General features: G+C 43.9%; 1 protein-coding gene across 1 annotated transcript; it reads right to left on the reverse strand.

Moving 5' to 3' along the window:
• Positions 1-898: 898 nt before the first annotated feature.
• Positions 899-67,929, reverse strand: sema6bb (sema domain, transmembrane domain (TM), and cytoplasmic domain, (semaphorin) 6Bb). Its single transcript, XM_006639897.3, has 17 exons — positions 67,059-67,929; positions 34,024-34,147; positions 33,466-33,580; positions 30,831-30,891; positions 30,684-30,746; positions 26,297-26,395; positions 25,103-25,193; positions 24,900-25,019; positions 24,332-24,420; positions 21,624-21,841; positions 16,426-16,557; positions 16,182-16,331; positions 15,922-16,101; positions 15,367-15,507; positions 14,504-14,581; positions 12,835-12,893; positions 899-7,669 (listed from the first exon to the last, which is right to left on the reverse strand). Exons 2-17 carry the CDS (start codon positions 34,127-34,129, stop codon positions 6,666-6,668), a joined length of 2,706 nt encoding a protein of 901 aa, XP_006639960.2. The 5' UTR covers positions 34,130-34,147; positions 67,059-67,929; the 3' UTR covers positions 899-6,665.
• Between the last annotated feature and the right edge of the window lie 76,250 nt (positions 67,930-144,179).

Consider the following 144,179-nt stretch of genomic DNA (forward strand, 5'->3'; position numbering starts at 1 on the left):
TGCGGCCCCAGTCTTGTCCCTTCTCTCTCCTCCCTGTCCTCCCCGATTCGCTTTTCTCCTGATTAAAGCGAATATCGAACTTCAGCTGATTCATCTCAGAGCAGGTCTGTCTAAACCTCCTCCACTTTAATCAGATGAGAATCAATACCTGGGTAATAAAAATGCTTTGAATTCCAAGATCAGAGAAAAAAATCAAGCCTCTTTGAACATGTGCAGAGGCTGTGCCGCCTGCTGACAGACAGATGTCTCAGGGTCCTCTCTGCCTTTTGTAGCACCGAGCTCTAAGTGCCACAGATGCAATTAAGATACAACAGCAAATGTAATTACTTTTCTATCAAGCAAAATAACTGTTGCGCTTGGTATCTATTTTAATTCTGCCCAATTCCCACCAAAGCTCTACCTGTCACAACAGCCTGTGCCAGCTTATCCAAGAGTTCAAGTTAAATGCCGTGAATCAACAGTATCTAGCATCTAATTTCATTGCAATATCTTCTTATATCTGCATATTTAAATTCTGTAAAAAGAGATGGTAACTTTACAGGTGAATAAGGCAGAAGAAGTCAACTTTCAATGTCAGACTCTGACGTAAAGACTCATTGAAGCCTGTTCTGTTATATATCAAATATGTCATGGTTCAGCAAGCATAGTTTAACATACAGCACCTGCACTGTCCAGCCAGTACTCTGATCCAGTTTGATTCTCAGCACACAGCACTACCTGCAGGTCAGATAATGTTACTGTCCTTTTTCTGAAAAACAGAAAGCTGACAATTGGCTTTCCTGCTACCAGAGCTGTTCTACTAGTATTACTAATCCACATGCATGGTTTCTGTTTGTGCACCAAACCAGTGTCCATATCCATATTTCAGTATTTAAAAAAGACACACAAACGCAAGGGAAAAAGGAATAGTTTGGTGACTTTATTAGAATAAGAAAAGTGACAGCAAGCAAGAGAGAGTGACACCCAGGGGTCAGGGTTGGGGGTGAAGGGTCAGCAGGAGCCCCCCCTGCCTGGTGCCATTACTGGGGTGTCTGTTTACAGTGGAGGGCCTGCTGGGTGTACTCCTGAAGACAATGAGTCTCCAATTCACAGACTGCATCCCACTGTAGTCAGATTTAAAGCCTTCATCAGGCTTAATTGTGCGGCTCAGTGCTGTAGCTCAGTACCTTTTAACCTCATTACTGTCTGTGAACACCTACAGTATGTCGCTGCTTCTGTTCTGCAGCTTCCACTAATTCTCAGAATCTTGGAGAGCAGTGAAGGTGAAGGCGAAAAGTCGATCTCCCTGCTACCAGAAGAGAGAGCAGATTGGAGACTCTCTCTACTCCAGTCAAGTGGAATTACAGTCCAGTCCAGCCCAGTCCAGCACCTCATCGCTGATTTTAAAATCTCCACGCTGTGCTGGACATGCTCACGTGTTATGGGACTGAAATTCTCTGTCCTGAACTTTCTATTTTGCACCAGTGACACAGCATCATTGCTTTCACCCCAGAAATGCCTTCCAGCCTTTATGTACCTGAGCAGTTTGTCTCACTGTGCACACTGACAAGAGTGGATCTTAAGAAACTGCTCTTGTTCTGATGGCAAAGTTGTATATTGTAAAGATGGCAGGTGCCTACCTTAAGCCCAGTCAAGATGGAGAATCCTGAAACAGCTCTGGGGTGCTAGAGGTTCTGCTTTGCTGATGTTGGTGTGAGAGGAGGCCAGTGCAGTGTGCCCAGTTAGCCTGTCCACGGTACTCCTCTGTCCCTGTTAAACTGTCCACTGTGCACCCCTCTCCCACTTAAACTCTCCACTGTACTCATCTGACCCAGTTAAACTGTCCACACTATGTCCAGTTAAACTGTCCACACTACACCCCTGTCAAGTTAAAATTTCCACTGTGCACCTCTGTCCAGTTAAACTGTCCACACTATGCCCCCATCTCAGTTAAACTGTCTACTGTGCACCCCTGTCCAGCTAACCTGTTCAGGAGGTCTGAACTTGCTTATATCACACAGACAGGATTCTTCCTTTAAAACAAGGGAAAGTGTTATTTTCCTGTAGTGTTCTGGATTAAAAAGTAATCTACCCAGAGACAGAGGGCACTACTGCAGCAATGTGATTGTAGCACTGCAGATGGACAAAGGCCTCCTGCCACTCCAGCAGGAGCTACCTCTTCATAAGAAAGAGGCTAGCCTGCAATGTCACTGTCCCCCCAACAGAATGACCAAACCAGAACCAAGGGAAAGGGCAACTCTTAGTTGTGACCAAGAGGGAAAAATACAGAGTCTGTTCACAGTATCGTCAATAAATCTCACACATCAAGGAGCAAAAAATAAATGTATTCAAATAAAGTTAACTCCCAACACAAAAATAACATTCAAATAAAAAATAGTGACAAGAATAACCAGTGCTGTCTAATGTACTTCTCTAAAACATTACAAAAATGCAAAATTTTGTGCTTGTCTTTAAAATCTATACAGTGGGAACAAAGTAATCTACAATCCATTCAAAATGGACAGATCCCTTGTTCTTCTTTCCTGATTTTCTGTTTTCTCTGGAAACTGCCCTGTTGTTTCTGAGTCTGACTGGGGGCACTGTGAGTCTGGGCACTGCCAGCCTGCAGGGCAGCATGTGGCTTTTCTGAACACAGGGTTAAAAAAGTGGAGACAAGGAAAGGGAATTTCTTGTTTCTATAGAAACCAGCAAAAGCCCAACTACAGCATCAGTGATTCAGACAGGACTGGCTGGCTCATGCCTCTGGTGTGACAAACAATCTCTCTGCAGGAGTTCTGTCGAGACCAGCACATGTGAACTCAAGATTTTTATCATTGATGTCTTTAGTGTTATTAGCCACTTCAGCAGCCATATTACCCTGCAGCTCTCAGCTGGCCGCCCACTGTAGCCCAGCAGGTGTGAGCCTGGTCAGTACCTGGATGTGAGACTCCAGGGAAAAACTAAGGTTGCTGCTGGAAGAGGTGTTAGTGGGGCCAGCAGGGGGCGCTCACTCTGCGGTCCATGTGGGTCCTAATACCCCAGTACAGAGACGGGAACACTATACTGTAAACAGGCGCTGTCCTTCGGATGAGACATAAAACTGAGGTCCTGACTCTCTGTGGTCATTAAAAATCCCAGGGCGTTTCTCGAAAAGAGTAGGGGTGTAAATTTCCATTGGCCCTTACCAGTCATGGCCTCCTAATAATCCCCCTCTATGAATTGGCTTTATTACTCTGCTCTCCTCCCCACTGATAGCTGATGTGTGGGGAGCGTTCTGGCGCACTATGGCTGCCATCCCATCATCCAGGTGGGGCTGCACACTGGTGGGTGTGGAGGGGATCCCCATTACCTGTAAAGCGCTTTGAGTGGAGTGTCCAGAAAAGCGCTATATAAGAGTAAGCTATTATTATTATTATTATTATTATTATTATTATTATTACTTCCTCCTGGTCAGGGGCTAGCACTGCCGCTCTGCATGGCTGCACTATCCAGTGCTGTGGCCTGGAGACTTCACCACAAGCACAGTGCTGGTATTACTGTCTCACAAGACAGCCTCCACTGTGGCCCCCGCACTTCCAAGAGCTGTTACTGACAGAGATGTACAGGTCTGACAGGTAATTCTTATTGCACTGCAATTTACAGAATAGCAGTGTTTCGAGATGCAGGATGCCAGTTTGCTGTCTGCCTCTGTATTTCACTGACTGGCGGTCGAGAGTGGTTTCGGGTCACCTGGGCAGGCGTCCCGGGTGCCCCTGCCAGCAGCGCTAGGCTTTCAGACTCGTCAGCTCGCTGGGAGCAGGACTGACACTGACGCGCTCTAATCAAGCGTGTCAGGAACCCAGCCAAGGAGCAGGACGAGAGGACTGATGGAGCAGGCTGGACATGACTGATTTACTCCGTACCTAAAGGGGTGAGCAGGGAGGGCCGGTGGGGTGTGAGTGTCAGCCGGGTGGAGGGCTGGGGTGAATGGGGTAAATGCTCTGTCTTCAGACCTCCTCCTTAGTGCAATGCAGGACTTGCTGTATTTCTTGTTGCCAGAAAAATCAGGGGTCATATCTGATGCCTGATCTTTATTTCCCTCTTCCTCTGCTGGCCTAGGCCCGCAACTCTAAGCCTCTAGAATGAGGTCTTGGCAGGGAGCCCTGAGCCCTGAGAGGTGCAGACTGAGCCCACGTGGGCAGGACTTACCCATGCGTTGACATTAATATCCTGCACATAATAATCTCACACTCGATTAGGCTCTCTGTACATTCTACTTCAGCAGCGCATTAAGACAAAACTTTCCCCAGACTTCCACAGCGGAGCTGGGCTGATGATGACATGGGCTGAGCTTTCATGTAGAAACTGACCTTGGGCAACAACACGCAAGGCCCACCCTGCTGTCCACGGTCATCTAATCAAACTGTCCTCTCCAGGCTGCACCCCCCTCTCGGAAAACTAGCCTCTCTGCTTCCCAGATGAAAACTTTTCCTCAAATATTAGCTGAGAGGAGAACCCTGCAGTAACACTTAATCCCATCTGACGCAGGACCTTTGCCACTGTCTCATTCCAACTGCTGACTAACAGCCAGCCAGCAAGCTCAGTGCAGCCAGAAAGAGTTCACTTTGTGTTTAAACATAAATCTGCAAAGTTTATTATTTCTCCCAGAAATAAACATTCATCCAGACTACATTTATTTATTTTATCCCAGGGATGTCCAGTTCAGTACTGATTATATTTCTAGTTCTGGGGGGGGAGGGGAACGGTTGTTTTATTTTGATATCTTGCGACAGTTTCATAACAAGCGACTGTCTAACCCCACCACCCCCTGGCCTCTGCACTGCTGCCCACAATGAAGAGTCCAGGAATAAACGGCCCTCTTACAGGTCATCTGGCTCCAGGTTATCGATCAGAGCCCTCCTGCCCTTCGCTGCTTCTCCCTCATGTGCTCAGGTCAGCAGTCCCCTCGCTGACTCTCTTCTGAAGTACTCTGCCACCTACTGTATGTGTATCTGTGACAGCATGGAAGGAGAGTGGCATTAACCCTTTCATGTGCTGATCTTTAAAACTGCTGCAAAAACAGGACTTTCAAGTTCAACCTTTTCGCTGATTTGGATATGTTTTCCAATTTGTTTTCTAAGCCGAAATAAGTATGGTCTCCACATATACATATGCCAGTTAGGACAGGCAAGACATTATCTGAACCATCAGATGCTACAATTCCCCAGGCAGCAGGAGATTCTACCCAGGCGAGACAACTGTCAGGACACAGACACAGGTCACAGGCAGGTCCTCTCCTGACTCACAGCGCTGCCCGTGACCTGTGCTCAGAACAGCACAAGGGACTGGACCGCTTGGCCAGAACCCAGGAATCACAGAGCGAAACAAACAGGGCAGTTACAGGGCAGGGAGAAATGAAGCACAGCAGAACAAACAGACCAGGATAATCAAACCAAAACAAACAGCGAACCAGCAGGCTTAAAAAGCACACCTGGGAATTTCTAGTGTGCCTGGAGAGGCGCTGAGCGCAAGCCGGTCAGCTGTGTGCAGGATGTCAGCCTGCCTCCTGCAGCCTGCTGACAGCAAAGTGCTTCATCAATACTCTGCTGCACCCAGCAAGTCTTCCTTGGGAGTGCCCCCTGCTGGCAATATTCAGCAGTACTTCCAGGTCCATTCACACTCTTTGCAGAGGGGCTACAGCTGGGCGGCAGGGGAGAGGGGGTCATCAGGTCAGGGTTCAAGTGCCCTCCCCCCATTACACATGCCCCCGGGCTGGAGGGGGCGTTTCTTCCTCTGTTTCGATCTTCAGTAGATAAAAAAACGTTTTATCAAAAATAAAACCTTCCCTGTCCTACCCTGCTGTCCCTCCAGCTCCCCCCTCAGCTCAGGTGGGGCTCTCAGACAGAGCAGATTCCTCACAGCTCCCCCCCCGGGCCAGCCTGCACGACTGCACAAACCCGTGTGCGCGAGAAGAGGGGTGTGGTACCAGGGGTTGTGTTTAAAGATTCCCTTGTACACTTTATCGACAAAGCCATTTTAGGAAATCATACATATTTATAGAGACATTGAGATTGTGCTGCTGTCCCATCAGTTTCTCTGAAACTCATGTGTTTCTGAATTGCTTTTCTGCCACCCCACATTAAGACAGGGCTTTGAGTCGTTCCAGTACTGCAGATCTGCACAAATTACCTTTCTGTGAGTCTCGCCTTGTCCATTAATCAGACTCAAACACAGTCTGATCTTACTCAATGATTGTAAAAACAGGTTGTATGTGTTGCTGAGTGTCTTTAATCTGCAGTCCGCTGATGGCAGGTACAGGGCAAACAGAATCCATGTCGTTTAACTCAATGTGCAAAAGCAACAAGATCTTTCCAGGCTGGAGGGCCATCCTGGACATTCAGCACTGCTCTCGGGTCCTGAACAGAACAGCCCACCCTGGCTCCTGCCAGCATGGCGCCCAGGATTTCTTCTCATTGCAATGCCAGCCTCCCTGTCTGTGCAGTTTTTCCACAGAGATCCGAGTGGAGTCTCCTGCTGGCTCCCAGAGCCTCTCTGTGTGGTGCTGTCTTGTCCCTGCCGGTGCGGAAACTCTGGGATGACAGGAAAAACAGAAGGGCCAGGCAGGCTAGGGGTGGGAGTCCAAGTGATGGTTCTGGCAGCGGGGGCTGGGGGCAGGGGCTTCCTCACACTGTGCATCCTGGCCTCCCTCACTGGCCGGATGGAGTCCTGTCGCTGGCGCTCTTGTGGAGAAGCTTGCTGAAGTCTGCCAGGCTGCCCAGGCCTTGAGTGGAGTGCAGGGCTGCCCTGCCCAGGGCTGGGGGGGCACGGGACGCGTAGTGGTGGCGGCCGGAGGACGAGGCATTGTTGCTGTTGAAGTTGAGAGTCTCAGGGTTCCATCGTAGGGAGTCCCCAAAATCCAGCTCAGTGTTAGGAGCTGAGACCACCCTCCTCCTTTCAGGACTGTCCTGGGGTGTCACAGGATAGGGGTACTCCCCGGCTGAATTGCGCAGCGGAGCTCCGGGCCGCGTGCCATGCTCCCGGGACAGCGGAAGCTGGGGAGGGGGCTCGTGCACCGCCAGGGCCAGGTAGTGCCGCTCGGCCAGCTGGGGCGGGTCACCCTGCTCCTCGGGGTGGCGCATGCCCCTGGCGGTGGGCAGGTGCTTGGAGCTCAGGTAGATGACGGAGGAGGGGGGAGGGCAGGGCGTGCCGGCGGAGTTCAGGTAGGTCTGGCTCTGATCCCAGCTGGGGTCGCCCGCGCTGAGCCGTAGCCCCGGGGGGGGGCGCTTCTGCTGGAGGGGCGTCTGCTCGGGAGTGGGCAGCAGCCCCGGGTCCAGGTCCGGCTGGCTGAGCCGCATCACCCCTCCAACAGGTTTGGGCCAGCCGTTCTGCACCATGAGTGGTGCTAGTAGTGTCTCGGACTGCCCTCGGGGCGGCGGCCTGTCCCCGCCCCCGCAGGGCCGTGTCACGCTCACTACCGAGCCCCCACCGCCCTGCGGAAGCATGCTCTGCTCCTTGTCCCCCTTGCGCCGACCGCTGCTGGAACCAGCACCCCCGCTGCAGGCACGGCGACGGTGCTGGTGCCTCATGAACCAGCAGACAGCCAGGCCTGACAGTGCCGCCCCAGTGGCGAAGGCAGACACTGCGGAGAGCACAAGCAGGTTCACGGACACCAGCCCCTCTGGCTCCTCTACAAAACTCTCCTGCAGGAGCCCTGCGTACAGAGAAAGAAGGAGAGTTAGGGAGGCACAGTGATGCTTTACCTCAATCATCTTGCTGTTTGGTTATTTGAGAATTAAGTGGTCATGTCATGAGTTGAGCAGGTGGATGGTGTTACATTGTGGGCTTTGCCATCTCTTAACAACTCTGTGACTGGACCCAACCCCCCTCCCCCCCAGGCTCTGCAGGGCAGCCCCTACACAAAATGGGGCCAGAGTACCCCTGTGGGGCAGCCCGCACACAAACTGGGGCCAGTGTCCCCCCGTGGGGCAGCCCACACACAGACTAGGTCCAGAGTCCCCCTGCTTTTCCCATCTGTCTGGCTGTTCTGGAAGGAGTTTGCAGAAATTCATTTTCCTCGGGAAGGGAAGAACTTCGGCTGGTAAACACTGCGCTCCACACAATAACAGTGCACAGCAAACTTAATTAAACTCCTACGTGTTTCTGCCTCACGGCAACCCATAAATATGGAGTGAAAGAGACAGCAGCAGCCCCCTGGCCATGTGGAGACTCCTCTGCAGCTGGGAAGGGTGGCAGGACGGCCTCCGCAGACACACTTTGTCACTCAGGTCCCGGAGGGCTTTCAAGCTGCCTAATAACAGTACGTCAATACCAAAACCTCTAACCATCTCCTAACAGTGTTAAAATCAGGGCTTCTTTCGTGTGTTTTCTGCTGTCTCTGTTACCCAGGTTGCATTCTGGGGAACTGCTCCATGCAGAGAACATGCTGGCCAGTGAGGAAGAGGTGAAAAGTGGTAAATCTGTATATTTAACGTTTTCATGCCACATCAGCTCACAGCGCATAACAATAAAAATAAGAGAAAATATAAAAATTAAAATGCACAGATTAATACAGTAAACCAACTCATTAAGGAGTTTCTCGAAAAGAGAAGGGGTGTTACCCTGGCATCCTGGCCAAATTTCCCATTGGCCCTTATCAGTCATGGCCTCCTAATAATCCCCATCTATGAATTGGCTTCATTACTCTGCTCTCCTCCTTGCTGAGAGCTGGTGTGTGGTGAGCGTTCTGGTGCACTATGGCTGCCATTGCATCATCCAGGTGGGGCTGCACATTGGTGATGGTGGAGGGGATCCCCATTACCTGTAAAGCGCTTTGAGTGGAGTGTCCAGAAAAGCGCTATATAAGTGTAGGCAATTATTATTAATTATTATTAAAAGCTAGAGTGTAACTGAGTTTTAAAAGACAGGACTTCACAGTGCTGATGGACAGCTCATGGCAACAGCTCATACTGGGCTGGCAGCTCATCCCAAAGCCTTGCAGCAGCAGAGCAGAACTCAGGCTCAGAAAGTCATGCTTAAAAACAGCAATGGTGTTCAATATCTGAACTTTCTTTAGTCACCAATGCAATCTAAAGGCAGCTGCTTCAGAACTGCATACTTTCACTCGTCTCCTGCCTCTCCCAGGGTGCAGTGTCCTCCCGAGAGACAGCTTGGCTCTTTTTGCACACCTCACCCTTACTCTCCTCCTTATTCTCCTTCTGCGTCTTAATGGAGGCCTCTTAACTGTGTGAGAATTACTTCTAGTAGAAATATAGGATCCACCACAGTATTTGCATAATGCATTCTGGACAAAGTGACATGCTTGTTGGTGTGTCAAAAAACCATTTAACAAACGTCTCTCCTTCTGCATACTACGCAGATAAATGGAAGGAGCATTAACATTACAAAAGATGCAATTTAGAGAAAATCTTGTTCTCCCTATGAGCCGAGGCTGGGCTGCTACTTGGATGGGCTTTGATTTGATGGATCTGTAGCTATTAACTCACCTGCTCAGGCACAGGCACTCAACACAAAAGCCCAGGCAGAAGCTGGTCTGTCTGTGGAACAGAGTTCCCACTGAATGCAGTCCTGCCAGATAGAGATCAACGCCTCTACAGCGGCCTGAGGGTCTGTGTTCATAAAGCATTTAATCTGTGCAAAGTTTCGCACAGTAGGCAGATACTCCACTGCAGTCAGGAGCCGGTGTCATCCCTCAGCTCCTCTCCCTCAGAGCTGAGCGTGCTGAGCAGCAACAGTCCCGTGTGGTGACTGTTCAAACAAGCCCAATCTATCTGCAGTTTGTGGAGCAGAAAATGCGTTTTCTGTGTGAGTGCAGCAATGCTTTAATTGAAATGAAATTAAAATAATGAATTAGCCTTTCTCCTCACTCAAATAAAAAGTGGATTTTCATACCAGCTGGCAGTTAAATGTGAGATGTACCTTTGCCCGTAAAATGAATATTGACTTTTATAGTGGAGACATTTCCTTTACAGTCTTAAGCAGTATCCTCCCTGTGTCAGCACAGTGGTTCGTAAAGATGACACCAGTTTTAAAATGACAAATAATATCAGATCATCTGTGTGCTGGTGTACACTGTTTCACCTTTTGGGGAAAAAGAGCAAAGGAATAAATGGTTGGAAATGGTAAAAAGGACATATCTTCTTTAAAAAAAACCTTACCAGCAAGAGCTACATATGTATCTGTAGCAGGAGCAATTATGTGAGACTCGTTGTGCCCACGGTGCCTGCCCGTGCTGCGCCAGCCTGCTTGTTAAATTTTATTGTAAGCTGCACCGCCTGTCAGGCTGACAACAGCTAATGGTTCCTCAGCTTTCGGCTCCAGTTACGAGTGCAGAGCACTGTAGGAGGGGGGAATGGGGAGGGGGGGTTCAGAGCATCTCCTACCTCCAGGGCTGTCGGCTGTACCCTCTCTCACTGTCGCTTTGTCCTGGCTCGCTCTCCCTTCCTTCTCACTCCCTTCACACTCTCTTCCTCTGACGTCTCTCACTCTACCTGTGTCTGTCCAGCCCTGTCCAGTTTCCCTGCTGCCTTGTGCGTGTCCAGATGTACTGTGCTCTAGTGGCACCACAGTTGGAACCTGCAAATGCACGGCTCAAGGCTGCAGCAGTGTGTGTGGAGTTTTTCCTCTGTTACTGTGCATAAACAAGCTGGCTGCTCAGCTGTGACACTATCAATTTTCAGATGTGAGCCAGTGTCACTGGGAAGGAATCTGTGCTTTTGCAGGAGAGCATGATAATGAAACACAGTGCAGTCGGACAGGGTGACCTGCAGACATGGAAGAAAGAAGATCTTGCAGACTTCCTCCTGCCTCATTCCTTGAACTTCTCAGCTCGCCCTTGGCTGTGCCGTGAGACAAGGGCAACATGTCTCAGAAGTAAGACCCTATTCACCCAACACGCAGCAAAGTCAGCAGCGATGTCTGGGCTTTACATTTGGCAAAATGTAAAGCTCACGCAAGGCTCAGAGGTCTACTCTATATGGGGACACTCCTGGTGACCCAGAGGGAAAACAAATACAGCACAGCTCCGGCCTCTGTTTGCATTCGGCTGAGACACTGACTCGGGCAATGCCACGCTCCGCCTTTAGAGCTTCGGGAATGTTAAGCCTGAAACTTGCAAAACCTCTCAGCTCTTCTGAGATGTCCTTCTAGTCTGATTTAGTGGTGAGAGACAGAAGAGTTAATTTTTTTCTTCTCTCTGAAGGAGGTGTTTGAGATGTGCAAGGAAGACCCAGCTGCCCCTGGAGAAGAAGTCAGTGCTTCTCGCTGTGCTGTCTACCTTGCTGTGTCTGAGAGATCTCCTTCTCTACACACAGCCTGCAGACAGCGCCTCTGTACACCTCTTCCAAACACTGAGCTGTCATAATACTACATCTGGTTTTAAACAAAAACAGCAATAAACCCTGCATCAGATCATAAACTAAAATAAAAAATCTGTATGCATTTTGTGCTATAGAGATGCTTTTCAGTTCAGTATAACCCTAATGAGATCAACCACAGTGAGCGAGCAAAGACTTCTAAATAATTAAAAAACATTTATGATTATTCATTCCAGAATGTCAGTGCACTTAGACTTTTTCTGAAAAGCTTCTCTTGATTGGTACACCTCAAGGAATTTGCAAAGTCACAGCTTTTCTCTCCTGTGTGGATGAGTGGGCAGCTGCAGACAGAAGCTCCCAGAGTGTGGAGAGTACAGCCTTGTCGGAAGGGAGAGTGTGAAGGGGAACGGACAGTTGCTCTCTATCATAGACGGCGCCCCTGCCAAACTGCGTCTGCTAGAGAGCTGCAGCTGTGACAGCAGGGACTGGAGTGACGCTCATCCATCCATCAGCCCCATCCCACAACGCCCCACTCCTGCTTATTGATTGGCTCCTGGTATTTATCTGACTACTCTGGAGCTGCGTGGTTTGAAAATCAATTCTCTCCACTTCCCCCAGTCCTGCCGATCTACCGAAGAGAGGCAAAATGCTTTCTGTTACCAGCTCATTTCTCTCCCAGCTAATCGAGCCTCAGCTCTTGAAAAAGTCAGTGCTGACAGGCTGCTCTGGCTTGGCAATGCCTGTGAGGCCACACCTGTTTATTCCCAGTCTGGGTGATCAAAGAGCTGCAGGGAATAATATGTGAATCTGAACCTGTGCCCTACAGGTCTCTAAAAAGTCTCAACAGAAATGACCCAGCGTCTACTGACAGTGCATTTAAAACTGAGAACAGGAGGCACTTTTTACAAGGTTATGGGAGTCTGGAATGAGATAACCAGCAATCTTATCTATGGATCAATAAGTGGCTATCTACAAAATAAATGAGGACTGAACAGCATCTTCAGTAATCTTTCTTATATTCAGGGCTCTTTGCTCAAGAGAGAAATTAGCTTCCACTTTTTGAAGACTTCTGGGAACATTTAGAGGTATAAATCCAGTAAGATGATAATCCGGGTCTGGACTAGTTTGAACTAAGAAAATAATAGTTTTATTAATGTAAAAGGAAGTTTTGAAAAATTACAGGTGGTGGAACTTAGAGTTAGAGTTAAAAGAAAAAGACCAACATTTGTAAATGGAGCACAAGAGCCTGGAAACTTGTCCTGTGAGAGCTTTTCTATCGGGAAACAAGACCCATCTGAAGGTGGACAGGATCAATCCCATCACTTCCTGCAAACTGCATATGGAGATGAGGAACAGAGCCTGGGGAGTCAGGGCAGCTCAGCGGAGGCCTCCTCTTCACACACAGGGACTGGGGCTGGGGGGAACACTCTGCCCCCTCAGGTCAGCTGGGGGCATCGAGGGGAGTCATGGTGTGTGTCTGGGCTCGCTGAGCTCCACACAAGCCAAGGGTCTGTGCAAGAACCCAAGCAGACATGTCTCTTACCTTCACAGTCGCCCAGGTGGGATGTGTTTCCGTGCTCAACGTCCTGCTCAAACGGCAGTCTGCAGTGTGAGAGGAGAGGAGTTACAGCGCGTCTACCCAACACACTGATTCACGTGACCGTATCAGGCTTAAGGCCCACAGCGCACAAGGCCCAGCTCTAGCAGGGGTTAAAGTCAATGTGGATGTTGCAGTTGTATGCTGTGAGTCAGTACTTTTCTTTGTCATACTGAATAGCTCAGTGTAGATATACTGACTGCTGCTAACAACTGGAATATTAAATGTCACTTTGACTAATTTACTGCATTGGAAAAAAAACAATAGTAACGAGCTGCAGTCCATTACAACACACAGGACTGGGTTATCTCCAGCTTCCGTTCAGGACGTGTTTATCATGTTCTGTGACCATGCTACCTGCATTCCTGAAACTATCACTCGTCCATGGCAGAGTCTGGCAGGCCTGAGGACTCCTGCAGAGGCACAGATGAGCAAGTGGACGTACAGACACTGCTGCTCTGCAAGCAGAACTAACCCGGCACAAACAGGCCTGGAGGCCTATAACCCACTCTGCCAAAGAACCATCAGCATCACCGCTTGTAGCAGAAACAGCAGTGAATTCCAAACTTGAGCTTAGAGGCTCATCTGGCACGAGCTCCAGCCTGTTTCTTCAGACAGAAATTCTGGAGAAAGACAAATCCAATTGCACACACTTTCACCTCCCACGTATAAATATCACATCGACTGCCCACCCCTCCCTGCTGGCAGCAGCTTCCTGGCTCATCCCTCATTAAAGGGTGGTCTCCAACAGCCCTGTCCTCGCGGTAAGATTGTTGTTCTGCCCTTGGCTCTTGGTTCGAATCAGACTCTTCTGAGCAGAAAGGGTTACCTGCGGCTGGACTCACATTTACACAGCTGGGCAGACTGGAGGTACTGTGTTTACACAACTTGACCAGGGCACAAAGCAGTGTCTACAGCAAGGGCTCGAACCCACAACCTTCCTCTTACAGAACCATAATATGACTCTCCACTGCACTGCTGGCTAGGAGGCTAATAACTTCTTTTCAGGTAATGACATTTTCACATCAAGCTTCCATGTGGGATACTGTCATCCCGTGAACGCTCCTCAACCTCAGCACATCAACGCTCCTCACCATCAGCACCTTAATGCTCCTCAGCCTCAGCACATCAACTCTCCTCACCCTCAGCACCTGAACACTCCTCAACCTCAGCATGTGAATGCTCCTCAACCTTAGCATGTGAACGGTCCTCACCCTCATCACGTGAACACTCCTCACCCTCAGCACATCAAATCTCCTCACCCTCAGCACCTGAACACTCCTCACCCTCATCACATGAACGATCCTCACCCTCATCATGTGAACGCTCCTCACCCTCATCACATGAATGCTCCTCACCCTCAGCATGTGAATGCTCCTCAACCTCAGCACGTGAACGGTCCTCACCCTCATCATGTGAAATCTCCTCACCCTTAGCACGTGAACGTTTCACACACTCAGCACGTCATAGTCACACATTCATCTGAACCTGCCTCTGAGGTCTGACGGCGCCGATGCTCACAGTCCATCTACAGTGAATGCTGAAAAATCCCAGTACCCCAGAAACTACTTTCCATTGCATGACCTGCAGTCCACTCTGTAATGTCTTTGCTCACCTTGTCCCTGGTTCCAGGAAGGAGCAGGTACTGCCCCGGGTCCAGCCACAGTAGGGGTCCCTCAAGGCGATGCAGTTCCTGCAACACAGGAGAGAGGCCCTGAGCACAGTCTCTCACTGCACGCTGACACTGACTGCACGCTGCATAACAACATTGCACACTCCACACTGATGTATTGACTGCACAGTGCACACTGACACACTGCACAGTGCACACTGCATGCTGACACTGTGCACTGCATGCTGACGCTGCACACTCCACACTGACACACTGTACACTAACTGCACACCAACACTGCACACTGATGTACTGACTGTACACTGCATACCAACACTGCACAGTGCACACTGACACTGACTGCACACTGCATACCAACACTGCACACTGACACACTGACATACTGACACTGACAGAAACTACTGTCAGTAGTAGGGCATACTGTACCCTGACACCGAATGCACACTACGCACTGACTGCACACTACAGTGTCCTGCATTCGTCTCTAACACATCTGAGCTATATTGCATGTAAGTTATGTAAGTTACTGTGTAACACAGTAACAATGTTTTTATTTATAAAATGTGTTTCTTTGCATATGTCAGAACATACTGTAAGGACATTTATAAATGAGAGGAGGCCATTTATTATTTATGCTTATTAGTAGCTAATTGATCTGAGGATCTTGACCAGCCATTTAATATATACAAATGCATATCATATGCAAACTGCATGAATATAACATCCCATTGTGTGTGTGTTCCATGTCGAGCCCTGGGTAGAGTCTTGAGCCAGAAACACTAGGAATAAGAATGGAGAGACATGAGTGGGCAGGCCTGGCAGGGCCGGGCACAAGGGGCACTCACTTCATGCAGCGGGCATGCTGCTGGCAACGGGCCAGAGGGACGCGCACCACGCAGGCTGGGAAGGCCAGGAGCAGGGAGCGGCTGGGGCGGTCCAGGCTCATTGCCAGCATCCTCCGTGCAGAGGGGGAGTCCACGCCACACCTGGACAGGTACATCAGCTCATTGCAGTAATCAAAACAGACAGCAAATATGGCGACAGCAACAATAATACTAGCAATTATACTGTCATGTAAACAAAACAGTGTCATGCTAGCAGGGAGAGCTGGTGTGCACAGTCACAGTGGGCACCCACACCTGAAAAAGCCAGGCAGAGAAGCACAGCAGGTCCACCACAATGCAATATTAAAACCAGGAGTGTGAGACTTTCCCACGGAAAATGTGTTATGTTTTCCACTAGCTTCCTCATATCCATGTTGTGCATTTATTGTGTTTTGCAATGGACTCATGTGGTTTGTGTGCCGTTACTGTTACTATGGTGTTCTTATACTGATTTAATAACAAAGCTCTACAAGGAGATCCAGCGCTCCAAGGCACAGAGAGAGGAGTAGGACTCACTTGTCAGGGTTAAAGCCTTCAAACTCCTCCAGGAAGACGCTGCTGTAGGCAGCCCTGTTGTCCTCCTGGGGGTGGACGAGGAATTTGAGGACGGTGCCTGTGTCAGATCCCAGGAACAGAAGTGTGTGGTTCCTGTAGGGGCCGGCGGCAGTGTCCACCACGATCTTGCTGAGCTGATATCTGAGAGAGCAGAGATGGTCAGACTCTCGGACCACGTCACACACATGCAGGCAGGCGATGTGCTGGCACCGTGCTGTTACCTGACCATGGTCCTGACAATCCAGGGCCGCTGACCAATAGAGGGGACGGCCTCGTCCATCAGAGGGTGTGTCTTCACAAAGTTCAGCACTTCGTCTGGGAAGGCTGTGGAGGAGTTGAACCTGGAGCCCTGGACAGCACAGCCGCCTGGCCTGAGAGGGGGAGAAAGAAGGGGGAGAATAGGGTAAAGAGAGATTCACTCAGCGAGAGACTCGCTCTCAGTGCTGGGGTAGATGCCCTGTGTACCTGGGTTTCGGGACCAGCTCATCGGGCACTGCAGTCCAGATGGACTCGGGGAATTTCTGCTCCTTGAAGCGCCCCTCAAACACGCTGGCCAGCTGCTGCATGTCGAAGGCGCAGACCGCGGAGCCGGGGATACTGTTGAGACACACGCAGGGTGAGGATCACACCCCTCTCTCCCTCCTGCCCGAAAACCTCTAACATCCCTTACTGTACACCCTGTCCGCCTGCACGTTTCATCTAAACACCTAAAGGCAAATCCGGGCTGAATTTTAATTACCATCATTAAATTTGATTATATTGTGTTTGAATGGTAAAATTAAATTCACTCTTTTTATTAAATTTTCTATAACAATGTTAATCAGATCCACCATCTGGTGAATGCACGTGGACTTCTTGTTAGTAACACTTAACTCATAACACTGTCCCCTGGCTTAGGATACAGAGAGCTTTGTTGCTATGACTGATCAATTACAGTGTGGCCAAAGCAATAACAATGAACAGAATATTTACAGCAAATCAGATTAGTATTATTATTCGAGACTCTCAGTCTGTGTTCCTCAGGTTGACAGCGGATCATGTACTGAGCTACCAGCTCCTTTGAGTTTCCTCCCCAGTATGTAGGTTTAGGAGCTGATAGGTGTGGCAATTCTGGGAATAGATTTTTTATTTTGGGGAAGAAATGTTTTTTTAGTCCTAGAGTATTTCTCTCAGTGCAGAAGAAAGTGCATCTGTGTCTGTTTCTCCCTGCTGGCAGTGGGAGCACACAACCTGTCCTCTATGGGCAGCCAGGTCTGCCCGTGTCCTGTGTCTATTGCCAGGTTGTGCCCATTTAGCCCTCTAAACTCTACCCCCCCCTCAACATCTAGACCAAAATGGTTTAAGCACATGCCCTAGTTACAGAGATACTGCTGCATTTTCAGTTGGCTTACTGAGGATCAGCTTCAATTTCATGGCTCATGTTATTGCTCATGTCACTGTGACAGCACATTTATTCACTGAAGTAATGAAAAAGTGCATTTTGTTATTTTCATAACTGAAGTGCTGATTAAAAAATACTTCTGCAATGGACAGTGGAAAGCACAGTAAGAGCACTGTGACCCATTTCTACTCTGAGAAGGCCTGTGGATTTTTAAGAGAGACAAACCAATATAATCGATTCAGTGGTGGGACAGACTTACTCTTACTTTGCAGTAGATTGTGCAAGAAAAATGTGTTCTTTCTTGGTTTTAAGGTAGGACTGAAATGCTGCACTGCGAATACAGTCCCCAGTAGAATCTGAGGAAAAAAATTCAACTTGACCATCCTACTGTGCGTGAATAAATATTATCAGGTGTTGTTATGTTTGTCTCACTAACGTCCAAACCTCAGGCACCGGTATCACCAGACTGAACCACTCCAATGAGATAAATTAACAGTTCAATTAAGTAATTTAGAGCTCAAGCTGATCTGAAAACTACATTGCTACAGGCGGGGAGGTAAGGAAGACTAAATGTCGTGAAATGAAAACCTGTCCTGTCCAGCTCCCTCTGGAGAAATGGTGCCCACTCTGAGAACACCAGCACTGCTCCAGCCCGCTCTGCCACTGGGCACTTTCATGTCCACCCAGCCACCCAGAGCAGAGTCCCCAGCCACACCCCTCCCTCCATTATCTCAGCAGCTTCTCACACATTCTGATTCAGACACTTCAACTGATTCCCCAAAAAGCCTCAAAATGTTGGATCGAGAACTATGGGGTTTGGTGACCTTCCAAACACCTTTCCCTCCCACACACCCCCACCCCCCTCTCTCAAGCTCGAGTTCAAATTCTTTTCTCCACAGCAAACTGAACAAGTCCTGCCAAGCATGCACAGCAGTACGGCGCTGGCGCAGAGAAGGCCTCCACAGCATCATTGTGGTCTGGCTGCATCTACAGCGTACAGGGTATTTACAGTGTGTCTCTGGACTGTGGAGGGTCTGTATCTGCAGCAGGAGTCTGGACACTCTGAGGCTGTTACTAGAAACACTAAATCCAAAAATCAAATCAAATCAAAGTTTATTTATCAAATGCACAACAATAAGGCATGCAGCAGTAGTTGCTGGCAATGAAATGTCTTTTTCTGCGAGCTCACAAAAATTACAAGAATCACAAGAATCACAAGAATCACAAAAATCACAAAACTGAGGTTACATTTTTTAAATTGAATAAAACTCAATGTGAGTAGAGCTGTTATGTGTCCATGGTGTATGCAATTTATACATGTAGTGCAGTTATGCTGAATACAGTGAAAACTGTGTGTCCGTGTAGCCATTACAGGTGATTTGCTAAGGAGCTACAGGTTGGCTATTTAGCAGTCTTATTGCCTGGAGGTAGAAGCTGTTCCGTAGTCTGTTGGACTTGGACCGATTGCTTTGGTACCATTTACTGGACGGTAGTAGGGAAAATAGTTGGGATGACTGGGATCCTTGAGAATGGACCTGGCCTTCTCTGAGAATGGACACTACCCTCTCTTCGCTATCTCTTTCATATTAGACTTTTCCTACATTCTGAATCAATCAGCTTTCATCAAGTTTCAGTTTCTGCTGAATGATCTCAGCTTGAAAAGTTTTACTCATTTCAAGGATTTCAGAAAAGAATCTGGTGACGTTCATAAACTCTATTTCTGGAGGCCATGCTTCCTCTAATGAAGTTGGGTAATATAAATAAACACAGAAAATAAATCATTCCGCCTCGTTCCTCTGCACTGGCAGATGTTACCAATTACTGTCATCTCTCCCTTATTAAAATTAATCTTCCCTTTCTTTAATCTCACAAGAACATGTTTTATTATTAGAAGTAGCTAGCAACACAGATTAAAGCAAGGCAAGATGTTAGATGTGCCTTCCTGGCCATTAAAGATGAAACAAATACAATAAGAAACACTAACTGTATCTAGATCCAACCTGACATAAGACCACAGGCCATTGCCTTCAAAATAAGAATAAAATAGAGTCTCCTGGCAAAGTGCAGAACACATTAACAAGTACTTGCGCCACTGATTTCTTGCACAGGGGCAGGGTGGCCGCCAGCAAGCGAGACAGCAGTGTGGCACAGTGCCTCTCTCAGGCAGCTGAAGGGCTGAATGCCCACCTCTGCCAGAATACCACTGTGAAGCCCAGGCTGTGTCTGAGCTCCGGCTGAGCTCTGTCACTCCCGGACCAGGACCAGCATGGTCGGTTGACCGAGTGCTGCTGGGACTGGGCATGTCTGCGGCACACAGCCTGGCAGCACGATGAGCTGATGAGCTGATTACCACCTGACAAGTGCAGTTGGTGTTATTAAAAGAAAAATATTGGACATTTTTAAAATAAAAAGCTTCTCAACTCAATGTAGCAAAAAATGCATTTTTTTTCCTCAAAGGGTTAGAGGTGTCTGGCAGACGCCACCCTGTTTGTTGTTGAAGCCTTCGGCCTGGGCTCTTCAGTTCAGTTAAATACCAGAGACTGAAACAGTGAGATATGCTGAATGGCCTTCTTGCTTGTTCCTTTCCTGTACTCGCTCCATTCAAACATCTCTCGGACTTTCCCTACCTGAAAACAGGCGCTGTGCTCTTTACATATGTTTCCCTGCATGAAGAAAGTATCCAGGAGAGAGCAGAGTTCAGACTGAGTGGGCCATGATCTGAGAACATATTTCTATCTTGGTCATATTACACATTTGTTTTTTGCAGAAGGAAAACTGAAGCTCTGAATGATAAGAGAAATTTCCTCCATGATTCTGTTGTCTAGGAAAGTCCTCCTGGAGCCTGCGGGCCTGAATCCCTTTTCCTCTCGAGTGAGAAGGGTGCAGACCTGAGTGTGGCTGTCGGCGTGCGGGGGGCTGGCTGGTTCCAGGGGCAGCTCTGAGTCCCGGGCTACTGTGCAGAAGCAGCTGCTCAGAGGCATCTCTGGGAGCTCAGAGCCTCCTGACTTCAGATCATTTTCATCTGCATCTGTTCGCTTTGCCAGCTCCCCCGGGCGGAGAGGGAGGGACGGAGTGTGTGTGGGCTGAGTGTGTGTGTGGGCATCTGAACCTTGGTGTGTGTGCGATTGTGAGAAGGGAGCCCTCGCTCCTGCTGTGGACGGATAAGGGGCACCTGTGGGCAAGGGAAATGTTCATAGCAGCTGAACAGCTCTGCCAATGTCGACACTAATAGTTCTTTCTCGTGCCTGTGATCCTATTGCCCAAAATACTGGCAGCCCAGCTCTCTGTTTTCATGTGTTAATGCAGCTCAGAAATACCCTGCATTCACTCTGTTTAGTCAGCAGCTCTACCACTTTCCACTCTCTGTTCTGCAGGCAATATCACTCCAGGCTGCTGAGCCACAAAGACTGTTCCCAGTCAGGGCTCAGAAACACACACAGCTGATAAAATAATTTAACTCTTCCAGTGGTGATGTGGGAAACAGATGTTGTCCATTAGCATCTTGCAGTTTCCTCCTAAAATTAATCCCCCCTTCGCTCTTCTCCCCCTGACAGCAGGCCTCCGTTATTAACGGCGAAGGAGGTTATTAGAGATGGCATTTACAGCGCCCTGCTCTCTCCTGCCATGAATACCAATAACCTCATCTGCATGAGCGCCCACCTGGCCCTGCAGTACATCTGAGACCTGTCACCCCATCACTCACGGCAGCCCACTGACACCCCGGCACCCCCACCCGTACCTACTAGCAGACATTTAGAAGAATGGCCAAACAGCAATATACATTTCTGCCTGTAAGAAAACCTCAAATAGACTGGAAAACATAAACCCACCAATAGTGATAATTTAAAAAGCAAACTGTGCTGTGCAGCCAATTGGATTCCTACATCAATCTACAATTCATTAAGCTAAACTGGGCACACCATATTTAAAGTAGGTATTGTGGTTTCCTACAAAACACAATGTGGAGCTCTATGGATAAAAATAGATACAAATAAGGCGGATAAAATTAAGTAGGGGATAAAATTAAATAAAAAAATAAAAAAGAGTTTAATTTCAATGATTGTTATGTGCAATGATAATTTTATCAGAGTTATATATCTGATGTAAAAATACACATTGAATTTTCAATTTGTTTTCATGGTGACTAATTAAGTGCTTACAGCTTCAATATAAATAATGCCTTTTGAATTTGTTGTAGCCTGATGACAGCTAGTGTGGCTGAACCGCTCGATCTCGAGTTCCCCAGCTGGGAGTAGCGCAGTGTGTGCCCGGCCAGCCCTACCTGTTGGCTGGAGTGGAGAAGACACCGAGCACAGTGTCGCGGCCATGCAGCCGGATCACCGGGCTGGTGGAGTGCAGCACGTTGAAGTAGAAGTGGGCGTCGCCAGGGACAGAACAGTTGAGCCGCGCCTTCAGGAAGGACGTCCACTGCTTCTCCAGGACACGCTGAGAGCCGCCCAGGTCCCCCTTACAGACCCTCGCCACCCGAGACACCACTACCTGTGGGCACAAGGCACTAATACACACTGACGCCAACACTCAGACACAGTGATATAGTATCTTATACACACTGATGCTCACACCCAGACACTGTGATACAGTATCTGACACACACTGACACACACACCCAGACACTGTGATACAGTATCTGACACACACTGACACACACACCCAGACACTGTGATACAGTATCTGACACACACTGACACACACACCCAGACACTGTGATACACTATCTGATACACACTGACACACACACCCAGATACTGTGACACAGTATCTAACTAATACTGACACACACACCCAGACACTGTGATACACTATCTGATACACACTGACAAACACACCCAGATACTGTGACACAGTATCTAACTAATACTGACACACACACCCAGACACTGTGATACACTATCTGATACACACTGACAAACACACCTAGACACTGTGATACAGTATCTGATACACACTGACACACACACCCAGACACTGTGATACAGTATCTGATACACACTGACAAACACACCTAGACACTGTGATACAGTATCTGATACACACTGACACACACACCCAGACACTGTGATACACTATCTGATACACACTGACACACACCCAGACACTGTGATACAGTATCTGATACACACTGACACACCCAGACACTGTGATACAGTATCTGACACACACTGACACACACCCAGACACTGTGATCCAGTATTTGATACACACTGACACACACACCTAGACACTGTGATACAGTATCTAACACTGACACACATACTGTACCCAGACACTGTGACACAGTATCTAACTAATACTGACACACACACCCAGACACTGTGATACACTATCTGATACACACTGACAAACACACCTAGACACTGTGATACAGTATCTGATACACACTGACACACACACCCAGACACTGTGATACAGTATCTGATACACACTGACAAACACACCTAGACACTGTGATACAGTATCTGATACACACTGACACACACACCCAGACACTGTGATACACTATATGATACACACTGACACACACACCCAGATACTGTGACACAGTATCTAACTAACACTGACACACACACCCAGATACTGTGATACAGTATCTGACACACACTGACACACACACCCAGACACTGTGATACAGTATCTGACACACACTGACACACACACCCAGACACTGTGATACAGTATCTGACACACACTGACACACACCCAGACACTGTGATACAGTATCTGACACACACTGACACACACACCCAGACACTGTGATACAGTATCTGACACACACTGACACACACACACCCAGACACTGTGATACAGTATCTGATACACACTGACACACACACCCAGACACTGTGATACACTATCTGATACACACTGACAAACACACCCAGACACTGTGATACAGTATCTAACACTGACACACATACTGTACCCAGACACTGTGATACACTATCTGACACACACTGACACACACACCCAGATACTGTGACACAGTATCTAACTAACACTGACACACACACCCAGACACTGTGATACACTATCTGATACACACTGACAAACACACCTAGACACTGTGATACAGTATCTGATACACACTGACACACACACCCAGACACTGTGATACAGTATCTGATACACACTGACAAACACACCTAGACACTGTGATACAGTATCTGATACACACTGACACACACACCCAGACACTGTGATACACTATCTGATACACACCCAGACACTGTGATACAGTATCTGATACACACTGACACACCCAGACACTGTGATACAGTATTTGATACACACTGACACACACACCTAGACACTGTGATACAGTATCTAACACTGACACACATACTGTACCCAGACACTGTGATACAGTATCTGACTAACACTGACACACACACCCAGACACTGTGATACACTATATGATACACACTGACACACACACCCAGATACTGTGACACAGTATCTAACTAACACTGACACACACACCCAGATACTGTGATACAGTATCTGACACACACTGACACACACCCAGACACTGTGATACAGTATCTGATACACACTGACACAACCACCCAGACACTGTGATACAGTGTCTGATGCACACTGACACACACACCCAGACACTGTGATACAGTATCGGACTAACACTGACTGTGATACAGTGATACAGTATCTGATACACACTGACTCTGATGCAGTATCTGATATACACTTATGCACACACTCACACTGGGTTCCACATGAACCTATTGACTGTGTGACACCAATAGAGATTAAATTTGAGTAATTACCCAATATTTAAAATTAGCTCTCAAAGTAGCTAGTCAAGGAAATTTTAAGTTACAGAACTGCAAGAATTGCAACTTCTGCAATTGCCTTTCTGCCGATTCCATGAAACTGTTGGAGAAGAAGGACATGAAACCGTTGCCTCCTTGGCCAGGTTCTTCAGGCAGTGGATTAGAAAGCGCTGAGTCTTACCTTCTCCAGGTAACTGAACTCCATGGCCATCTCTCTGAAGAAGAAGTAGATGTGCTGACCCCACTCCACTGCGCTGACAAAATATGGCTCTGTAACACAGCACACGAGGCAGCTTTGTCAGCTCGTCGGGACATTGCACACCTGACATATTTAAACAGCTTCTTCTCCCTGCACTGTTGTGCTGACGTCAGTGTGTCCAGCTGCCCTGTGCCCTCAGCCAATCTCCCTAGACTTCTCCGTTAGTGCTGAGAGATACAGTAACTGAGCCAGACAGGCACAGTGCTCTTCTGGAAAACAACTTGTCTCTCAGAAGTGCTTTTCACCCAGTAGAGCAAGGCTTGAACTGAGGGGAGGGCTTAGTGCTTTTCAAGCTCAGCAGTGAATGCAGGACGCAGGATCACAGATAGAGATCTGGTACACTGAGGACTAGAGCAGCCAGAGAGTGGTGTGGCTGTGGGACCAACCCCCGTGTTGCTGGCCTGCATCTCTCTGGGGCCAGAGCTGAGTGCCCCTCTGTCTTGGGGGCCCTGTGGGGCCCTGCTGGCTGTGCTGCAGGACAGCGGCATACCTCGGAACCACTTGGAGTCGTGCTTGACAGTGCGCAGGGCTGGGCCATCCCCCAGGCTGCGGTAGATCACGGCGTCGATGGCCAGGAAGTCTGTGACCGTTGCTGTGAACAGGCTCCCATCTGAAATGACAGGCAGGCGTCACTGGCTGGGCAGAGCACAGGGGTGCAAGTCCCAGCAGGGGCGCCAACGGCCCGAGCCTCACCTGCGAACAGGGCGACGTTGGCGTGTCTGGGGTCATAGGGGCAGCGCGCCATCCCACTGATCGTCTCCCCCACCATCTCGAGCGTGTCGCCCTGAAACCCAGAAACACACACTGCACTCGGAGTTGCACACACACCCTGACCCTCTTTTACACCCCCAGCTTTTAATGAGTCACTTTTTAACTCATTACCACAAGAATCATTGGTTTCAAAATGGAAAAAAAGTCAATGTTACTGAGTTCTTTACACAACCACGGAAGGTACACCTGCATTGTTTTTCCTACATCCAGCTGTCCCTTGCAGGGTACTGAGGGTATGAACACATCTGGAGACAGCGATGTGCCAGCTGTCGGCGGCTTTCCCTGAGTGAGGCTGTAAGCTGACACTTTGCCCATGTTCCCCCCTCACACTGACAGAGAGCCCTGCCGGTGGACCTGGAGCCACAGCCCTGCCTTGCCTGCTGCTGAAGGAAAGACCATCTCTACCTGCTTTGAACAATTTAAGAACAGTTGTCATGCCAGCAAAAATATCCTATAAATAAACCTGCTGAATCCGATCCTCCCTTTCGCTCTGTCTCCCTCTCCAGGGACACGTGCAGAACATCAAAGCCTTGGCAGGCGCACTCTGCTGTAGCAAGTGTCTAATAAACAGCGCACGTGGAAACAGTCACAGATCAGGACCAATTTCTAACCCTACGCAAATCCTTAAAACTGAATCCTGTATTCCATAGTTTTACCTACAGTATTTATTTTGTATCATTTTTTCCATATTGTGAGAATGCATTTTGAACTCCATTTATGGATCACACACTACCCCTGCAACTCCCTCTCGCTGCCTGCCACAGCCTTAATTAAAGCAACCGGAGGCCTGCTTTATTAATCTAGATGGCTACGCAGGATGGTAATTTAATACAGTGGCCTTAAAACCTCACTGACAGAGTAAGATTGAGCGACATGTAGCTGGTGTTATGAACTTAGTAAATTAGGCGTGAGTTCATAGCTTGTCTAAATGCTGTTTTTACTGGGCTCCACCAGTTCTGGGCCAGCCACTGCTCAGGAGGGAGACACAGGGAGGAAACAGACTCCTCCAGCTGGCTCCCCTGGGTCGATCTGCATGGCCTGGCTGCAGGCTCACTGCCCATTTCTCCCTGATCCTCGCCAGGCTGAGTGCTGGCCAGCAGGAGGAGCAGTACTCACAGTGTAGTTGGCACACAGTGGGTTGAAGGCGTTCGTCCCACAGATGAATAGGCCCTCCTTCCGGCTCAGCAGTACCTTCATGAAATTCCGACACTCGTCCTGTGAACAGAGAAAGAGGAGAGAGTCTGAGACCAGGGGGAGCACAGCATGGTTCACAGGATTTTGTCAACGAGATACTATTAAACACCTGGGACAAACTGATGCTTCAGCAGACCAATTAACAATCAGGGTAATTAAGAAATTTAAGGAGACGAGGGAATAAAATCCAGAGGTAGTTATGGTCACTACAGGAATGGGCTGCCTGTCTGTTGTTTAGTTTAAGGCTTTTGACATTGCTATAGCACATCATGAGAATAAAACATCCTGTGCAGTGCAAGCACAAAGAAGTGACTCAATACAACCTTTAGTGCTCAGGAAACATCCTCAGCCAGGCCTAACAGCCTGTTAATCACCCCCCCCATGGCCCTGACTCTCCGTACATGGCTGGGAAAGGGGATCTCCCGCAGATCAGGTGACCAGGCTGATGTAATCTGGGCGGTAAGGACTTTACCAGATGCTGCTGCTCAAGTCCCTCCTCCAGGGTGTGGGGGGGTAGCTGTTTTTTAGGACCTGATATCCATACAAGGCACTAGTTTAATTGAGAGGGACCCTGTGTGTGTATGAGATTTGTGTATCAGCGTGTACACTCACTTCCTTATGATTTCTTTGTTTGGTGGACACCAGAGTGCCTTGCAGTGTTTGTGAAGTTTTAAAGTAAAAATTCAAGGGAAGTGATACGTTTATTGCAGTACATTATAAAGCTTACAGATTTACAAAAAGAGGAGGCCATTCTGCTCTCCTTGTCTATTTGATAGAAGCTAAATGATCTCATCCAGTCATCTGAGACCAGGGAATCTTCAACAACATGGCTGGGTAGCTTGTTCCAGTCTTCCACATCTCTTAGCATAAGGAAGTGCCTCCTGTTCTTGGTTTTAAATGCAATTCCAAATGTTCTCCAGTTGTGCCGCCTGGTTCGTGTGTCACAGACGATTCTGAAGAAGACCACTGGGTTAGTTTTGCCAGGGCCTTTGAGGATGGTGAATACTTGTGTCAGGTCCCCCCTGAAGAGTCAGAGTCAGAGACAGAGTCTTCTGTGTTCAAGATGAAAAGGTTCAATTTCTTTAGCCTGCTAGTGCAGGACTTCCTTCAAGCCTCAGAATGTATCAGGCTGCTCCTCTCTGGACTGAGAGAACAGTAATAACTGCTGACGTGATTAAAATTGTACACAAAATTCTAAATTAGGTCTTACTAAAGCATCATACAATTTCATCATAGCATCTACATTTTTTACAGTATAACCTAAGATTGCATTTGCCTTTTTATTGGTTTCCCATATTGTCTAGAATATGTAAATATTGTGTAAAAATAACTACCTCTGTCTTTTTCAAACATTTCCTCTTCTACCCATTTTGCATTTGTAATTTATGTTCGTAATACCTGCGTGTAAGATATTGCACTTGTCTATATTAAATGTCATCTGCATCTGCCTAATCTTTATCATTATTTTTAATTTATTAAAATAATTTTGAATTTCACTTGCTGCTTCTGTAGTTTATTACTAGGCTATCATCTTATTTTGGTATCATCTACAAACGTGACTAGTTAACTTCCTATACCAGAATCTGATAACAATTAGTAACAGTATTTAGTGGTCCTGGTACAGATCCTCTTGGTACATCATTAATTTAAATAACTCAAGATGAGCACTCACCCTTTTCTGTACTATTTTCTAGTTACTAACCACTTCTCAGTCCAAACACTTACTTTTCCCAAATGCCTACTGCCTGTTATTTGAGAGATAATCTTTAACGGGGATCTTCATTAAAGACCATGTGAAATTTAAACAGACCAAATTGTGTGTTTTTGATCTGTGTTCTGGGGCCATTGTGTCACACTGAAAATAGGAACGACACAATGAGAGGAACTCAAAGAGAATACGTTGCAAAAAACACTAAAAAGGTAAAAAGCTTCAGTTCTTGTACTAAAAGAATTGTCAGGCACACATGATAGAAAACCCACAAAATGAAACAACCTGCACTTTCACCTAACTAGCCCTAACAGAATCGCTAAATCTAATCCGTAATCTCTAACCCTTAGTACCCTCTGAGAATGGCCTGCACCTCTCAGAAGATAGAAACTGATAATAAAGATCGGCACAGTCAAGAGTATCCAGACTTTAAAAATCACTCCTTGCAGGTTCAACTGCAATAAAACAGCCACATCAGAAGACTGCCCAACTAAAGAAAACAGTTCACTAACAACAGACCTGCACAACCTACTGAGTCTGAAACTTTCACATCAAAACCAATTCTCTCCAATATAAATATTGCAACATAGCTCTGAAGTTCTATAATCCCTTTATCTATCATCTGAACTAGAACAAGTGCAGGAAGGGTTAAATCTACTGGGATATGACTGTGATATATTAATCTCTCAGTCACAGTTTCAGGTTTTAAAAATAAACCTGAAGCTTCAACCTAAAAAATCGATAATTTTATAACATCAAATAAAAATTGTTTCAACCTTACTGGTATAATATCAGAAAATCATTGTGAATAAATGTAATTAAAAAAGTGCTGTTAAAACAAACTCTTGAAACAAGATGCTTTCCATCCTATCACTCTCCCAGTTTCATGCCAGGCTCTCCCTAGTCTCTTCCCATATTAGCCCAGTCTGTCTCCAGCTCCACTGTGGTCTCAGCACAGAAAGGTGTTTTACAGAAAGCTCGAGAGTAACTCCAGTTCAGTCCCTGCTCCACTGTTTCATTACTCCTCAAACCGTCTTCCTGCAAGTGGAATTGAGCTCTGACCCTTTAGAGCCCAGAGAAATCACATTACACTGCCGAGCACTGTAGAAATGGTGTTTATTTTTGCAAGTGACCTGATATCAGCAGAGGGAGATGGAGCTGAGCCTGCGGTCCTCGTCCCTGCCAGATGTTTCCGTGAATAAGCGATGAGCTTCTCAGTGCTGCTGTAAACAGACAGCCTGCCAGGATCTCTCTGACACAAAGACCCAAAACCCAGCCCCTGTCACTCAATCACTGGCAACACAAACTACTGAGGGAGACCATCTCTCTCAGCCGCCATCGCCTGCTTTTCCAGCTCCTTCACTGTCTCCCACAAGCTTGGTGCACAATTCCTGCATCCCTGCTTTTCTACCGCTGCCACCATCAGCAGCCATGCCTGTCCTCTCCTCTCTTTTCTCTAGTTTATTGTTCCTGTTAATCTGTTTTTCCCTCTCGTACAGAACATCCCTCCCCTCCCTTTGTCCCCTCTTGTCTTCCTCTCTCTCCATTCCTTCGTCTCTCTCTGGCCCCTCCCCCACTGAGCGGCACCATGAGGCTGCTGGGCAGGGCGGTCAGGATGGTGGACGCTGTGGCTTGTTTCTGCTGCTGCACTTGCCATTCTGCTCCTATATTGTTTTCCTGGAAAATCATTTTATAGCAACATAGGTTCTAGCCAGTCCCAATGCCAATGCCATGAGATACAAAGGATGTAAAATCATAGGAATGCTTAGAAATACAAAAAACAAAAAATGTGTGTGACGGTAAGGGCGCGTTGTGGAAAAGCGTCGCTCCTGTGCTGGATGGCTCTCCCCCTCCCTGCTTGTGGCTAGTGTCTGTCCAGCCAGGTGCAGGGGAGTAGCACATTGGCATTCAGGTGGGCAGCAGGCAGAGTGGCGCCCCTGCCTGAGCAGGAGGGACACGAGAGGAGAGGTGTAATAGAATTAGGAAATTGAATTTTCCACTCGATTATGAGAATACGTCCGTTCTGATCAACCAACCAGAAATAATTAATTGCAAAACCAATTATGCGGACAGCTAATAAATCACATCTGACAAAATCATTTCAGGAGAAGAATTGGTTCACAGGTGGGGTGTTGTTCTGGGGTTGGAAGGTGTGTGTGTGGGGGGGTTGTTTAGGGTGCAGTTAGCAGGACTGTGTGCTTTGTGCTCTCCTCCTCACACTGCTTAACAAACATGCTTACCCCTGCACTCAAAAGGCTGTTTCCACACTATAACCCAGTACATCCATTCCTTTCTCTTGCCCTGCAGCAGGGTAGGGGCCAGACTGCCTGAGCCTTCACAGCCCTGCTGACCAGCTGACCAGCTGACCAGCTGACCCACTGACCCAGCTCAGAGCAGAGCTGCCTGTGTGGCACACCACTTCCTCTGCCCAATCCCCAGCTCCATGGCACACTCACCAACCGGGCAGGAGGATGTCTCTCCTAGATTAACACAAGCCAGGACTGCACCAGGCAGGCAGTTTTGAGTGACTCAGGACTGAGAGGTGACAGCATAGCCTTTGCCCCTTTGGCCCTGTCTGTTTTCCAGGTGTTTCACACTCACCTCATGCTTGCCCTTCATCCGGCAGACCCTGATATCATTCTTATTGGGCTCCCAGGTCCGTTTCTGGAGAAGCAGAAGTACAGTGTGGGAGTAAGTGCAGAAGACACCTCAATCCACCTCCCCCAGACAGCACAGAGCAATGCTTACCTTACTGTAAAACATCTCCTCGCCAGCCACACCGTCCAGGTCCACCCGGAACAGGTCATCCCTGACAAAGAGACAGATCGGAAGCACAGGACTGAGACACCGTCTTTGTCTTTCTTTTTGCTATGTTACAGGTAATTTGATTTTGAGAAGGAGGTTTGTATATCATTGACGCACTTTCTACCAAAGACAGTTCTAAAGCATGCAAACCACATTTTAGCCAAATCTCTTAGTATTTTAGAATATTGCATGAAAACACTTTGACATTGAGACCTATGAAGCACTGACCTGGAAGAGATCATATAGATACTGTAAGTATTTCACTGCAGAAGAAAACCCCCAAAATGTTAGATTGAGGGTCTCAGTTTGAATCAGGCATGAATAACCCATTTCTGTTTGAGTGTTTAGGCTCAGAAGGAACTCCAATGATATTATTTCTAGGAGGTGATCTAAAACAAATCTCCTGGAATTATAGGACAGGAAATACAGAGCTGGGGAAAATGCTCCAGAGACCAGGGAATAGAATTCTGAGATAAACAGCAGCTTTCTGTATGAGCTGCACAACGAGAGTCTCCCAGAGCCCGAAGTGAAAGTGTAATTAGCCATATGAGCTTGACACCTCACTAACACATTAACGACTGGAGAGAATTTGAAGGTTATTTGGACCCAGGGGCCCCCACTGCTCCTCAGTGTTGATTCTGTGGTCCCTCAGGCTGCTGGGGTGGCTTCACGAATCATTGGGTGTGCTTGAGCTACATGTAGTGAGAAGGACATTCAGTGAACGAAATATCTGCATTCTGGAAAACCTTCTCAGGAGTTCAGCCCTCTGTGTCCATCTCATTCATTCCCTTTGATTATGAAAGGAACACCTGATGGAGAGGAAACTGATTTTCTGAGATGGGTCAAACAGTTTCTACATGCACTCTCCTGGAAGAGACAGGAAGAGAAAGCAGACTAAATCGGGAGAGAAAATTAGTTAGGAAAAATAGAACAAGGGCATCGAGCAACACAGAGAGGAGCAGGCAGTTACAGAAGGGCTGTGGAAACGAATATTAGCGTTGAAAAAAGAAAGACAGGAGCAGCTGGAGATCATGTTACTTGAAATGACAGGCTAGAATTAAGCGAAGCCTGATTATTGATTATCAAGCTGATCTCCTGTGAGGCGCCAGTGTTGGGCAGACAGAGCTTGTGCAGCCATGTGCCGTCTCTCAATCTGCTGGGTTGAGCCACGTGATGTCACAAAGCATCTTTCGGGACCCTATGTGGACAGCACAATCCGGAAGGTAGTGAACTGGGAGGAGATGAAAAACTGGGCTAGTAGACGAACAGGGGGGCATGATGAATGTGCTCGGGGGTCATGGTCCAGGCAAACAAGTCCGAAGGGTGTTCGTAGGGAAATCCGTGGGGTGGCAAATGTCCAGAGCCGGGTGATCAATCCAAGACGAACAAGACAAAGTTAAAAGCTGGAGAGGGATCCGGCAATGGGTCGGGGAGAAAAAAGGGGGAACAGGGCCAGGTGCTCCAAGTCCCGGACTCTGCTGGTTCAGGATGCCGATAGGAGGCCAATGCCTTCGAGCCGTGGGCGTAGGGCGACTCAGTGGTAGGCGGGCCTCCGGCCCTCCGTGTTCCAAGGCAGAGCCCGGAACAGAAAGAGTGTCTGGCTTTTAAAGGTGAACTGGAACAGGGAGCAGGTGAAGAAAATCAACTAAAATGTGAAAGAGCCGGAGCACCCTAAAAAAGGAGGGATTACAATCGTGACAACAGGAGACAGCTAGGAACAGCTTAGGAAACTCTAACAACCAAACTATAGACTTCAAGATGCATGTGTGCCCAGTCGCCAGAGACTGCTGGAGCTCTGTGTTCTGGTGTTAGGAGTCAAATAGATGCATCAAGAGATGCATCTATGAATTGGCTTCATTACTCTGTTCTCCTCCCACCTGAGAGGTGATGTGTGGTGAGTGTTCTGGTGCACTATGGCTGCCTTCACATCATCCAGGTGGGGCTGCACATTGGTGGTGGTGGAGGGGATCCCCATTACCTATACTGTAAACAGGTGCCGTCCTTCGGATGAGATGTAAAACCGAGGTCCTGACTCTCTGTGGTCATTAAAAATCCCAGGGTAGAGTAGGGATGTAACCCCAGCGTCCTGGCCAAATTTCCCATTGGCCCTTACCAATAATGTCCTCCTAATAATTTCCCTCTATGAATTTGCTTCATTACTCTGCTCTCCTCCTCACTGATAGCTGATGTTTGGTGAGCGTTCTGGCGCACTATGGCTGCCGCCACATCATCCAGGTGGGGCTGCACATTGGTGGTGGAGGGGAGTCCCCATTACCTGTAGAGTGCTTTAAGTGGAGTGTCCAGAAAAGCGCTATATAAGTGTAAGCAATAATTATTAGTATTATTATTACCTGTAAAGCGCTTTGAGTGGAGTGTCCAGAAAAACGCTATATAAGTGCAAACAATTATTATTATTATTATTATTAATTATTATATAGTGGGCTAAGGGATTAGGGTTAGGGCTAGACTGCTGGCAGGGCGCTGGCTCTGCGTTGGCAAGGGCACTGAGGGTTGGCTCTTGCCTCGGTGAGGGGTAAAGGCTGACTCTGTGCTAACAGAGTTCAGACTGTAGCAGTACCTGGCTCCGATGTACAGGGTGCGGTTAACCTGCAGGATCCTCTGGATGAGCAGTGGCTCCTGCCTCACAGCAGACCGATGGGGCCGTCCCAGGAACACAGGGTACCTCCTGGCCGCTGAGGGAGAGACACACAGAGCCATGGATGGAGAGATGCAATAGTGAGAGGAGGAGGGTAGAGATGGGTATGGGGAGGAAAGGTGTAGGGAGGGAGAGTGTGGTTGGGAGGCAGAGAGGAAACGATGGACATCAGAGAGGCCAAGTAGGCTTGGGAGAGGGTGAAGAATACACACCAGGTCCTTCACTGCGTTGTCTGAGCTGACTGAGGGGGTCTGTCTCTGCCCCCTCCCTCTCTCTCCTTCTCATGCTTGTTTTAATAATTATCAACACCAAAGGGTACAGATGACTACATCACCAGGTCTTCTCCTCTTTATACACAAGGAGACACATTGATCACTCATGTCTGCTGTGTTTCCTGAACTAACTGACCAGGGCAGCTGACCACAGAGGACAGACATCACAGTCTGTGTGGAGGCTGGAGCAGTGAAAGGCAACACCTACCCTCCACAGGGGCAGTACTCAGGGGCCCCATCTCCTCAGGGAATACTGCGACAGCCAGTTGGAGGAGCAGGGGCAGCAGGATGAGGGGCTGGGCCAGCGTCGTCATGGCGGTGTGAGGGTGGTTCTGGGAAGACAGAAGTCAGAGGTCATTGTGAGCCATATTAAGCACACATCAATGAACAAAAAACAACGTAACAAACAGTGACACACAACACAACACACTCTGGCAACCCTGTGAGAGGCCTTTCTCAGAAATAATACAGAATGATGCTTGGAATGTGTTGTTTACAACATCCTGCAGTCAGACATGATAAAACAAAGAAATCTTTAAGTGTGTGCTTCCAGAGTGCTGGGTTGCTGGCAGACAGATATGCAGTCTGTTCACAGCAGAAGATCCAAGTCGCTCATTTTCCAGAATTGAAAATAGCCATTTAAACTGTCTCCACAGGATATTTCCCAGCTTCCTTGAGTTATTCTTTTGATTAGTAAGAAGAACACACTACTGTAAACATGATGAGATAGTAATGTGACCCCAACCTGCCCCCTGTCCACAGGTCCCCCGCCCACAGTGATGCCAGGGTCACCGCACCCTCGTACAGCGGCTCCTCGCAGCCCTGTCCCAGGAGGCCTGCCTGACTTTCTCACTGCAATCCCTCCTCTCATCTTAATAACGACCATCAATTTTGCCTGCTCTCATGCTCTGCAAGTGTTAGAAGAGCCCTTCTGAAATTTACTGCCACTTCTTTGAGTGTAATTATTCCCTGTGCCTCAAGGCAGCCTGGCCCTATCTCTGTGATTTGTGACTGGGGTAGAGAGTGGAGTTAACCCTTTATGGGACGAGCACAGAGGGGCCTGGGAGTGAGAGAACTGAGGGAGAGACAAGTGAGGAGTGAGAGATGAGAGAGTGAGAGACGGTTGAAGAGTGAGAGATCAGAAAATGAGAGTGGGGTGACAGAGACTCTGCTCTCTGACAGTGGGTCACTCGGGGGCGTCATACTGTAATTAAACCACACCGGAGCCTGAACAGATCAAAGACCCTGGCAGCTTAATTAGCATCAGCACGTCATTAATCAGCAGTGCAGAAACACACAGAGACAAAACTGAAATGAAAGGAGGTTCAATGAAGGTGAAAATTTAAAAAACTATTCTTCAGCCTACTGTAAGTCAGATAGTATCTCTAGTAGTCAGACAGGAATATCTCTCGGATCAGCCACAAAACTTCCACAGCCCACTTTCCACAGGATATCTACTCTAATTGCATCACTAATTAATTCACATAGCAAGAAACACAATTGTTTCAAAACCCAGTCAAAGTAAATCAAATATTTTCGTTATGAATTTCCAATGTTCATGGCAACCCTGCAACTCACAACTGGCAGCCCACTGGAGCCCAGCAGGTGTGAGCCTGGTCAGTACCTGGATGAAAGACCTCCTGGGAAAGCTAAAGCTGCTGCTGGAAGAGGTGTTAGTGGGGCCAGCAGGGGGCGCTCATCCTGCAGTCTGTGTGGGTCCTAATGTCCCAGTATAGTGATGGGGACACTATACTGTAAAAAGGCACCGTCCTTCGGATGAGACGTAAAACCAAGGTCCTGACTGTCTGTGGTCATTAAAAATCCCGGGGTGTTTCTGGAAAAGAGTAGAGGTGTTACCCGGGTGTCCTAGCCAAATTTCGCCCTGGCCTTTACCCATCATGGCCTCATAATAATCCGCATCTCTAAACTGGCTTCATCACTCTCTTCATGGCTCTCCTCCACACTGAGAGCTGGTGTGTGGGGAGTGGGCTGGCGCATCATCCAGGTGGGGCTACACACTGCTGGTGGAGGGGAGTCACTTTGAGTGGAGTGTCCAGAAAAGTGCTGTATAAGTGTAAGGAATTATTATTAGAATTATTAAGATACATGTGTGTGTTCCTGTGCCAGTGCCCACGTGTGTATGCCCAGAGTGTGTACCCATGTGTGTTGCCCATGTGAGCATGTTGCCCACACCAGTGCCTTTTTTGCTCTGTCCTGTCTCCTTCTGTGTGTCATATTATAAGACTTATTCTAGAATGAGTTGATACAGATCAGTTGTCAAGAACTGTTATGAACCTGCTGTACTAGATATCTTTAACTAATAGCCTCACCATCACAGTGCCACTCTAGTACCACATATGCTTGTTGTTACAAAAAGGAATATAAATGTAAAAACAGTAGAAAATGGAAACCAATGATGTTGGGTGTTTTTTAATGGCAGCAGTCATTGCTATAGTATTAAATGATCACTGCTGAAATAAAATGTAAAATGGGTATTTCCAAGTGGGATTGTATCACTGTCCCTGCAGGAAGACGGAGATGTGATAGAACAGATGCAACATTTTGGCTCCACTGAACACAACCAAAGAACCAAAAATCTCCAATTTCATTCCCAACCTGGAACACGATACAGGCAAATATCCCCTCAGATTGCTGGAGCTTGACCTTTCTTATTTAAATGGGCCTTGGTTGACCTAAGACCATTGTGGTGGCAATGTCTGACAGCATTCAAATAACACCAGCTCTCCCCTGCATGTGCGCGCACACACACAGACAGCTTCCAGCCTAGAGCTTCTCGCCCAAGTGCAGGAGAACAGAGAAGAGAGATATGAAAAGAAGGACAGAGGTCAAGGGCAGGAGAGAGAGAGGGGGAGGGAGAGAGAGCGAGAAAGACAGGATGAGACTGAGAGAAAGAGGAAGGCTGCCACCACTATGTTATTAGCAGGAATCTATTGTTGCTGCTGTTAATAATTTATGACTGAATGTCAGGCTTCACGCATTATATTTGCATAATTAGAAACTGTAGGATACAGGATATCAAAACACAGAGAGACAGGGAAGGATAGGGTAGGGAGAACAAGTCACAATCTGAGCCAGACAGGGGAGTAGCAAGCAAAGAAACAGGAATGGCTGTGGAGAGAGAGAGGGACCTGACCCATTACAGTTGACGGGTGCAATTCTCCACAGCATTTTAACCACAGTTAGGATTCCCCTTTCTCCCCCAACCCATTCGTTCATTTATAAACCAGCTGCTTGAGAGGCTCGGGGTCCCCACAGATCAGAACACCAGAACAACTGAGGAGCACTCTCACTCTCACTGTCTGTACAATCTGTGTAATGATGGTGTGGCAGAGCTAGTTCGGACATGGTGATGCCATCACCCTCCCTGTGCGTAGCAGGGACCTCAGCTGCCTGGGAAGAGGGAGGTCTCCTTTAGCTCATGTGGCTGGCTCCCTGTTGCATAACGCTGGAGACCTGGGTTCGTGCCCCAGGTGTTGTGGGACGAAACGGGTGGGGTGGAGTGGTGGAGGACTTGACCCCGCGCGGAACCACTACGGTCACAATATCAGGTTCATGATCTATACAGCCTAATTAATCAATTCCACCTGTAATCAATACAACATGTAATCCACAACATCTGTAACAAATTCCTTTCCCCATATGAGCAATGGCTCTGACAGGCCAGAAAGGACATACAGGGGTAAGACAGAACTGGGACTGGCTGTGTTAATCCTTTCTCCAGTTCTCATCTGAAGAGCTACCGTCCATCTCTGTGACTGCTGCTTCCATCTGGAATTCTGATCCTGTCACTCCTCCTCCCCTGTGTCAGCTCTTATGAGCTGATAAAAATGTTTCCTTCTGTGCTCAATTAACACCAGCAGGCTGGCGCAGACAGTCCAGACACATATTCCCTCACACAAACACACAGCAGCCACACACACACACTTGTACAGGCCTATGAATGTTTTATCAGCTTCTCGGTAAACAAGGATTCTCCATTAAAAAGACACGGTTCCTCTTCCTTCTTCTTTTCCTGCTGTCACTGCGATTCTCTTCTCTTTAGTGAACTGCACAATGCTGACTAGCAGCCACACGAACACAGAAACATGGAGTAAAACACACATATGCACACAGACACACAGTAACACAGACACATAATAAATCAAACATTCATGTCCAGTTTAGCTGCCCGCCTCTTCCAGAACCCAGCTGGCCACTTTGCTCAGACACAATCACCATCCACAGCACACACCTGCCCCCAGGTCACAGGCCCCCAGGAGACAGCGAGTCTCCTGCTGGGAGAAGAAGACTAGATCCTGATTATTGCCCTGTAAAATAGACCCTTCAACTGCCTCCCTGTTTGCTCCAATTACCACCCTGTTGAGGTAGACTACAGCCCAGCCAATCCTCTGCTGGCATCTGAAAGAGTCCAATTACTGACCACCCTCCTCTCATACCTCATACCCCTTCCCTATGGAAGAACAATTAAACCCAGAACAAGAGAGGCCTGCAGGGGTATATAACAGGCCATGGGTCGACACTCTTCTGGTCTTCTTCATTTAAAAACCTGCTTGAGCTCACTGGACCAGTTCTCTGGTGTTTTCTGGAGTAAGCTGCCAGTGAGAGCTGCTCTCGATAGCTGGAGCCTGTATTAGCCTGCTAATGGTGGGGAGATGTGTCAGGTGGGGCAGAAAGGGTGTTTGGATCCTGTGCAGGACTCAGGAGAGAGAGAAATCACCAATCCGGATTGCTAAGCAAAAACGAAACCAGGAAGCAAGCGAGTAGGTCTGTACATGGAAGAGACAGCGAGAGAGCACAGTCCAAAATGAAAGGTAAAGTTGAAAATAAGGAGCAGGCTAGAAGATCAAATACCGAGGTTTAGGCTTAGAAGAGAATAATGCGCACTTGGAAGCTCTAGAAGTATCCGCAATAGTGAGCGGGGAAGTGAGGAAAGAGGAGAACTAAAATAGTGATGGGAGTAAACGGTGATAGATACTTTATTGATCCCATGAGCGGAATTGCAGTGCAACAGCAGCTTAACAAAGACAACATAGCCACAGTGTAACGAATGATACAAAAATAATAATAATACAATACATACAATACAATCAGTACAGTGAGGGGTGCACTAAAAGAGTTACAGTCCAGGACACACAAAGAACAAACTAGAACAGAATAGTATGCAGAAAAATCGTTTCGCACATATGCATATAAATATAGATATAAATATAGATATAAATATAAATATAAATGTATTGCATGGGTTCCTGGCATACAGTATATTGCACAAAAAAACGGTTGTAAATGGGAAAAGAAAAAGAACAGATGTAGCAGTAGATGTGTAGATGTGTTCAGTCCAGAAACAGGTCAATGTTGCCTCTGCCCAGATGCGTTGTACAGTCTTATGGCATAAGTCAAGAATGATCTCCTGTAGCACCGTGGATGAATCATTCTATTGCTGAACGTGCTCTTCATTTCTACAATCCTGTCATAGAGGGGATGGGAGATGTTGTCCATGATGGCCTCTAGTTTGGACACCATTCTCCTCTCAGCCACTACCTCCAAGGGGTCCAGGTCAGACCCAATGACAGAGCTTGCTCTCCTGATGAGCTTGTTCAGCCTTTTAGAATCCACTGTTCTAATCCCAGGGCACCAGCATACCACTATGTAGAAAATGGCGCTCGCTACCACCGACTGATAGAACATATGTAGCATCTAACTACATACATTGAAGGACCAGAGCCTCCTCAAGAAGTAAAGTTGGCTCTGACCCTTCTTATAGATGGCCTCCATGTTCTTAGACCATTCCAGTCTATCGTCGATGTGCACTCCAAGGTACTTGTATGAGTCCACCATCTCCACACCACTCCCATGGATGTAGACAGGAGTAGATTTGACCTTTTTCCTCCTGAAATCTACCACCAGTTCCTTTGTCTTTGTTACATTATATAGGTGATAGGTGTATTACTTGTGGCGTGACAGTTGTTTAACACTGCGTGCGTGGGAATGCAAGATGGGACAGAATAGCGAGTGGAATGCGTAAGAAGATGAGCAGGGCTGCTCAGATTGAGTTGGGTTGGATATTTCCTGAAGCTGTTGCTAAGGAGATAGGAGCTGTGGGACAGTTACAACTGAGAGGTAGGCAGACAGCACAGCAGCCAGGCACAGAGCAGGACCGATAACCATCCAGAGAGGGAAGCTGGCTACGCAGGCAGAAGCAAAGAAAGGAAAGCTCCCTGCTACCACTGAAAGACACGGAGAGAGAGCGGCTGCATACTGTTGTATACACACAGAGCCACACCGCACACAGGGCACCCGGTGACAGAGAGATGGGAGACTGATAGAGTCGAGCAGCCCAGGGCAGGAAGCAGCACATGCAGGTGTAGTGCTCTAATAATGACAGGGCTCCAAACACAGCACTAACGATTCCCAGAGACCTTCCTAATTACACACAAATCTATAGTGTCAGTCACAATCCTGCTGCTTTCCTCCAGACATTTCTGCAAAACCGTTTTGTTTTCCCCTAATTAGTGAGCAATTGACAGACAAGTGATCCAGGTAGGCCTGAGGCTGGTCCAGGAAAGTTGTAGTTTTCAGAGAGAGACACACAGAGTCCTGCACAGCCCTGGACATCAGGAACAGCTTCTTATCAGAAGGACACAGATCTGCCTCAGAGCTAAACTAATGTTAGGAGCTCATACCTAGCATCTCACTCACTTTCTCAGCCTCTACGAGTCTGTGTCAAAGTCTTTTCTCTCTTCTCCATCCACTTCCTGAGCTCCTGTGCTGTTCTGTTAAGCAGCTCTGCAGCTCTGTTCTTCAGAGTCAATTCTCAAAGACAGGAGCGAGAAGAGACCGACAGAGCACACAGCCACACAGAAGCGATATGGACTGAGAGAGAGGGAGACAGGTTCCAGACCGGCCTCTGTGAACACGTATCTCCTCTCCCAGACTGGACTGCTGCCGAGACTCTCTGGGTGAATGTGTGAACCCATCTGTTTGCCTCACAGACTCACCCTGCGTCTTTCTCAGAGTCAGTCCGAAGACAAGAGAAGATTGAGACCTGGATCTGTACACAGCGAGGCCTAGAACACAATGCCACTCTCTGCTGAAACCTCATTATTAGCACTCATAAAGACGGGGGACAAATGGAGTGAATTTAGCAGGAGAATTTATCTTGGACGAGTGAGGGGAGCACTGCACTTTACAGTTGTGAGAAAAAGTTTGTGAACCCTTTGGAATGATCTGGATTTCTGCATGAATGGCTCCTGAAATGTGATCTGATTTTCATCTAAGTTGTAATAAATAAAGACAGTGTTATTGAAAAAACAACACACACAACGTTTTACATTGCCATATCTTAATTGAACAAATGGTTTAAACAATCAAGGTCATTGATGGAAAAAGTATGTGAACCCTTATATTTAGTAACTAGTGGAACCTCATTTATTGGCAATAACCTCAACCAAATGCTTTCTGTAGCTGCTGATCAAACCTACACAGTGGTAAGGAGCTATTTTGGCCCATTCCTCTATACAAAACTATTTCAGTTCATGTATATTTTTGGGATGTCTTCTCAAACAGCCTGCTTCAGATCATGCCACAGCATTTCAATGGGACTGAGGTCTAAAATATGGAATTTCTTCTGTTTGAGCCACTCTGTTGTTGATTTACTCCTTTGTTTTGGATCATTGTCATGTTGCATATTCCAACGTCTTTTGAGTTTTAGATCACAGACAGAACCCCTGACATTCTGCTGTAGAATTTCCTGATACAACTTAGAATTCATTGGTCCCTCAATGATTGCATACTGTCCAGGCCCTGAGGCAGCAAAGCCGCCCCACACAATTATACTCCTTTCACCATGCTTCACAGCTGGGATGAGGATTTGGTGTTGGTATGCAGTGTTTTGTTTTCCAAACATTACGCTGTGTACATTTACCAAAATGTTCAACTTTTGTCTCATCTGTCCACAGAACATTGTTCCAGTAGTGCTATAGAACATCTAGGTGGTCTTTAGCAAACTTGAGATGGGCAGCAATATTTTTTTGGAGAGCAGTGGTTTCCTCTGTCGTAACCTTCTATGATCACCACTCTTGTTCAGTGTCTTTCTTATGGTAGACTCATGAACACAGATATTATCAAGTGCAAGAGATGCCTGCAGATCCTTAGCTGTCACCCTAGGGTCATTTGTCACCTGTTTAAGGACTGTACGGTGTGCCCTTGCACTGATCTTTGTGGGATGCGCAGTCCTAGGCGGAGTAGCAACAGTGCTGAATTTCTTCCATTTGTAAACTATCTGCCCGACTGTGGACTGATGGAAGCCCAAGTCTTTAGAAATCCCTTTGTAACCCTTTCCAGTCGTACGAGCTTCAACAGCTCTTCTGAAGTCCTCTGAAATCTCTTTTGATCGGGCCATATTGCACTACAACAGAATTCTGTGTGAAGAGCAGGTAACCAAAATTGTGTGATTTGTTATACGGCAGCGAAGGTCAAACACCTGAATTGATTGGAACACCTGACTCATTGATTGGAATACCTGACTCCAATTACCCTCTTTTCAAGATGTCCTAGAGGTTCACATACTTTTTCCATCAATGACATTGATTGTTTAAACCATTTGTTCAATAAATATATGGCAGTGTAAAATGTTGTGTGTGTTGTTTTTTAAATACGACTGTCTTTGTTTATTATTATGAATTAGATGAAGATCAGATCACATTTTAGGAACCATTCATGCAGAAATCCAGATAATTCCAAAGGGTTCACAAACTTTTTCTCACGACTGTATTTGGTGTGTTTAGTTAACTCAGTTCATTTTTTTGTAAATATGGGTCCATTCAGCACAGGACCTTCACTCTCCATGCTGCCCCCTCTGTTTGCTCTCTGTTACTGCCTCTCCAGCAGTGGTCCCTGGTGCTCAGAGTCCTCAGAGTTTGGAAATAAATCATCCCCATTATTAACTCTGACCTTTTCTTATATTTAGACAATCTTGACATGTGCTTAATTGAAGGAACAAATGCTACAACTGTGGAAAAGAGAAGCAAGCAAGACAACAGATGCCCTGGCAGCATTTCTATTTCCCTTGTTTTAAGAAAATGGCTCCCCAGTCTCTCCGATGGCAGCAGAGAAGGGCTGGCATTCTTGCTCTTGTCAGTAATGTTCTTCTGTTTGAACAGTACAGGCTTGATGGACAGCGGTTAGAAATCAGCCAGCCCCCACAGTATCTGCTGCTACAGAGCAAGGACCTATTTCCACAAACCAATGCTTTGTTGGCAAGATGGACAAGCATGGCAAAAAACACAGTAAATGACAGAGCTCTTGTACAGCCCTGGGTGCCTCTGGTATGGATCGCAGCCACAGTGTGTCTCTGGCAGAAGGCCCCCATTTCTTCCCCCTCTCTCCTCCCTCTCTGTTACTGCCCCCTCTCTCCTCTCTCTGTTATTGCCTTCTCTCTCCTCTCCCTGTTACTGTCCCCTCTCTCCTATCTCTGTTACTGCCCTCTCTCTCCTCTCTCTGTTACTGTCCCCTCTCTCCTCTCTCTCTGTTACTGTCCCCTCTCTCCTCTCTCTCTGTTACTGTCCCCCCTCTCCTCTCTCTTTGTTGCCGCTTCCTCTCTCCTCTCTCTGTCATTGCCCCCTCTCTCCTCTCTCTTTTGTGTCTGTAACTACCTCCTCTGTAACAGGCGCTGTAACAGCCATTCTCTGGGCTAACAGGGCTTTCATGAGGAAACACACTGCGCTCTGTATCTCTCTACCTATTGATCATACACTCAGGGAAGCAAGAGCAGGGTGGGGGGTGACCTGAACCAGTCAGAGACAGAGAGCAGCAGAGATCTTCGCCCACAGCAAAGTTTGGCCATCGGTCACACCCCCATCACCGGGTGACCTGGGCTTGTTATTACATTGACAATGACTGGGGGTCAGAGACGTGCACAAACATAAAAAATAGGAGCTTTGAAGCTCAACAAATCAGAAGGCTGTGGATGTAAGAAAGGGATTGCTCTAGTCTGTTCTCCCACATAAATTGGCTGCTCATCCTGCTCCATTCAAACTTCCCATCCAGCAACGTTTTAATCAATTTTATTTGAGTGTTCTCAAGATGGAATCACCACCCCCAGCAATTAGGCAATTTAATTAATTTAAGCAAACTGTTCAAACTCCCTTTACATTTTAATTACAATTGGTTCACTGTGACTTCGACAGGCATTTGAAAAGCAGTCTGCCCTGTGTGTAGTGCTGCAGCGAGTGGGCAGGGGGTTTGCATCAGTCAGACAGATGTGTGCTGCAGAACAGATCTGAGCAGTATGACCCCACAGCTGCCCAGTTGTTCCACTGCAATGCAGTAACACACTGGCACTGGGCTTGTGGAAGGTGGCACATTATGGCAGCATCAAAATCATCCTGGGGCCTAAGGGGAGAGCCCTCTCTGCATCCCTCCCCATCTTTCTTACTTCCTCTGATTCCACGGTTTTCCCCAACCCCCCTCTGACCCCCAGCAGCCCAACTGCTTGCCTCATTTCACCTCCCTGCCCCCAGGGACCTGTCCACCAGAGCAGCTTGGTGTAGAGAAACAGGGAACAGGCCAACTGAGCAGGCCGCTCTGCCTGACTGAGACACAGACACAGACAAGGCCATCACGTCACAACAGCTCCTGATACCCAGTGCTACAGCAAACCTCTGCTCTTAGTCCTTCTGCTTTCAACTCTAACAACAGCAATATAGTGTGAACAAAGAGGCCCCAGGCTGCCCTGACCTACTGTAGCTGTATTCCAGCTTTTATATCTTTCCCTCTGCACGGAATGTTTAAAGTGACCAGCTGTATAGAGTGATATGTACTTGAAAGAGTGGTGTGAGTTTAAAGAGTGAGTGAGCTGGAGTGCTCAGGGCTCAGGAGTGATGTGTGCTGGAAGAGTGAGCTGGAGTGCTCAGAGGGTCAGAGGGCTCAGGAGTGATGTGTGCAGGAAGAGTGAGCTGGAGTGCTCAGAGGCTCAGGAAGGATGTGTGCTGGAAGAGTGAGCTGGAGTGCTCAGAGGGCTCAGGAGTGACGCGTGCTGGATGAGTGAGCTGGAGTGCTCAGAGGCTCAGGAGGGATGTGTGCTGGAAGAGTGAGCTGGAGTGTTCAGAGGGCTCACGAGTGACGCGTGCTGGTTGAGTGAGCTGGAGTGCTCAGAGGGCTCAGGAGGGAGGTGTGCAGGAAGAGTGAGCTGGAGTGCTCAGGGTTCAAGAGGGACGTGTGCAGGAAGAGTGAGCTGGAGTGCTCAGAGGGCTCAGGAGGGATACGTGCTGGAAGAGTGAGCTGGATTGCTCAGAGGGCTCAGGAGGGAGGTGTGCAGGAAGAGTGAGCTGGAGTGCTCAGGGCTCAGGAGGGATGTGTGAAAAAAGAGTGAACTGGAGTGCTCAGAGGGCTCAGGAGGGAGGTGTGCTGGAAGAGTAAGCTGGAGTGCTCAGAGTGCTCAGAGTGCTCAGGAGGGACGTGAGCTGGATGAGCTTCTACTGCAGTGGAATGTGGGCAGAGAGCACGATGCCACAAACACAGGGAAGCACCTCGCTGGCACTCCTCTCTAATTTTAATGGATTTCTATTGATCATCCCATTTCCTCTTTATCTTTAATCAAAAGCTCTGGTGCGTCTGATGCTTATTTAATGAGGAGCTCAGAGGCCCATTCACTGGCTGAGGGATGGAGCTTTAATTAATAATTAATGTGCAGCTGCTAATCATCTGTGCTGGAAATGAGAAGGAGATGGAAAGGGGATTTAAAAAGAAAGCTCTTTTGCTCTCTGCCTTCATTTACAGTGTGACACTGATCGCTTTTAAGAACTTTTCTTCAGCTGGTTTTAAAGAAAGTCTCTCTGTAGTGCTGACCAAAATGTCCATATTCTGAAAAGTTGGAAAGCAAACAAAAAGAACAAAGATGAGACACATCTGCCTGGGTTGCAGCCAGGGCAGCCCACCCAGCTGAAGCAGAGGGACCCCAGGGTGCCAAGTCTTCCTGGAGACCAACGGCTCATCTCTTGTCACCAGGCCTCATCAGCAAACCGACCTGCCTGCTGCTTAGTGCCACCTGCCTAATGGACATGGAGATCATTGGAGGAAACTGGGCCACCGAGGCCATTGCAAACTCTCCAGCACCAGGCAAGGATCAGGGGGACAGGCTGAGAAATTCCTGCAGCAAGGTTCACAGCATCTGTGTCACTGCAGAGAACACACAGCTGCCTCCACCACTGGGGTAGGCATAGCCGGCCAGTGAGCACAACCAGTCTGCTGCCAGAGATCGAAGACCACATTGGTGCTTGGGAATGTAGGTCACTTCCACACACCTGCCACTCCTCCACAGCTCACTGTCACAGGATCGGTGAATTCTCCTTCAGGGATGACAACTTCAGGCTGCAGGACCCTGGAGGAGTCTGGGATAGACCTCCTTCTCCTTTCTCTCACTCTTCATTCTCACTCTCCTGCTCTCTTCTTCCCTTGTTCTTTCCATCCCTGATCTCCTTCATTTCCCTGGCAGCACTTGCTGTGCTTTCCTGTTAAAGTCTAAAACGAAAACACACTTTTTAAGGAAAAGCTCTCTGGCTCATGTGTCTGATCCTGTCTGGCTTCATGCCAGCGCAGAGGCAATGTGTTAGAGTAATCAGGAGATTTCCATCTCCTGCTGTCAGAGACACCCCACTCCTTCCTGGTCATTAAGGCACTGAGGCGACGTCAGAGGACCAGGGTCCCGACGCCAGGGCGCACTATCAATTTCACTACCTCCTGCAGTTTACTAGTGTGGAGGAAAGTCCATCCTTACTGACACTACTGACACAAAGCAGACATGAGTCCTGCTATGTGGTGAGTATGCACTTACAGAAATGCTATATTCTGATTGAGATAATGTACTGTGACGGCATGTAGTGGGGATATTTAAGATCTTCAGCTTCCACAAATCCAGCTTGATCAGAACCGCAGGTCCCATCAGCCCGGCCTGATCAGAGTCGCTGCTCTCACAGGCTGGGCCTGATCAGAAGCAGCCAGCCCGACTTGAATTTAACTTACAGAGAAAGCTACTGGGCTTTAAGGACGAGGAGCAGGAGGAATAGGGGAGACTTGAAAGTGCACAGGTGCAAAGTGAGCTCAAGGGTGCATTATTTGAGGTTTAAATGAAAACTAAACTTATTTAATTGTATTAATATTTCCGAATGCAATTACCATTTTTAAATAATGCATTAAAATACTTAGAAAAACTCAACAGAAATTAAATTTTACATTTGAAGGAATTATTGCTTTCTGTTAATCTGGAGATGCAGCTGTACTGGAGTCACTAGCTGACATGCCCTGGCAGACTCTGCACTGTGGGCTCTAGTCCCTCAGCACACACCCTGCTCACAACATGTCCTGCAGCAGGAGGATCCCCTGAGGGCTGTTCTAATCCATCAGTCACACCAGCTCTGCCCCCCCACCGACGTCCTGATCCTCTCCTCACTCCCTGTGCATCACTCTCTATATATAGAGACACTGCCAAGCTGGAAGGATCAGATTGTCCCCCATTATCTCCTGTGACCCTTGTATTCTTCCATGATGGCTGGGCTGCACCTGCCCCAGTACCACTCAGTCTGTCAGGTCACCCTAAATATAGACACCATCACCCTCCCTCCATCTCTCAGAGGTAGGCAGTGTGGTGGGTTACAGTTACAGTATCTGTTTTCTCAACCCTTTAATAGAATCACTATGACATTATAGTCTCCCAGAAATAATACTCATCGTGCTGCCAGTGGAGCTCACAGCTCACAGCTCCACTACACAGACCTGTTCTGATCTCCCTTCTAAAAGCCAGCAGGGCTAAGGGAAGACCAGCAGGGTCCCTTGTTGAACAGCCTGCTGCTTGTGTATCTGGAGTACATTGCTCCACTTTGTGTTTGAGGAACATTTGTTGTCCAGCAGTGTCCTGGCTGTGAGCAGGAGATGGCAGGGGGAAGGGAGAGACTGCAGGGGGCAGTAAAGATGGGGATGCAACAGGGATATTAATGCAAAAGGGGGCAGTTAGCCTTTGTCATGAAGCAAGACAGAAGTGTGAATTTCATGGTTTCTCACTGTTTTAATGATGCTGCAAAAACCTGCACTGATTTAATTTCATGGTTAATGTATCCAGGTATGTATACCAAGGGCTGATTAAGGATTTAAAAGAATTACAGGTATCATGTTTAAAACTTCAGGTGCTGAGAAAAGACTAAAACCATTTCCCATTCCTTGAACATCATTTGTTTCTGGTTCATTGAGTAGAACAGCTGATAGGACTGCACAGGATGCTGTATTATTTACGGATTATGAAAAAAAACATTAAAAATAGAAAAACAGATTCTAGCAGAAATCAACAGAACATACGTGCTAATGTCACTCAATTAAAGGAGATGGCTCTGTTACAGTGCATCCTCAGCAGCCTGCTCTCCACTGCCTCCATCACCGTGGCAACAGTTAGGCAGTTATGAAAGGAGAGAGCAGAGACAATAGCAGGGGTCTCACTACTGGGAAACAGTCTGAGGAGAGAAAGAAGGTCTTCAGAGCTGAGCTCCATTTCTCAGTTGCACACACAGAGAAGAAGAGACACCAGAGCTCCGTCCTCAGAGCTGCCAGCCCCCAGGGCAGCTTTCAGGGCAGCCAAGCCCCTGAATCAAGCCCAGGTCCCTGAACCCAGCACTCAGGACAGCGAGCTCTCAGAGTGGCCCAGCCCCCTGAACCCAGCACTCAGGACAGCGAACTCTCAGAGTGGCCCAGCCACACGAGAAAAGGCCCATCAAGGCTACATATGAGCATGGCAGGTAAAATCAAATCACCCCTAGTCTTAAAAGTGACCGACTCAAGTATACATTTCTAATGTGTTCATTACAGTACATTGTAGTTTGTGTTTCAGTTTAAATAGATTATTTCCAGCAATCAACAGGATCCCCCCACAGTTACCCCCAAGATCTGGCCTGGAGCCCAACACAATCCAGGCAGCACAGATACAGTATACATACAGGCCCTGAAGGCCTGTGCACAGCGACAGGAGTGGTCATTGCAGGCTCAGGCAGGGAAGGAAAACAAAGTCACTGCAATGAGATTGCATTTCGGCCCTGACTTTTTCACACCGGACACAAAGAGATCAAGGCAAAGAAATGAAATGAACAGGCGACTTCCCTCCACAAGAAGAGATGACCTGGGTCACCCTCAACTAGCTGGTGAAACAACGCCTCCCCTGCCCGAGTTACACATCGCAAAACAAAGGTTCCAAGATGCCCAAGGTTCAGCACACCAGAACAATACCTCCCTCTCACTGATGTTGAGGGCGTATTGTGGAAAACTCAGAACCCAACTCGAATAATAACACAAACACATGCCCTTGACAGCTGAGAGAGCCCAGTGTGTGAGAACACTGGGCTCATAAATTCAGCTATGGAAAGGAGACAGTGTGTGCTCCTGCTAGGATCTTAGAGGGTTGGGGCAAGGAGTCAGGGAGCACCTCTACTGGTCTCTACTCTCGACCCATTCCGAGGACCGCACACCGAACAGAGTGACCAGTCAGGACAGGTCTTTACGTAACCAAGGAGAGACATTATTATGTAATAATGCCCTCTTTTCGAGGGCTTGTTATTTAGAAAAAGGGTCCCAAAAGGGTAAAAAAGATTATTGCACTTTTTTAATATCTTAATGCATTTTTCAATTTTCAGGCAATTTATATGCTAATGTGCCAGTTATATCTCCATTAAATTTCCATGCAGACTCCAAGGTTATCGAGTGACAAGATTAGGGAAATATGCCCAGCCAGTGCATCGTTAATAATTAGAAGAGCTGTCCGCAGGTCTGTGCCTCGACGAACGGTGAGCTCCTATGTCCTCTATCTCCCTGGCCCTGGGCCCTGCAGAGGATATTAGGGAAGTGGATAATGTTGTGCATTAACGACCCTTGACACTCTTTATAGTCCCTCCTAATGGGGCTGCTCTCACAGCACACCTACTCTGTCTGAGAGCTCTGTGCCTGGGGTGTCAGGATATGGCTGTAGGGGCTGCATCTGTAAAGAGCCCTGCCTCTGCTCTATTCTGTGAAAAAGGTAGCTCTTACCATGCTAGTGACACTGCAGCCCCATTAAAACAACTTTGCAAATCAATTTATTAATAAGCACTGTGCTACTTCCTTGATCCTGTGACTACATTAGCTGTCACATGTGAGCATGAACAGAGCCACACAGATACACTAATAATAATAATTATAGCTTAAACTAATATAGTGCTTTTCTGGACACTCCACTCAAAGTGCTTTACAGGTAATGGGATCCCCTCCACCACACATCTGGATGATGCGCCAGTCTGCTCCCCACACACCAGCTCTCAGTGGGGAGGAGAGCAGAATGATGAAGCTAGTTCAGAGATGATGATTATTAGGAGTTCATGATTGGTAAGGGCCAATGGGAAATTTGGCCAGGACATCAGGGTTACATCCTGGGATTTTTAATGACCACTGAGAGTCAGGACCTCGGTTTTTACATCTCATCTGAAGGACAGTGCCTGTTTACAGTATAGTGTCCCTGTCACTATACTGGGGCATTAGGACCCACATGGACCGCAGCTCAAGAAAACGCTCCTTTGCACGGTTTTCCATCCAATTGTAACTAGTGTTTCCAGAACTTCATATAGAGTCAGCTATTATCAATGATGTTCAGAATGCTCCAAAATGACACTTTCAGCTAAAAAAATCTCCTGTGCACCATTTTACATCCAACTGTAACAAGTTTTACCAGAACGTCATACAAAATCACCAATAATCAACAATGTTCAGAATGTTACAAAACATCATTTTCAGCCCAAATAATCATGTTTTTGTAAACCTTTTCCATCCAGCTGTAACTAACCCCCTGCTGGCCCCACTAACACCGCTTCCAGCAGCAGCCTTAGTTTTTCCCAGGAGGTCTCCCATCCAGGTACTGACCAGGCTCACACCTGCTTAGCTTCAGTGGGCTGCCAGTTGTAAATTGCTGGGTGATATGGCTGCTGGCAGCCATAGATCCAGAATCAGCCTCTACAAATACCTTGTGGGTTTGCTGACATATCTCAGTCTAGTGGCTCATTACTGCAGCCTGAAGAAGCCAAGCGCACTAGGTCCACCGAGGAGCCCTCAGGCAACACGCACAGACTGCGACGTGCCACCATGCACTCTCTCTTCAAGCTCCCGCTGCTCCACCTGCAGGGCTGTGACCAGCATGCTCTAGCAGCACCTCTTTCACCGACACTCCAGTCTCTTCTGCAAGGCTGAGAGCAGAAAGCCCTAAGACCACAGGCAAAGAAAACATGCTCTTTAAGCAGAGAGCAGGAGAAGGACAGGATCTGTGCAGCATAATGCATCTTGAGAATAGAGTCAACATCCTGCTACACTGTTTCATCTGCCTCTCACTCTGCCTGTCACATTTGCATTTGAATACATCTGTGTTTTAATTTACAAGGAACAAATGTATCGGGTTGCAGGAATTGAGCATGGTGCAATTTCCAGTACAGGTTTTCTGGCTCCAAATCCATTTGATTAAGAGATAACTGCCAGGCCTCAGGGAGCAGGCACCACTATCTGAAAGGTCTGCTCTCACTTTATTAGCATAACATTTAAATTCCTAATTGCTTTGTTATCACATTCTTAGTGTCAGTATTCATTGTCTATTACTGCACCTGCTCCTAGAGGTACAGTACATGTGAATTCTGAGGTCAGTGCTGAATTGTGATACTAGGCAGCTGGATGTCATGTTTTCAGCTCTTTACAGGGTTTTGCTTTAAAATCCCCTGTTAAGACAATTCCAGACATTGATCTATCGCCGCCTCTGAGATTCTGTTCCCAAAGCACTTTCATTTGCGCTGCAAATTAGTGCTGCTTGTTGAATGGAGCCACACCTGGCAGGATGAGCCAGTGAAGACAGTTCAGCTGGAGAGCTCTCCACACCTCTTTAATTACAGCACAAGAACCCAGTGACTTTAGCTGGTGCTTCTCTCTGTTTAAAACACTGGAGCAAATTAAATACCTTGGAGAAAAGCCCTCATCACATTTCTCTCAGTATTAAATAGTTCTTTGCACAGGGTATTGACTAACACTACAGGCTAATCCACTCTCCTATTCTTTCAGCCTTGTGCAAATGAGGACTGTGTGCACTTGGTGTGTTTGAACAGCAAGCCCAAGAAAGGCCTGGACATCAAGGAGCCTGTGAAGGAATGAGCTCTCTTCCTGCCAGGCTCCAGTCAGAAATGGCCGGACACTGTCCCGAAGCTTGTGAAACAACAGGGTTGGACATGAGCTGCCAGTCTGGAAGTCTTCCTTCTATCTCGTACAGCTCTAACCCTGCAGGTGCTCAATGTTATCGGAAACAGCTCCTGTAGGTTTCCCAAGAACTGAGGCAGCTGGAGGAAATTTGGAGCATTTCTCTGCCTTGTACAGTAAGTCTGGTGTTTTCCTGCCTGCTTATCTCTACAAAAGCTTTAATGTAGGGTCACACACACTCACACAATAAGAATGCTTAATGAATTGAATGAAAGATGATTATTCTTCTTAACAGCCTGCCTAATCTCTGCTAATGATTAAAATTCCAAATCGGTGGATGAAAACTCACACTTGGAATTCTTGGCCTGAAGCCATTTCCCCCTCTTTTTTCACTTGTTCTCGGAGCAATATCACTATACCAGCACTTACTGTACAAATAGGAGGAAGTGGGCGAGCTGCAATAGCATGGCCCTGGCCTGGTGTCACGGCAGGGTCATGCGCAGCTGACATAGACGTGGACTGGAGCCTGAGGGGTCCTGGCAGCTCTACAATAGGTGGGGAATTCAGCAGGAACCCCTCATTCATCCTTGAGGCCTTTTGATCAAGATGGGAAAGCTTATTCCTCCTTCACGGGCATCCTGTGCAGCCTCCTGTGTCCTGTTACTGGTGCCCCAAACTGCCAAGGGACCTCTGTGCAATGATGTCTGTCCCCTTGTTTGTCCAGTCAACGAATCTGACTAATTTGTTGGTAAATTAACTAACTGGAGCCCCTTGGGCTGGTCTGAGTGGGAAGTTAGTGCTGACCTCCATCAGACTACAGCACTGGGGGACAGTTCAGATCAGTGCTGTCTGACAGCAGCCTGACTGAGGCTTTGATAAAGCTCCAGAGAGCTGTGGGCTCTGTGGACCCTGGCCCTCCCGTCTCCCTCTGGTCCATCACTTTCAGTTTTACACAGCAGCGATGCACTCAAGCATGGCCTGGACAGCCCTGCACACAACTGTCAGCTCCCCATTGCTTCAAACAGGTCATCACAATCCAGAGTCCTCCTCCCAACAAGCCTCTGCTCGCTTTCTGTCCACAGCCTGGAACAGCTCAGCAAGACTGAAATAAGGGTAATTTATTTATTTGTAGTCTGGAGAAATATTTAAGGAATGCCCTCTGAGCTATTTTCCCCCCTGTGCAGCTGTTACTGTAATCAAAATCATTTTGCTAAGGTACTGTTTCCCAAACTTTGGATTGGAAGAATGGAACCACATGCTCGAACAAGAAAGCAGCACAGTGCCGGACCAACCAGAGTACCAGTAATCCAGCAATGTTTCATTGAATACCAGTTGAATGGCCCTGAGCTGATCCCTGAGGGCAGCCATGATAGCTAAAGAAAACCAGGGCAGATGAAGAGCTTTAAAGCAGAAGAAAGGTGACCAGCAAGTGAAGGCCACTGAGCCTATCCTCAGCTGGTTACCAGTAGCTCATGGTTCCAAGGCTGCAGAAGACCTGAAGCCTGGGCAGTGTGATGGCTGTAACTCTGGACTCCATGAACTGTGTCTATTCCTATATCTTACTTGGATCCTATCCTTCCCCAGAGTGGGACACATGCTACACTTTGCACTCTCACACCCTGCCTTATTTAAAGTTTCCCAGACTCTTGTGATAGAAGGCTTGGCTCGTATATTAAGTCTGCAGTCTCAGCGCGCAGGCTGGGTTGAGCTCTATATTAAACTCATTCATTCATATATTCCTTGCGTGTGATACCGCTACGGGCGCAGGGCCATTTCCGCAAGCTATTCTGAGGTGGACTGACAAAGGGGTCCTCAAATAACTGTGTTTACTACCCCATGCGAAGCCCTTCCCACGTGCCATGCAGGTGAAGCAACACCTTTATTTTTGAAATCCGAAGAGCTTTATTGGTATTTACCACTTTATTTTATCTCAATTTTCACATGAAACTCGACATCTTTGCCCAAAACCCTTTATCGTTTGTTTTTTCACTAACTGGAAACTTGTATTGCTCATCTCTTTTTACTCTGTGTTCTCACAACTGCAGCCCATTAAAGAGCGAGACCAGGTGATCTCAGGCTAATTTGTTTCTTAGTGGCATCCTTATCTTTTTGGTGGGGAACAACAGTTCAGTGAGTGTTCATGTGTTGTTTACTGCTGAAATCAGTCCTTGACACATATTAATCTCTGAACAGAATGTCGCACTTCTTTCACCACTGTGGACATTTGCACTGTGGCGGGGAACAGAATTATCTTGCCATCACCACGCAGAACACAGGGTGCGACCGCCAGATGAACCCAGTTAACGTGAATCCCGAGTCTATTAGCAGATCCTAATTTCATTTCCTGGATGTGCAAGCGGGGTTAGGTGACTCACTGTCCTACTACAGGCAGGGGGAAGACTGAGATTTACTGGGGTCTGAAAATATTTTAGCACAAATCATCAGTACTCAATTACAGACACGCCATTCATTGTTCACCCATTACGACAACAATCCCAAGAACTCACTTTCGCCACACTAACACACAACTGGAGCTTTCACAAATAGCTTATTGTACCACAACAAAAGCAAAAGATACAACAGAGAATGATGAGCACGTTAAATGTATACAGAAGACTCTTGGGAGCTGGTATAATAATCAGCTGTGGTTCTCCTGTAGTAGTGAAGAAATACCACACTGCATATTGGAGTTGACAGCAGGAATATACAAACCGCAAACCCGCTAGAAATAACATTTAATTTTGCAACACTTTAACATGATATTAATAACACACCCAACTCACACAATCAAGGTTATTGTGATTCTTCATTAGGAGTACGTCAATGCTGTTTTTATAATTTGGGGTTAGAAAGAATCAGCATTGATGAGTGTATTTCAAGCCACAATAAAAAGAAAATGTACACTGTAACATGTAACACCTCCAATTTACGTCACAAAATTTCCAGGTATACACAGCACTATATTTTATGCAATTCAGAAAGAGGCAACAAAACTTCTGGTGACGTGAAGCAGCCCTATCACATTGTAAACAAATAGGCTTGTGAATACACCTCTTTTAATCTAATAGAGATATTGCTCTCCACTTTGAGATGGTTTTGCCCATAAATGGAACTTACTGTGCTGTAATTTTTGGCTGCTATGTCTCATTGAAATAAAGATTTATTTTTAGTATAGCAGGAGACATGTTCTCAGTGTTCTGGTGTCTTAGTGAAGATGACTCTCTTGCATCTTGCAGCCACAAGACGCACATTTTCTGTTACTTTTACCAGACCAGGTGCTGAAACTGGGACACATATTTTTTGCATCACTGTATATATAAATATGTGTCATCTAGATTTGTATTTGTGTGGACATAAATCCCCACTAATCAGTTTCACTTTTGTATTTGTCATTACCATAAAACTGCAAGTGTATGTTCCATTAAACACTGAATTAGCAGTCTAACTCTAACCATGGATAGCACAGTCCTGTCCTGGGCCTCTTCTTTTCCAAGTTAGCTGATTGTCATTCACCCCCTCGCCGCTGGGCTTCAGAATGCCTGCCCTGGCCTTTTGCCCTTACTAATGACCACATGGTTGTTGCCCATAGAAATTTACTTCAGTGACATCATGCAGACAAGCACAGCCCCAGCTCTGATGCCAATGAGATTGCTCCAGCACGGCGGATCTCTGGGACGGACAAGCTGTTTCCAGGAAAGCCCATATGAAGTAGTGTGGAAAACAGAGCTCGTCACTGTGAAGGGTTGTTTTGTGTTAATGAGGCAGTTAAACCTATCCACTGATATAATAAATTTCAGCTTAAGAGTTGATATTTATAGATAGATTTGCCTTAACCATCAGGCAGGGTTGTGAAAGCTACTTTTTTTCTGCTGTATACTGTAGCTGTCATTGTGAAACATAAATCACAGGAGCTTATTTGCCCTGGCTGATAAATACTCAACTCTCTTTTATAGATACAGCATCTTAAACATGATGTGGTGGAATTGCTGTGCTACAAGGCTGGGCAGTGCTGTCCAGCCTGATTGTACAGCAGTGTGTTGGCACAGTACTGTGAAGGCGGCTGCACGCCACTGCACTCCTGGCGTTAACGAACTCTAAACTGGGTCAATAGGAAACCATTGCTTCCACAATGTTCTCCTAAGAAACAGTAGAATTCCACATAACTGATCACTGACTGTGCTTTAACGAAGAGTGCACTGAGGCTGACAGCGAGTTCTGCGAGCTCTGTGGTGTGTTGATCACCTTGTACAAATCATCTGTGACCAATGCGGAGTCGTGTTGCGTGCTCAGGTGCCAATGGCTGAGCTGAAGTGTGCGACTTATTCATAGGTGACTTAGAGAGTCAGAACAGTCTGCAAGACAATCCGATTCACATCTTCAAGCTGAGCAAAGGCTTTATCATAGTCACCCAATAAATTTCTTCAATCTCAACAATGATGCCTGAATCAGAGGACACAAGGGAGACTATGGAGAAGTGCTGACTACCAGACTAAAACATTTAACATTAAGAACAAGAGACACCTCCTTGGCTGTTTGGGTCAGGAACAACCTACTCAGCCATATCTGGAAGCCGTTGCCCCAGCTTCCCTTAAGAAAAGCAAATGCTAGTTTCTTCAACATAGAAGTACATCTGGATCTGGGCAGGCTGGTACGCTCTAATGTCAATTTGGAAAAGGAAAAAGAAAAAAATATTAAAAATCTCTTCAGTTTGGTCTCCCTGGGAAGGCACAGAAAAATGCCATTTATTTCTTATTTGAACTGGAGATGTGAAAAAAGCAGCATGTGGCCTGTCACTGCTGATCCTTGGAAGTAACCAACAGAATTGGTTTCAGTCACAACACAAAGCTTTTTTATTTTCTACAAACCAACAGTGCAAAACTAAATTATAAAAAAGGAAATCAAACTGAAAAAGCAACCCCTGTAAGCCTGCTTTTAAAAAGAAGTTTGGCCATCCTGATCAGAGTGAAGTACAGCCTGCCTGAACACTGGAGCAGCATTATTCCATTAATGAAGGGCTCTACACAGGTGTCACACCTGACAGTCACCACAGGGATTTGCATGTCCTTGATTTCCAGAGCAAAGGCAAATCATACAAGCAAATCACCTCACCTTCTCAGCAGAGACACCAGTGGGTTTTTGTGGGATAGTCCCCAGACATCTGTGTCTGTGTGTGCGTGTGTGAGAATATGTGTGTGTTTGTGTTTGAGTGCGTGTGTGTATGTGTGTGAGCGAGTGTGTATGCATGTTGCAGAGGAAGGTCCAGAGAAGATCCAGCAGGCCTGCAAAGTCTAAACAGAGAGCAGGTGAGTGAGGTTTCAACAACTTCTAAGCCAAACCCGGAGAATTATAACTAGTGTTTTTTTTTAATTTAGAGAAATTAAGAGAAACATCAGAAGTAAGTGCTTTTTACAGTCCACTGAAAGTTCAAAAACAGAAAAAATACACTGTACTGAGCTACAGGCACAGTTGAAAAGGACATTACAATTACCAAGTGGTAGACAGAGAGGAATAAGTAATAGGTTTATTCTATGCTGAAAAGAGAAGAAAGAAAACACAACGTTTTAGTTGTGGACTCTTCTTCGGGTGAAAGAAGACAAAGAATATTACATTAGAGGCAAAAAGTAATTCAAACCATTTTTTGGTGCTGCTACCTTAAAGAAACTGTTAGAGTGAGAGTGAATCATTTCTGAGATACTAGGAAATTAATAATAAAAGATGATAAAAATCTAGTAAAGGTGCAAAATGCATATTTTTCCAATGCAGTATGTCTATAACATGCCCTACGGCTCTGTGTTGCAGAAGGAACTCCAGACAAATTTGGTAATTTTATCACAACTGACACTGAAGTTCCACAGGGGCTTTCACAGTTAAAAATGAATAAATCCCTGGGCCTTGGTGGTACATATCCAATCACGCTTAAAGAAATGAGGAATGTCATACACAGATCACACAGATTGAAGAATTGTAAAAGTAAAAGAAAAAGGTTTAGAAAACATGAAGTAATTCTTGATTCTGGTAATGTATGGAAACACTAGAGGTAAATCAGATTAATATTGTACTTGCAAAACAATAACATTTTAAGAGATATCCATTATTAATTTAGAAATTTAACTGTTTAGACTTCTTTCAACAAATAGTAAGCATAGTAGATAGCACAGAAATGATATTATAGCCCTCTCGGGTTCAGGTGGGTATGCATCCCCACCGCTGCGGACTCGAATCCAGGCCTCTGGCATCACTTCGTAGGATCCCAGCTAGTTGAGCTAAAGGGAAATCTCCCATCAGCCCGCCCGCTGCGGTCCCTGCTATTCACAGGGAAGGGGGGTGATGTCACCGCGCTGGTAAGCCGGCTCGCACAACCTGCAATGTCGGCCGTGTGCATTACAATATATTTTGATGTCCAGAAAGCTTTCTGATAAGGTCCCTCATAAAGTTTAATTCTCAAATTGAAACCTGTGGGAATTCAAGGGAATGTCTGCATGCAGGACTGGGTAAGAAACATTACAAAGCTCGTCACCTTAAAGGGCACAACTTCTAATTGGGCAGAAGCAAACAGAGATGTGCCACAGTCATCCATTTCAGCCTGATTGTCCTTCCTGATCCTTATAGATGATATCAGTTCTATTACATTTAACCTTCTAGTTGAGATTGTAGATGACAGAAAAACAGGGGGGTGTGGCAAACACAAAAAATGGTCAAGAACCTTAACAAAATCATGCTCCGGGCAGATACCGGGCAAATGAAATTCAACCTTGATAAGTACAAAGTGGTCCACAGAGGTAGTGGGAACATTCTCCTTACATATTGCTTGGGTGATTCAGAGCTGCAGGACCTTACACACGGCCTTTCACATGACAGGAATCTGGGTGCTTGAGTAGATTCTTGTACGTCCTGCATGTTTGACAGCAAATAAATAAATACTCAAGATTTTAAAAACACTATGGAGACCTCATTTAGAATATGATGTTTAGTTTTGGTCACTGTAGCATTAAAAGGATAAAACAACCATTGAACGCTCAAAGAATAGTAAGAAGAATGATTCCTGGTCTCGGGGGATTGTCACATTCATGCAAGTTCAATAAGCTAAATCTGTGCAGCCTAGAAAAAGAAGATCAAGTGCATCCAAGTATATAACACCTTGCGCAGAACAGACTGGGTCAATCGAGGGCAACATTTCACTCTAAGCAATAAAAGAAAGATACAGGGTCACAACTGGAAACTAAGAAGGATTTCCTTTAGAATGTAGAGTAAGACGAGCTTCTTCACACAAATCATTGCGGGTAGCGCAAAAGGCTTCACAGCCAGGTTTTCTAGACTTTATTATTGGAGATCCTAATTGAGACTATAATGAAACTATATGACCAGATGAGCTAGTGGGTTCGAACGGCCTCCTCTAGTTTGCAACCTTTCTGACGTTCTCAATTACTTGTTAATGCAGAATGGTAGACAGAGAGACAGACAGGGCATACAGGCCAACCCTTGATGAGATAACATGCACATCAGAACTGGTGGCCCCAGCTCTCCCAGCCTGTTCCAGCTTCTCAGGGAGCTTGTTCACATTAATGAGGACAAACACAGGAATTCCCAGAGTGCGAGAACAAGACAAGGCACAAAGACTACAGAGATTCCAGCCTCCGCTGATTCAAACACACTCTTTTAAAAAATTAGAATCAATCAATCAATCAAAGTTTATTTATCAAATGCACAACAATACAACATGCAGCAATAGTTGCTGGCAATTAAATGTCTTTTCTACAAGCTCACCGGGTGGGGGGTTACAAATTAAGGTTACACAAAATAAGATTACATAATAATAGATAATAATGTAATAGAAATTGAAAAAAACAAACACAGACAAAACTCAATATAAGTAGAGCTGCTATGTGTCCATGGTGTGTGCAATATATTATGTCCAAGTAGTGCAGTATGCAGGGTACAGTGAAAACAGTATGTTTGTAGCCATTACGGGTGATTTGCTAAAGGAGCTGCAGGTTGGCTATTTAGCAGTCCTATTGCCTGGAGGTAGAAGCTGTTCCGTCATCTGTTGGACTTTGACCGAATGCTTCTGTACCATTTACTGGACAGTAGGAGAGAAAACAGTTTGTGATTGAGATGACTGGGGTCCTTGAGAGGTGATCAGGTTCCTCAGTGTTGCTCAACTCATTGGAATACTGTTCTGTGAAACAAAATCTCTAACAGAACACCTTTGAGCACTGTGTTTTGTTTAAAAAACTAGAGCAAAAGCTATCATTTAGGTACCAAACCTCCTTATTTGAACAAGTAATAGGTTTATTCCATGCTGAAAAAAAGAAGAAAGAGAACACAACGTTTCGGCCGTGGAGCCTTCTTTAGGTGTGCACACCTGAAGAAAGAGAACGTTGTGTTCTCTTTCTTCTTTTTTTCAGCATGGAATAAACCTATTACTTGTTCCTTTGCAGCCTACGCATGCTGACGCAGCTACCCACCTGAACTACTACCTCCTATTTGAATAGTTGAAACTTTTAAACCTTGAGTTAGGGGAGCTTTAATGTATTTAACTGTGTTCAGCTATTCCTGCTTGTGTAAATCGTGTTTGTCTTGTCTGCTGATCGAGAGAGAAAACTGGGATGGAGAGAAACAGAAGAAGACAGGCTTCCTGTTTGTGTGAAGCACGCAGTTAATTGTTAAAAGGTTACTCCACAGGAGCCGGAGGCAAGGAATAAACACCTCGCAATGAAAGCAGAAAGACTGTGAGTCAGCGCTGATTCCGCATGAAGAAAAAGGGGATGTTCACCAGTAAAGACCAACATGTCAGTACTAAGAGGATTGCTTTTCTGTGTTGGGGGGGTCACTCAGTGTGGTTTCAGGCCCTGTCTTTTCCTAATTTCAGGGGAGTGACCCAGCATGTGGGAATGCTGTTTCTCCTAAAGCAGCACAGAGCAATCTGTCCCTTGGGATCTCTGTCAGGGACTTCAATGTCTCGATGGTCTCATGGTCAAAAGTCAACATGCTGAGTTTTGTTCTTGGAGAGATCAGAGGCTTGGGGTGGCTCTGGGAACTCTGTCTTCCTCCTGGACTGAACAGTCCACTGCAGACAGGAACAAACTTTCAGAGGGACAGAACACCATTTGAGAGGAAGTTACAGCATAAAAATAAAAGGTCTTGGGTTATTTAGAGATGCAGAAATCCACTCCTCTGCAGCTCCACTTCCTCTGACCCCTGACAGCATCAGTTAGGGAATTTTGCAAAACTGGATGCCATTAGGGTGTTTCCATTCTTCTATTAGCACTCACTATGCTTTGGCCCCCGTACCCATCTATCTGCTCTGTCTGTGCAGCTCTGCTTCTTTTGAGATTTCAACAGGGCTCTTTTCTCAGGTTCCTTGCCCTGATGGCCACAGGTCAGCCCTACAGATATTTGTCATCTGATAGAGAATTACATTAGCTCTGATGGTCTTCATTTTTTAAACCTCTGGTAAATGAAACACGTGTTTTTCTTTTGCTATAGAAACAAAAAACATTGATAAAAAAAACATCTGAGCTCTTATCGTTAAAGCAAAACACTTTCCCTGAGAACTGGCAGCTTCCCCAGTAGGTGGAGAAACAGGGAAACTGCATTGAAGTGAAGCCTCCGGCTCCAAGCTCATGCAGCCGACTAAAGGAACTGATTAAGAGGTGAGGAGAGCGACTGGAAAACCACAGATCTGTCTTCCTTGCTGGCACTGGTGGATTATCTAATGAACTAACAGGAAATAATGACCGAATGAGTTCGGGTTTAGATAACGCCAAGCAGAAAGATTTGTAGTGATTTAAAATAAGCCGAGCTGTTCAATGGACAGGATTTTTCAAATCAGAATGAGTGGAGTGGAGAGTCTCGGGAAAATATAATGAAGATAAGTTTAACTTGTTGGATTTAATAATCACACAGACAGTGACTGAGGCAATGCTCACCATCAACCAAACATAATACTTAATACTTAATAAGAGGATGGGCATAGGTATTCACATTGAATTACTCAAAAAGACCAATCAACTACAATAAAGCCAGGACAACAGCAAGTCTTCTAAAGAGGTAGTATCCATGCAAGGAACAGGCACTCGTGGAGCAAATTAACAAAACCGCTGGCAATGGACCTTCACAGATATTACTAAAGGATGTTTTATGGTGCAAGTAGTGGCGATTGTTTTGAAGTATTGTGAAAAACATCTAGATGTGCTCCAGTCACGATCTTGTCACAGAATGGAGAGACTCTAAGTCATTGATCAAATTATCAGAGCTGCACCTCTCTCTGAAAAAACCTCCTCCCACTGTTGCCTCTATGAAGAAAGGCCCCATCTAGCCTGTTGGTGCTTTTGCAGACAGTTTGTAAAATAAGCCAACATGACTGATGTTTTTACAACATGGCTGGGCAGTTTGTTCCACACTCTTACAACCCTTTGAGTAAACGTGTGCCTCCTGTTCTCAGGACTGGGAGATGACAGCTCCCACCACTGCATCTCCTGTGCTGTGTCTTAAACCACAAATAAAACACTATCTTATACTGTACCTCTATATCTCACAAAAGTAAAGTCAATCCTTCACTTCTAGAAAGTATGTGTTGCCCTCATGCTTATTTACATATGAACTGGACAGATGCACTACACTGTACAATGTTTATCCTGCTATATACAGTATATCTGCCCACTGACATTTAATCATTTTAAAGAACAAAACAAATTAATTCAAAAATAGCATCCTGAGTCGTTATAGTCACAAATACTAGCTGTGAGAACAGGACCCCTGGGATGGGGCCCCAGGTCTCTCTCTGCCTCACACCCCTGTCCCCTTCTGCTCTGTCAAGACGACAGGAGCCCCTCATTAAACACCTCCTCACATACAGCATGGCCCTGAGGCATGACTAATTCTCTTCTCACCCCAGAGCTCTGAAGAGGCTCTCCATTGCTTTCCAGTGGCTGACCAGCTCTCCTGGGGGCTGAAGCACGGAGCCCGGCATGAGCAAACCAAGGCCTTAATGAGAAAGTAAAGAAACCTGAAGGGGCTGGGCTTTCCTGCACAAGAAGACCCACAATGAGGTTCTACACGTGAGGAACCTGCTCCCTAACAAAGCAGACAGCTCTCCTGGGGGCCTGTTAGACCCCTTGAAGTCCAGCCAAAGCAGACTACAGGCTGCTAGAACTTTAAGGGGATCAGTTCACTGATGACAATAAGCTAGACGGCCTCCCCTCTCCTTAACAAAGCTGTGAGAGCAGCACCACCGGCTGATACTCACTTCAACAGAGCCACGTTTCAACAGACGAAATTCCTCCTGAGCAGGTCACAATGACAAGGAAACATGCTGTGAAGAACCCACTGCACACTCTGCTAGTGTCACCTGTTTGTTTATTGATGATAAGTGAATATTTTATCATGTCTGGTGTATTTTCTGTCTGTATTTCCACTGTAGCTGCACCATGTCTGCATGCTTCTTTGGGTGTCTTAATGAAAATACAAGCTTGGGGAGCTGCCTGTTTATTGTTACAAAATATACTTTTAATCTCAAGATCTCTTGGTTATTTATTACTATTCATTGGACTCCTCAGTCTATAACTAATCCCTCTCCCCGCAGTTTCTGACACCTGTGCTTTATTGTTGTTCAGATCTGCTGTAACTGAAGCTTCTCGTGTTCAGAACAATTAATCTGTGAGGATGTTGTTTAACAGCAATAACAATAAATAAAAAAGAATAAAACAGCTGCCTCTGCACATGAGGAGCTGTAGACAAGTCAAACATCAGAAAGGCAGAAGATTGCATCCATACATCTTTATTAGCACTTCAAAAATATTCTGCTAACTATTCTGCTTGTTTAAGCAGCCTTGATTTACTTTCATTGTCGAGAGGAAAAGCAGTGGAGTGGAAAAAGAGGAAAGAGACAGGGGGAACGAAAGAGCGGGGGAAATGGAGAGGGAAAAAGAAAGTGAGATTAAATGACAGGCTGCATCCCTGGGGGGAGAAACTTTATTGCATTTTAATGTGAGAGATGGTGAGCTCTTCCAACTGTGACAGCCTCCCAGAGACCCCCAGCTGACTGACAGCTCGACCACTTAATCGTGGGCTGGGGGGCCATTAACCCCTGCACTGCTGCACAGCACCATGGGAATGCTGACCCGACTGCTGGGCTGACTCTGACCCCTGGCCCCTGACCCCTGAGTCCTCAGAGACTCAAAGTGCAGCAGTGTAGACACAGGCAAACACATGGACTTGTTAGACAGACAGAGCGTGGGCTGTCTCGTGCTGCAATCTTCAACACTGAGTTAGTTAAAGACTTTCCTTTCCTCTTCTTCTCTGAAGCACAGCATGACTGGGAACATTGTTCCGCCCAATTTATCCCATTCAGAGCCTCTGTGGGCCCTGTCCTTTCCCAATAGGTTGTGGACATCACATGAAGATGGGCTGAGCCCCACATCTGAGTGCAGGTCACTGTTCAGGACTGCAGAGGTTCAAGAGCATCTGAGTATCCACATGGGAGAGAGGAGGTACACACACACCTACCCGACTTAAATTCAAACCACACAATACAACATACTTCTGCACGTATGAATACGCATTATACACATGCCAAAGAAGCAGAACTCTCAAAATGCCTAAAGAATAGATGATACTCCTGTGCTGCTCGAGGATTAGCTCAGATCCAGGGATTTTTTAAGATGTAAAGTACACTGGAGAATAATACACCTTAGCTAACCACAGAAATTCCTGAATACAGTAGAGTTTGTATATTTTAATTCCTGTGAACAGGAAAAATAAGAAGTAAAGAACACTCATTAAGTGCTTACTTAATGAGTGAAAACAGTGAAAAGTGTTTTTTTTCCCACACGTTCTCATTAGCTGTCTCCCACTGTTCATCATTTGCTCAAAAATGTAACCAGTAAATGACAAAGCCTGGTGCCGAGGAAGTCTGTCACATGAATATACTGACTGCCTTGAAAGAGGAGCCCCCCATTCTGAAATGTGCTGTGGAATGTTTTGTAGGAAGATCTCTTCCTACACCATTAGCAATGTAGAGAATAAGGAATTAGAATTTGAATACACTTCAGCATCTGTCCTACAGGGGGATAAAACAGACCATTGAAATGTTAGTAAAGCAAGGAGGTCAGAGTCTCTGTTAAGATTTTTAGGGCTTCATGTCCTTTAAGCTTGACAGACACAAATACAGAGGGGCGTTATTCCCTCAGCATGGTCTCAGCTTTCCAGAGCTGAAGGAAATTGTCTACATTCCCAGCCCCCTTTTTTTTCCTGGTCCCCCTCTCCCTCTCACACTCTCTATTGGAATGCTCTGACCCTTTGGGACTTTACTTACTTTTTCTGCTTCTCCAGTCAAAAAACTCCAGAGTTAAACAAAAGGCAGCTCGATGGGCCATTTGAATTTGAAACAGGACTACAACAAAAGATGGAGTTTCAGAGTGAGAAACTTGAGGAGCTCGGAGACATTTACTGCCACCATCACAAACAGCGAGCTCAATACAGACACTAAGAGTGGGAAAGAGCAGGGCCAGCAAGCTCATTACACTGTAGAGATCCAGCTGCTGCAGACAGGACACATAGAGGCTGTGCTGTGGTGTTGGAGACCTGAGAACTACAGGTGCCTCCAGATTTCTCTGAGAAATCATGATAGGCCAAGGCAAACAGCCTCACAACAAACTGGAACTTACAGCCATCACACAGAGCAGAGAAGCTCCAGAGAAGCGTTTAAATTCTGCCTAGAGGAAAGAATCGCCCTTCAGGTTGCTCTTACAATGAGCAGAGAGGGAGGAGCTACGTGAGGCAAAAGAGGAATTGCTTCTATCTTCTCTTTCCACTCCTCATCTCAGAATCCTTACCTGCCTGACAGCAGAGTTTTGCAAGAAATTCATCGGTCATGCAAAGGCTGTGACCCAGCGAATTGGATTTAGAATTACATTCTGTACACAATTATGTATTGCAATGCGCACACACTGTAATGCTTTCCTAATTTCGAGAGAAGACAAGCCAGGGGATGAGTAGGACCCAGACCTCGCAATTGCCCACTCGCCAACAAAAATGTGAAAAATGAAGGTCTGTAAAACAGCTGGTCTGGACTGTTCTCCCATGCGGCCCGGGAATTCAAGGGAACCAGACGGGAGAGCTTGTGCAGGACAGGGGACAGCGGAAGGGCAGTCTAGATGTTACTGCGTTTATTTCAGGTGCCTCATATGTGTGCGTGTGCACATGTTCACATACACAAGACCCAGCTGCACAAACCGCCCGCAGTTCTCCCGGCCAGCCGGTTCTTACAGACGCTGCGTTATTTATCGGAACCTGACAGCGACACGTGTCATGATCCGAATGCAAATCAGCCGAAGTGTGAAGCTGAAAAGCTGAAAGGACGGTAATGACGCTTTAATCACAGGAGTGTTAATAGGATTTTTCAGATCTGACATTTGGACTGAGATCATGCTATTGACAGCAGAACCACTGAAACCCTCCAACACCCAGAAAATTCATTTAGCATAGGAAATGAATATTAACAACCATAATGACATTGTTACTACAAATCAGGGAAAATGTTTTTAATTTTAAACCTCAAGCGAATACGATAAATCAATTTATAATCTCGAAGACGATAATGATAAGATTATCCAAGAAAATGGTGTTATGCAATACAATGGATTGGTCGTTATAAAGAATATTCGGGACAGCGAACCAATCACATTAAATTTGCCTCCTGACACCTCGTCAGAAAAAAGCAGCATACTAAAAGGTGAAGAACCCCTGCCAACACACACACACAAGGGTACTGCACAGTTTGAAGTGCGATTCCTCATAAATCAAAGACATTTCTACAAACCTGAAATTAACTAATACCAGAACTACAGCTCGTCCATTCACATGGCAGAGATCGGCCGCCCAGCCCAGTCTGTGGCTGCGAGCAGAGCCCCAGACCCCTGCACAGCTCTCTCACACAGCGCAGAGCCGAGAACATCTTCCCGGACCCCGAGCCAATCGGTCTCGCTCACTCACCGGGTAGCCGGAGATCAGCCCTGTGCTCGGCGCTTCGAGCTGTCCGTGTTTCCACACAGCCCTTCTTCTCCCGAAGCGAAAACCAGAATGCTGGGGAGGGAGGGGGGGTCTGAGGATGTCGACGGTGCCAATTCCTCGGTCCCCCCTGCCGTCCCTCCCCCTCCTGGCTTCTGGAAACTATTCCTCCTCCCGGTCGCACCTGTCTCTGTCCAGAACAGTGGCAGTCCTCCGCCGTGACATCCTTAAGACAACTGGTTTGTCGGCTTGTGTCCCCCCACCCCGCGGGGCTTCCTCTGAACACACACGACAATGCTCCTCTATGCCCGATCAACACCTGGCATTCCGCTATCGCGGCGCGGCGGCGCTCCTGCCGGGCAGCGCTACGCAATCCTGAGGCAGTCTGGAATCTCTGCAAGCGGAGCCTGAGCAATGAGCCCAAGGAACGCGGACAGCAGCACTCAAGTCCCAGACCAGCTGTGTCGAAAAGGGCATCTGTGTTTTTCTTCTTTCAATAACACTTGTGTTCCTAACCCATTCTCACAAGAGTTCAGCTGCCTTCCGTAGCCGCGCACGCCTGCTGGTTTGTGTCCATCAAAATAACGTCGCCGGTCGCTTAATATTTTTTTGTAGTTCAGTTCGAAGAAAATGCTGCTCTATTGTTTACAATATTGTCTTTCACTGTGCTCGCACAGCCCCGTTTTGGAGAGTGTTTCTTCGGTCTTTGGTTTACATACCATGTTCCTCCCCTGTTCGCTTCTTGTACATTGTCAAGGCAGGAAGAACAGGAGCTCGGCGTCTCTCTAGCGGTGAAACACACTGCCAGCATCTCCTACACCCCTCTCTTGCGCGGCCGCTCTCTCTCTCACGGTCGCGCAGCGGCTCAACGGACCCGGAGTGGAAACCAGATCGCGAATCAGATCGAGGCAGCGCGAACTGAACTGGGAAGGGGGATTTAATTAATAAACAGCAATTATTAATATTATAATTAAATAATAAACAGACCTCTCTCCTCGTTTGTAACATTCAGGAATTGACATTCATTCATCTCTGTCGAAGAATGTAATGTACTGAACACCTGACCTGTGCAAATGATTAGCAACTGAAGACGATTTACTGTTCTGTGTTGGCAGAGCAGAAGACTCCTTGCTCATGCTGCCTGGGCAGCTGCCCGGCATGTCCGAGCAGGAGTCTGACCACCTCTCAACCCCACAGGCCTCGGGCAAAGCACTGAGGTCAAACCAAGGGGTTTGGGGGCAGTGCCCCAAGTAGCCACCTATTAAAGATGTTTGGTTCAAGGCCGACATGTGGGGGGCTTTAAACTGCCTTGAGAGCAGCTCAGTCGTGGAAGCCCTCCAGCAAGCTCAGTCATGTGCTAAGGAAAACAGAGACAGGGCTCTGGGCAGCTCAGCCAGGAAACCTCCAGTACTGGCCAAGGTTGAAGGGTACTCATGATTAATGAGGATCAACGACATGATTTAGATGTTACAATAATGGATTTTTAAACAAAAAATGACTTCATTTATCATTATTACATTGTAATAAATAGTGGCATGTTAGTTGTTAGTATTTAGAAGTTGAATTTATTTTTATATAGCACCTTTCACAACAAAGTTGCCCCAAGGCCCTTAACAAAGCTGTGTGACAGTACATGACATTACAATACAGAAAGAGAAAAAGCCAGAAGACAATAGAGAAGAGGAACCAAAAACTCCTCAGTAAGGAGAAAAAAAACCTCTAGGGGTCCAAGGTCAACTGGCTGCCTAACCACTCTGGGCATGCTAACATTATACAATTCTAAAAAAGTACTAAATGTGGAGTATTAGGTCTTAGCAGTTCTCTGTAGACTAGCAAATCCTCCAAAATGATAGCTGCATTCGCTATGGCTCTCTTGGATCCATGGCAGTGATGCAGCATCCAACTCAGCTGGTGCCCAGAACAGATGTATCTACCTGGTGGGCCAACACAGAGACACACAATGGCATGAACAGCAGCACCAGCAGCGATGGTTACAGCAGGCTATGATGTAAGGAATGAGTAGGCTAGACTGAAGTAATTGGTTTTCAGTCTGAATTTAAATCCTGAGATTGACTCAGCATCCCATACATATGCTGGCAGACTGTTCCATAAACTAAGGACCCTGTAGCTAAAAGCTTTACCTCCAGTTGTTTTTTTATTAATATGTGGAATAAGAAGAAGACCTGTGTTCTGTGATCTAAGTTGGTGACTTGGATTGCATACATTAATCAGCTTCATTAAATAGACAGGTGCCTGACTTCTGAGAGCCTTGTAAGTAAAGTCTGCCCTATACCTAACAGAAACCAATGGAGAGAGCTAAGTACTATATAGGCGTTATGTGGTCGTACTTTCTTTTTCTGGGAAAATAAGTATCTACATCTACCAGTGCTTTTTTTAAAATAAAACTGAAATGTTTTCAAAAGAAAAAAAAATACTTTTTCAATATATGTTGTATAGTTATATAGTATATAACTATAACTAATATATAGTTACATTCTAATATATGTAGGTCCCCTTTTCAGGCCATAAAGGGACACCATTTTACTTGACCATCCAACACTAGAAGTAGAGTGGTGTGGTCAGCACCACACTCCAGCCAGCTTGTTACCCCCACTACTCATTTAGAAAGCAGGAGCTGGGAGCTGTCAGCTGTCTGGGAGGAATTAAAGCAAGCTACATCACTTACCACTAACTGGGATTGAACCCAGGGCCTTCCAGTCAGGAGATAGACACCCTTGTCGTTTGAGCTACCACAGCTCCTAGAAGTTAGGCAGTTACATTAAATGTAATTGGTCAACCCCATGGTCTATTCTCTCCTATACCATCATGTTTAACAGTTGTCAATTAACTCATAAATATCCTAAGCTAAGACATAAAACAATTTTTGATAATCTAAACATATTTATTAATTAACACAGTATTGAGAACATTTAGGACAATGGTATAAAGACCCATCAGTGCTCAAGGATCATAAATATCTTTATTGAACCATTTGCTTAACTAATCTGATCCATGATTTCTAGGTGCTACCAGTCTTGTTAAGTATCTGGTGATTCAAGCTGGCTTGCTGTCAATGACCAAGGGATGGTGCTCTCCAAGACCAGGGGGGGATTACAGACAGTGACATTTATCCTTTTCTTTGCTCTCTGGAGAAAAGCACAGTGTGGACGTTGTGCTTTGAGTTAAACATAAGGTGAGGGATCACAGGAAATGCAATCTGGATGAATGTATGTCTTAGTTTCCATAACAACACAAACCAATGATTTTTACTGTAAGGAATCTCCCAGGAATGCATCTTGGAGACAAAGAATGGGAGACACTGAGAGACAAATGTGTGTGAGAGGAAGAATTTCTCCTGCTGAAATGATTTTCTATGCATATTCCCATTTCATACACAGCTTCTCATTTGATATACTTACTGCTTAATAGCAACAGCACAAGGTTTAAAATGCGAGTGAGAGGGAAAGCCGAGTCAGTCAGAGAGAGGGAGAGAGAAGAGAAGAGAGGAGAGTGAGAGGGAGTGACAGAGAGAGCAGGGTAAATGTTATCTCCTTTGGGAGATCTGCAGTGATTAGAGACAGAACATAAACATTTTGACTCCTTCTGCTGCATCGTCTTATGCTTTCCACAAGTGTTTTCAAAGTGTACAAGAATTAACCATTCCGGGCCAGGAGTAGATTCTGAGTCTGGATGTGAAAAAAACATGAATTCAGACACCCTCTCCTAGCAAAGCAGAGCCAGACAGAGCACAAGGTGTGCGCCGTGTGTTGCCAGTTCACTCCAGGACACAGAGGCAAACATTGTAGCGTGTGCTCTGTCACTCCAGGGAGCACAGAATGCACATCATAACTCCTTTGAGGGAGACAGGGGTCCTGAGCTGAAGGGGCTTAATTACTGCCCTGTGCAGTGGGTGTCTCCGTTGACAAAGATCAGAAAGAATCCCTATTGCTTTCCTTTTAATTAATTAATTAATTGCTTACACTTAATATAGCGCTTTTCTGGATACTCCACTCAAAGCACTTTACACGTAATGGGGATCCACTCCACCACCACCAGTGTGCAGCCCCACCTGGATGATGCGCCAGAACGCACACCACACATCAGCTATAGGTGGGAAGGAGAGCAGAGTAATGAAGCCAATTCATAGACGGGGATTATTAGGAGGCCATGATTAATGAGGACCAATGGGAAATTTGGCCAGGACGCAAGGCTTACACCCCTACTCTTTTCGAGAAACTCCCTGGGATTTTTAACGACCACAAAGAGTCAGGACCTCAGTTTTACGTCTCATCGGAAGGATGGTGCCTTTTTACAGTATTGTGTCCCCGTCGCTATACTGGGGCATTAGGACCCACACAGACCGCAGGGTGAGTGCTCCCTGCTGGCCCCACTAACACCGCTGACAGCAGCAACCTTAGTTTTTCCCAGGAGGTCTCCTATCCAGGTACTGACCAGGCTCACACCTGCTTAGCTTCAGTGGGTTGCCAGTTGTAAGTTGCAGAGTGATATGGCTAGCTGGCCATTTTGGTCCTAGCCTCCTTTTTTCTTACTTTCGGAGAAATGGATTCTTGATTCCAGTCATTTATCAGTTTTTATTGTGAGTCAAAGAACTCAAAGCAAGGATCTTAGTATACTTCCTCACCCATACAAATAACATGTAAATGACTCTGACATTTCTGGAAGACATGATGTATTAATTTCAGGACTCCCCGATAATTCTCATCTGCCCCAAGCCTGGTCGGAATACAAGAGGAAGACACATGTGTACCAGAGGAAAACCTGATTAATCTGCACTTGCTTTGCCCTTCTTCTCTGATATACATCTCTAATCTTTCATTCTCATGGCACCCTGTCCAGCCCGACCTTTCTTTCTGCTCCAGGTCAAATTGCAGCTCAAAGTAATATAGGAATCGCAGAGCGCATGCACACCCTTCTCTTGACTGCTTGTAACATCATTTCACTTTTCAATTAGTAGTTTAGAGTAATACAGTAGTGACAGTACATTCTAAAATTCTTCTAATGTTTCCTTTGTGCATCAGATGCCGTGTCTTCTCCAGGCAATTTTCTTTTTTGACAAATCCAATATATTTGTCGCTCTCTACCCATCTTCTGCACGGATCTGGGCCTGGCCTGGTCTGTGTGAGCTGTGAGCTGCGAGCTGTGGGTGGTGGGGGCGTGCGTGCTTGGGTCTTGTTGTTTACAGTTCACTGTCAAAATGCTAGAACTGGGGTCAGCTGAGAGATTGTAGACCCTGTCACCCATCTCAGAAAGAATGAGTTAACTATCTCCCGCTTAGGGGATGGGGAGCAGAGTGCAGAGCATGGTGAGCCCATACTGACAGAGGGCAAACAGCTGAGCAGGGTGAGAGGCTATTGGGAGTAAAAGAGCAGAGATCTTTGGCCTCTGACTGGTTTGACCCTTGACCTGCAATGCACCTGTTGCTAATGGTGTTAGGAAAGCAGTAAGTGGAACAGGATTTTGTGTTAGGGGTTGCCTGCTGGGATGTGCTGTATATAAAGTATAGCTTTCTTAGTGAGTAGGTCGTGTATAGTTGGAAAAAATGTTGTGCTGTGTAGGAAGCCAATAATGTTAGCAAAATGCATGTATTCATTTGAGCCTTTCTCTCTAATTTAACTAAATCAGTAGCCCAAATCAGACAATCCAAAATCATATCAAAACTAACTTTGCCATCGACGAGAGTTTTACTTCCTAACTGTGTCAAAAGAAAATTTGTTTCGCTGTCTCTGGTCCAGTGAAAAGTGGAAAGAAGATCTGTTTTCATTAAAAATACTTCTAAATAACATTCCCAGAATGTGTGATGCAACTCCAGAGAAAGTTGGGGGAAATCCAAAAATTGTGTCTTAATGTGCTGTAATCTGTATGTAATATGTCTGTGACAGGAAGTCTCAGTGTGACATATAACACACAAATAGCGAAGAAAGAAAACAGGACTAACCTTGCCAAAGAAATTTCCCCAGAGAACCAGGAAAACTACAAAGAGGATGAGAAAAATGAATCCCTTTGTAAAGAAGCAGCACTGGAATGAAACTTTTCGCTGGCTCTGGAGTGAGGTGTGCTAATACAAGTCACCTGCAGGCCTCATGTCTTTAGCAAGGAGCAGCAGGGCTTCCTCACTCTCTGCTCTGGGCCACAATCCCAGAATGAAACTGTCTTGTCTCTTTTAATTAGAGCTGCTCCAGCCACAATCAGTGCTCTGATCACTGCTGGGCCTTTGGATTTGCTGAATGCTTTGAGCTTCCAATTGTATTCCCAAGCTATTCCTGTGGCCATTTTGTCTCCACAGTACTAGTGCAGCTTTATTTTGCCACCCTGTTGATTTTCTTATTTTCCACTTACTTTCCATTTACTGCACTCTGGGTAGTGTTGCTGTTCAGTGTTGCCGTAACCCTCCCAGTTACTCCGGTTACAGCCGGAGCTGTTTGGAGTCAGAAAGGACACAGGTAGTGTCTGCAGCACTGTTAGGGACTCCAGTGTCTGCCTGTCTGCTATGTGCTGAACAGCTGTAAAAGTGACAGAAGCCAGTCAAACCTGATTTATCTGAAACTAGATTGTGATAACTAACTACCAGCAACCAGAAAAAATAAGACACATTTCAGGACTCAAAAGGATTAATAAACTGCATATTTAATTCCTGCTGTGTGTATGGGACTCTGTTCAGGGTCCCCTGTCTGTTCCCTCCTCTCTCTCTCCTCTTGCTGTGTGTTTCTCTGCAGGTGAATCCTGGCTCAGCTTCACAGCCACCCCCACCTTCCTCCCCTCTCCTTCGCTCGCTGTCTCTAGGCAGGTTACTATGGAAACTGGGTTAGAGTTGAGGTAACAGGAAAATTAAACTGCGGATCTATTAGAGCTCCACAAAAATGTTTTCTCATTTCTCAGGAACCCCCACCAACAGACTGGGCAGCCAGGCCCCTCAGTGCCCCCCCCTGCGAGGACAGGATCCCAGCACTGTCCACTTCCAGCCCAGAGCATGGGGGATGCTCAGTCTGTGTGGCAGTTCCCTGGAACCAACGCTTCTTATGCTAAATGCTTGCTTTGCGGTTTATATAACTCATTTTTATTGTTGTTGCTAGTCTGCTGAATGAAGAATTGTTACAGAAGGACAGACTGCAAACCACACACCCCCTCACTGCTTGGCCATTGTACAAGCTCACAGACTCAGATGCAGTCTCTCAACACCAGCCTATTATGAAAGGCTGTACAGATAACCAGGCAAACACACAGTAAGGTTGTTTTAAAAAGCTAAAAAGGCAGCAACATTGCGAGCAGAAGGAGCTTCACTGCTTCAGCAGCATGCTGGGCTGTGCCTGAAGAAGGCTGTGTCAGACCCTAGTGTGTAATGATTTGTCTCCGTCTTAGGATGGGCTTTCTCAGTGAGATATCAGCACTGCATATGAGAGCAACTGCAGAGCATGCACACCAATTACAGGAACTGTATGAGGCTAATTGTTCAAAAGAAACTTCCATCTCTGGAAACTGTGGTGTGTTCATATACCGCATGTATAAGTCTATAGGCACATAGTATATACACACACATACGTATGGAGAAATAAATGGGGGACACCAGTGGGCGGTGCATCCCTCACGTGGTGTGGAGTAGTTGTACAAGGCCATTTCCTCTGTCAGGCTCTGTCAGGGTCTTATTATTTCTAGTCACTGATCTAACAGCGCTATGCTGGTCCCTGGTCTATAGCCCTCACCTCCATGGCTCTACCACTGCTTCATTAGAGACTTCAGAGACTTGTGTTTTCTCCCTCTACTCTCTGGAGTGGTGTGTGTACAGGCTGCTCTCTCTGATCACACAGCCCTGTCTGGAGAAGCCCGATCAGCCAGACAACCCCATTTCCAGTCTACAGCGTTCCATTACATTCTTAATCAAACCCATTCGATTAGACTTGTGCTAATCAAATAAAAAGCTAATCAAATATTGTATAACAAATAACACAAAATGAGCAAGGTAACAAAATAATGATTTAAGTCTTTGTTAATTAGTCTGAGGCATTCCATCTTCTCTGTGTATTTTCACATGCCCTTCCCCCAGTTCAAGCCAGTAATGACCACATACACTGCACTCATTCAGCCACAGCACTAGGGCCATCGACACCAATCATCATGCCATGCACTGCCCTAATCTCAGACAGCACAAGGCTGTAATGGTGCACAGACAGTGTGCTGTCCTGACTTGATAGTCTGAGAATGGTATCAGTTAGTCCACCGTGCAGAGTCGACAGTGTGATGGAGGTAGACCCAGCCTGGACAGCCCGGGGGAAAGAGGATTCAGGCTCTGATTGAAGGCAGGTGTGCTTTGATCTTAGCTTTTCAGGTCCAGGTTTGTCTGTCTTGTCCAGGAGCCGCTGCGTCACAATCGCAGGTGATCAGCTGCCGCTAATTGGCTGTGTATCACTTATAATTATCTGATGTGCTCTGCTGGGGAATATCCCTGCCTAATTAGAAAATAAAAGCAATTTAGTAGGGTTCTTGCTTATTACTTTGCTGCTAATAAAAGGGTAATGAATGATGCACATTGCAATATGGAGAATTGGATTTCTTAGGGTATCGGTCTATAAGATATTCTGGAAGAGCCTTTCATAATCTTAAAACTTCACTAATAAACTAAAACTAAAACACCATTGCCCTCTGATCTCTGTAACAACATTATACGCTATTAGAAAAGGCCATGTGCTTGAGGAATTTTCTCTCTGGGATTTACGTATTAGGATTAGATCGAAAACCAGCCCCCAGGGGTGGTATCCTGCAGGTTTTATGGGAGATGGACAGAATTTCCCAGCCAGATGCCACTCTGACCTGTTCTTGGCTGAAAGGGTCTTGGGAGTAATGAGTCTTTCAGTGTTTGCAGCTCCGCTCTGTTAGGAGGTTCTGAAAATGAGGGAAGATTTAGGTAACAAATGTCTCTTTCCCACAACCAAGGGATATTCTTTGTGTCTGTCTCTGTCTAAGCATTGTTTTGATGGTTCCCCCGACTCCATGTAATTATCATTGGAGATCCTGTAAGCGTTATCAACTGTGTAGTATGATTTTCCTCAATGGTGACCCTGCTGTGGCTGTGTGGCAGCCTGGACCCCAGGTTCAGTGCTGAACGTGGAGCTGAGCTGTTCTCTAGGGAAGGACTGTCTTTTCCCAGCGAGAGTAGAGTCTGCACTCCTTCCCCGCTCCTGGCCTGCCTCAGGCTGTCTCCACTGCACGCCTCTATCTCAGAGCCATACAGCTAATTAGGAGCTGACAGATTGAATTGAGCGGAGCTCCTAATGGCTGTGTGTGTGCAGGGGCATTGCCAGGGTTAATCTGTCTGTAATGGCTGGAAGCTCATGGGCTGCACGTATTTACTTGTTATCAGAAAACAGTCAAATTACTTACTCTCCTTCCTGCTTGTAGTGCAGTGATGGAAGGTGATTCAGCCCAGGAGGATAATTCTCCTAACCCAGGTAAACTCTAGGACTCTAGGAGAGTGCGGCAGACACCTGAGCATCCACTCTGTGCCCGTTCCAGATTCACTGACAGCACACTCTTTGCAGACTTTTGTCTCAAGACATTTTGACTGGAAACAGTATTCATTTTCCATTTTAATTCCACTTTCAATTTAATACCTTTTCCTATATATGCAGCACTTTGCACCAAACCACCATGGACTTGATTCCACAACCATCCAGTTCTGAATCCAGAACCCTTAAGCAAAGAAATTAGTTCAGGTTGTTTTAGCACAATGTCCTACTGTATAAATGGTACAAATGTAAGTAACTTTGGATAAAACATCCAGCTTATCCTTACATGCTTTACAGTTGCTAGCAGAAAATAGATAACACTTTAAAACTTCCACTGGGAAGTAATGAGAGTCCCAGGATAGACAAAACACTCCCCGTGCCTGTCCTCATTGCCTCAGAAGAAGAGATGTTATTGGATGAAAGCTAAAGAGTGTATCCATATCAATCCTTTTCTTTGCAATCTGTCATTTTTGGACTCTCCGTTCTCTCTTTTTCTGTCCTTTCTCACTCCCAGTCTTCTCCTCTCTTTCACAATCATGTTCTGTCATCACTTTCCTCCCCCCTCTCTTCTGCATTATTTTACTCCTTCTTCTATCCATGCTTCATTGACTCTTGTTGTTTTGAGGTTCAGTAATAGCCTGGCGGCTCAGAGCTGGAAAACCCCATTATACTGTGACAACACTATCATGCTATTAACAAAATAGGAGTTACTTTCTGGTTGACATGCTGGGTGCTCATGATAGCCAAACACTATGAAAACGCATAAGCTGAAACAACACTGCTGGCTGGAAGAAACACAACACATATGGGAAATGCATACAAACAGATTTTTGCCCATCTTACTGGGATTATATCACTCTTGTGCAAACAAATCTCCCATTGCTGGTTATTGCTGGCTTTCACAAAACACTAATGAACTCCACCCCAAACTCCAACACCCTTGCAAGGATACCAATTAAATCTAAGCTCAGTTCAAGTTCAACAGTGCTTAATGTAATAAGGGCATCTAAAGTAATTTAGATTAAGTTTAAGGCAGTAAACAAGTAAGCAGCAAGTCCATGTTGAATGACAGTGTTACAGTTGTCTCCCCTCTGTGCCGAATAGCTGATGGGGCGCTAAGGCCCCTCAGCCCACAACAAAAAAATCACATTCATTTTACCATTTAAATATTAAATTGGAGTGACTTAATGTGTGGAATGCCACAGGGATCTGTATTATGACCCCCCAAAAAGCAAAAAAGAATGTTCTGATATATAGTTCAATAGTGTGAAATTTACAAGTTTGGGAAATATGGGAAAATGCATTTACAACTGAAAACAGGAGGCATTCTTCATATATTTATTCTTAATACAAAGGACTGTGGGGGGTTTAGAATGAACAGCCCAGTCATGTTGTTGAAACAGATACACTGGCTTCTCTCAAGAAATTGCTGAATGAGATTTTGTTTCAATTTGGTCCTAGTAACCAAACAAGCTAACTGGCCTCATCTCCTTTGTAACTGTTCTTGTATACTTATGGTTTCTTGTAATTGATACAAATTATTCTGAGTCAAGATGCCACCCTGTCTCAACCTCTACCTCCTTTCCTGTGTGTGCTCAACATTCCTGCTTGAGCTTAGAGAGGTGTGTTTCAGTGCCCTGCTCTATCATCTACTATCATGTACTATCACGTAGTAAAAGGACCTATCCTTGGGCTTCTGGAGAGGCTGTTTTATTTTTCTGCTACACAAGCTGGTCTCCCAGTCATACTCTGGAACACAAGTTGTCCTTCAAACTTCAGACAGAAGCTTAACCATCAGCATCTGACAGGACCTGTCGTGGATTCTCAGCATAATTGTTACACTCTTGCACAGCAGAGCATTCACCCATATTGTCAATACTCTCAGGGGCAGGAATGCTGAAATTGGCCCTTCAAAATCATTTTAATGCAATTCCCCTCTTGTCCTAACATCTGGTCCTTCCTCAGTGTAAACAGCTGCATCCTCTGCAGGAAATGTTGATCCCAGCTGGTGAAGTAGCATCACTGAAAATCTTCTGTAATGTCACCTTGACAAGGATCCCAAGAAATCCTCCTTTATGAAACAGCTGGACCTTCCTTTCCTTATACTTGTGGAAGACTATAAAGTCTCAAATGCTTTCATCAGTAAGAGCAACACAGCTGATTTCCCAGATATAGTTTTATGTCTTCTGCATTCGCAGGTGATAATATATTAAAACGGAATGCAAGAGCTGCTGCAATTGGCATGTATTGATTGAGGCCCAGAGCTTAATGAAGCCCAGTGGGGTAAGGAGAATGACCTCATTGAACAATACTGCTGCTGTGGCACTGAATCAGAGCAGAATTTGTCAGGTGGCACAGAGACAGAGGAGGGAACAGGCAGAGAGTACGAGAGATGGAGAGAGAAAGACTGTGGAGGAAGGGGGAGGAGTACTCATACAAGAAGAACATTAAAAAGCTTATTAATAAGATGTGTATACATTTGGTGTATCTAAATCATTTGATTTCTAAGGATCTAAGGATCACATTCCTACATTTCTTGAAAAAAGCAGGGTATCAGCTTCAAACATGGCTGGGCAGCTTCTTTCACACCCCCAGAATGATTCATGCAAAGAAGGGCCCCTTGCTCTTGATTTTAAATAAGTTTCCATATAGTATTTACTTGTGTCCACTGGTTCATGTTTCTCTGTTGATTCTGAAAAAGTCCTTTAGGTTGACTTTGTCAATGTAACGCCTAAATCAGGTCTCCACATCTCTGTTCAACACTAAACAGATTCAGTTCCCTAGATCTTCGCTGTAGCCATGTACCAGATCTTAATCCAAATACATGGTTTATATTTCATGCCTACTGCTTACAGTATCTTTTATGACAAACTATACAGGCCTACCATGTAATCTATCATGTTTTGTGCCGTGTGTGTCCATTACTATTGTTGCTGGTTCACAGAATTCTAGCCAATTATGCAAGACTATGCCAACTATCCTATAGACTCACAGTACCATTTAAACAATCCTTTTATTTAGTTCAAATTATTGTTTCTTAAACCCTACCTGTGATAGAAGTAAAACAAGACTCAACCACACTAAAAATGACCAGCCTGCGTTTACGGCAGAACCGAATGTTTTCCCCTCACCGGCGACACAAACTAATCTCTCCGATCAGAGAAAGATTTCTCTCCTATACCAGAGAACCAAAACTTCTGCAGACGACTACACACTGACACACTGCAGGGAAGGCAACACGCGCTCTGCTGGTGTTCAGGCAGCCTCCTAACACTACAGACACTATCATACTTGGTGCCCAGTGTGGGGCTCCCTGCTTTTGTAGTTGTCATGGCTGATTGCCTGACCCTGATAGAAGAGGCAGTCTGAGCCCTCACTGCCTCTGTAACGGTGCAACGGGAAACCAATGAGTTACAGTGAGAAGCCCAGGATACCCTCCAGGCTCAGATGTCCACCGTCCAGGAGTCAGCTTCTGCTCAGACCAGATATTTACAGGACTAAGTAACTGCTTTACAGGATCTGTACTGACAGATGGGAGAGAGAATTCAGATATCACCCACCTCACCCACGCCCACATCACCGGCACCGGCTCAGGTCCAGCCCAGTCACTTCCTACAGAAGATGATGACTGAAGACGATGTGGAGGCTAACTTGAGAGCTTTCGAGCAGACGGCAGAGCTCCTGCAATGGGACTGCAACCTATGGGCCAGCATCGTGGCTCCCTTTCTTTGTGGTGAGGCCCAGAAGGCATATTACAATCTGGACAGCACATCTGCCTCAGACTATACCCACCTGAAGGCAGAAATCCTCGCCTGGGAAGCAGTCACGACTCGTGTCAGAGCCCAGCGGCTCCATCAGTGGTGCTATGACCCCCTGGTCTCCGCCTGCTCTCAGATGTATGACTTGATATATCTGGCCAAAAAATGGCTCGAGCCAGACACCCTGTCTCCGGGTCAAATAGTCAAGCGGGTTGTCCTAGACGTGTACCCGCTGCAATTGCCCCCTGAGCTGTGACGTTCAGTGGCCCAGCATGACCCACAGACAGTGGACAATTTCATGGTCACCCTGGAGAAACACCTGGCCGCAGTCGACCTTGCAGGGCGGGACGAGGACGCCACCAGTGCAGGTACACAACAGGAGGGGAAGACATCAGAAACCGGGGCCACCCGGAGAATTCAGGGGTAATCTCGCTGTACCCGATGTGCCATAGAGGGACACGAGTCTGATCAGTGTCTTGCTGAAGATACAAAAATGGATTGCAACATCGTCCACTCCTCCCATAACTGGCATAAGGGGATGGTGCATACCAATCCTTTAATAGAACCCCATCCTATTAAATGGACAGTCCCTCCTAGCCCTCGACGATTCCGGGAGCGCTCTCTGTTTGGTCACCCCTGATGTAGTCCGACCACACAGGTCTAAAAACATCATGAGATCTCTGTCGGCTGCATTCATGGGGAGCAACAAGAACACCCCGTAGCCCGCCTACGGCTTCGTTTTAGAGGGCAGACGGTAGTTATTACAGCTGCCATAGTACAGGGGCTGCCACACCCCCTGATTCTCTGAAGGAATTTTCCCCTGTTCAGTGAGCTGTACTCTAGAAACAGCTCTAAAATGAACTGTGACTCGGCAAAGAAACCGAAACGCCAACAAAACTCCAAGCCAGAGGTACGCAATTGCGCCCTGGGGAAGTGCAAAAGGAAAGGGGGCGTTACCCAAGTTAATACTAGTGCATCTGCCTCTCTGTCTTTTCCCACCAGATCTAAGCAAGCCGGGCCATCTACGGACCCCCTTGACAACTGGGAGATGGCCACCCTCACCGCAAACTTCCCCCGAGACCAAACGGAGGACCATATCCTGGCCCATGCCCGAGCCCAGGCGATTGAATGGAAAGGACAACTGGTGGAGGCTCGTCAGGGACACCCGAATTCTTTTATTATAAAGCATAACCTGGTATACCAATGTAATGGTCCCAATCAGGAGCGTCTTCTGGTTCCCTCGAAACACCTCCAGTTTGTCCTCCACCTGGCTCACACACATCTGCTGGGAGCACACCTGGGCATAGACAAAACCTGGGAGTGAGTCCTGAAAAGGTTTTTCTGGCCAGGAGTATACGCTGACATCAGGCGCTTTTGTAGATCTTGCCCTGACTGTCAGCTAAGCGCCCTGAAACCACAGTTCAGAGCACCATTACAGCCCCTACCTGTCATGTCACGATCGTTACTCCTCCTATTAAGGGCGCTCCAGCCCTTCCTCGTTCTGTCCCATTCCCTACACCTGTTCCTTATTCCAGCCCCTCTTTAGTTCCACCTTTAAAACCAGACACAGGCGTTTGCCAAGCTCTTCTCATTGAATCCCGTTTCATGAGAGCCTGGGGTCCTGGCACGTCTGGCTCCGTTATGGTTTTAGTTTCCTGTTCCTGATTCCCTGTCCCAGCGGTCCCGACCCGGTTCCGGTTTTTAATAACTTTGGATGGATCCCCTGGTCCTGGACTCTGCCTCCCATTTTGGATTTCCCTTTTGGATTTATGCTTGGATTGTTTGCCCCGGACTCACTTCCCCTGGACACCTGCTCACCTTGGACACGCCCCCCTGTCTCCTGACCCATTCCTGCATGATATTTTTCCCTATTGTTTCTTCACCTTCCGGATCGTGTCGTCCGCATAGGGCCCGAAAGAACTGTTCCTGACAGTCATTGATGAGCCCTTTGTTCGCGTTGCATTGGATATAGTAGGACGCCTTCCTAAATCCGCCTGAGGACACTAATATATCCTCGTGATTGTTGATTACGCTTCCAGGTATCCGGAGTTGATACCACTACGTAGGGCCGTCAGCACCAGCATCGCTAAGGAGATGGTAAATCTCTTCACCCATTTTGGTTTGCCGAAAGAAATACTAACTCACAAGGGACTCTGTCCTATTTACGCCTGATTCAGGAGATAGCTAAACTCCTGAATACACAATTTCTGAGAACTCCAGTACAGCATCCACAAACAGAAAAGACTGGTGGAGAGATTTAATAAAACCCTGAAGCAGATGCTGAAAAAGGTCTCTCAAGCCGAAAGGAAAGACTGGGACTTAATCCTCCCTCTTTTGATGTTTGCCCATGAGAGGTACCCCAGGCCTCCATGGGGTTCTCCCCCTTCGAGTTTTTATACGGGAGCCAACTGCAAGGTATCTTAGATGTCGTCCGGGAGGTTTGGGAGTCGCAGCGCTTGTCCTCCCACAATGTGCTCGACTATGTCCATTCCCTTCAGGACAGGCTTCACAGCTGAAGCCACTAGTGGGGGAACACCTACAGCAAGCGCAAGGCAGACAAAAGAAATACTATGATCGTTCAGCGCGGCAAAGAATCTTTTGTAATGCTGCTACTGCCCTCACCAAAGTGCAAGCTTTAAGCGAGATGGCAGGGACCCTATGAAATCCGCGAATGGACAGGACCAGTCCCATACAAGGTATACCATCCAGACCACAGGAAAAAGGAAAATATATACCACGTGAATGCCCTGAAACCTTGGAGAGAACCCCCTGTGGAAGAGGCAGTCCCAGTATTGCTGTCCAGTGACTCTACTTCCTCCTCCGTGGATATAATTACTCTCTCTCCAAACCTCTCCCCCCACAGATCAAGAAAGCCCAGATGCTCCTACACCAGAACCATCACCTCTTTTCATATCTGCCAGGGCAGACACAGTTGGTACAGCATCACGTGGAGACTCCTCCTGGAGAAGTTGTATGGGTGCCCCCTTACCGGGTACCCAAAGCGAAGCGTGAGGAGATCTGAAAGGAAGTCCAGAGCATGTTGGAGCTGGACGTCATCAAGGAAAGCCACAGCCTTATTGTGTGCATCCCGAAGCCTGATGGCTCCAGGAGCTTCTGCAATGACTTCAGGAAACTCAATGATGTCTCCTGTTTTGATGCCTACATGATGACCTGGATAGATGAGCTCCTGGAGAAGCTGGGCAAGGCCAAATTTATTACCACCTTAGACCTTACAAAATGTTATTGGCAAATCCCTCTGTCGAGCTCGACAAAGTCGAAGACCGCTTTTTCGACTCCTCTAGGGCTTTACCAGTACAAAGTGCTGCCCTTCGGACTCCATGGAGCCCCCGCCACCTTTCAATGCCTGATGGACCGGCTTCTGAGACCCCATCTCCACTATGTGGCCGCCTACCTGGATGACCTTGTAATTTTCACTGAATCTCTGCCAGCACATTTGGAACATTGCCAGGCCGTCCTCTCTTCACTGGAGGAGGCGGGTCTGCATATTAACCTGAAAAAAAGCCTTTTCGGGTTCGCATCCACCAATTACTTCGGGTACATTGTGGGAGAGGGAAAAATCCGGCCTCAGTTAGACAAAATAGAGGCCATCCGGGACTGGCCGATACCAAAAACAAAGACCCAAATCAAGGCTTTCTTGGGGCTTTCAAATTATTCCGGATGGTTTATTCCCAACCTTGTCGAGAAGGCTGCACCCCTGAGCAATTTCACACGTGCAGCAGCTCCCTAGACCGTGCGCTGGACCCAGGAAGGTCCTCAAGGTCGCTTTATGCCAGGATCCAGTCTTAAGTGTCCCAAACATTCAACAGAGGTTCATCCTTCAAACAGATGCCTCCGAAAAGGGCATAGGGGCAGTCCTATCTCAGGAATTTAATGGTAAAGAACATCCCGTCATATACTTGAGCAGAAAGCTACTGCCTGGGAGCAAAAATATGCCGTCGTGGAGAAGGAGTGTCTGGCGGTCAAGTGGGCAATCGAAACACTGAGGTATTACCTGTTGGGCAGGGAATTCACCCTCATTACGGATCATGCACCGCTCACCTGGATGAAGTCTAATAAAGAGAAAAATGCCCGGGTGACCAGGTGGTTCTTTGCCCTACAACCTTATCATTTAGTGGTACAACACTGGGCGGGATTGCCCACTGAAACGCTGATGCCCTCTCCCGACAACATCAATTGGACGCTTAGGGGATCCCCTCCAAGCTGAGGGGGAGGGTATGTGACAGTGGAACACATCTCCCACAGCACTTCCCACTCCGCAGCGCGTGGGAATGTGTAGCTTCCATACCTGATGCTAATCAGGGCTGAGCTTTAAGATCCCCATGCGCCAGCAGACGGTGTTCACAGCAGAACTGAATGTGTTCCCCTCACCGGCGACACAAACTACTTTCTCCGATTAGAGAAAGATTTCTCTCTTGTACCAGAGAACCGAAACCTCTGCAGACAACTGCACACTGGCACACCGCAGGGAAGACCACACGCTCTCTGCTGGTGCTCAGGCTGTCTCGTAACTCTACCGACACTATCACAGGTCAGACTCTCCTAATTAAACATTGGCATACACTAAACAGGGGGCCAACGGGGGGCGCTCACCTAATGCCCCAGTATAGTGATGGGGACACTATACTGTAAACAGGTGAGATGTAAAAACCGAGGTCCTGACTCTCAGTGGTCATTAAAAATTCCAGGGCGTTTCTCAAAAAGAGTAGGGGTGTAACCCTGGCGTCCTGGCCAAATTTCCCCCTGGCCCTTACCAATCATGGCCTCCTAATAATCCCCCTCCATGAATTGGCTACATTACTCTGCTCTCCTCCCCACTGATAGCTGATGTGTGATGAGTGTTCTGGCGCACTATGGCTGCCATTGCATCATCCAGGTGGGGCTGCACATTGGTGGTGGTGGAGGGGAGTCCCCATTACCTGTAAAGCGCTTTGAGTGGAGTGTCCAGAAAAGCACTATATAAGTGTAAGCAATTATTATTATTATTAATAAACATAAACTACTCCCTGGCAGAAGTCACAAGTCAGAGGCAGATCCCGACCAGTGACCACAGTCTGGCCATTATGATGGTTTGACACAGATAGACCTGACTTCCAGGAAGAGCAGGTTATACTCCCCCTGTGAGACAGGGGACAGAAACACTTCCTATTCCTATGTCTTAAATGTACAACACAAAGGACGACTTCTAATGAGTTCTGTAACAGTTCTGTCTTTTATGTGAGGACAGAGACTTATTTTGACTACCGGTCACTACTGGACTTGCTTTCTTTATTACTTTCTATGTCTCAGTGGTGTATGGTCTATAGTGACATAGGGATAACCAGTGTGTTTTAATTCATGCAAACATAAACATGTAATATTACATTAATTGTAGATGAAATCCTTATGTGCACCTTTCTTGTGTAAAAATGTTGTGCTGCAGGATAATATTTTAGATCTGACTTATCTACTGCATGACTTGAATTCCCTAAATGAACACTTTTTATAAATGTGTTTTTCTTTCTTACTGCAGTTATTAATTATCTGTTGCAATTTTAGTTAATTGTTGTTGTCTGTCGTACTTTAGAAATACTGTAATCCCTTTGAATTGATCTGAGAGAATATGGGAGTGGGAGAAAGGAGAGAAGATGTGGAGAGAGAGGGAGGCTGAGAGGGTTAGAGGGAGAAAGAGAGGAAGCAAGCAAAGATGGATTCAGAGATACAGAAGTGGGATTGAGTCTGAAAAAAGTGAAACAGGAGAGATGGAGTGAGCAGAGAAGTACAGTGCCATGAAAAAGTATTTGCCCCCTTACTGATTTCCTCTATTATTGCAAATAATGTTTGCAACATTGAATGTTTTCATTCAACTGGCACTGTGTGAAAAAGTAGTTAATCAACCCAATTAAAGGGATAATTTAGAGTCAGTTGATTGAATACAGCCAGACGTGATTACACCCCGCTCACTTATTTTGAACCTTAACATCAGAGTCAAGCTGCCAGCACAAAGATTCAACAAGCACATTATACCATAATCATAGGAAATTCCTGAAGAGATCAGAAAAAAGTTGTTCATATCTATCAGTGTATAAAGGGTAACAAAGCCATTTCTAAAGCTCTGGGACTCCACCCAACCACATTGAGAGCCATAATCTCCAAATGGAGAACACTTGGAACAGTAGTGAATCTTCCCAGGGGTGGCCGGCCTGCCAAAATGTCTCCAAAGGTGCAGCGTAAAATCATCCAAAAAGTCACAAAGGATCCTAAAAAACCATCCAAAGAACTGCAGGCTTCTCTTGCCTCAGCTAAGGTCAGTGTTCATGACTCCACAATCAGAAAGAGACTGGGCTTCAGGGGCTTCATGGAAGAGTAGCAAGGCGGAAAATACTGCTAACCAAGAAGAACAAAAATGCTTGTCTTTCAATTGCCAAGAAACAGCTGGATAATCCCCAAGCCTTTTGGGAAATGTTCTATGGAACGTTTTGGATGACATGGGTCCCATTATGTCTGGCGTATAATGCCATATAAAGCAAACACAGTATTCCACATTAAGAACATCATACCAAGTCAAACATGGTGGTGGTGGTGTGATGGAGTGTGGATGCTTTGCTGCCTCAGGACCTGGACTACTTGCCATAATTGAAGGAACCTTGAATTCAGCTCTTTATCAGAAAATTCTTAAGGAGAATGTCTTGTCATCCGTCTGTGAGCTGAAGCTGAAGGATAGCTGGGTCATGCAGCAAGACAATGATCCAAAACACAAAAGTAAGTTCACATCAAAATGGCTGAAAAGAAGCAAAATTAAAGTTTTGGAGTGGCCTAGTCAAAGTCCAGAACTAAAACCAATAGAGAAGCTGTGACAGGATCTGAAACAAGCAGTTCATGTTATGAGCACAGCCGGCACCAATTAGCTCCAAATGATTCAATCTTCATTCCACACCTTTTCCCCGCAACTATTTAAACCCTCTGCTCACTGCTACCTGTGCTTGGTATTAGGATTTAATCCACCTCCTGAGTTCGCCTTGCCATCCTTTTCTGAAACCCTTTCTAACTCATCTGGATCCCCTCACCTTTGACTCTTTGGCTTTGGATTTCCTGCTACCTCTCTCTCGTCTTGCCCCTCTCAGGTTTGTTTGCCTGACTGTGTTCAGATAACCTGGATTTGACCTCGCTTAGTAATACCGACCACTCTTTTTCGTCGACCGTCTTGGATACCTTAGATTTCAGACCCCATCTCGAGACCTGCACAGGGGTCGTTAATAGCTCGTCGTTAACAGTGCATGCTCGAAGACCTACCAATATTTCTGAATTAAAGCAGTTCTGTGAGGAAGAGTGGGTTACAATTCCTCCTCAACGATGTGAAAGGATTATAGGAAGCGTTAGGTTGCAGTTATTTCAGCTAAAGGTGGCACAACCAGTTATTAAGTGTAAGGGGGGAATTACTTTTTCACATAGGGGATATGGGTGTTGGATAACTTTGTTTATTAAATAAATTAAATGATAATAATAAAAAAGGGTTATTTTTTCCGTCAGGTTCCCTTTATCTAATACTAGATTTTGTCTAAAGATCTGAAAACATCCAGTGTGACAAATATACAAAAACAGGGGAAATCAGAAAATACTTTTTCACGGCACTGTAAATAAATTGAAATCACAGTAGAAATGGGATATGAGGGTGGGAGGATGAAGAACGGGAAGATCAGAGGAGAGGAAGACCATTGGAATGTAAGGAGATAGGAAGAGAGGAATGAAGTGAGAAAGAGAAGGAGGACAGATGGATATAGAGAGCGCAAGGTGAATGGTGAAAGGTGAATGGCAGTTCAGTTTGAAAGGAAGAACTAAAAATACAATGTCACTTAAAATGAAATGAGTATAGATTGAATGCCTGCATGTTTTCAAAATAGCGGTTATTACATTGTCACTAAAATGCATTGGCATTTCCAGAGGAATTTAATTACTTTTGATTTCCACTGGCAACGCAGATGAACAGACAGTGAGTGAGTATGGAAAGTGTAAGAGAGGGAATGTGAGACAGAGAGAAGGAGAAACAACAGTAGGTGAACATGTGTAATCAAATTTAAGACTCTTTAAGATGGGTAAATGATGTAAAACAATCTTCCATAGACTGGGCTCTATTTAGGCAGATTACAAAAGCTGAATTCCTTGAAGCTCACAGTGCTGCAAAAGACAGTTAGGATTGGGGTGATTTTAAGGTGTTGTAACATAAAGCTGTGAATGAACCAGTTGGCTAATGAAATGACTGTTCATATCTTCTCAGACATCACATTTTGCAGGTATTATATCGATAATACAGGGCTTGAAAAAAATGTAATTTAGAAATAAGTGGTGTCTACTCATTAAAATGGTTTCTGATAATTCCATACAAGAACATAGGCTGAACAGCTTCAGTAAATTGTATAGGCATCAAGAAAATAATGTACATTCCTATAATTGCTTATAGAAAGTCCACATTGGCCTTGGATGTTTTCACATTTTATTGTGTTACAGCTTGGAACCGTGATGTATTTAACTGAGAAATTTTGCCGTCAACTTTGCTCATCTACACGAAGTACTCTATGATGTCAAAGTGAAAACAAATCCAGACATTTTACTAAATTTATTAAAAATAAAAAAAACAGAAAATAATTAAATGAGAAAGTATCCATCCCCCAAGAGTTAATACTTGGTAAGACTACATTTGACAGCAATTACAGCTGTGATTCTCTTTGGGTAAATATTTCTCAGCATTGCATATCTTGACACTGGAATTTTTGCCCATTCTGTCACGACCACCAGGCAGTCAAGACCAAATCGTAAGCGAGCTAATCAGCCTCAGCAGCGGGTGATTATTAACAAACGCCGCCGCACGAGTTAATCCACCTGCGCACACTCACTGTGTGGTGCGCACGGCTATTTATACCCTCTTCACCCGTTTCCCACTGCTCGGTATTGAGTCTACTCCTTGAGAGCTCTACCTGGCGTTTTTTCCCCGTACCTCGTTTATTCTGGATTTTGGATTCCCCTTCTGCCTTTTCGACTTTGCACCTCGCCTCTCGCCTCGGACTGTCTGCTACCGGAGAACTTCCTGGATTATGACTTGCCTTTCGCCTTTTGACTACGACCTTGCCTCTTGTTTTGGTTTGTTCGCCTGCCTCATCTATCACCCGTGCCTGCGTCTGCACAGGATCCGTGTATCTTCCCACCAGGGATTCCTAACACATTCTTCTTTGCAAAAGTGCTCAAGCTCAATTAAGTTGGATGGGGAGAAATTTTTAAGTAATTGCACAAATGCTCAATTGGATTGAGATCTGGGCTTTGACTGAGCCAATCCAGGACATTAACCTTTTTGGTTTTAAGCCACTCTGTGGCTTTTGCTGTATGTTTCGGGTCATTGTTCCGTTGGAAGATTAATCGTCTTCCAAGTCCCTGTGCTCTTGCGGATTACAGAACGTTTTCCTCCAGGATTGTTCTGTACTTAGCTCCATCTATTTTTCCTTCTATCTTTGAGAGTTTTCCAGTCCCTGCTGCAGAGAAGCATCCCCAAAGCTTGATGCTGCCACCACCATGCTTCACTCTAAGGATGGTGTTCTCAGGGTGATGTGCTGTGTTAGGTTTGCACCAAATATAATATCATTGAACCATAGAATCTTCCTCCAAATTGTTGAGTCTCTTACAAGGCCTCTTGATGGTCTCCCTTACTACGGCTCTTCTTGCCCGGACAGTCACTTTTGGAAGACGGCCAGTTCTGGGCAGATTCATAGTTGTTCCAATTTTTATCACTTTTTCTCATTTTTTAATGATGGACTTCACTGTACTTCGAGGTATATTCAATGCCTTGGAAATTTTCCTATCTCCTTGCCCTGACTGGTATTTTTCAAGAATCTTGTCTCAGATCTGCTTGGAATGTTCCTTGGTCTTCATGGTGTAGTGTTTCCTTGGAAATGCACTAACTAAGTGGGGAAGCTCCCAGACACAGGTGTATGTATTCTGAAATCATGTGAAACACCTCAACTGCACACATCTGAACTCCAGTAAAGTAATTATGTGACTTGGAGAAGAGAGCTGGTTACTTCAGAGGTAATTTAGGTGTGTTAAAGCAAGGGGGTAAATACTTATGTATACAATTGTTTTCTGTTTTTTATTTGTAATTAATTTAGTAAAATGTCTGGATTTTTCTTTAACTTTGACATTATAGGGTACTTTGTGTTGATGAGTGGCAAACACTCTCAGTTAAATACATCAGGGTTCCATGCTGTAACACAATAAAACGTGAAAACGTCCAAGGGGGGTATATAATTTCTATAGGCACTGTAACAACCTAGTAAAAGCAAAAACATACAGAGCTGCTTTTCAGGTTGATGAAACATCCATTTGGAACTAACAGGACTCCATGCAGAGAAGACTAGATAACACTTTAAAATTTGCCTTTATCTCGCACTATGTCTTTTGAGCAAAGTGCATGGGCACAAAAAGCAGGACATACTAGCAGATGGGTTCTATTCTGCAGTATTAAAAATATTTTGAATTATTTATTTCAAAATAGTTCATCTCCTGCTCTCACAGTGCACATGTGACAATTTGTTTCATGATTAACATGTGTAGATCAAACCAAGTGTAAATATGCTTTGTACAAAGTTTCCACCAAGCTCAGACTTAGGCTGTGTATCAACTCTACAAGTTACAGTACCTGGTCTCTGATTCATGTGTGAGGAATGCTGGAAACTCACAGTGGGGATTAAAATATGTTTTGGTTAGTAGCAAAAGTATGGTGTTTTAGGTACCATCACACTCCTTCAGGAAAAGATGTTAAATTGTCAACTGCCAACTTCCTTCGTGAGGAGAGGGAAGAGTAACATGGTGATTAAAGAGGATCTTTTCCTTATTTCATACCCCACAAGCCTTAGGGTGATATCCTATCATGACCTAATCCCTGCCATCACCTGACCAGTCTGGTGATAGTGATTGGTCAGGTGACTATGTAACATAAATCTGAAGACCAGCAGATTCTTCTCAGTGTGCTGCACAAAAGGGGAAGAGAGTGATGGAGGTGGAGAGACAGGAAGAACCTGAGTTACTGAAGAATGTTACACAGGGAAAAGCTGAGAGTCTGCAGGGTTTCAGTGTTCTTGATTTAAAATCAATGAGGTAAAATGTGAGTTTACATGTCTGTAATCTTTCTTCTGACCAAATATTTGACTTATAAAATCATTCATTTTCATGTATTCCACCAATATATTTCTTTTAAAAATAATTTTCTGAAGTAACCATTTCAACAAAGCAATATATATTTCTAGGCAAACTGCATGGAGTCTGAGAAGTCTGAGAATTCTGATGGAGGCACCTTGACAGCAGATATGTCTGTTCTGATGGGATCACAGCAGGAGACTGGGGCTGAACCTGCCTCTGCTTTAAAATTACTACAATTTCAAGTGTCATGTATCTTAAGTAAAGAAAATTGGCATGAATCATGTTTTGCCACACTGCACACTGGATGAAAGGCTTCGCATTGCTGGGTTGTCATTGTTTAACTGTCTCTTCCTTTCTGGTCTCCATTTCAGCTGCTTCCAGCTGGCAGACACTTTATATCAAAGCAAAAACTGGTCATTGCAGCTAAAGTTTTAGCCTACACTAGACACACCTTGTCATCCTAAATGTTATTTAATTCTGCCCATAATAACGTGTATGCTTGACATTTTGTTTCATGCATTAGTATGTGGTCATTTACAAGTATCTGGCTTTAATGGGAAGAATCTGGCATGATATGCTTGGTCTTCCCTGACTATAGAGGGTATATTTACTGATTATGTTTATAATTTGCTGGCATACCATGTTGATGTCAGACACCTGCTGTTTATATTGATTTATATTTCTTATTCTTTAATGATCCACAAACACCATATTTGTAACAGTCTATTATAACATTCATGTACAAATTCAAGCTTAAGTTGACTCTTTAGTTTCAACACCAGGCAAATTCCTCCATAAAAGTATGAATCAAACCAGAGTCCCAGGCTTTCCTCAGCACCTGTGAGTGCTTTGACAGGGAGATCAGGGACACTTGGAGACAGAAGGGTCTCTCACAGCTGTCCAGGGGGGGGATACTATAGGAGCTACAGGCTGTTGATGGCACCGCAGCAACCAGCAACAGCTGGGGATTTTGGACTAAACTTGGTGGAGTTCTTGGAGAGTTGTGGTCCCAGCTGGTGTGTGAAGCAGCAGAGAAAGCTCCTGGTGCAGCTGTCAGAGGATTTGGAAGATAATAGTGCACTAGGAGCACTAGTGCTACAAAAGAGCTTTGGAGAAAGAGAACAAATTTATACCTGAGCCAAGGATGAACTTTGGAAATAACATGTGTTTTGAACCATATAGTGTTGCTTTGAACTATGGGAAACCTGTATCTTGTGGCCTGAGAATGGAAATCCCAAGCAGACAGTCACTTGGGAATTGAGAGATTCAATTACCACAAAGTTTCAGAAGCTTCTCCATATGAAAAAAAGGTTATTCACTATCTAACCTTGTGTTCTAGTCACGTTCACAATGAAATTATCGGTAATTAATCCACTAATTCCTATCAATCTAAGGAGTCACAGTGCTCCATTTCCAATTAACTAAAATCTCCAAATTTCCTGTCCCTGGGGATTAAACTAACGCCAGGTGCCCCTTCAAAAATAATAACTTATGCTTCTTCAGGCACTGCAGTAAAGAGCCCTGATGAATACCCTTTATTAACATTTTTATTCTGTCAGTTGTAGGGCAGAATGATTATAAAGTGCTTTTCACAATGCAAGGAAATGATATCTGAGGAACTTTTCATCTGATGACAGCAAGGAAGCCTAATTCTGTGTGGAAGAGTCTGTGTTGCTAGTAAGTGAGCAGATGGGAGGTCTACCCCTGGCTGGACATAGGACAAACTGGCCCGCTCTCAAATACACTGATACACTCACATGCTGCCTCATGCAGTCACCTCACAGATGTACTTATTTATTTTAGAGCCTTGGGGAACAAACTTTTTTTTTGGATTGAAGGAATTAAAAAGAGATAAAGCGGACACCATATGTACCTACCCCCATCCATATACCTTAGAATGTGAAGTTTTGAGTTATCTAATTGTTAACAAGAAAAACATATAGCTGTTTTGTGAAAGAAGTCAGGGTATTGGCTTCAAAATGTTCCAGACTCCCGAAAGCCTTTGTAAAAAGAAGTGCCTGCTGTTTCAGTGTAGTTTCCATTTGTGTTCTCTGGATTCTATTTCACTGTCTATCCTGAAGAAGTCTACTGGGCTGTCTTTGTTGGTGCCTTTGAGGATTTTGAATATCGGAATCAAGTCCCTTTGTGGTCCTCTCTGTTAAAGATGAAAAAGATTAACTATTTTTTTTTTGTGAACTACAGTACATCTTTCCTAGCTGATGTGAAATCCTGAACTTCATCACAAATGGTTCCAGCCTGTCTTGCAGGGCTGGCTGGCACTGAACAGATTAATCAAATGTAGTGCAAACCAAAGTGTCACAAAATAGTTAAATTACCAATTTGCCCTGATTGAGATTTGTTCGCTTGTTTGTACTGTTCACACTATTTGTGCTGCAGCATTTATTGGCTTTCATGGCTGAATCCTAACACCTGAAAGGAAGAACATATCTGTAGTGCTTTCACACCCGCCCCCTCCCATCCTTCACTTCATCACACAGCAGAAAGCTGAGAGACACACAGTCATTATTTACATTCCTGGAGGTGTACAGAAAGAACAACAAACAAAACACAGATTCACAGTTAATTCAAATTCTATCAAGGAAAAGTTCTTTCCTAGATTTTCACAACTTGGATTCAGAAAATTAAATATTACTGCACCACAATGAATGCCATCAAAAGTTAATGGTTTTACTAGAACAATAGTTCAAGAACATCTTCCAGGCAAGGGTCAAACTGCAAACTGCAGCCTATCTTGGAAATACATGGAAGCCTTTTCTCTGTCCCTGTGTCATTCTGTTTCTCTGTTTCTATCAATCATTTCCCTTAGCTCCTCTCTCGCATTGCCACAGCCTATCTCTCCCTCTCGACAAAATAACAATCACTAAAAAATAATGAATTAAATTAAAGAAAAATATATGGGTGTTTTCTAATATAGGAGAGCAGGCAGGTACACTCCCAGGCTCAAAGGAAAGGCTAATGGTACTGATGATTTTTAGGCTTGAACAGAGAAGACTATAAAGGATTCTGGTACAAAAAGTCCTGAAGTATTTACACTCACTCTCACACATGCTCTTTTACATACACACAGTCACATGGGCACTCTCACTCTCACACACACTCACTCTCACTCTTATACACATAAACAAACTCTTACTCTCTCACACACTCTCACTCACACTCACTTTCACTCTTATACACACTCACTCTCAATCACACACTCACTCTTATACACATAAACTCACTCTCACTCATACACTCTCACACACTCTCACTCTTTCATGCACTCTCACACACACACTCTCACTCTCACACTCACTCTCACTCTTATACACATAGACTTTCTCTCTCACACTCTTATACACATAAACTCACTCTCACTCTCACACTCACTCTCACTCTTATACACACTCACGTTTCACACTCTCACCTTCAACACATGTAGACTCACTCTCACACTCATACACACTCTCACTTTTACACACATTCACTCTCAAACACACACTCACTCTTATACACTCTCACACACACTCTCACTCTTTCATGCACTCTCACACTTACACACACTCACTCTCACACACTCTCACTTTTACACACACTCACTCTCACTCCTACACACACTCTCACTCTCGCACATTTTGCAATTTTATCTCTCTCCATCTCCCTTTTTTCTGCTCACTAGGTCATGTTTCAGTGATGAAGCTGAGCAGTCTTAGAAAATGAAATGACTTTGCCTGTAGGCAAGATAATGATGTTGACAAAAAAATCTCAATTTAATTTCCTTTTAAGAGGAAGGGAGTGCTGAGAGGTGAGTGATTTATTTTTCCTTTCTGGCTCCATCTACAGCTTTATGTCTGGAATTTCAGCATTATTTGTAAAGACGTCAATGTTGCTCCCTTTTCTCTTTGTGTTCTTTCAGTTTTTCTCAATTGCCTAAATGCAATCCCTGAAACAGTACCGACAATGTCAAAACAGCGAGCACACATCTCCAAACTCTATTTCAGTTGGCAAAATAACATATGACCAGTGCAAAATGCCCTAAAACACTCAAGATATTTACCGTAAGACTCAAAATCAAATAAGTCTATTTAACAGTAGAACAGTGTTGGTAAATGGGAAGCTCTCTTTTTCAGTGTTTAAACAGTACCATACAAAATACTAAACATCAACATCAATATGAGTGCGTGTTCCTCTACCTTACTCATTGCTGTTAACTAATAGTGATATCCACAATGAACAAACTCCAGTGTGCCAAAAATTTGGCAGCCAGAATCCTGACCAGGTCTAGTGCAAGTGATCGCATTACTCCTATCCTGGAGTCCTCGCACTGGCCTCCTGTCAGGTTTCGTATCGACTTAAAAATGCTCATGCTCACCTGTAAGGCTCTGCATGGCTTGGCACCTCAATACCTGTCTGAGCTATTACCACCCTACTCCCCACCTCACAACCTTCCCTCTTCTATTTCTGGTCTCCTGTCTGTCCCCAAAACCCGTCTACACACTTTGGGTGACAGGTCCTTCTCTTGCTGTGCCCCAAAGCTCAGGAACTCTATCCCCAATGATATCAGAGAGTCACCCTCCCTAAACTCCTTCAAATCCATACACAAAACCTTCTTCTTCTGGAAGAGCCTTTACAGTACTTAACTGGTTCTGTTATATACCCTTCTGCTCCTACAATATTTAGTACTCCCATCTAGTGTCTCCTCTCATTGTGTATTTTCATTCTGCATATCTTGGGTATTTTTATTTGTTGTTTTCATTCTGTAAAGCACTTTGAGAAGGTACTGTTAAAGGGGCTACATAACTAAAGATTATTATTACATAGGCACAAGTAATAATTCCCAAAGAAGACTCCACAGCCGAAACGTTGTGTTTCCTTTCTTATTTTTTTCAGCATGGAATAAACCTATTATTTGTTCCTTTGCAACCTACGCATTCCCCTTTCATATACTGGACATACTCCTTTAATAACCCTCTCATACCCCTGGACATACCCCTTTAATTACTCTCTCATATCCCTGGACATTCCCCTTTAATAACCCTCTCATACCCCAGACATACCCCTTTCATTCCCTTTTCCATGAAACTGTGATGTAAAGCTGGCAGTGATCCAGCTAAATGTTCAAGTTCAAGTTTATTGTCATTATACTCATATACAGGTATATGGTATAATGAAATGCTATTTAGCCAGCTCTCAGATGATAAGTAGTACAAAAAAACAACAATACAATTGTATAATAAAAGAAAGACAGAGACAGCAGGCAATGTGCAAAACAACAAAAAGGTAACAGGTAATGTGCAAAACAACATCAGATGTGCAAAAACGTGCATCAACAGAATGAAATAAAAGGATAGAAATTATGGGGAGTGAGCTTTTTGACATATAAGGTAGAGGTAGATTTCAATGTGTGTTTGAGTTTTTGGTAAGAAAGAAGGCACTGTGAGGTTCAGATCATAGGTGAGAGGTGAGGTGAGAGTGAGAGAGGCTGGGAGTTTAACAGTTTGATAGCGTGGGGGTAAAAACTGTCTCTGAGTCTGGTAGTCTGGGCCCGAATGATCTGGTTCCGTTTTCCACATGGTAGAGGGTCATACAGTCTGTAGCTGGGGTGTGTGAGTTCTTTGATGATTCTTAGAGCTTTCCTCAAGCACCGTCTGTCATAAATGTCCTGTATAGATGGGAGGGCAACCCCAGTGACGGACTGGACAGTTTTCACCACCTGCTGTAGGGCTTTGCGGTCAGCATGTGCCCTTGGTTCAAGGCATCCTTCCTTCAAAACAACACAGACCTGGAGGTATGAATGGAAATTTGATTTTTAAGAGGAAACAGCAGAAATATTTTTCTTATATGAGGATTGTTGGAGTCTGGAACCAGATTCAAACTCAGGGGATTGAATCAGACTCTGTGGGATCCATTAAGAATAGACATTCTTAGATCAATAAGCTAGAAGCAACCAAATGAACAAGATGGACTAAATGGCAGCCACTCTTTATAATGTTTCTTATTATTCTTAACTTCAGGACAAGGAGTGAAAGGCAACTTCAGCTTTATATGTTACTTTCTGGCATCTCTCATAGTCCCACGTGTGCCTGTCCTGTGATGGATGCACATTGCCTTATACCCTGTAGTCTCATGGTTTAGGCATCACATCACTGTGCCTGCTGATTGGATATCACAGTTCCCTCTACCGTGACCCATACCAGTGCAAGTTGACTGAGTATTGATGGATGAATATAACTCTTTTTTTACACAAGACATCATGCAATAAAACTTGCATTTTTAAATAAAGCTTGTCATCCTTTGCAAGCTGCACAAAAAACCTATTCTTGAACAAGACTTAAATCTCTGTAAAAAAGGCAAAGTACATCTTCACAGAGACAAGGAATTGAGAGTAAGAAATCCTTTTAATCTTTCATTTTGTTTCTTTTGCTTTTCATTGTCAACCTGGAGCCAGGAGGGCTAGACATCTGTGTGTGTATGTGTGGTGCTGTGTCTTGTGGTAAGAGTGAAAAGAGTAAAAGATAGAACATGCAGTGTAAATGACAGTGTAAAGGACACAGTTGTCCTGCTATGGGTGTGAGGAATATTACTGTAAAACTAACTTTTACAGCACAAACTAAAGACCATTAGAGAAGCTCCTATACACCTAATTGTCTGCACCAATGCAATCAGCTGGCCCACGCAATTAACTTTATCAGCTGCTTATTTATTATTACACAAGATGTATATATAATTTGTGTAATAATAGTTATAATAACAGAAATACTTCATGAGACCTTTCTTTTTCAACAGCAGCCAAGCACTGCTTTTTTAGTTTGTCCTTCTCTCCTGAGAGAAAATTGAATTCTCAGTGGAGGCCAATGCATTTATTGGCCATTACACCATAGCTGATAGAAAAATGGGAAAAATTAATGGAACACATTGGCTTTCATTTGGACACTCCAGCCACAGCGGCAACAATGTCACACAGACATTCCAGTACTAATAGCACTGACAGGCCTGTATGGCCCCTTCTTCTCTGACACAGAGCTCAGGACCATCTCTCACCTCCTAATGTGCAATACTCACCCACTCAGAACACTTTACAGACATTATGAAAAGCTCCAGGATGTACTGAACAGGAAACTGTGATGACCTCTCCTGTGTTTATTTTAATTGATACTTTCTGTGTTCTAACAAGACTGTTTAATAACAATAAAAATCCATGAATGAGGTGGCATTATTCCTGATAACTGGAATATTAGAGTCAGTCGTTCTTCATGAATGTACTAGAAGCACTCAGGATAAACAAATCTCTAGGGTCTGATTGTATTCTACCATTTGCCTTGAATACTCTCTCAAGTCAGGGGGAATACCTACTAACTAATAAATAGCTGATGTTCATGAACAAATATGACAAAACTAAACAAATTATAATTTGACAATAACATGAAAATTCTAAATAAATTTATAAACATGCATGTGTATACAAATAAAATTCTGAAGATTAGCGGTACAGAATGTGTTTAGAAAGGGGAGGTTTTGAAAAATTTGACTGTATTAGGACCAATACTCCCTCTAACTTCTATCAAGGAGTAGATTATTTATATTTACTAAAATAGTCAAGCTCACAGATGACACTAAAATAGGAGAGTCTGAGCAAACAATAACATGAAAATTCTAAATAAATTTATAAACATGCATGTGTATACAAATAAAATTCTGAAGATTAGCGGTACAGAATGTGTTTAGAAAGGGGAGGTTTTGAAAAATTTGACTGTATTAGGACCAATACTCCCTCTAATTTCTATCAAGGAGTAGATTATTTATATTTACTAAAATAGTCAAGCTCACAGATGACACTAAAATAGGAGAGTCTGAGCAAACACTACAGATGCTGAAAAGAAAAATTTAAAAGATTTACATAGAATTAAAGATGTCATATAGATGACATCTAAGCAGATACTGTAAGTACAGAGTGTTACGGATAGCAGAAATATGAACTTAGCAGAAATATGAAACAGAGTGTCCCCATCTTATATTTATATATTTAGATTCACAAAACGACATATCTGCTTATGTTGACACATCACTTGCATTTTCAATATGGGGAAATATGCTACAATATTGAGAAAAAACAAAAGGGATATTTAATAAAACATAGGATGTATTTTTTAAGTGTAGCATTTTTTCACTTTAAGAGGTGCTGCTCGAGGGGTGGAGAATGAAGAGAAAGCTGCTCGAGAAGGAAGTGAAAGAAGTCCCGTGATTCACTGAGAGTCGCTCTAAGGTGTTGCCTTGCAACTGGGATAAACCCTCAGGGGACCGAGAGAACGAGAAGTAGAGTTCCTGAGAATAATATGGCCGGGGGTCCCCTCTAGCTCACACTTGAGAACCTCCCCAGAAAGGGCCAAGGTGGCGCTGCCATTCTGAGGTGGGGGAAGTGAGCTTCACTTACACCCCAAAGATGGACCCCGGACCAACACTTTCTCTCCCAACACCCATGAGGGCAAACAAAGTGTGTACCAATGCATAATTAAAACAAACAAAAGATAATAACAGGAGAGGAAGATGCAGAGGCTATGTGTGAGCCTGACCACACAGTGGAGAAGAAAAAAACCCTACATGCCAATTTAGGGGGAAACCTCTTGTGGCCCCAGCGGAACAGACACCCCCACTCCGGGTATACTAGCAATAGATAACGAGTAGCTGAAATGCTGAGAGAGTGGTATTGATGTAAAGGTGGACTGCAGAGGTGGACGACTGGCCCGTTGTTTAAATATGTTCAATATCCAATATAGCTTGGGCAGTGGAGATGGCAGCTACAATTCTGAAAAAAAAACAAGGAGACTAAACTGATGGTTGAGACCAGCGTTGGAGATTGAAACTCACAGCTAAAGAGAAAACATGTATCTGGGTACAGAAGTATTCACATCGAAGTGGATCAGGCTAAAAGATCATAGAAAAATGAGACACTGAGGTACAAGTCAGGTCACTCAATTCTGGAAAACTGGAATACAGACAAACTAGTAAATTGCGGCTCTACGGCAGTCAAACATATTGCATCCATAAGAGAATCCTGGAAAGGATAAATTGGCCTTGTCTTGGGAAAGAAGCAGAGGATGTTGGAGGAGATAGGCTTCCTGGAAGGAACTCTTGGAGGTGCTGTCTCTGGATTTCACAAAGTGAGAGATGGAATGCTGGAATAGAAAGCAGTGAGGACATTAAAGGGACTGAAACATGAGGCAGAACTGAATCCCAGAGGTAAGATCCTGTTACACTTGGAAAGCAGCAAGAAAAGCGAGGTTCAAATGGAAATAAAGGCAGCGTTTATTGGAATGGGGGAAAGGTAGAGCATGCAGTCATGGCAGAAGAGTAGGCTGTGTGGTTAGACGGGGCTAAAGCATGTAGTAACGTGTCCATTGAAGTTGGGTGGAGATTTGATTCTAGACAAAAGAATGCAGAACTCGTAGGGGAAAAGAGCTGAGATGGGCATGAGGATGCGGGATCTGGGTAACTGCAAACGGTAAAAAGCATTGGTTGTAGCATTGGAAAGGCCAGGGAGGTGATCTTCGCTACAGCTGAAGGAAATCCAGGTGAGATGGCATAAGAAACTTGAAATTAGGGGAAGAGGATCTTCCTTTTTTCAGAAATGGAAGTAGTGGATTTTATATCAGAATAAGATTGATTACTGGTCCTGAGGTGTCAAAGACATGGATGGCAGCAACAATAAGGTCGAGCTCTAAAAGGGCTGACGATTATACAAGGAGAGAGAGAAAACCTCTGAGCATCGAATATTACTGAAAGACCGACAGAAGCATGAGAGAAAAGGGGGAGGTCATGCAGAGTAGAACACCAATTCTTGTGGAAGAAAGAAGCAGGTCTGAAGGAGTAGAGATCCATAGTCTGATAACCTTCCGAGCGTCAGCTGATGGAGTAATGTGGGGATTGAGAGACGACGGCTGTAGAAAGTGAGAAGATGGGAGAACAATTTGGCTTGAGGTATAATGCGGTTATCATAATTTTATTGCGCTGACTAGGATAGCAAGTCACAGTAGTGAAAATTTTAAAATCTGAAACGAAAATAGAGACAGCTGTCAGGAGGAAGGTGAGCTACAAATTTAACCGCATCTAAAGTGATAGGGCTTTTCTGCTGGAAAGCTTATGAAAAGCAATACCGAATGGGGTGATCCAGAATGACAAAGAGGAGACTCTAGGAAGGAGCCAACAAAAAAACCTTTCGGAGCTCAGATGGTATACCTGAACATAGAGAAATTCAGAATAAATTTGTTGAGAGATGTGGATCCAGCGATTTAGAGCAACTGGAGAGTTCCAGATTGCACTATGTAATTGCGATCAGAGCTGTCAAATATGAGACAAAACGGAATTGACATCTTTACCTTCAAGGATCTGGAGGCGAAAATGAGGGTAGCCTGAGAGCAGCATTGTGTCTGAGTCTTAAGCTGTACTGAGGGTAGGGATACAAAAAAGACTTGAGATGGGCGGGGCTGAGGAAGGTGGAGCTGAATGAAGGGGATTTTCAAGCTTGAGCAGATGGGAGTTAATACCGGCTACAGAGCGATAAAAAGTGGTTCGAGAGTTTGAGAAAGCTGCTGGGAATCTGCTAGAGAGCTGGGTAGCTGTGGAGGAGGAGTAGGTGGAACGCAGCGGAAAACGAACGGCGTAGAGAATCTTCAAGGAGCTGGAGGAGAGAAAGGCGGTCTGGAGATGCCTGCGAGCCATTATAGGTCTAGCACTCAGAATTCAAATAAGTTGAATAAAAAAAACTCTAGATATTTGTGTTAGCAGGGTTAGGGTTTAAATAGAAAAGAGATAATTGAATGATAGAGGAAGAGGTGGAGCACCCCCAGCTTCTCCCCTAGAACTCCACCTATCGGTTTCCATTTCAATCAAGAGATGTTATACTACAATTGTGAAATATACTAGTCAAATGTCATTTAGAATTACAGTATGTGCACAAATTTGATCACCATATTATAAAAATGCTACTCTGGAGTTTCTTTACTCATCCAGAAAAAGCAACTAGGTGTGCTGAATCTTTTTAATCTGAAGGGACTAAACCAGAGGACTTATTCAAGTATTCACTCTAATCAAAATCACTGAACCCCCCGGACATCTGCAATATCAGCAGTGAAACACAAACCAGAGGAAAGAAGAAACTAAAGGGGATTACATTTGAAAATAAGGACAGGCGGAACCTCTGGACACACAAAGTGGTGGGAATCAGGAACAAGTTGCCCAGCCAAGTTATTCAAAATGATTTGAACATAGACCAAACAGGCTACATGGCTAAATAGTCTTCTCTAATTTGTAGGTTTTATGTGCTTATGTTCCAAAGGTGGCTTTTAAAATTACAACTGACATCTGCATTTGAAACTGATCTAAATACATTTAAGAAACTCTTGATACTTCACTTCCTACAATAAAACACTGTCAAAACACAATAATAAAGCCATGACCAATGTACTTTGCTTTGTGAGAGATATAGAATCGGTGTTACAGAAACTGTGCAGCTGTTAGCCCAAAGTCTAAACAGCCTACTTTAATAAGCAGTTTAATGGCAGCTGTTTTTCTCAAGCACCCTTTTCAGTCGTTAGTGAAATAATCTTGGCACTGTAACGCATGCAGAGCTGTAATTAAAATCAATCAGATCTGAATCTTCCAAATCTTACTGATGCATACTGAAGATTAACTGTTTTTTAATGACATTTCCTAATGCATCCCACAAGAATGTCTTAAAATCTGGTTTTATTTCTCATGTTAAAGCTTTTTTGTTCCAGAAACCTTTTATATGTACTTCATGGTGTGCATAGTAATTAGGTAAGTAATTTTCATGTTCTGTTTGTTCCCCACAACTGGCCTCATAGAAGCTATCTTGAGCTCCCAGTTCCAGACTCTGTGGAGTTTAGAACAGAAGTCTGGGAGGAATGTTACATCTACACCCCTGCAGCAGCTCCCTGGCTCATTCCTCTCAACTGTGAGGGGGGGTTTGAGTAGCCTATGTTCTTGCACAAGCTGCCATTCCCTCAACTAGCTGAGTTGTTGCATTCATTAGATCTTAATACTGCAAGTCATGCCTGATGAAATTCTCCCAAACCAGTACAGCAAACTAGAGCACAAGACTAAATTGACATTTTCTCTTAGATTTCCTTGTTTCCACCCAAAAGGCATCACAATGATGTTAGATTTAAAGACAAAATCATGAACTTTGGCTCCAATTAATTGAACCTGATGTAGGCTGTCCTGTAGCCCACAAATTGCCAGCCAGTGACTGAACTCTCCTGAAACCAGTCAAACCTTATGACCTGTCTGTACAGGGAAGGATATCCACAGGGTTAAGGTTTGTGCATGGATCAAGTCAATTATTTAGGTTCTCCCAGCCACAGTGGGTCAAATGCTTAATGTCCTCTTGTACATATTCTACATATTACACCCTCCACTTCAGGGTTCTTAACCTTCAATGTTCAACTGTGCTCCTCTCCTATCACATGTAATCCTTAATTAACACACAGTAACAAGCCCTGCTTTTATTTGAGATCTGTGGAGCAACCTAGGTGGAAACTGCTCAGACTCTCTATAGCTGGCTGTGGGATTTGGGGGGAGAGAAAGCTGGTCATGTTTCAACTCCACACCTTTGCTGTGAAGACTGGGTGGTAGATGGCTGCTATCCCAGTCATTTCTTGACTCCCCTGCCCCTTAATAATGTCATTGCAGAAACAGATGCAGAGAGACCCTGCTGCTCAACGACTGAACAGGTGCTGGGTGCCAGTGTGTGGCGTTTTGGCTGGAGATCATGCTGGTAGCTGTAGGCAGGGGGTTGATATTCTGGGAACAGGTGGACCTAGGAGGAACCTAAAAGGGGTACAACAGTTTCAGGACAAATGTGCTGACTGTAGTAAGGAAACACAGTGATGGGCAGATTAATGAAGCAGAGAGAAGAGAAACAATAAAACTCTGTTTCTGTAGCATGTATGTTAAGAGGCTGCGTGCATTGTTGTGAAGTGTTAACTGTTAAGCACATTGCCACACTCTGCAGCTCTGAGCAGCCACCCTCTGTCAGCCTCAGCTCTTTCGCTATCGTGTGATGAAGCCAAAGGAAAAGAAAGGGAAAAGAAAATTCCAACAGGGCTGAGCAGTGCTGTTCGAAAATCAATCTTAAGGTGTAGGTGAGTGTTGTGATTCATTGTCTTGTATAGTTGCCAGACTTCCCCCCATTATTCTGTCTCTATAGAATGAGATAAGAAAAACAGAACAGCACTAGAAACTGGAGTGCAGCAGCTCTGCTGCAGCTGGAGCTGTGCTGATAGTCTCCAGCAGCCTGACCCTCTGCTCTGGGGACTATGTTGCACATGGTAGCTTCCATATAATCATCAAAGATTTGGATTTGAATATATAAAGACAGAAATTTCAGGAGGAAAACTCATTCACTGTCCAGTGGCCCAGGCCCAGAATAAAATCCCAGCAGCCCCTGTGTAAGCAGGAAGTGAGGACAGGATGGAGCATGAAGAACACATCTTGGCCCTCCTCTCTTCAGGGCAGAGCAGGGCTGTAGCAATGATGGTGTCTAGGGGAGAGCTCTTCCACACTGCTGTCCACCTCATTCTCTCCAAGGCAGAGCGTGAGGGAGGCAGTAAGTAGTCAACAGGGATTGAGGCCCTAAATGTCACTAAGCATTTTTCAGGACACTATGCCGACGATAGAATCCGAAAGGGAGTGCAACAAACATGGGGAAAGAAGACTAGGAATGGGGCTGGTAGATGAACAGGGGGGTGTGTCGATGAGGCACTGGTGCTTGGGGGGGCGTGGTCCAGGCGAACAGTCCAAGGGGAGTCTGAAGGGATATCCAGTGGAGGCAAAAGTCCAGAGCCGAGTAATCCAATCCAAGACAGACAAGATGAGAGTTAAAAGCTGGAGCGGGTTCCAGCGAATGGATGGGGGAATAAAAAGGGGTGATGGGGCCAGGCGCACCAAGCCTGGACCCAGATGGTCAGGATGCCGTGGTGAAGCCTGTGCCATCGAGCCTCTCCTGGACTCGCGGATAGGTGGGCTACGGGGCATCCGTCTTTCAGAGCTGGGCCTGGAATGGTGGAAGCATCTGGCTTTTGAAGGGAGGGGCTGGAACAGGAGGCAGGTGCAAAATCTCAGGACAAATGAGTTTGGCACATTTGGCACAAACAGAGGAGGGACTTACAATCATGACACTAAAGAGCTGCTGCTGACAACGTGTCTATAGGAGCCTGATGAAATATAGGTCAGACCAGCTGATCCATGGCCTCAGCGAGACACACATAATGAAAATATTGAAATAAGATAAAACTTAATGGAGATACTGTGTGGGTTGAAAGAGAGTTTCCTGTCTGTAGCAGCACAGTGCTGACAACTCACTGCCTTTCATCCACACATTCACAGTCTCTTCTGTTTCAATTGTTCGTTGTCTTTGTTTTAATATTCAGTGCTCTGTTTCTCTGCAGCTACAGTACAAGAGTACTGTATTGAAATCAAAAGAGTATTAAAATACATTTTATTAAAAAGTATTAAATTCTTCTAAAAGTCATTATTCACCTAAATACGAACTTTGGGTTTGTCACATTTGTTCTAGCAGCATGACCAGGAAAATTAATGATTACATTCAATTAACAATACATTCAAATGCAAATAGAAAGCATTGCAAAGACTCTCTAGGAACAAAGTGGAGGCCGCAAAATGAGGCTGATAGCAATGGGAGGGTTAGATAACCAGCTCTGTCAGCTACAGGAAGACTGATTAATTCAACTTTAGTTTTCTCCTTTCATCACTCATAGCTTTGTAGTACAGAAATAAACAGAAAAAAATTGCTTTAAATTGTGAATTCGTGACTGGGCAAACACCTGGCATTTAATGTAGGCAAGTGCAGAGTGTTATATGCAGGTACCAAAAACCTATAACAAACTTCATATTAAAAATGGAAGCACTGAGAAAGTATGGAGCCGTGATGTTAAGACTGTACAATGTCTCTGTGGTGTTGTGGTTAGTGCTACTGATTTGATCTCTCAGGTCCTGGATTTGATTTTGGATTTTGGCTCCTTTTGTGCAGAGTTTCCTCCCACTTCCCAAAGGCATGCTGCCTGAGTTAACTTTTGTTTCCACTTTCCGTTGTCTCTGTGCATGTGCACGTATGTGTATGTATTTATGTGCATGTGTGTATGTCTGTTCATGTGCCTCTGTCTGTGTGAGTCTGTGTTTATACTGTACATGTGCTTGTGTGTGTCTGTGTGTGTGAGTGTGTCTGTGTTTACATGTATGTAACATGTATGCATGTCAGACACATGTGCTTGTGTGTTTGTGAGTGCGTGTGTCTATGTGTGTGCCTGTGTCTGCACATGTACTTGTGTGTGTCTGTGATGGACTGCTGTCCTGTTGAGGGTCTACTCCTGCCTTGGGCCTTGTACTTCCAAGACAGGGTCTGGATAGCCACATTTTATACTGGGAATGAGCAGCTTTATTAAAATGCATGGATGGACTAATGTGGGATAGAAAGAAAAAAGAGAGTAATCAAGCAAATCTTGTAAATTAAAGAACAATTGTCCTAACTGGTACAAGGTTTGCACAAGTCTAAAGTCATATGGCCTCTCTTCAGAAGAACAATTGGCACAAAAATAAGAAGTGAAGATTTCAAAGCCCTCCCATTCGATTTGCTTGACTATTCCAGTCATGCAGAGGAAAGCCACAGTTTTTGTTAATTAACAGGAAACAGAATCATTGAGCAGGAACAGTTTGAGATTCTTTGGCACAAACACCCTGCTTAGTACATCTAAGAACACACAAACCCAAAAGTGCCTGATTACAGAATATTCATAAAATGTCAGCCACACTAAGCAAATCTGTAACAGAGAGAATCAGAAACAGTCCTCTTCTGAAATAGCTGAAATGCAGCTGCCTACTGTACATTCTCTATGCTCATTTATGATGAGCTCGCAGGTGAGCTTTGTTTTTTGAATGAGGTAAAATATTGTCCCCAACAGGATCTCACATCTCACTTTGTTAGTTCTCTATCCTGAACAATGGAGGCGCACAGATTTTAAATGAGCCAAAAATTATAAAAAAGGCAGCAGAGTTTTTGTGGTGGCTATAGAGAACAGTTGATCAGTCAGTTGGTGAGAAGGTTAGGCAGTGTCTCATGACACCCTGTGGGGTCCAAGGACTGGAGGAAAAGAGAGGACCTGTGAGTGAGTAAGACTTCCTCAGACCTTATCTTTTCATGGTGACTGAAGTCTGCTTGGGCTCACTAGAGCTTGATTTATAAGTAAAATACATTTGAAAGAAAAGCAGAAAATAGTTTTTTTTATGATACAGAGTCCACTGGAAAACTAGGAAAGAATTTAAGAAAAGGTGAAAATGTGAGGAGGCCCTTGCATCTATTTGGCTCATATAGCATTTTACAAAGAAAACAATGTTCTTTTAAGGAGAGTTACTAGAGATAGAAAGATTTATCTCAATGTGTTTCACAGAGGCAGTGCTGGGTCTCAGTGTATATGGTCCTGAGTTGGTGCCTGTGTGGGCCAGTAGTTTAGTTGAAGAGTTTTACTGTTTCCCAGAGATGTGAGCTGCCCTGGGCCCATGTCACATGTGCTGCAGAACTTCCTTTTCAGCTCCTCCTCTGACAGTGTCACGAAATTGGTGTTGTTATTGGAAGTAAGCTGCATGACTAATTTGGATGTTACATAAGTGCTTTCCCCCCTGTATTTCACTATTTTTCTATTCCATGTATGTTTCTAACTTATAAGATGAACAGTGCTGTTTGCTTTAGACATCTTTTCTATATCTGTCTCGCCATACTCAAACGAGAAAAAAAAAATTATAAAAGGAAATCAAAGGAGGCCTTTATTTCCGTGTGGAAGTGTGGTTACTTTTTACTGTGTTATTCTGATCTAACTGAATAAGAATACTGAAACAGAGGAAAAGGCAGGGACAAGAGGAACCCTTGAAGCTATTCAGAGCTCCTCAAACTCACTGTTGTCTTCCTCATCCAGTTTTCTGATCATAAATCCTCCCAATGGACACTGATTGTTCCTCAGGTCAGACCTCCTTCAAGATTTAAAACCTCAGTCTTATCCTCACAATGGCTTTCCATGCTTAGAAAAAACTCTGTTGTCCAAGACTGTTTTTTACAAACTTTGGTTCAGATGCTGTTTTCTGATTTCTCAAGCCTCTGCCTCATGCTTCCTGAATTCGTTTCACAGAGGATGCCTTCCCTGTTTACAGCATTCTAACATACGAATCATGCCTTGCTCTGAATTCAGACAAGTGAAAACATCTGTTTAATCTTTAATCCTTCTTAGTAGTTCAACTTGTGATGGAGGATTTGGAGACCTCAGATAACCGACAGATATAGAAAACTCTCCTCACATCATGACACAAAAAATCACTAAATCACTAAACACTAAGTTTGTCAATAAGACCTGTAGACAGCATTTACAGTATTTGATGACAATCTGATGTCAGGTGCCAAGTAAAATAAAATTCCAACAGGTGACCCTGATGCCCCTCTTAACATCACAAAGTCAAACGTGTTTGTTCCACTCTGGGGCCTGCAATCAGACATCCAGGATTTCAAAGCTCAAGGCAGCAGGACACCAGTTTCACAGATACTGAAGTTCAGACACCAGTCACAACTTCAGTTTGTGCCAGAGAAACCAAACATAGGACAAGAAGAAGTGGTGGATGATGGATTCTCACACAAAATGCAAGTGAAAACTGCATGAAGCACCATGGTGCAAGGTGGCAGACATTGTCTAAAGAGTGGGGAGTAAACTAAGGAAGTGCAATTAAAACTGAGAACAGGGGGGGAAGTTTTTACTAATAGGGTTGTGGGAGGCTTGATGGCTGTGGGGGATCACAATAACCTGAGTTCTTTCAAGACCTCTTGTTGTGCTGTTAGTTATTAATTAGCCACCAATATTCTAAGGAGATCGACTGTTGATACATTTAATCTTCTGTTGTTTTCAGAACCTCTAAGGTGTTTGTTTCTGATTCCTTACCCTGCGATGCTGAGAAATGGGTTCAGGCTGTCAGCTGTGTGATGTGGTGAGAGTACAGAACAGGCAGCTGCTCTGCAGACCTCACACCTTCAGATTCCATTTCAAGACTGTGTCTGAAGCAGCTTAAGCCTTTTGTTATCTTCAAAACAACTGCCAGAGGATATGCAGTAATAATTTAAAAGCTTTCTGTCTCTTCTCTCAAAGAGCCATTGTTTTGCTAAGGTGGGGTTCTGCTCTGGCTCATGCCTCTTGTTCTCCCTTCCTTTCATAAAAACACAAAATCAAATAATTGTAAAATGTCTTTAATGTATTTTCTCAGCCCAGCTTCATTCAGTGCATGTAAAGGGTTTATCTTAGTCGGAGTAATTATGGCTATGGGGAGCTGAGCTGTTACGAAAATAAATTACATGCAGTACAGCATGAGCAATCAGGGTCTGACTCTACACTATTAAAGATTTGGAGCTGCAATTATAATAAGCAGAAGAACACAACAGCACAGTCTTTGAAGAACAGAGAAAAGGCCATGAGCCCCAAGCAGCCTGCTTTCATCACAAACCTGCAGCTCCAGTGGACTAGTTGGAAACTCATTAGGTTGTAATAGCAGTGCTGTTCTTAAAATACAATTCTCCAAGCTCTGCAATCATCTCCAACAGAGTGCCATTGTGTATCTAAACATTAAGCAGTGGCTTATTGAAAGAATGATGGAAGGACATGTGGATTTTGGAAAGAGTAAGTGCAGTTTGGAGCAAAAGAGAAAGAGTGATGGACCCAGTAACAGTCTCAGCTCAGTGGTTGCCCTGGCCTTTTCACAACTCTTCTCAATGTGTAGACAGCACTTCAGGAAAGATTTTTCTCTCTTTCACCCTCTTGTTTATTCTCTCTCTCCACTCACTTTGCCTTTATTTGGAAGACATTATTCAGTGATTTGCTATCACTTATTAGCAGCCTAAATAGTGGGGTTTATCCAGATGAGCTCTGAGGTCATGGTTCTGATCTGTTTTACTTATTATATATAAAAAGGAAATGGAAAAGCCAGCTCCTAAAGGTGATTTTTGTCCAATCTCACTGTCAGTGTCTGCTCAGCAGGTGCTCAGCTCCAGAATGGAACAAGTTTTTGCTGCATTAAGAGTTTTCTCCATTGTCTCCCCATAAGGGAACATGAGATGAAAAATCATAGGTACAAGGCTAATATTAATCCTCGATAGCATGTTGTAACAGCATCCTTGAAGCATTGCCACTATCATCTCTATTAATCCCCTATTTCTCCATCTTGAATGCTGCACAAAGCAGTTTGTGAGATTATGTGGGTATGTTTCTGTGAAAATGTGTAGGAGTTTCATGTGGGTGTGTATGTTTGTGTATGGAGATGTTCTTGAAAATATAGAAATACAGTAAATTGTTTACAACAGTGTCTTCTTTTTACCCAGACTTGAGTTTAAAAGACCTGTGCTGAGCCTTTCCTCCTGGGTGGACACAGGCTTGTAAGCTGGTTTGTGCCTCAGGATCTGTAACTCAAGGAGGGAGGTCTTTGTTCACATGCATAAAGCACCTTTAGCTGAATTTCCCCTTTGAGTTTAGGATGGAGGGGATACAGAGTGGGCAGAATTCCTGTCTATTACATTTTTCCTACATGATCCTGAAGGAAATACATGAGTCTTCTCTTTACCTGATACCACACAAATTTCAGCTGCTGTATGAGTGAACTAGGTTTTGCATGCTCCCCTACACTTTAGACACTTAAATACTTTTGTCATGTTTCAGATGTGGTTAATCCCTAGACTAGCACATATTCTCAGGCCCCTAGGTCTCATTGTAGGCCACAAGATGACCAGCTGAAGAAGACAGTGTGGACCTGGAGCCATACAGAGTAGGTGGCAGAGGATCCCAAAGTTAAGTCTTTGGGTGCTGTATAAAAAAAAGAAATTCAAACAGCTTTCTATTGAAATACAATTATATGAATTTTATATTTTATTTAACATAATTAGGATCCTGATGTGACATCGCAGTTGGTTTATAGTAGGGCCTTGGGTATTACATACTGCATATGCCAGTTCTCTGTTGCCTGTATTGTGGTGTTCCTGCAAATATATATTATCACCTAATCTTTGTTTTGTCATGTGCAGTAAAATAGAATATACCATTCTGAACACCAGTGTAATTAATGCCACTTCACACAGAGTGGTATCACACTCTCTGACACAGACTCCTGTTGTTTCTATTTACAGTACTTACAGATGAAAGAAGAGGGGTATCACTTTCAGTATTAAACATGGGACATACTGAACATAAACAAAAAAAAGACTACCCAGTTTTTCACCCTTGTTATAGAATCTCTCAACTGGCAGATGAATTTGACAAAAAATTACTGATTCTCTTGCACTGAGAGCATGGAGGAATTCCCTGCTTCAGTCCTTAGATTTTAGAATCTGTATCATGAGCCACGAGCCATTACACGGGAGACTGGGGACTGGTCTGACAATGTCACCTGCCTTTCAGCACACTTGTGACTGAGTGAAGGACCTGGTGAGACACAGGTGTGCTGCTGCCACCAAGAACTCTTCCTTACAGTGAAGAGAGATACTGAACTATGAAAAGAAAAATAGAAGGAAAAAGCAATGAAAGAGGGAAAGAGAGGAAAATGGAACTGGAGAACTATCAGCAGCCATAGAAGAGAAAAATACTGGCCAATGCCACAGAAGAAAGAGAAGAGACAGGTAATGAGTGAGGTAATAGGAGTGGAAGCAGTGTGGAACATTTGTGTTTGGGTGGTGGAACCCTAGCAGGGATTAAAGTGAGATCTGAGAGCACAGAGGTACTTATCAAACAGCTCTAGCTTATAGTAAAGAACTCAGTACAATCCTAGAATGAAAAATAATAAAATCCCTTTCTGAAAATTGATTTTTGGGATGAAAAATAAACTCCATATTTTAATATGCATTCCCCTACCACACAGGGCTGTAGATGGTTGAAATGCATTGCAATGCAAAAGAACACTTTATTATGTTCAATTATGTTTCATCTCCTAGCAATTTACTATATTACTTTAAACCACAATTAAATTTCCTCTCCTGGAATGAATCTGTTTTGTAGATTGATTCATTAACCTAGGGATTGTAGATAATTCGTTTACTGCTGAAGCTGGCTTTTATGGAGGCATTAAGACAGAAGCTGCTCGTGGGTTTAAACCACTCCTCTGCAAGCGATACATCTCAGACTCGGTCAGTGTCCCTTCTGTCCACATCCCTCTCCCAGCCTTTAACACTTAAGGTATCATTTCAGGTGCTGGGGGCTGAGCACGGCCTGAAACAAGTGCCAATTTGCTCAATTACTGTGTGCTAGCTCTGTTACAGGAAGCCTGTCCTGCTGCTGTCTTCAAAGATTTTCATTCTCTCCCAGGGTTAACCTCAAACATTGCTTTTTGGGCTTTCATTAAAATCTAAACAATCTAATAGTGACTTTATTCATGTCTTGAAAAGGTTGCTTTTATACATTTTGTAATGTAATGCCTTTTTAACATTTCCTTCACAATTCTCCATTATTCTTTGAAATCAAAAGTTATTTCTCTTGACAAAGAGTACATCAAGAGCACAAAGGCACATCAGAAGATTTCTCTCTCCCCCAGTGTAGAACACAGAGTTTTTGTTGGTTCATGCTATTTACATGTACACCCACACATGCTGCACCCACAAACACGAACTGCCTGTGTGAACCCCAGCTCCAGTTTCAATCTTTCTTTTTGGCCTTCCATAACACAGAAAAAAACTTTAAATCACCATTTAATCTGGAGAGAGATAAATGTTGTAATGCTGTTGCTGGGAATCTTTATACTATATTCATTCTCCCGTGTGCAGTAGTTTCTGTTGAGAATGCTTTGTTGCAGAGGTGCTACTTTCACTGTTTGGATGACATTGATTTAAAAATTGTTCAATTACTTTCTTGGAACAGGGGATATTTCTTTATTCTCCAGGGAACTGCTGTCTGATTGAACTAAAATGGGAACAGAGTGTGTTTCATAAGAGGGTACAGCCCAGCTTCATTTCACTGTCAATACATATTGTCGACTCAGTGAAAATAATAACCGTTTTCTGCCATGAAGCTGAGTGTTGGGGCTTGTGATGTTACGTGTGCTCAATACAAGCAATAAAAAAACAAATTGTATAACAAAAAGAAAAATAAAATAGCTCTGAAATCCAGCTAAGTATGGAGACTCCTGGCTATATATCAGCATGAAGATTTGGGTTTAGGCCTGTGGGGGGGCTGCAGACTTGTAAGCAGCTGTTCCATTTGGAGTCCAGTTGCCAGTATCTGGCACTTTTGGGGTTAACACTGCCCTTCTTTTGCTTTAATATTGTCTTTCATGTTTCTTATCAGTGATCAGGCTGACATTAAGCTTCAGGCTCCTATTAATCATTCTCACTGTGCCCCTCATCCCCCACAGTGTCTGGTGTCAGTGGAGAGGACAGCTGTGGGAGAAGGGGAACAACATTGTCCTCTGTCACGCAGAGGTGTCACCTCTCCCATTTGCCCAGCAGCAAGGAGCTGCTCTCTAAAAGCTTGGAAACAGAAGGGTGGCAACTATCTGACAATAGAAATTGTATCACAGAAAAACTCCTAGTTAGTCATAAACATTACAGCAAAGACATACTGTAGAAATCAAACCCCTTTACCATTGTGCCTGTGGCTCGTTGCCATCATACGGAAGTTTGGCCTTTGGGTGTCAGATGTATGACACTGACCCCTCCCTCACTCTATTGTGTTTGCCCATCCCTGTAGCCCACTGAGTGACTGGCTTCATCATTCACTCAGGTGTTTATCACTCCTGCAACACTCCCAACATTTCTGGTTTGTACCCTTGCTCTTGATGGAATTTACGATAAAAATATTTGAAATACATTCACCAAACCTGATTAGAATACTTTATATATAAAGAGTTTATATATATATATGTCACGTAAAGTGGCAGTCTACTAGTAACTCCAGTATTTGAAAAAATATAATGTGCACACGATAATAAAAGTGAATCTTTCATGATATTTCCACTCATTTGTAGGTTTAAAAATTAAACTGATCCTAAAACAATACCATGGATTCTTGTCAGTGTGGCTTTAATCATGGGCCCTCAGCTCTCCGCTCACTACAGCAGCCCATTCACACTTCTTTTATTCTTTTACTAAGAGGACTAATTTCCCCTAATTACCTTTCATCCTCTCTATGATGGGTTTTCATTGTGAATGTTATCACTTCAAAGCTTTCGTGAGAATCATTTTACTTTATAAATGACTCCAGTGTTTCTAAGGATTCTACTTCACAGCTATGAGAACCACTGGCCACCTCCTCCAGCCTTTCCCAGGATTCCCTGCGCACGAGTCGCCACCTCGCTGACACTGGCCCAAGTGACAGGTTTCCGAATATGTTAAGTTTATAGGTAAAGGGTTTGTTCAGTTTTGTCCACTCAGGAAATGTTTTTTCCACCCTAATGTTGAATTAATGAGTTGATTTGCTTTTCTTTGAAATTTTCTTGAACATAAGCTGTTGTTCCCTGTGAATGTTTGGTGGCTTAGTGTGGCTTAGAATGATAATTGTCTGTTGTCATAATTAGTTTTACCTGAGTTGTCACTAGAGGTCATTTGGGCCTCAATCACTTGTACGAAGATTCATATGGGGTGAATTAGGTAATTAATTATTAATGATATAATTAATATTTGGTAAATGGTGATTCTTGGGTTTCACTTATGATGCAAGTTGCCTGCTTAGATCACAGAATGCAGGTCTTCTTCATATTCCATGCATTAATAAGAAAACAGTTGGCGGAAAAGCCTTTAGTAACAGGGCCCATAGCTTATGGAACAGTCTCCCACCCCATGTTCAGGATGCTGAGTCAATCTCAGTATTCAAATCCAGACTGAAGACCAATTACTTCAGCCTAGCCTACTCGCACCTTACATCATAGTCTGCTGCAACCATGGCTGCTGGTGCTGCTGTACATGCCATTGTGTGTCTCTGTGTTGGCCCACCAAATATATACATCTGTTCTGACCAAACTATCCTATTCTCCTCCCCACATGTCCGGATGGGGCCCGGGCTGGGCATCATTTGAGTTGGATGCTGCATCACTGCCATGGATCCAAGAGGGGCATCATGGATATAGCCATCGTTTAGGAGGGTTTTGCTGGTCTACAGAGATCTGCATGGAGTGCTGACATACAGAAGACATGATGGATGGATTAATACTTTTAATCATTTATTCCTTTTTTTTAAATTGTATAATATTAGCATGCCCAAAGGGGTTGGGCAGCCAGTTGACATTGGACCCCTAGAGTTTTTTTTCTCCTTACTAAGGAGGTTTTGATTCCTGTCCTCCATTGTCTCCTGCTCTTTTCTGTTCTGTATTCACATGCTTGGTCACTTGCTTTGTTAAGGGCCTTGTGGCAACTTGTGAAAGGCGCCATATAAAAATAAATTGAACTGAATTTTGCCTATGTGTACCTAATATAATTCACTGGCAGAGTTTGTATTGTTTTATTAGATTAAAAGTTTGTTCTGTAAAGTGAAGAACATTTTTAATAATCCTCATTGCATAGACGTCTCCTTTCCAGGATGTTTTGTCCAAGTGCCCAGGCCTCATGAACCACCTGAGGAGAGGTAGGCCTATTACACTTGGAGTAGAAAGTGTGCTGAAGGCCAGTGAGGGCTCTGTCTGCGGTGGAAACTAACTGTTTATTGCAAAAGGTCCAGGAAAGCCAATGACAAAGGGACAGGCTTGTGAACTTTGCACAGTTCATTGCCAAGCTAAGTACAGTAAGAGAAGTTTCTCCCTTTACTGGGAAAGGAGAACAGATTGTGGTGCCAGTAGAGCAGTGATTTAAAATGAGGAACATTTGTTTATTCTTTCTTTTGTAGCTGACTGAGAGGTGGTGAAAAGCTATTTGTACACTTCTTGTGCTCAGCTGTGAGTGTTAAACTGTGATGTTCTCTTGGATTAATGGACTGTTTAGATTGGATGTTACTAGTTTCTAAATGTTTTAAATGTCTTGTTAAATTGTTTTTATTCTTTCCCTTTTAACTGTATAGAGTGTTCCATTTCCTGGAATTGGTGACACTTGAGAGCATTACATGGAGAAGTGACCACTTGCTGAGCCATGAGGAGTTTTAAGTGCTCTCCCAGCCCTTTAAAGGAGCCCTTATTGCCTGTGAATGACAAGGGAGAGGGTCTGCAGGCCAGTCTGGAGTGGGATTGGTGAACAGCTCCTAACAGACATGGACGGCTGCTGTTGAGTGACATCTTCCTTGTGTCCAAGGTGTCAGGGAGACGGATGATTTATGAGAGCCAAACAATATCTCCTTTATATCTGTGAGGGACTTTAGATCTCCCTTTCTATTTCACACAGCCCATAGGCCAACTGCAACAACTGGCATAACCAAATTGGTTAATCACTGTGAAGAAAATCATGTAGTTAATAGCAACTGGCTTCTGCCCTGTTAATGGCGTTCTTCTTGCCACTTTGAAGTAGAAAAGCGGTTAGAAAATGGCTGGAGAAGATTGTTGTTGCTCCCCTGCAAACTGGTGAGGGCCAGTTGAGGCCTTGTGCAACGGCAGCGGTGCTGCGATCTCTGCCGTTGCTCTGACTGAAGTTCCACGTGGCTGACACCAGCCCCATGTTGCTGGGATTAGTCTCACTGCCAACGGTGGAGCCGTCAGCTTAAGCTCTGCCTCATTCGGCTCTCTGCAGGATGCTGCTGCTCATTTCCTAAGGACTGTAGGGTTTCATTACTGCTGCTGCAGCCAGTGTGTGCTGAGCTGAATAGAGAATAAACTACTCAGGGACATAATAAGGGGAATGTTTCACTGGTCCCTGCCCAGGCAGTGCTGACAGACATGCACTCTCGGGGGCTCCCTCATCAGATCAGAGAAATTCCTCCTTGTGTTGCAGGATGAATTACTGAGTTTTACTGCACCAGGCAGCTCTGACACCATTTTTCTCTATTGCTGAAACACTTTGCACACCTTTAAGAACAGCTCAGAAAGCATCTAACACACCCACACACTACTGCTGGATTTTGAGCTGAAACTAGTACATTGGAGTAAAACACAAGTCTTTGTAACTCAAGCATTACAGCAGCCTGACAACGTGTTACAATACTAAATGGATGACCCACAGGCATTGTGGATTCATACTTTATAGATGCAGTCAGATCTGGGATGCCAAGCAGATCCACTCTTTCTCTTACTGCATTGTGTCATCTGAATAAGGGAAAGGAGATGGTGGAGAGTCAAATGCCTAAGAGCTGAACTCAAAGATCATCCTGTCTGTGGTTTACAAATGAGTTTCCAGCTTGAAATATCATGCATATGAGATTGATACAGTATATTTACTATAGTACTATACTGTACTGTACTTAAGTATAGTATAGATCACTATCACTATAGTGATGTTCATTAGATCAGGGCCCTCTAAAAATCGCATCTACTAACAGACAACTACAGTACCTAGTGGAGGAGATGATGAGAGAAAGCATGCAGAACTGTCACCGTTGTGTAAAGCCGTACCATCATAATGGCTAATCTTAAACCAGCCTAATGTTTAATCTTTTTCAGGTGGTGAAAAGACATTTTGTAGTACTTAATTCTTCACAAAATAAGTTTATTGTGTAGACTGTAAATACTACAGTACAGCACTGGCTGTGTCTAATGAGGTAAAAGTATATGCTAGATTGCTGTTTTGTGTTACATTTTTAACTGGGGGGTTTTGATTATTTAGAATTTGTTGTTAGGAAAAGGTAAAATGATGGAAATGTTGGAATTTTGTGTTCAGAGTAGGGAGTTTCATCTTATTTTACAGAGAAATTCATTTCATTTTCAAAGATGCACTCAATAAAATGTGGGTGATTTGTTAGAATGAAATCAACAGAAGACATGCCTAAATGGTTTGGTCTGTTTTGAGCAGGAGCAGTCCTGTTTAGGAGCCCTGTGTGAGATGTAAGAAACCATTGAGAGAACAGCTGAAGAGAGCCAGAGTTAAAGAGAGTGATTGTTTCCCACACGCCCAGTCCAAGCTGTTGAGAGCCTGAAAGTACAGTAACAAGGGCCCTGGGAGCAGACTGACACTTTATGTTCAAAGAGAAGGCTGATTTGAAATTTTTGTTGGTGTTCAGACCTCTTAATTTCCATATCGACATCACAGGGGAGCCAGTATTTGCTCAGGACTGCTCTATGAATTTATAATCAGGAAGAAATAGAGATGGAATCTTGAAAGCTAATTACTGAATATAATTTATTTATATAACCCAAAAAACATGTTTATTGCATTCAATTATTAGATTGGTATACAAGGAAAGAAAAAGAGGTTTGCCCATTTCTGAGACTCTCTGTAGGCGAGCTGAGCTGCACAGATGAAAAGCAGCTGAGAGAGGAGGGATAAATACAGCACCAGCAGAGCTTAAATCAAAAGGAAAAGCTGCATCTGTCCATGGTTACAGCTGCATTACAGTCTTTGCAAGGGAACAGAAACAAACTATTTTGTGAAAAGAGTGAGTCCTGCAGGAATTTCCCGCTTGTACTGTGAAATGTATATATGTATATACTGTATGTGAGTAAAATAATTATGTACATGAACATCAAAAGGATGAAAGAGCAGAACTTTAACTGTGCTAGGCAGAGTATAATTTTTACCATCTTGCAAATTCACCTCAATTTACCTGCCAGTTAGAAGATCTTCTGATTATGGTAAACACCAGGTTGCTGACAACAGAAAAGATGGAAAAGGGCAGAGTGCTATTGAATACCAGCAGCCAATAACATTACAGCAACAGTCTAGATAAAGCATATTTGAGCTCCTTTTTTAAAGCTGAGTCACTGGTACAGTCTATATTGGCATTCAGGTAAGTGACTGTTAGATGCATTCCTCATTCCCAATCTAAGCCTATAAACTGCGCTTGTCACGGGAATTGGTCTGTAATGGCCCCGTTGGAAACCAATCAATGATTTTCTAGCAGTTAGAATTAGGAAAGAGGTGTTGATATCTGCACAGCAACAAAACAAGCCTATTTAAAGTACAATTCTTCTCTTCACACCTCCTGTGATATTGTTATAAAAAGGGGGTAAAAAAATTACCAAATTTTTGTATGTAGGTTATTGAATTGCTATTAAAATAAGGTTCTGATACCAGTTTGATATGCAAAAAAAATCACCAAGATTAATCATTTCACTCTCAAAAGGTGGGACATACCAAATATTACACAGCATGTTCATAGTTCTCCTGCACACCTTTCTAGAGTGATATTCAAGCACACACCTAGATAAGACAAAAACTTAACAATAAGTAACTATGACACAACTACAACACTACAACTACAAGTAACAAGCGACTACAACACAGAACGGTAACCATAAAACATTATGCTCTAGCTCTAGCTTTTACAGACACGGAAAATCCCTAAATTCTGTCCCTATAACCTCACTACACAAAACACCTTAACGGGACACATGACATGTTCATCCTCATGAACAAAAGAGCTAGGACTACATCACCCTCTCTACTGCTCATAAACGAAAAAGACAGAACAAAAAAGACAGAACATCTCCTTGTCCTCCTTTTCCATGCACTTCTGTTTCTGTATGTGCTATGGCATATTCCTATGGAAGTTGGATTAGTGACCTACAATGATATTTAACATGTGGAAGTTAGGGCTTTTTTATCTATATCTTGAGAAAGGCAGCTGTGTACCTGTAGGTACAGCCAACAATACCTGCTGTCTCAAACCTTTAGAATAAGGTAACTTGACTGAGAACTATAAATATAACATTGGTGAAACTCAGCTGCCACTCCAGTTACTCCAGCAGTATTTCAATGGTGTTTGTACTGTATTACTTCTTTCCATTGAACTCTATTGGCTGTCAAGTCTTCATAGACTCCTGAGACACTCAATTCTAAACCTCTTCCAACAGAACAAACAGGAATATTAACAGGCTGTTAAAATTAATGTCAGGCTAGCAGTATGCTGTGCTCAAGCAGTTGGTTGTGGTATTTTAGTATGGTATTTTAGTATTTTAGTATGGACATACAGTAACTAGTTAGCAGTCATATCACCCTGCAGCTCACAACTGGCTGCCTACTGAACCTAAGCAGGTGTGAACCTGGTCAGTACCTGAATGGAAGACCTCCTGGGAAAAACTAAGGTTGCTGCTGGAAGAGGTGTTAGTGGGACCAGCAGGGAATGTTACCCTAATGTCCTAGCCAAATCTCCCCCTGGGATTCCTAATAATTCCCATCTATGAATTGGCTTCATTACTGTGCTCTCCTCCCCACTGATAGCTGATGTGTGGTGAGCGTTCTGGTGTACTATGGCTACCCTCGCATAATCCAGGTGGGGCTGCACACTGGTGGGGGTGGAGGGGAGTCTCCATTACCTTTAAAGTGCTTTGAGTGGAGTGGCCAGAAAAGCACTATAGAAGTGTAAGAAATTATTATAACACCATGCTTTAATGCAACTAGAATGTGAACCTGAAAACACATACAGTATCTGGCTTTATAGAGGGATGATTTACAGTGATTGAGTCTAGCATAACATTTTAGGGTTTTAGTAGAGAGTTTAAAGCTAAGTGTTTTACACTTTTTAATGAGGTAAATACAGAACTTTTGCACAAACAAAAATTCAAAAAGGTGTTTGGCTTCTCAACACCCTGGTACAGTATCTACTTACACCCACTCCAATCCCAGAAACAAGGTTTAAACTCCCCCAGTGTTTAGTGTAGATTGTGTGATGTATTTTTTATACTATTCTGCAATGGTTAAATTACACTATGTATATATCCTTTGTACACTGCTTCTGTTCCAGTGTACACTGTCTCAGTTTGCACAATCTTATCTATTAATATTAGTATTACTAATCCTGTCTACATTGTCTATATCAGTGTCTTGTCTGTAATTGCGCCGCGGACCAGGAGGAATGATATTTCATCCCACTGTATAGTTGTATATGGCTGGAATGACAAATAAACTTGAACTTCATCTATCCATAAATCCCACTGGCTTTTCTAAGTTTTCACTGTAACAGAGGACATCCCTGACACCTGTACCTTACACAACGGAGGAACAGCCTGTTGTATTCCACAGAAGAACTATGTAGCACCACATTGTGGGACAGTTGTAAAAGAGAATGGGATTATCTTTACACACTGTAATGCTTTCACAAGGGAATGGTGGTATTAGGTAATGTTCAGCAACATTTGTCAGGTTTTGAGAAATGATTTGTGGAGATGATTCATCCTTGCATCTTAGCATTTCATGAATAATTCTGAGTGTTCTAATAAAAACTGAGATGGAGTTTGTTCAGAAAAAGTATCTCAGAGTTAAAAAAAAATCTCTGGTTTTGCATACTTGTGGTGACAAACTAAGCCTGGACTAAGAAGCTTTCTAGTAGCTTCCAAAACATTCTCTGAGGCCCAAAGCTTCTCAGACAGACTCAATGTAAAATTTGTGCTTGTTTTCCTTTAAGGTACCTGTCACATCTCTCCCAGTTCCCAGAATCCCACATCTCTTTGTAGTTCTTTATTCAATCTGTATCAGCAGGGGCACTTTCACTCATCTGCTGCCTTTTGTGGGCATTTTTGTTAAAATCCTTTGATTAGATGAGCTTGTTACTGTGAGAGCAGTCTTTGCTGTCCCCTGCAGGAATGAGGGCTGATAGACTGATCACTGAATTCATTGAAAATAGAATCTCTTTCAAAATAACAAATCAGAAAGGATCTTTGAGTGTATGTGTAGGAAAAAGACCTAGATGAATGTAGTTGTCTTGCATATTTCAAGCCTTTCAGACATGGCACGGTAATGGAAGGCAGCTGACTGTAATATATTTGTCAATAACAGCACATTGTATTGTCAATTCCAAAAGCTCTAGAATAATAATCTTACTGAGCGTCACAATGAGAATGGCTTGGTTATATATTAGTAGGTAAATAAAATAACTTCAATATTTTTAAAAGTTTTTTGCCTATTAGTAGAAAACCTACTTTTAATTTGCAGAACGAAGGACAAAAACTGTTTTTCTCTCTGATAGACTCTTAGTGTCCCATAAAAAGCTTTGAAACATTTTTCATTTCCCTATAAAAGATGGAGGTATCAGTGATTATTGTTATTAAAGTCTTGCTAAGTGGAAATGAGCAGTTAAACAAGGCTGAGAGGAGTAGCGGCTCCAGTTTTTGGAAACACAGCTACTCTGATGTATTACAAGCGGGAACCTTAAGAGATCTCCAGCACACACTCACATTACAGCAGAACTCCTTTCACTCTTTTCCATCTGAAAATGTCATTTTGGAGCACAGAAGACCCCTTATAACACAGGGGCTTGCGAGAGACGGGCATCAACTCACTAGACATACTGTAGAAACAGATTTAGTGATGTCCTTTAATAATTGGCATGGATTACTATGCTACATACAATAAAACAAACAAGACAGATCAATTGGCCTTCTGTCCTTTGTCGTTTTGACAGCTTTGCTGAGGATACCTGGAGTGAGCAGGTTCCTGCAAGGTCTGCAGTGATCTTTACAGATGAAGACAAAGACCACATTGGTACCAATGTAGAGAAGGTATTACTGCAGTGACCTCTGTCATTGCTTAAGGAGACACAAGCAGATTTAAGTAGACTAATTTTCATATTCTTTGCAAAGTTACAAATGAATTCATTTTAAGCGAGGACTGGCAGCTGACGTGAGGTGAAATTAACCTCACAAAATCCTTTTCTGAGTTGTATTAGAATATGTAGTTTGAACTTTGTAGAATGAAAACATTAAGTAAATCTGTAATTTTACCTGTTTTCTTAAGAATATTTGCAGTTACATATACTGATATATTCAGAAACTATGACTCACATAATAGAAAGCATAAAATACAAAAGAATCAAAATTTCAATTAAATCAATACTGTGTGAAATGGATTTTTAAATATTCTAAGCAAAAGACTGCGTTAACCAGTAGAAACAGGACGCTGATAGGTCCTGTTCTGTCATTACGCGCTTTCAAATTTGATGTGGGCTACTGCAGATGTTTTACACACACAACTGGAAAATGAGCCAAATATGGGATAGTTGAGGTTATTTCTAACTGATCTTCAGACACAGGGAAATCATGAACATAGAGTACAGAAATTCACCACATATACTGTTTGACTACAGAGCAATCGATAATTAACTGTGGGGAGCATGTGGGGTTTTCTGAATAGTGATTACTATAACAGTAATGTGTTTTTAACCAAGGTCTCCTTCACTTCTGCGCCTCAAAATTGTAAATATTCCAAAATTTAACTTTCTGAAAAAACATAAATACCACGGTAAACCTGTTTTTCTGGCTTGCAGTAGTCTTTCTGCATCCCTCCTCCACCTCATTTCCATCATTGCAGATATAGTAATTAATTAAAATTTGCTTACACTTATATAGCGCTTTTCTGGACACTCCACTCAAAGCGCTTTACAGGTAATGGGGATCCCCTCCACCACCACCAATGTGCAGCATCCACCTGGATGATGCGACGGCAGCCATAGTGCGCCAGAATGCTCAGCACACATCAGCTATTGTGGGGAGGAGAGCAGAGTAATGAAGCCAATTCATAGATGGGATTTATAAGGCCATGATTGGTAAGGGCCAATGGGAAATTTGGCCAGGTTGCTGGGGTTACACCCCTACAAAGATATGTTCTCTCTTTGTATAAGGTCCTAACTTCCTGGACCAACACTGGCCTTCCTGACTTGCTGTCACACCTTTAAGCTTCCTAGACCACTACAACAGCAATTAAAGTGTCTCGCAAGATTTTATAATTAATAACAATTAGATTAAACAAAACATCTTAAACTTAACCTCCCAGTAAATATTGCTATTGCATTTTCTTACAGAGCTTTGTTCCTTATGATTTGAAATTAGTATTTTTTTTTTCAGACACCTGCTACAGCCCAGCAGGAAAACATCTGCCTGGTCCCAGCTAGTCATCTGCTATCCATGACATGAAAATGTAAAATGGCTAATTCTAGTTTCCAAAAGATCCTGGTTCATAGAAAGTATTTTCTGTTTTTTTGGGATGTCTGTCAGGTAGTGTGTAACAAAGGTGTCTTTGTGGGCAGGAATGCAGGCTCTGAGCTTCTTAAATTACAGGCTAAATCTCCTAGAAGGTGTTCAAGACAAAATCAATACAGTAATTGATCTCAGAAACTCAGGAACATCTCCTTTCATTTTGTTACATGATGGTTATTTGCTGATTTGTCCAGTTTCTTGGCACATACTCAATTTATTAGCTTCATAACGTGAAGAGTAATGATGGGTAACTAGGGCTGATAGATGTAAAAATCAAACTCCGTATAACTCAGATCAGTGTCAGCAGGAGGGCTGAGTTGAACAATGGATATAAGCTGACATTTACAAAGCAGATAAGATCATTTGTCATTGTCTACCTGGCCTGCACGAGACAAACTGTGGTGTTCTGTCCTGGTGATACAGACACATAGAGAATGATCTTGCAGACAGTGTAACAGATCAGAGGCTTAGTAAAGCAAAAGTTTTATTTCTAAAGAATTGTTTCAGAGATTGAACACATGCTGTGTTATGATGTTTTCACAAGCAAAACAGGATCTGTCCTGCGATGTACTAGGGTACTAAACACAGGAGACTGTTTGAACAGCTACACTTGTTAATTTTAATACATTTGTGAACAATTTTGTTTATTTTTTAAAATTTTAGCTTAAAGAAAGCCTGGATCCCCAAAACAATCCATTTATTGAGGAGAATGATGAGAGGTATAAAAGGTGCACTGTACATGTACTGTATAGAGTTACAGCTATTGATGTGTCTCAGGATCTAAAAACAATAGATAGACTACGGCCTGTGAGCAAATAGGTCAAAAGGAGCAGCTCCTTGCTAAATCATTAAGCGTCTTCACCAGTGAGAAACTAGACTAAACAACAAGTAGGTAGGGGACAGAGAGACACAAAGAGGGGAACAACACTGGAAGAGACTGTGAGAGGAAAAAGTGCATGCCATGTGAGAGGATCTTGTTACAATTAACCTTAAAGACCAGATTCTAGTTCAGTAAGCTGGTCTGTTATTTTACAAACCGATTTTTCTATACAAAGAATCCCCAAGTTAAAGACATTCTCTCTAGGTTAGTAGAAACAGGGTTCCATTCCACATTTTTAGGAAGAGAGGTTTAACTCTGAATACTGGGCAGGCTGGGCAGGAATCCTGGAGGTTTTTGGATTGGTCAGGACATAGATTTGTATGTTGTGTTTAGTTTGCATGATTGACAATATTAATGTGATTATCCCAGATTGCTCTGATTTATAGCTCCATCGGCCCCCTACAAACAGCATGGGACATCTGTTAGTGATCCATCTGTGCAGGATGGTTGAATGTACAGTTTACACTGCATTTGTTCCTGACATTTAGTGCCTTTTGTTGGGTTTGTATAATGTCACTCAGTAGCTTTACAAAAGTCCAACACAGGGCAGATAGACATACAAACACTTCCACTCACACACACCTAGGCCAATGTTCCTATAAAAAACTATTTACTTACCAGGATATCTTTGGGCAGTGGGAGGAAACCAGAGCACCCGGAGGAAACCCATGGGAATATCGGGAGAATGTGCAAAATCCACACAGATAGCACCCTATGAATGGAACCCAAGAGCAGCTCTGTGAAGTTGCTCTCACTGCATGTAAAGTTGGTGTGACATTGAATCCCTACAAATAAAGAAAGATCATAGCCCCCAATTGTTCAATTGTGATCTTTGGATGAGTTGAAATCAATGCTTAGTGTTTAACTGTTTTTTGAGATTACCTGGAGATTTGGCTAATTCCTCCTCTTGCAAATCATAAATTACTCTCTAACACTATGAATATTATATTAAATTAATAACCAAAAACTATACTTTATTGGGTTGCAATTATATAGTTGTTAGGGTAATTCATACTGTACCTGATGAGGTTTGTGTTACACAGGATGGTAACAACATAACAAAGATGGACCATATATGGGTAAGAAGATAACAAGGAAGCCGTAAACAGGGTGATCAGTGATATCCAAATTTGTTGTCAAAAGGTAAGTGTAAATGTCCAAAAGCCAGAAGAGTGTCAAACCTTCAAAATCCAAGACAAGTTCCAGAAAAGTCAATAGACCAAGAAACTGTCCAGAGGAAGTTGCAAGAAAGCTCTGACAAGAGGTACAACCCAATACTGAGCAAGGCAGAAACAGTGACCAGGGTTTAAGTAGGCTGAAGGGGAAGCGCAGTGATGGGTTAATGAGGCCTGGTTAACCTACGCCTCCCCCGAGTGGATGAAGGTAACCATGTAGGTGCCCTCTGGTGGCTGGATGCTTGTATTGTAACAGTTTATCCCTTACATCAAGGGTTCTCAAACTTTATGGACTATCACCCCTGATCAAACCAAAGCATCCAAGTACCACCTACAAGTCATCTCATAGGAACCACAGAAAATCTCGAGCGTGCGCACACACACTCACATACACATAATAAATATAATAATAATAAACTTTAATTGATATAGCACCTTTAAAGGTGGCTTCTCAAACCACTTTACAAAATGACAACAGGAACGACAACAATTACAAATAAACCTTGATACAAAAGCCTTGATACAATTCACAACAGAGTCTGTACAAACTTAGACACATTTTTTCAAGTTGATGCCATTCTCTTCAATAAATTCATTCAGAAGCTGAAATATATGCTCTCCTGTAGTTCCTGTTGTGGTCACTTACAGAACAGAAAGTCCTCATGGGACGTGTCCTCAAACTCGTATCTAACGTAAATGAGCAAATTGGCCAAATCAACTACATCTACAGACTCATCTAATTGCAGTGAAAAGCATCTTAACGTGCTCTATCAGCGTACTTTTGACATCATCTGCCATATCAATAATTCTATGAGTGACTGTCTTTCGAAGGGGGCAGCAGGTCAGGTTGCTCTATTTCCAACGGTAAACAAAGTTCTTCACAAATAGTGTGGAGCTTACCTCCTTTAGCAATTCACAAGCTTGCATTTTTCCCCTTTTCCGTTTCAGAAGTCCGTCTCAGAAGTTAAAAGAACTTTTTATTTCATGCACATGGGAGCGAAACACAGAGACACTCGGTGTAATTAACCTTAAATATTTTTCTATCTATCACGCTTTCCTGTGCTCACAAGATTGCAAGTGTTCCAAAATCATACACATTCTCCTATCTCCCTATTTGCTGCAGATAACTTTTTTTTTAATACAATTGGTCACTTACGTTAGTAGCACACATTCCTATACAGTGGTATAGAATTACATAGTAGCTCTTGTGTCCACTCAAGTATTAGTATCGTGGTACGTAGGCTGTGTATTAGACACATAAACTGATTTTATTAAAATAGAAAATATGAAAATCCGCCCCAAATATTTCAGTGCACACAACAAATTTCCAGGGTCATCTGGCATACCACAGTTTGAGAACCACGACCTTACATAATTCCAAAGTGTCTAATGTACTCAGCATTTCTATGGCAAGCCTAATCAATGGTAGTTTTTTATTGAAATTTGGGAAGGATAAAAAAGACAAGTGAATCCCACACAGCTATACTTGGTCAACATCATTATGAAAGTTGAAAGCTACATATAGTGACCTCAAATGCCTCCTTTCAAATTTCATGTCAATGATCCCTCCTCTACTCCATTTCCACCTTGCAGCTGTCCCTTTGTCCACTCAGACAAGGGTTCGAGCCACCTCATCCTGTGGCCTGGAGTTCATCCATTAACCAAGCAGGTCAAGCTAAACTTTTCTGACCAAGCATTCAATTCTCGGATGTTGTCGTCTCTAGTGAGCTATATAACTAGAGCTATATAACACGTTGCCATATACAACGTGGTGTTTGGTATACTCCACTCAGGTGTAACCCCAGGAATTGAATTCAAGACCCCAGAACTGCAAAGGTGCACTGTGCCACCATGCTGCCCTTACCCAGAGCACATTCCTCTCTCTACCTGCATTCACATACAGTAGTTCTAAAGTCACCTCTTCAAGACAGGTGCGTGTGAGAGCAGGAAAAGCAGTCTGTTCCATTATTTATAATGGCTTATGGACTTTCATAAATATTGCAGTTGACAGTCGGGTTGCCCACTGTTTACTAATTCATTGCAGAAAGTCCCATTTTCCTGTGTAATTTATGGGAGAGTTGTCCCTGCTGAAGGGGACTTAAAAGTGAGGCCAAGTAGGAGCACTTACAGTAAAGTCTGGTGACAGAGTGGAGCTTCAAAGTTCCAACCCACTCCCTACCACTAGTCACCTGGCAGACGTGTTTCACACTAATCGGTTTGTACAGCACTCCTTCTTGATAATTGACCCTACATGGAGGCAAAGAGTGAGATCCGCGTTAAAGTCTGGAATTTAAATATAAACATTTTAATCCTGAATTGTAATCTATGCACTGTCACTTTTCTCGACTACCAATTAATTGACTTATCAATAAAACCAGATAATTATTATTCTTAATTTACATAGTACCTTTTGTAAAAACAGCTTAAGGCATTTTACAATAAAATATATGAGTATACACAAATTAATACAGTGAATTAAACTGACTTAAAGATTTTTAAAAAAGTATTCTGAAATCCAGAGGAAGGCTGTGCTGGGAAAAAAAATAGGAGAGCTATTATTTAATCACACATTTTAGCTTCAGTGCAAGAAGTTAAATTCACATCATTCTGCAGCTTGTTAAGAACATGTTTGGAAACATCAGTAAGCACTAGAACTTGAACTTTATTGCCATATGTAACTGATACATGTACTGGTACAATGGACTTCTTACTTACAGAAAGTCTCTGTTAAAAAAGTGTAAAAACACAAAGTGCAGACAGTGCATCAAGACAATATACAAACACACAGTAGACAATGTACAAGTAAACAAGTAAACAATTTGAATGTAAACAATCCAGATATGTAAACAATGATTGCAGATATGCAATAAATAAGAAATTATAATGAGGTAGATGGTTTAGGTGTGGTCCGAGAGGCATGGCCAAATGTGTTCGTCAATCGCACGACAATACAATGTAATAATACAACACAATAATCAGACCTGTAAAAGAAAAAGCGACTTTGTACATTGATCTGATCTGACAAGATGGGAGTGATGTTACCAAAATAAAAAAAAACCTTTTGCAACACTGAAATCAAAGACATCAAGTTTGCCAAGTAATGGAAGTGATTCAGGAATCATCAACAGAAAAACTAAGGGTGACACTTTTGCAGAATTGATAAGGAGAGCAGAGAGTGTTGATCAGTTGATCTTATTAGAATGCAGATGAAAAAGTTTTTTGCATCCATTTTAAAAACACTTAAGCAATGTGCTTGATTGATTATTTATAGGAAATGTGTTGGGGTCATAGGAAAACACCAAAGGGATGCGATTGTTTCGGCGGGAGTAACAACCTTTGGTGCTTCGGTGAATCAAACAACTTTTGGTGCTTCCCTACCACCCCAACACACTTCAACAACCGTCCACACAAGGCACTTTCCCTTGCAACAGAGCTTGCTGTATCACCTGAAAGTACATATCTAACACCACACTCATTCAAGGCCCCTCAGGACAATTCAGGATCATCCAGATGGCATCTTTTACCTGCAGCAACCTTATTTGGTGTATCCCTTGCAGTAAATGCCCAGCCATCTACTGTACATTGGAGAAACAGGAAGGAGACTCGGAGACGGCCTCAGAGAACATTAGGGCTGTGAAGATCAAAGATGTCTCCAAGCCCATTGTTTCCCATTTCACCTCTGACGGCCATGATCACACTAATCTCTCAAAGACAGTTTTCCGAACTCATACATCAGAAACACTACAGAAACTAAAATTATCTTGCAGCTAGCATCACACCTTCCCCCTTCTCTTAACAACAGACTACTTTTCTTCTAAATTCTCTCTATTCATTGTAGGTTTCATTTCACACCCCTCTTCATCTATTTTGACTTCACACTTCCTGATTGGCCTGTCTTTCTGTCCCCTGCTCCTCCCCCTCCCTCCTCCTCTCTCCCAGCTTTTGTTCTCCCACTACATTACCTTTGCTTACTGCCCTGTCTTTCTCACACCTGAAGAAGGCTCCACGGCCGAAACGTTGTGTTTTCTTTCTTCTCTTTTCAGCATGGAATAAACCTATTACTTGTTCTTTTTTTGGGCATCAGGAGCCACCCTTGAAGGGGGGGGGGGGGGGGGAATTGTCATGTCCTGTGCACCCAGAGGGCGCTCTACTTCTGTCCTGTTCCTGGTTCCCTCTGATTATTCATATCTTTCCGGTGTGTCTTGTTGTGTAGCCTATTTACTTCATGTGTCTGCTCTGATCCTGGCTCAGCATTGAGAGTACGGATGTCGTGGGAGCCACCTATTACCAGGTCACCCCACGTCCGTGGCCTGAGGGCATACTGTAGGTTTCTATACCGACATGGTCTGACCCCCTGAGCCTGAGCTAACCTCCGTGTTGCCTCTTATATAGCTAAGCATAGGATCTCTACTGCTCATCTAGTCATTCCACAGCTTGCTCTTTCTGACATCCATGACAACAACTGTGTTTAAGTCTGCATTATTGATTTGTTTCAGATTTTTTAATTTAATAGAAAAATCCACTATTTGTAGAATAAAATACTGCTAATTGTCCTTGAAGTCCAACTGATGCTCAGTTATGATGAAATTTAGAAAAATCATGTTTTAATTAGTTTCTTTTTTAAGTTTATTCTTTGAACAGTAACCAGCAGTGACAACTGACAATAAGCAAAAAATGAAGAGAAGTGAGAGATTTGAGGTTGGAAGGCAGCCATTCTGGAACTCTGGTTCACTGTAAAAAAACAAGTTACCTGCAGGACATTGTTGATCGATAGCAGACAGTTCACAGTCCCAACAAGGTCATGCCTGCTTTATTTTATGGTAACATTTACTTATTTCATGATAACATTTATGTATAACTGTGGAACAAAAAGAAATTTGATTTCCTTTTGAGCAACTTGACAATGAAGGAACTCAAGACAATGGTTTTCCTGAGGAAGTGGTCCATCACAATCTGAACCAGGCTGACTGATTGTAGTGGGCTGTGAGGACACAGCCACTCACCAGTCTCTCAGGACATAAGACAAGAACCAAGGGAGCTATTCTGGGTCACAGTCCCATTACCATCAAAACAGATTGTTATGGGTTCGGTAATAGGGACCGAACCAGTGAGTGAACCCACTTGCAGGAGCGAACAAAACCAAGTCGTAATCCGAAAGCAAACCGTAATCATAGGAACGAGCCGAGAGTCCAGGGGAAGCCAGAAATCCGAAAGGGAACGAGTACCGAAGCCGAAGCGAGATCCGAGGTCGTAGTCCGTAGAGCAATCCGAGAATCCAGGGGTAGCCAGTAATCCAAAACAGAGCGAAAGTAACCAATCCAAGCCGAGATCCAAAAAGCCGAAGTCCAAAGGGAAAAACCGCAAACCGAAAGCCAAGACGAACACAGAGTAGAAGAAGCGCAACCAGGAAGCTCGAAAGGGAAAACCAATACTGAGCAACGAGGTAGGGAAGGACAGGTGTTTAAGTAGGATGAGACGGGGGTTTGGTGGTGAATGGGAAAACTGATAGGTGAACTGATGGATAGGGACTACGCCTACTTCTGCCTCCTCCGTTGCCGAGAGGCAGGGATCGTAACACAGATATTGTCTCATTAAATGCAGATAATGACCTCTTAACCTCCCTGGAGCTCATATTGCCTATTAACTAGTTCTCTTAGTAAGAGTAACTTTTCCAAGATATGCTACACCATACAGGAAAAATGCTACTCATACTGTACACAGGCTGAACATTTATATTTTGGTGTTTTAGAACTGTTATTGGCTAAAAATGAAATCTTGGCAATCTTGCGTTTGGGTCTTACTAGGCAAACCAATACAAAAGAGTAGATAATGAAAGTATATAAGGTTTGACATTTATAATGATAATTTAAAATAAACTCATAAGAGAAACAAAGGCACAAGTGTTTTTGCTCATATTCTTAATCTTTTGCACCACAAAATGTTATTCTTACACTTTTTGAGAAGGTAAGAGCCCTTTTCTTAAGGGTAATAGAAGTTTTGGATTTAATGGTAGAATATAGTTTTTATTATGCTTAGCAAAGGAGGCGAATGGGTGGACTTTGCAGAATCATGGCTTCTCATCTCAGTGCTCAAAGCTTTGTGTCTAGAACCTGATCTGGAGAAAACGTATAGATCCATAGAACGACACAGGCATTGGGTTAATTATGGAAGTCAAATCCAGTTGCAGAAATGCTCAAGTGTGTGTTCTATTATATTTCTAAAAAACAGTTCTAAAAAGATTAAATGTTTTTTTTAATAGTGAAAGCGCTATATTTTGTAGGTTTGTTACCTGCCCCTTTTTACACGTTTGGATTTATGCTTTTTTTTGTACAACAACATGCATACAGGATAAGCCCATTTTTGCTTAGCATGCTTTATGCTTCAGTTGTGACTCTCACCCCGTGAAACCTTCACTGTAGCTCAACTGAGATTTCTCCTCAAGGTAATTCTCACTACTCACATGAAAATTCCGGGAAGATGAATCCAAGATTGCTTATGGAGAGCAGTGCTGCCCTCAAGTGGGACATGTTAGTTTTATTCTGTACATGTTGTTGCAATTGCAAACCTGCTCAGTACAATAGGAACCGTAGGTACATACATTTCAGGTAAGTGCTTGGATGAAAAGCTACGAACTTTGCGTTTATTGATCTGTTACTCTCTAATTCTGTGGTCTGGAATAAAGTCAGATTGTTATACAAAATGTACCATTACTGGTGTTTAGGTTTCCTCTCCTGTGTATAATACTTCATATTCTGTGTGTAACGCTCTGACAAGCTCCTGCACTGCCTCATGATTTATCAACGCCCATTCCACACATGCTGGAGGCTCATCGGGGCCATCACTAACAAGATCAGGCCAATCAGGGATGACTGGTGGAACTGTGGCTAAGGATCTGTGCCTGTGGCTGGAAGGTTGCCAGTTCAAATTCCAGCAGAATTGGGCCCCCGAGCAAGGCCCTTAACCCCAGCTGCTGCAGGAGTGCCATATAACTGACCTCAAACTTCTCTCTCCCTGCCTGTGTATCTCATGGAAAACAATTTGGGGTATGCAAAAAGGCAAAATTCCTAATGCAAGCAATTGTAAATGGCCAATAAAGTAATCTTACATCAGGGGACCACAGTATTTAAGCCCTGAACCATTCCTCAGGGCTCAAACATTGAGTCACTAACCTTGTCTTGTCTTTGTCTCAGTTTCAAAAGTATTTCTCAGCGTTTCTTGGTCCTCAGTCCTCAGTTTCCAGTTCCTCAGTCATCATTGCTACTAATCATCTCTTCATTACCTCAGACCTCAGTCTCTTCTCTGCCTGCGTCAGCTGCGCAGCTTCTGCCTCAGCTGTTTCCTCAGTCTCAGCTCTGTTTGTCCTCATCAGCGCTGTCATTATTACATTAACTCTCTTGATTGGCGCATATCTCTGGCTCGTTGACTTCTTAATGTTTTATTTATGGTTATTTAAAATCTTATTTAAGGTTGCTAAAAGCACAACTGATATTCAGAATTTGAGGGTGAAAAGCTTCTTTGAAAGTCATTGCCAGGTCATGTTGTTCGCATGGTAGAAAGCCAAGGACACCACACAACACCTGTTCACTGGCAATAGACAATTGCTGAATCTGTCATGGAGTAGCGGTAAGTAAACTCTTTAGAATTTTTGAAAAAGTATTAGAGATGATAAAACCATAATTTAAAGTTAGTGTAGCAGCCATGAAATTTGGGGTTTTGCTCTATTATGGCAGTCTATTACTTTTTGTATATAAAGTACTGTAAATAATCTTGCAGTTGCTTTATTTCTTGTGAGTTTTTCAGAATTCACTTGAATGTTTCTAGCTAGCTGGGTTCTATCAAAGATTTGACTGTGGTTCTCTTATTTAGTTTTTATTTTCTTCTGTCAGGGCGTTAACCAGACCTTTGTTTCTGATGGGACCTGCCTTTTCCAGCAAGCAGTGCAGCACAGATAGGGGAGTCTGTGGACTTTGTGACCATAAGGACAGAATGGCAGATGGCAGGTGACCTCTTCAAGCCATGATGAAGATGTAAACATCACGAGCAGCTTTAAGGCGGAACTTTTCTGCAAACTTTTGAAATTGAATTTCTTATGAATAGTCATCTGGATGGATGGAGTCAAAGAGGACCTTATTGCAAGTGGGAGAGAACATTTAAAAAACATTAATTTCTATTTTAGATAGGCAGAAAATGTAGATACTGTCCTGTGCTTATTTTAAGTATTGTTAGCTCTTGCTGTTCACAAGAAAAGCAGTAGAGGGTTTTCTCCAGTGGAACTGGTGGCAGTGTTAGTACAACGGGCTTGATTGGAGGTGAGGTGGACCTACGTTGGCCCTTTCTACTTAACAGGGAGTTGTATGTTTCATGTAACCTTGAGAATTAGATGTGTTGGGGTTAGTGGATAGCCTGCTATGGGTAGTACAGATCCAGTCATTCAGAATGCATGCCGGATAATGCACCAGATTGTGGCGGATACACCTTACTATATCATACTGTGCAGTGCTTATTTCTTAAACACTCTGTTTTTTGGACTTCACCATTTTGTACAATTGCCAGGTGGTGCAGTGAATGCTTAATGTGACGAATGGAAGCATTTGGGCAGTCGCCAGAAAATGCCTGGTTTTGAATCCTGGTCAAAGCTGAGCCCCTTGAGACAATCATTTTCCAATTATAGAATGTAAGTTGTATACTGCTTAGATTTTTATTAATTTTTAACTGTGTATTACAGTTCATTCAATATTATTTAAAACGTAGATCTATTTTATAAAACAAAATGACTCAGATGGACACATAAAAAGAGTTAATTATTATAATGTAGTTTGTTGTGAACGCAATGTGATTCTTTCAGGTTTACATTTGTATTGAGAACATCTAAAGGTAAATTTTGGTAGTGGAAAATAAAAACAGCAGTATAACATAATACATACTGTACCTAATGTACACACAGTAGATGGTAGTGGTAGATAAATATAAAAACATTCCACCATCTTAAATATTTTATGGATCAAAGTATTTAATATGGTAACTTCCAGTGGGTATTTTGGAAACGTTTTAACATGCTTCTTCAGACATTATAAAGTTTTTATACTGTACTTCATAAAAAGCTATAATGTTTTATCCTTTTCTTAGAATATGTAGTAAGAACACTACCTGTTGTTATTGTAAAAAAATAATGCTGATTTAATACTGCTTGATAGCAAATGTTAATATGGAATTGTGTAACTAAGCAGGTAAAAATATCACTTGTGGATATTTTTTATTAAAACATTTTGAGTTTTGCTTTTTTAAAAACTTGTATTGTTTTTAAACAAAGACAAACTCAAAATAGTCTACAATTAAGCAGCCTGTAAGAACTGGGTTCAAACTTTATTTAATTTCTGAAACCCTTTCTTTATGTCCTGTTTTAATTTAGGTAAGGGCCAACTACATATGCAATATTTGCTGACGGCAGGAAAGATTATCTTCTGTGCCCATTATGTTCAAACCAAGTCTTTTATATAGTAAACATAACCCCTGACCCTTCAAATTTATTTATTTTAGGACTTGTTGAATATGGCACCATTAGACAGGAAATACACTGGGGTACGGGGCTTATCTTCATAAGTCGATAGCTTTTTCACCACAAAACATTGCCATGATGCTGTAACCAAGACAGACAGGGCCCTTTGACCTTTCACAGCCTTGCTTTGATTTGTGAATTTTTTTTAATGATTTTTTTTAAATATGGCTGCTCTTCATGAGACAGGTTTGACACATCCACACCCAAAAGCTTCAAACTAGGCACACACACTAGCTTACACACTAGGCAAATTTCACAGCCTTGCTTTGATTTGTGAAACTTTTCTTTCTTTTTTATGATTTTTTAAATCAGGCAAACTTAGACAGGCAATGCACTGGGATAGGGGGGTGCTCTTCACGAGACAATAGCTTTTTCTCCACTATACCAAAAAACAACAGGCAGTGTGCAAAACAACAACAGGTAACAGGTAATGTGCAAAACAACATCAGATGTGCAAAATCATACATCAACAGGATGAAATAAAAGATAGAAAATTATGGGGAGTGAGCTTCTTGATATGTGAGGTAGAGGTAGATTTCAATGTGTGTTTGAGTTTTTGGTAAGAGAAGGCACTGTGAGGTGAGATAGGCTGGGAGTTTAATAATTTGATAGTGCAGGAGTAAAAACTGTCTCTGAGTCTGGTAGTCCGGGCCCGAGTGCTCTGGTACTGTTTTCCAGATATTAGAAGGTCAAACAGTCTGTAGCTGGGGTGTGTGGGGTCTTTGATGATGCTTAGAGCTTTCCTCAAGCACCGTCTGTCATAAATGTCCTGGATGGATGGGAGAGCAACCCCAGTGATGGACTGGGCAGTTTTCACCACCCGCTGTAGTGCTTTGGGGTCAGCAATACTGCAGTTGCCATACCACACTGTGATGCAACCTGTCAGTGTGCTTTCTGTAGTGCATCTGTAAGAGTTAGTGAGGATCCGGGGACATATCTTAGCCTTCTTCAACCGTCTTAGGAAGTACAGGCGCTGTTGCGCTTTCTTGATCAGACAGGTGGCGTTGAGAGACCATATGAGGTCCTCGGTGATATGGACGCCAAGGAATTTTATGTTACTGACCCCTTCCACTTCAGTCCTGTTGATGTGGATAGGGGCATGTCTGTTTTGCAGTTTTCTGAAATCACCGATCACCTCCTTGGTTTTGCTGACGTTGAGGGTGAGGTTGTTGTCTTCACACCACGTTGTAAGGAGATTGACCTACTCCCTGTAGGTCCTCTCATCATTGTCTGTGATCAGACCTACAACTGTGGTGTCATTGGCAAACTTGATGATGGAGTTGTTGTTGTGTTTGGCCTTACAGTCGTGGGTGTAGAGGGTGTAGAGCAATGGACTAAGCACACAACCCTGGGGGACCCCAGTATTCAGAGTTAGTGTGCCGGAGGTGTGGTTTCCAAGCCTGAGGTCTGCCTGCCAGAAAGTCCCAAATCCAGTTGCAGAGGGTGGTGTCGAGACCCAGTGCACTGATTTTTTTCTCTAGTTTTTCTGGAATGATAGTGTTAAAAGCTGAGCTGAAGTCGATGAATAGTAGACTTGCGTATGTGTTCTTTTCATCCAGATGGGATAGGGCAGTGTTTATGGAGATTTTCTGCAGGAGATATAGTAAATGAGGTTGCTGGAGGTACAGGATGTCGTCTGGGTGATCCGGAATTGACCTGAGGGGCCCTGAATGAGCGTGTTGTTAGATATGTATTTGCAGGTGATGCAGCAAGTTCTGTTGCAGGGGACGGTGCCTGGTGGGGATGATTGCTGAGTGCGGTCAAGGGAGCTACTGTATATGTGGTAATGGTATGTCGCAGTTGTACTGCTGTGATAATGGTACATGTAACAGTATACTATCCATTTGTATTAATATAGTAATGGTATGACTCTGTTGTACTACTGTGATTATGTTATGACTCAGTTGTACTGTAGCTATGTGGTAGTGGTATGACCCAGTTGTACTAATGTGATAATGTTATGAACCATTTGTAGTAAAGTGGTAACAGTATGACCACCTTGTATTAGTGTGATAATGGTATAATACATTTGTAACTATGTGGTAAAGGAATGATCCATTTTTAATAATGTAGTAATGATATGACCCAGTCATACTAATGTGATAATGTTGTGATCCATTTGTATTAATATAGTATGACTCTGTTGTACTTCTGTGATAATGGCATGATCCATTTTTACTAAAGTGGTTATCGTATGACCCAATTGTGTTACTGTGATAATGGTATGATCTATTTGTAGCAATGATGTAATGGTACAGTATGTACCAGGTGTACTACTGTCATAATGGTATGACCCATTTGTAGTAATGTGGTAATGGTATAACCCAGTTGTACTGCTGTGATAATGGTATGATCCATTTGTACCTAAATGGTAATGGATGATCCATTTATACTTATGTGGTAATGTTATGATCCATTTGTATTAATATAGTAATGGTATGACTCCATTGTACTTAATAATGTGATAATGGCATGGCCCCTTTATAGAAATGTGATAATGGTATTACCCAAATGTAATGGGACAATCCATTGGTAGTTATATATTAATGTAATGACTTAATCACCTGTCACATACTGAGGAAGAAGCGAGAATCTCAAATAATAATGATATTATTTCATCCATCCATGTTCTTACTGCTTCTTCTAATTAATGGTTGCTGGGGAGTCGGAGCCTATTCCAGCAAGCAACGGGCACAAGGCAGGTATACCCTGGACAGGATGCTAATCCATCAGATAAGAGATAAGATCACTTTATTAGCCATATACAATTTCTTGCATTAGGAATTCATCTTTTCACATACCCCAGCTTGTTCTCCATGAGACACACAGACAGAGAGAGAAGGGCCTTGCTCAGGGGCCTAATGGAGTAGTATTCCTCTGCTAGCCGCAGAATTTAAACAGACAACCTTCCAGCCACAGGCACAGATCCTTAACCACAGTGCTACCACTCTGTCACAGGACAGACACACACACTCATACCAGGGTATATTCTCCCAGAGGGCACCTCAGATTTTGAATTTAAACCCAGGGCCCCAGCACTGCAACAGAACAATGTTAATCACTGCACCATAAAAATAAAAATTATTTTAATTATAGAAAGTATATAGTTGCTTTGTCAACAGTGAAGTTAATTACTAATACCAGTAAAGTTCATGGCATGAACTAGGAGTGTTCATGCCAATATGCTCTGTCACAACACATAGCACCAAGCCTGTGCTTCCAGCACTGACTGGCTACAAGTGCTGCTGAACCCAGGAAGACAATTTGCATAGAAAAGACACTTTGCATTGGCAGCACATGCTTCAGTGCTCTGGGAGTGTTTATAGCCCAAATAATAATAACCTTCAGAATTCCAATTCAGGTTATTATAATGGACTGTCCTCCACCAACGTGCAGCCCCACCTGGATGATGTAACAGCAGCCAGAGTTCACCACACACCAGCTCTCAGTGGGGAGGACAGCAGAGTGATGAAGCCAGTTCAGAGATGGGGATTATAAGGAGGCCATGATTGGTCAAGGCCAGGGTGAAATTTGTCCAGGTCACCGGGGTATATCCCCTACTTTTTTTTAGAAATGCCCTGGGATTTTTAATGACGACAGAGAATCAGGACCTTGGTTTTACATCTCATCCGAAGGACGCCACATTTTTACATTATAGTACATACTGGGGCATTAGGACACACACAGACTGCAGGGTGAGTGCCCCCTACTGCGCTGCTATAAATAAAAACTGAGTGTGGGCCCTGATACAACTGTGACTTTAATATTGCCAGGCCCGAAGTGGTAATTAAGAAGTGATATCAATTTAGTAAAGGCTTAGCAATCAGTTTATAAGAGGTCTGGAATAACAGCCTATATAATAATAATAATAATAATAATAATAATAATAATAATAATAATAATAATAATAATAATAATAATAATAATAATAATAATAAAAAACATTTTTAAACTATAGATATATTGTACAATCTATTGATGTATTGCTCTCTTTGTAGTTTTAATGGTTATGAAATCTTAACACCTGTCTATTATTATGTAGATAAAAAATGTAGTTCATGTACTCTATATAAGCTATAGTTACTATTAAAAGAGCCTTTACCTTTACAGATTGCACCTGTTCTCCCAGCTCAGACCTTTTCCAACTGTCTGTGACAGGATTTGTATACAGGAAGGAGCTTTGCATACCTGTGCCTCCTCACTGATCCAAACACTTTAAGACTCACACTGTGGATCAGTCACTGTTCAGCCCTTTCAGAGTCACTGACACACACAGGACAATGATGCCACTGATTCTACTGCTGGGGACACTGGGGCTCTTTGCTCAAGGTGAGGATTAAAGAAAATACTTCAATAATTTCATTCTATTAACATTATTTCATAATATTAACCAAAGATTGAAATAACGTTATTATTAAATACATTTAGAATTAACCTCAAATTTAAAGAACATCGATAGAAAAGAAGCAAAGATGTTGTCTAGGGAAAATATATATAATATATACAAATGTTTGTAAAAAGTATGTAATTAGAATTATTGTTGCTATTTCACCTCCAGAGTACAGTGGCCAGATTGTTCTGACTCAGTCTCCAGCTCAGTCTGTTCTCCCAGGAAGCTCTGTGTCTATCAGTTGTACAGCAAGTCAGTCTGTTTACAGCAACTGGAATTGGAACCTGCAGAAACCTGGCCAGGCTCCACAGCTTCTGGTTTATGATATAATAAACCGTCAGTCTGGGGTTCCTGATCGGTTCACTGGCAGTGGGTCTGAAACAGTCTTTACACTGACAATCACTGGAGTCCAGGCTGAAGATGCAGGAGATTATTACTGTCAGCAGGATGACAGCACTCCTCTCACACTGTGATACACATCTGTACAAGAACCTCCCTCAGCTCTACATGAGCTTCTCTGGTTCATCTAGAGGAACCACAGAGGACTGAGACTGAGAACAGCTGCAGAGCAACAACATTGAACAGGTTTGTACATCATTTATAAATGTTTTGTAATAGACACAGAGAAATAATCTGTAGATGTATTTAATTATTAATTATTAATAGGCTATGAAACTGAAGATTACAAATAAAATAATGTTAATTAACATTACAGATAATAATGTCATCTAATTATTTAATAATAATGCCATCAAATAAAATATTTCAATAATTTTGGGTAGATATCTATTTTTAGGTTGTGATATTTATTATGTAAAATACAATGCAATCATCTCCATTCTTATAGACAGATCACAGAAGCTGCTGTGAGACATTGGGGATCTGGATGTTTTTCATTCAGATGTGTTAATCATCAAACAGAACCTCAAGAAACACAGACTGCAGTTATTAATATTGACCACAAGAGCGTCATTGCTTGCTCCACTGTAACAGCACTATGATTTCGTCAGTGAAAAATATTTCCCACAATATTCTACTCAGTTCCCCCATTGCTAATATTTGTCAACTCTTACAGTATCTAGTGTTGTACAATCTGCACAATGCTAAGTTTTCTTACTTGGCACCTAAAGGATTTTAGTCTGAAACATCCTAATGTTGTAATCATTTAGTATTTGTTAACAAAATCTCCTGAAGGATTCATTATAATAAATCTTGTTTTCTCTTTATAAAATCAGAGAAGTGTTTCAGACATGCTTATACAAGGTAATTACTCTTTAAAAAAAGTTCAAAAACTTGCTGTCAGTTCAAGTCTTGAAAACAGTCCATGCTAAATGAATGGACATTATGCTTGTGATGTCTCTGGGTTATTCACATTGAATTGTGAAGTCTGTTCCCCACAAAACTTCTTCTAATCTGCATGTTTCTAATTTTCATTGTCCTCATGGTTTCCTCATGGAATCACTGCTTCCTGGGGACACAGGGACTGCTACAGTAGTCTTACTGCAAAGTAAGGCAGTGAGGAGGTGATGTATGCTTTGACCAGCCGCTCGAAGCACTTCATGAAAACTGATGTGAGTGCAACAGGGCGGTATTCATTCAGGCAACGGACTCTGGGTTTCTTAGGACAATAGTGGTTTTCTTAAAGCAGGAAGGAACTGTAGAATGAGCTAGAGAGAGATTGAATATGTTCAAGAAGACTGCCAGCTGGTCTGCACTTGCCTTCAGAACACAGCCAGGGATAGCATCTGGGCCAGGAGCCTTGTGTGGTTGGGTCTTTTTAAAAACTTTACACACATCCGCTCTGGATATGATCAGTTTCATCTTGGATTTCTGGCATCCTCCTGGCTGGATCTGCATTACTGACCTCAAACCGGGCATAGAACGAATTTAGCTCATCAGGAAGAGAGACAGACTGTTGTGCAATACCGCTGGGTTGTGTTTTGTAGTCTGTAATGGTGCATATACCACTCCACATGTTCCGTGTGTCCCGTGTGTTGCAGAAATTTAAAATACTCTGCATCTGACAGGTGATTACATTAATATTGGGCAAACACATAGCATGTATAAATCCAATACCCATACCAGATGAATATATAATCATGAATTTCAAGCTGAAGTAAGATGTTGTGGGTTTTGGAACATGATTATCCACCTGTCTAAAGATTTATTGGATCAACTCCAGAGACCAGCTCACTGTCAGTTCTCAATATCCCCTCTAGATGTCACTGCAGGATATTTAAATAAAATAAACAGGGCCAAGCACTCATTCACCTCAATCTACCAATGGCCAACTAATAAAATGTCTGTTTCAAAGTTACACCAATAGTCAATCTTTGTACTGTATTTTCAATTAAATCCTTTCTGATATAAAAACAATTAAAACAAAAGGCATACTTCTTATGTCCTACAGCTACTACATTTTAAACAATAATTTCTCTAATGAGAAATGATAAAGGTCTAATTACAAATCTCAAAACAACCAAACAATAACACCTGTTTAAATATACCTTGTATCTTTTCTCTGTATCTATTTCCACTGGTCCTTTTCCCAAAGAGACACTCCTACTCACTTGCACCTGCTCTAATTATCAGCTTAATTATAAGCCTTCCAGGTGCACCCCAGATGTGCGGTCCAGTCAAGAATGTACGTTCCCTCACAAAAAAAATATATTTTAAAAATTACCCAAACTTATAAGTCATCTCACTAGCCTCACCCAGAAATTTGGACTATGGATATTGAAAACAGAACTTTAAAGGTTATAGTACCTTTCTGAATATTAGGGAGTTCATTAAAAATCCTAGGGTAGTAGGGGTGTTAGCCCTGGTGTCCTGGCTTTTACCAATCATGGCCTCCTAATAATCCCCATCTCTGAACTGGCTTCATCACTCTGTTCTCCTCCCCACTAATAGCTGGTGTGTGGTGAGCGTTCTGGCGCACTCTGGCTGCTGTTGCACCATCCAGGTAGGGCTGCACACTGGTGGTGGTGGAGGAGAGTCCCCATTACCTGTAAAGGTAATCATCGCCAGCAGCCATATCACTGCAGCTCACAACTTGCAACCCACTGAAGCTGAGCAGGTGTGAGCCTGGTCAGTACCTGGATTGGAGACCTCCTGGGAAAAACTAAGATTGCTGCTTGAAGAGGTGTTAGTGGGGCCAGCAGGGGGTGCTCACCCTGTGGTCAATGTGGATCCTAATGCCCAGTATAGTGACGGGGACACTATACTGTAAACAGGCGCTGTCCTTTGGATGAGACGTAAAACTGAGGTCCTGACTCTCTGTGGTCATTAAAAATCCCAGGGCGTTTCTCGAAAAGAGTAGGGGTGTAACCCTGGCGTCCTGACCAAATTTCCCATTGGCCGTTACCAATCCAATGGCCTCCTAATAATCCCCATCTATGAATTGGCTTCATTACCCTGCTCTCCTCCCCACTGATAGCTGGTGTGTGGTGAGTGTTCTGGCTCCCTATGGCTGCAGTCGCATTATCCAGGTGGGGCTGTACGTTGGTGGTGGAGGGGAAGTCCCCATTACCTGTAATGCACTTTGAGTGGAGTGTCCAGAAAAGCGCTATGTAAGTG

This window comes from Lepisosteus oculatus, chromosome 29 (genome assembly GCF_040954835.1).
Source record: "Lepisosteus oculatus isolate fLepOcu1 chromosome 29, fLepOcu1.hap2, whole genome shotgun sequence".
Taxonomy (NCBI): domain Eukaryota; kingdom Metazoa; phylum Chordata; class Actinopteri; order Semionotiformes; family Lepisosteidae; genus Lepisosteus; species Lepisosteus oculatus.

What these genes read in the sequence shown, in the direction of transcription:
- sema6bb (XM_006639897.3), bottom strand. Translation starts at nt 34,129, where the DNA reads ATGACGACGCTGGCCCAGCCCCTCATCCTGCTGCCCCTGCTCCTCCAA. An exon ending in ACCCTGTACATCGGAGCCAG is followed by an intron (nt 30,892 to 33,465) that starts GTACTGCTACAG and finishes TCTCTTTGTCAG; the next exon opens with GGATGACCTGTTCCGGGTGG. An exon ending in ATTGTCAGGACCATGGTCAG is followed by an intron (nt 16,102 to 16,181) that starts GTAACAGCACGG and finishes CTGCTCTCTCAG; the next exon opens with ATATCAGCTCAGCAAGATCG.